The 144,179-nt window shown below is 39.2% G+C and overlaps 1 protein-coding gene across 1 annotated transcript; it reads right to left on the bottom strand.

Moving 5' to 3' along the window:
• Nucleotides 1–79,925: 79,925 nt before the first annotated feature.
• wnt10a (wingless-type MMTV integration site family, member 10a) lies at nucleotides 79,926–119,698 on the bottom strand. The gene is made up of 4 exons (XM_007235593.4): nucleotides 119,246–119,698; nucleotides 111,707–111,969; nucleotides 104,969–105,342; nucleotides 79,926–80,848 (listed from the first exon to the last, which is right to left on the bottom strand). Exons 1-4 carry the CDS (start codon nucleotides 119,305–119,307, stop codon nucleotides 80,381–80,383), a joined length of 1,167 nt encoding a protein of 388 aa, XP_007235655.2. The 5' UTR covers nucleotides 119,308–119,698; the 3' UTR covers nucleotides 79,926–80,380.
• Nucleotides 119,699–144,179: the final 24,481 nt, after the last annotated feature.

Raw genomic sequence — 144,179 nt, 5'->3', positions numbered from 1 at the left:
TAATTACACTCAAGGTTTGTGATATAACATGTAATATTGGCACTGCTGTGCTGCATTCATAGGCACGAGGCCGCAATGCCAATATTACATGTTATATTATATATATATATATATATATATATACATATATATATATATATACAGTATATATATATATGAACTTCAAGTGTATTATTGCTAAAAAAATGCACTTTACTTTACTTTACGTGACAAAAAAGCACATGAAGATGAATGATTGTCGCTCTTTTTCACCCTTTCAGAGAAAGGAGTTGGACACATCCAAGTAGCTGCGCTGTTAAAATAGCAATCTGCCAAAGTCAGAGCTCACCTGACTCTTAAAGGTAATGATGAGCAAGTGACACTCTGACTTTGGTTTTATATTTCAATAAAACACAATGAAGTTACAATAAGTAATGATGTGCAAAACTTAAAAAATATATCTTTTTTGCCTGAAAAAATGTTGCAAAACAAAAGTGGAAAACAACAATTGTGCCACTTTGAGCAATACAGTAAAATATATTGAGAAATATCTAAATATGCTGTAAATATACTAACAGATTTATATGCTTACTTAAAATATATTAAAAATACATTAATATCAAGCTTTCATCAAATGTTTAAAAGAAAACTTTGATCATACTTTTTAAAAAGTATAATATAGTGTATTTAAAAACATAGACTACTGTTAAGTACACTTTTAGTTTAATGTAATTCAATATACTTCTAAAATACTTATTTCCAAATATACTATTCATTTTTTTTTAAAAGTACATTTGTAACACGATAAAAAGTGTCATACCATACATACATTAAAATATATTTTTATACTCAATGAAGTATACTATAAGAAGTGTGCTACTTACAAAAGACAGGAACAAGAATCATGTATATTTCTACTCTAATGTAAATAGATCACATATATTTAACAACAATTCTTAGTACATATACTCTAATATACCCGGTGTATAACAAATAGTGATACAGTTGTAATACTCTCTTAATTACATATATTATCATTTTTACTGTAAGCATATTTAAAATATATGGGGTTACATACATGAAGTAGTATAAATGTTTAAATGTTACTTATTAAATATATTTAAAATAGTTTCATTTTAGTACAGCTAAGTACACTTAGCACAATTTACGTAAGACATTTGTACTATTTTTATATACAATAAATTATAATAAGTACAAAAATGTGGCTACAAGAACACTTTAGTGCACTATAGTATAATAATGCTTAAATATACTTTAATATACTTTTTTATATACGTAAAAAAGCAGAGAGAGAACTCTGACTGCTCACTAAAATAGTTTCATACAGACCCCTGAAAACCAGACGCACATCTGAACACCATTTCCCCCGATTACAGGGCACAGCCTATCAGCTGTAAACACACACACACACGTAAACAGTGACAAAACATTCCCAAATATATCTGAATAGAAAAAAAAGACCAAAAAAGTTTCTCCAGCTGAACTCGATCCCATTGGTCTCCATCAATCAATAAAGATCAATAAACCAAATCAATCAACACTGATGAGAGAATGGACAAAGATTAATAACAAGCCATGTGTGTGTATTTATGTATTTGTGAGGTCCACCCTGTATAAATATAAACATGAACATTAACTGTTTATGTGAAGGTTTAGCTGCACCCGTCCACACCACCACAACTACCACTGTAACGATTTTAGCTATTTATAGGTTTATGTTTGAGTAAAATGAACATTGTTGTTTTATTCTATAAACTACAGACAACATTTCTCCCAAATTCCAAATAAAACTACTGTCATTTAGAGCATTTATTTACAGAAAAAGTTTACGTAATGCAAAAAAAGTTCATATTCATTTTTAATCACAGTTTTTTCATGCATCTTGGCATCATGTTCTCCTCCTCCACCAGTCTTACACACTGCTTTTGGATACCTTTATTCTGCTTTACTCCTGGTGCAAAAATTCAAGCAGTTCAGTTTGGTGGTTTGATGACTTGTGATCATCCATCTTCATATTCCAGAGGTTTTCAATTTAGTTAAATCAAAAAACATATTTTTTTTCCAGAGCTGTATATCAGTACACCCATTCATTTATTCATTCATTCCTTTATTTATTCGTGAGTGTGTGAGTGTGTTTGTGAAAATATATGTGTGGTTGATTCCGTGCCTTCCAGCTGCAGATCTCTCTGCTTCAGGCCGCTGCTGCTCTCTTTATTTAGATGCTCATCAGACTTCAAACACAATAAAACAAACAGCAGCTCACTGAACCATTATCAGACCGCCGTCAGACTGCAGCGCATTGTTTCAATTCCTGACCTGTGAGCCAGTAAACAACCAGAAAACCAAACCTCAACCTCATTAACTACAACCACAATAGTGCATTTTACACTGCAAATAGGAGATTAGTTTCTGACAATTCAAGATTCAAGATTTAAGGTAAAAGATTTTTTTTTTATTTTATGCAGGTGTACATGTGAGTGAAAAACTTGGGTGCAGATTCCCACCAATGCGCAGAGAATAATATTTAAAAGAAGCGCAATAAAATAAAATAAAATATAAAATAAGACTTACAGATAGCTTTACAGTATAAACACTATTCACAATACACTCAATAACAATAAACATGATAACTTACACTATAGACAAATATTGCACAGATGTAGATATGCAGATGTCTAGAGTGTGTGTGTGGAAGTGAGGAAATAGTCCAGTAGGTGACAGAATAACTATGAGTAAAGTGCCGGTAAGGAATGAGTTGAGTGGGGAGTGCAAGGGGCAGAATGCTGTATAATATGGGAAAGTCTGATAGATGCAGTGTAAAGTAAAGTGCAGGGTGCAGAGTTTGTATGGGTGTCAGTGGGGAGGGTTGGGCAGAACACTGTTCTACTGGCTGTTCAACAGCCTGGCCGCCCGGCGGAAGAAGCTGTCTCGGAACCGGCTGGTTGTGGTCTTCAAGCTTCTGAGCCTCCTTCCACTCGGCAGCTGTGATGAATAAGTTCTGTGAGAATAAAACGCAGTCTGCTTTCTTTATATTTTTTATACATGATTCCTTATGCGTTCCTTCATAGTCTGAATCACTTCAGTATACATTTTACAATGTAAGAAAAAAAAAATATATATATATATTTATATATATAATGAGAAGGTGACTCCAAACTTTTGACTGTTATTTTTTTACTGTATAATAAAAGCTAAATTCTGCTATAATTCTGGGTTAATTCCAATCCTTCAATGTAACCCAAGCTTATATAAACGAGCCGAGCAATCAAAGCTATGATGATGATAAATTCATAACGTAATGTCAACATCTTACTTCACTCTGTGTGTGAGTGTGTGTGTGTGTGTGTGTGTGATTAGGATGAGAGTGGGTGAGGGGCGGGAGGTTTGTTGGTTTGGGGGGAAGAACAGAGAGAGAGAGAACAGGAGGAAAGGAGTTCGAGCTACAAACAGACAGAGAGATGGATCCTGACCTTTAACCTTTTGTATCTTGGCGCTGTTCTGATGTCGGTCTTCCCTCGGTTTCTCAGAAGATTAAAATAACTCGGAAAAACACAACAGGCCACGCCCCCTGAATCTTACCTCAGCTAAAGAACAGAGAACACCTCCAGATTCAGCTCAGTCTCAACACTCTTACCATATACATAAAATAGGCACCACTTTAAAATAAGACTACCTTTATAAAGGGTTTATAAATGGTTTACAAGTAGTTTATTAATAGTTACTAAATAGGTTGTAAATGCCTTAATGCCTCATTAATAATCAGTTATAACACATACGTAGAAAGGGCAACAATGACCTGTTGTTTGCCAAATAGTGAACCCACAGCCATCTATATTGTTGCTCTTTCTACGTATGTGTTATAACTGATTACTAATGATTTTTAAGGCATTTACAACCTAATTAGTAACCATTAATAATCTAATTGTAAACCATTTATAAACCCTTTATAAAGGTAGTCTTATTTTAAAGTGTTACCCATAAAATATATATACACATTATACAATCAGCCAGATTATTATGACCAGCTGCACTGATTACATATTTCCATCAGAGTGATCAATAAATCAATAAATCAATTCACTTTCATTTAAACTTGGAATATGTTGAGGGTGAAACATTGATGGGTGGTTGCTGAGGTGCTGGTATGGTATCTGTGGTGATTGCTATAATGGATTGCTATAATGTTGGTAAGGGGTTGCTAGTTGGTTGCTTATGTGCTGCTAGGTTGTTAAGGTGTTGCTAAATGGTTGCTAGGTGGTTGCTATGACGTTATTAAATGTTTGCTGAATATAACAGCTTAGTTTAAGGGAGAGAGCCAGAAGGTAACATAGACATGGAGGCACCCTGAAACAGCCTTTATTTAAATGTAGAATATGTTAAGGGTCAAAAATTGATGGGTGGTTGCTAAGGTGTTGCTGTGGTATCTGTGGTGGTTGCTATAATTTTGGTAAGGGGTTGCTAGTTGGTTGCTAATGTACTGACAGGTTGCTATGGTGTTGCTAAATAGTTGCTAGGTGGTTGCTACATTGTTTGGGGGCTGTAATGGTGTTAGTAAATGATTGCTGAATATAACAGCCTAGTTTAAGGGAGAGAGCCAAAAGGTAACATAGACAAAACCTTTGTTTAAACGTGGAATGGTTGAGGTTGAAACGTTGATGGGTGGTTGCTAAGAGGTTGCTATGGTATCTGTGGTGATTGCTATAATGTTGGTAAGGGGTTCCAAGTTGTTGGTTGCTAGTTGGTTGCTAATGTGCTGCTAGGTGGTTGCTATGGTGTTGCTTGGGGGCTGCTATGGTGTTAGTGAATGGTTGCTGAAAATAACAGCCTAGTTTAAGGGAGAGAGTCAGAAGGTAACATAAACACAGCCTTTGTTTAAACTTGGAATACGTTGAGGGTGAAACGTTGATGGGTGGTTGCTAAGGTGCTGCTGTGGTATGTGTGATGGTTACTATAATATTGGTACGGGGTTGCTAGTTGGTTGCTATGGATACGCTAGGTTGTTGCATGATGTTGTATGATGTTAGTAAATGGTTTCCAGTCTTTCTTTTTATTTTAGAGGAAACGATGGATGATCAGGTGTCCCAGTACTTTTGGCCATACAATTTGCATGCAGCAGTAGCTGCAGCTGCAGTGGACGAGGCTTTATCTCAGTCATATGAAGCAGATTTGCCTGCGCTCAGTTATTTTCTCCTGCGCTTCATCAGAAACGGCAGAAATGTCAGAATCCAGAACAGCAGAGTGAGATGATCCTGGTTCATCTTCAGGGCACGAAGACTAAAGCTCATTATGACCATCTCCACGTGAAATAAGAAGAAAATGAGACTAAAAAAAGCATAAATACATGAGAAAACCAGAATAGCAGCAGCAGTTTTCGATCTGGATCTACTCAGCCATGATCCGGATTGTTTGCAGTGTGATATCACTTTTCTAGAAGCTTTTCTATATGTTTTTTTTAGACTTTTAGAAGAAATTGCAGAAAGATGAGTCTGTCTATCATGTTTTCCTTCTAATGGGGAAGCAGCTAAGTAAACAAAATGAGCCAAACGAGTGCTGGATGTTAATCTACACAGATTTATCTTCTGAAAACTGTTAATTTGGGTGAGTAAAGCACTTCCTTTTATTTACAGGAAGTTTAGATTTCCAATATTTTGTCTAAGGGTGAGTTTTCATTAAAGTTTCTCCAGCACTAAGGCTAGGTGCAGCAGCATTAGCATTAGCCGCTAACTGTAGTGGGACATAAATGCCACTAAGAGAGTTAGACTGAGAAACCCTGAGTGTTCCAGTAACCCAGGGCGCTATCAGCTAGCAGATACTCACCTTTAAATGGTGAAAGAGCTAGCGCTGCGGTTAGCGGTTAATGCTAATACTGTTGCACCCGTCCTTAGTGCTGGAGAAACTTCACTGAAAACGTACCCTTATAACTCTGTACTTCAGTGGAGTGACTTTACTGCTCCTTATTACCTGACTGGTAGAATTTATACATAAGGAGCACTGATTTTTTTGGGAAAATTAAAGGATTTTTTTGAAAGCATTTTTCGCTTGTACCTAGGCTTAAATTAATAGAGATTTTTAATGCTTGATTAAATAATGTTGGTGGAACTTAATTTAGTTTGCTATGGGATTAAAAAGTTAAGGCTCATAGCTTTTACTCAACAACATTCTAGTTGGGATTTCTTAAAAAGATGCATGCAAATTGTTACATCATTTTTTTTAAGTCGATTTAGTATATCATATATATAATTTTTTAGAGTGTAAAACAAAGTATTAAAGGTATTAAATTTTTAAGTACTTATACAGCGTTTTAGGTGCATTTAAAAGATCTATAAGCAAAAGAATCCTCTTTACATGCTGTAACGATGCTCAGAGTGTGAAAACTCCCTCAGTATAATAGTGAGAAACTGTGTTAATTAGATTTTTTATGAAGCTATCGCTTTAATTTATTATTTTAACTGGGCTAGACACATCCGTCTCTACGTGGCCTTAGCCGACCCCGTTTGAAACTCCAGGTTTCCCAGCCCGTCAGACTCGTATCCCCCGTTAAACAGTGTAATCATTAACACACCCAGCGTTAGCCAAGATCACGGCGGTCCCACAGCCCACCAGAACACACAACACACAACACCCAGACATAAATCTGCCCCGGGCTCTCAGCTGGGCACCGGGAACGCGGGCATTTGTTTTCTAAAGAGGCTCCAGCGCCCGTCTCTAACGGGAACGCCGCTAACCTTTTGGAACTGAGCTCGGGTTAGGGGTCCATATGGCCCGGAGTGTTTTTCTGCTTACTCTGAACTTTCCCCGCAGTTACCAGAGCCCTATCTGTTCCAGACCAGAACTCCGGAGCGATACATGTCATTAAAACACGTGCAGATGCTCCAGATGTTGATTATTTTTGTGCCGGACCGCAGGGCACGATAAAAAGGTCACGCACCAGCGCCTGCTATTACTCAATCCTCTCCTTTTACTTCATATCTCATATTTTCATAAGTGTATGAGTGTTATCCTTCACCTTACTGCACTGCCTTACTCACCTTTTATTCACTACAGACCAAAATGGGTACAGCAAAAATGGCTTTTAAATGGCTTGTAAATTTTATAACACCCAATGTTTTCCCTTTATTTATTTCCCTTAATTTAAGCTCTTCAGGTGCAGTCAATAATAATGAGAACTTGTACAAACATCCAGTGTACAAAAGAAATTTGCAATAAAGTGCGACAGTCTTTATGTAAAAAACAATAGAACTAAAAAACACTTAAAAATGATGAGTTTCTTTGATTTTACCAAATTGAAAACCTCTCAAATATAATCAAGAAGGCGATAAATAATCACGTTATCAAAACAAGAAGCTGAACTGCTTAAAAGTTATCCAAAAGCATTGTGCAAGACTGGTGGAGGAGAACATGATGCCAAGATGCATGAAAAAAACTGTGATTAAAAACCAGGATTATTCCACCAAATATTGTTTAAAAATTTCTGAACTCTTGTTTCTTGTCTTTGCATTATTTGAAGTCTAGAAAAGCTCTGCATCTTTTTTGTTATTTCAGTCATTTCTCATTTTCTGCAAATAAATGCTCTAAATGACATAAAACACTGTTTTATGTTAATTTTACTCAAACATAAACCTATAAATAGCAAAATTAGAGTCCTCTTGTCTGTGCATTACAGATCGCAAACAGCATTCCTATATTTTTCCCCACATTATTGGAGTTAATTTAGGTCATGTAAAGTCTGAAAGGGTTAAAATTGGTCGCAACAAAAGGTTTGACAGGTGTTTTTGACGGTATCTAGAACCTATAGCAGCGCTGTGAATGGGGTTTAGAATGGGATAATTGACTAATTAACAGTCTGACAGTCTTTGTGTTGAGTTAATCTTCACACTACATGTCCTGAGTGAGTGTGTGTGTGTGAGTGTGTGTGTGTGTGTGTGGTTTCTCCAGATGGCAGTGCTGTCGGCGTGTTGACAGTAGTTAGTCTGCGATCTGTGGAATGCTTTGTAGCTCTCTTGGGTTTCTAAGCAGCTCCTGCTATTGAGTGGAATATAAATGATAGTGACAAATAACCTTATAAATCCCGATTGAGTCATCCTGACCTTTCCGAGCCCCCGTTCCCCTCGGCCCGCGGACCCCGCCGCACTCCGCTCAGCTGCTCAATTTATTTTTATAATGTTTTTTACTGTACTCAGTGAAAAAGCCCTGATTCACCGCCGTGCTGAACTGTGACTGCCGCCCGCATTAACTCGCTCCACTCGAGAGGAGTGGGTAATCTCCAGCGCCGCTCTAATGACGGATTCCTTAAGCCTCTTTAAGCGAAGACCGACCTGTAAACGCGTCACTCCAACCTGTAAAACGGTTAAAGTGATATGATCCATTCTGTAAATAAAGCTAATAGCACGTGCAAGTCATTGACTCCAGGGCATCGCCTCCAGTTTCTTTTCGGGAAATAGAAGTTTAATGTCCGACACCTCGAATATAAACATCTCCTCTCACCTCACGGTTACGTCAACGGCTCCAAACCAAGCAAAAATGGGTTTTACTGTATTGTGTACTGTAGTTAAAAAAGGTAAAACCCTTTAAAATAGCTTTTCTCAATGTTCTACCAATGTTTTTCCTTTATTTTTGCCATTTAAGCTCTTCAGGTCCAGTCAATAATAATGGGAAATGGTACAAAAATCGAGTGTACCAAAGTAATTTGCAATAAAGTGAGAGGGTCTTTCTTTTGGAAAACAATAGAACTAAGAACAACATCAAAATGATGAATATCTTTGATTTTACCAAATTAAAAATCTGGAATATAATCAAGAGGAAGATGGATGATCACAAACATAAAGCATAAAGCATTAAGTTATCGAAAACAGTGTGTAAGACTGGTGGAGGAAAACACCAGGGAATAATCAGGGTTATTCCACCAAATATTGTTAAAAAAAATTCTGAACTCTTAAAACTTTATGAATATGAACTTGTTTTCTTTGCATTATTTGAGGTCTGAAAACTCTTGCATCTTTTTTTGTGATATGATGAATTCTGTAAATAAAGCTAATAACACGTGCAAGTCATTGACTTCAGGGCATCGCCTCCAGTTTCTTTTCGGGAAATAGAAGTTTAATGTCCGACACCTCGAATATAAACATCTCCGCTAACCTCACGGTTACGCCAACGGCTCCAAACCAACCGTCAGCGAAACTCTACAGTCTGTTTGTTTCAAAAGTGCAGGTCAAGAGTGAGTCGATCCGGCTCACTAAACGAATTCACCTAAATCAGTTAGCAGCTCCTTTTATTCTTAGATTTTTTTTAAACTGAAAAACTGTGCTGAGTTTGCAGCGTCAGAAAAGTGAGATACAAAAACAGACAAAAGAAATGCGTTTTATAAGAAAAAAATCATCAATACTCGGCAGAGTACAGGCACAAAATTTGTCACTTTTACAGACCAAGAGGCCTCCTAGTACTCAGGTGACCAACTTCCTGGTAGAGGGATGTGATGTGTCATGTGATCATGAGTGAGTGTAGTGTCAGTGTGAGGTGCATCCTGGGCAATGGAGTCCAGAGGCTGCAGATCACAGGTAGAGCACAGGTAGAGTATGGAAAAGACACTTTTACAGACGCTTAACTTCACCTAAAATTCTTAAAGATGAATTACTGAGAAGAAACTAAAATCATACTCAGAACCTTCAAAAGATGGGGAGGAAGACTGAAAGGAAATAATAGTCTAATAGAGAGGTTTTCTAAGATTTTGAGGAAGGAACACAAAGAGAAATTCTCTCAAAGCATCAGGAAGAGCTATAGAGAAGAACCTGTACTCCTATACTATAACCTATACTATACTACACTTCATAACACAGAATATTACAATATAAATCAATCAATGCATCTAAATAAATATAAATAAATACACAAATTGACCTTTTTCAGATTTAATCTTTTACCTGATTACCTTTATTGATTCTGCAAACAGAAGGACCCACGTTGTTCCCGAACTACTGACACAGGCAGTGCATCAGTCTGTAGGTCCTGTAATGGTCTGTAATGGTCTGTAATGTCCTGCAGAGGGAGCAGGACAGCCTCAGTCTGAGACTGGACCCACCTGTGTGCCAGATGGAGCTCGGGCGTCCCGGCCGCCCCGGTTCAGATATCAGGAGGCCTCGCCCCCGAACCCTGTTTACAGCAAAGACTCAGACAGATCCAGAGCAGCGAGGGACCTGCAGATCCAGCGCCACCTGTGTGTCCTGAACACTGCCATAGACCTGAGGACAAAAAAACGCTGTGTTTCTTACATGCACTAGTGACTAAACAACAGAACTCCAGTTCTGGAACTGCACTGAAAAAAAAATGATGACTAAAATTTACTTTTAAAAAAGTTGCGCATCTTTCTGCATTTACTTTTTTTAAGTAAATTTAATTTCAGATCATTTTAAGTAACTTCAACTCGGTTTCAAGACTTAAATAAGTGAACTGAACTTCAGTCAATTCTTTCTTTTAGTAAACTTTACTTCATTTCTGCATACAATATTATAGTATACAAAAAAAAATTATTACATGTCATCCATGTGTTGACACAGTGTAATATGTATGTTTTAACTAAGCTGTTAATAGTGGCCTCTTCCAATATGCTAACCTTATTATTTGGCTTTTTTTGGGCCTTCCTTTATAGTTAGTATTTGATTTGCACTTTCTTTATATGTGTCATGTCTGGCGCCGAAGACGCTCCTCTCTCTTCATCTCTTCAGCCTCTGTACTACAATACCCAGAATGCACCAAACACTGGCATCACTCTTGTTCACAATCACATGACACTGCACACAAAACTACATGAAAGTCAATCACCTGAATATTGATTTCACCTGTTACACGCACTATATATACACCCTCATTTCACATACTCCTCATATTGAGTATTGCTGAATTTCCCACTCTTTTTAATCACCGAACATTTGCCTTATTGCCGTACACCCTGTAGTTTTGGTTAGTTCCCACGAACCATCACGAACCAAACCAGATCCCCCGCAGATTGATGATTGATGATCGATATCAGCCTCAGATTCCACCAGACTCTTCAGGAATGTGAACACACAACATCTGGGAGGAGAACGTCAATCAAAACCAGCCCAAAAATGTCAGAAAGCGGCAGAATGTGGCCGATTGGGAACTCTCTTCTGCAGCTGGTAAACAAGGCGCTGGTGTGTGAGTGAGTGTATGAGTGTGTGAGTGTGTATTTTTGGAATTTCACTGCATTCTCAGATATTAAACGCTGAAATGAATGAGTGGCAGCGGGAGTTTTTTATTTACGCCGGCCGCGAGCTGGCAGGGCTAGAAAGCGGGAGGGCAGGGAATCGCTCTTTAATATTTAGTGGAGTGAAGCCGCAGTGAGGGTGTTTCCCGCCGAGGGAAGGGCAGCTGGAGGATCAAACGGACGACACACTCCGGGCCGGGCCGCGGGCGCGCGAGTGTGTGTGCGCCGCGGGCTGGAGCGCACCGTCCGTTTGATCCTCGGGCCGCCCTTCCCTCGGCCCCGGGCTCCGTCCGCCTGCTGGAAACATCAGGCCAGCTGCAGCGGGGCCACGCCAGCCATCAGCAGCATGTGTCACCGCCGCAATTTACCCAGAGCCGTGTTGTGTAACTGATCTGCGGCTCCGCAGTGCTTGTACGCTTATTTTTAACATGGTTACAGATCCCTGCAGCCGGTGATGTCCGTCAGATACTCACTCAGAGAGAGGGAGAGTGTTTTACTGTGAACCGTGACTCCTATAGTTTTTCTTCCTTCCCTCCTTATTTTTTGCTGTTCTGCAAAAACAGCAATTAAACTCAACTAACCCAGTAAATCCCACTGACCTGAAGAGAAGCTGAGGAAGAGGGGAAGTGGAGGCTCTACAGGGCATTGGTGGCTCAGGAGTTAGAGCACCAATGGCTCTAATAACAATAATTTCCAGAATGAATCTCTCATAACCTTAATATCCACCATGAAGCTCTACTGACATATAATACAGTGTAACTCTCTAATAATATAATATCCAGTATGAAGCTCTAAATAACAAAAACATCCAGTATGAAGATCTAATTATATAATATACAGTGTAAATCTCTAATAACATTATATACAGTTTGAAGCTATAATAACAATAATATACAGTATGAATATCTAAAAACAATAATATCCACTATGAAGCTCTAATAACAAAAATAACCAGAACGACGTTCTACTAACAATAATATCCAGTTTAAAGCTCTAATAACAACAATATCCAGTATGAATCTCTAATAAAAATAAATATCCAGTATGAAGCTCTAATGACATATTTTACAGTGTAAATATCTAATAGCATGATACAGTATGAAGGTCTAATAACATTAATATCCAGCTTAAAGCTTTCATAACCATAATATCCACTATGAATCTCATAATAATTATATTCAGTATGAAGCTCTTATAACCTCAATATCCACTATGAAGCTCTCATAACAATAATATCCACAATGAAGCTCTAATGACATAAAATACATATCAAATCTCTAATAACATAATACACAGTATGAATCTCCAATAATATAATATCCAGTATGAAGCTCTAATAACAAAACTATCCAATATGAAGCTATGATAACACTATGTATGTATGAATCTCTAATAACGACAATATCCGTTATGAAGCTCTAATTACAATAATATTCAGTATGAATCTCTCTTAACCTTAACATCCACTATGAATCTCTAATGACAAATTATACAGTGTAAATCTCTAATAATATAATATCCAGTATAAAGCTATAATAACATTAATATCCAGTATGAATCTCTAATAACAAAAAAACGTTATGAAGCTTTAATAACATAATATTCATTATGTAATCCAAATGAAGCTCTAATAAAATGTATATCTAAAATCACAAATATTCTAAATATGAGAGATTCTCAAGGCAGATTTTTGACAAAGATTATTAAATTTTTATTTATTTTCTGAGACTCTGAAATATCCAGAATCTTCTGGAGCGGGTCGGCAAGCAGCTGCTCCAGTTATTTTGACTGAGGTGTGTGGTGTGTGTTTGTGTTTGTGTGTGGTGTGTGTTTGTGTGTGTGTGTGTGTGTGTGTATACGTGTGTGTGTTTGTGTGTTTGGTCATTGTGGAAATGACTCATCATGTGACACACTGACAAGTGTGTGTGAGAAATGTGTGTGTGAGCATTCCCTCACATTCCCACACACTCATCACACACTCTGCCCAGTGATGTGTGTGTGTGGATCAGTGGGCCACCACCACATCAGGCCTGGTCACACACACACACACACACACACACACACACACGTATACACATGTGGATGCTGTACACTCCACCCAGCCGCAGACCAGAGGGAGTGTACGATCTGAAACCAATCTGCAATAACACACACCTCCTCCACCCCTCCATACCTCCTCTTTCATCCACCTTCTCCACCCATCCACCTCTCCATCTTCTCCATCCATCCTCTATCCATCCACCTCCTCCATTAACCCTCCTCCACCTCTCCACCCCTACACCTCCTTCACTCCTACTCCTCTTCCACCCCTCAATCTCCAACATCTCCACATCCTCCATCCCATCCACCTGTTCCACCCATCTATCCCTCCTCCACTTCTCCACCACCCCTCCATCCCTCCTCCACTACCCCCTTACACCTCCTCCATCTTCTCCACCCCTCCTCTGCCTCCTCCACCCATTCACCTCCTCCTTCATCCCTCCTCCATCTCTCCACCTTCTCCACTTTCTCCACCTCTCTACCACCTCCACCATTCCTACACCTATTCCACCCCTCAACCCCCTCCACCTCTCCACCTCCTCCACCTATTCACCCCTACACCTATTCCACCCCACCACCTTCCCCTCCTCATCCACCTCCTCCACCCGTCCATGTCGCCAACTCTCTGCTTGCTCTTTGTTCGTAAACTCTTATACTTTGAAATGTTTTAACCATTTTTTTTTATATAATAAAAGAGATTTGAACCTTCGTTCAAAAGGGATATATTTGCTCAACTCACTTTTTGCATGATTTTGTATTTTCACTAGGGGTCTCATCTGCCCCTACAAACAATCCAAACACCAAAAAAAAACATCCATCTCTCAGCTGAAGGAGTTTGCTGTCCAGCAGACTTCGTCTAAAGGAGGGATCTGTACCTACTTCCGTGGCAAGGCAAAGAATATGTTTTGTACTTCTATCACAGTTAAGCATGAACTAGCTTGTTTGTGTTTTTGGCTCAAGCATACATTAATTTGTCATAATTTCTTAGCATTAATATGGGGGGTGGCCAGCAACAGCTTATTTGCATAAAAGTGACAGAGCCCTTAAATGGCTCATTCCGAAATGAAATAAAACTGGTAAGAATAGAGCTGCTGAGATGTGAGAGTGATCTGTTATATATGTCCCCTTTAAACCAGCGCAACACCTCTGAAAAGTAAAGCCACCACAGGTATAGCTCCTCTGCTGGCTGGTTGCAGTATGATGTGTAGCTCCGCCCATCCCTATAGGTTTCAGTTGCAAAACAGCTCTGCCCATTTTCATCTTATTTCCCTTTTCCAAACTTTTATTGTATTTGACAGTGTTGAAAACTCAATGAAGGCGGTCTGAGACTCTGTTCTGATCCAGGAAACTAAATATAAGAGAAAATCACTTCCTAAGAGTTCATTTTTAACAAAAGCTTCATTTTGAATGTAAAATATAAAACATTTTCTGGTTTGTTTAACACTTTTTCGTTTACTAAATAATTATAATTTTTTTCTCATAGTTTGATGACTTTAGTTAATTAATCTACAATACAGATCATTTTAAAATAATGAAAAAACTCTGAATTTAAGGTGCACTTAAATTGGCCACACAGTATGTACAGTATTTTGGCCATGTGGGTGAGCTCAAACTCTTTCCCACACTGTTACATGTTTTCTGTTGATCAGACTCTGGATCTAATCTAGGCATGTTTTCGGCTCAATTACTGAGTCTGAATGAAATACATTGAGAATAACATAAATATAACAAACAGAAATATAGCAACACTTCAGTCACTCATATCCACAGCAGAACCTCCAAATCAATACTGACTGATTTATATAAACAGATCTGATCAGATCAGTGTGAGAAACACAGTCTGATTACAGACCTGCTGCGAGTGAGTGAGTGTGTGTGTGTGTGTGTGTGTATGTGTGTGAGTGTGTGAGAGAGTGTGTGTGTGTGTGTGTGTGTGTATGTGTGTGAGTGTGTGAGAGTGTGTGTGTGTGTGTGTGTGTGTGTGTGAAGAAGTGTGTGTAGCAGACTAGGTGATGTCTGGCATGTCTTTAATAAGAGCCGTGGTTGGTTACTATACGGGAAACAGTGACCCAACTAAACACACACACACACACACACACACACACACACACACACACACACACACACACACACACACACACACACACACACACACACACACACACACACACACAGTTATGAGTAAATGCATTATTATTTGTATTCATTTGAGCTGTGAATGTGTTAATTCACGCATCATCTGAAAATTATTTTGTTTAAACGTGATAAAGTGTAGAGAGGCTGGTGTGTTAGCGGTTTTATTTAGCGGTTGCTAATGCTAAGCTCATAAAGCAGATTACTATTTATTTATGCTGAAATTTAGGCTCTCTATCTCTCTATTTACCTCTCTCTCTTTCTCTCTCTCTATTTATCTCTTTCTATTTTTATCTCTTTTTATTTCTTTTTCTCTATTTCTCTTTCTTTCTTTATCTACCTCTCTATCTCTCTGTCTCTATTTGTCTCTCTCTCTCTCTCTCTTTCTCTATCTCATTCTGTCTATTTATCTTTCTATTTATCTCTCTCCCTATTTGTCTCTTTTTATCTATTTCTCTCTTTCTCTCTATTTATCTCTCTCTATCTCTCACTCTGTTAATCTCTCTTTTTCTGTCTATTTATCTTTCTATCTCTTTTGCTCTCTGTCTTTTTATTTATCTATCTTTTTTCTTACTTTTTTACCCCTCTATCTATCTATCTATCTATCTATCTATCTATCTATCTATCTATCTATCTATCTATCTATCTATCTATCTATCTATCTATCTATCTATCTATCTATTTGTTTTTTATCTATTGTCTCTATTTATATATATATCTGTATACACACATATATATATATATATATATTTCTCTCTATCTATTTATTCATCTCTATTTATCTATTTCTTTCTCTATTTATTTATCTCTCTATATTTATCTACCTGTCTATCTCTCTCTCTCCCTCTATCTTTATCTCTCTCACTCTATCTCTGCTCATTATTTTATACATTCTGTCAATTCTGTAAATGTGGTCACAGATGCTACTCAAAATAATTGAATAATATTTGAAATTATTATTTTATTTTTATAAAACAGACTTAAATTATATTAGTTTAAAGAGACTGTGAGTTTACAGTGTGTAGGAACACTGCTATTTTCTCATTAAAGCTTTTTTTAAGCTTTAAAATGTGCTGAACATAAAACTGATGGAACTTAAACACCCTAATAAAGACACTAATACTCTTTACTGTGTGTGTGTGTGTGTGTGTGTATTGTGTGAGTAGAGAGAGAGAGAGACAGATGACAGTGGGTTAAGTGGACTCTGAGCTGTGTGAAGAACAGCAGGACGGGTTGTGAAGTGGTTGAAGAGGCTGATTTGTGGTCAGTAATTAAAGTAATAAATAAGCTGTGGTGTGTGGTGGTGGGGTTTGGTGGGGCTGAGTGTTAGCAGGAGTTTTATGGGGAACAGCAGGCAGGTGTTTGAGTCGGGAACACCTCTTCCCACACTAATGATGAGTCTACATACCAGCAACATTACAGGAGTCGGACGGGGAGAAACCAGACAGGAGAGAACCAATTCCAGACTGTAGTACAGCTTTAATCCAGACCAGAAAATCCAGATTCAGAGAGTCCGGTTTAAACCCAACATTGATTTAGTGAGGAAACTGTTAAAACTGAAGACAGAGCTCTTCAAAGAGCACTTACTCTCCTAACACCTCTAACTAATTACCTTCTACTACCAGATCAGGAGAATCTCTCACTATCTTTAATAAACTCCTGAAGACAGAGCTCTTCAAAGAGCTCTTACTCTCCTAACACCTCTAACTAACTACCTTCTACTACCAGATCAGGAGAATCTCTCACTATCTTTAATAAACTCCTGAAGACAGAGCTCTTCAAAGAGCACTTACTCTCCTAACACCTCTAACTAATTACCTTCTACTACCAGATCAGGAGAATCTCTCACTATCTTTAATAAACTCCTGAAGACAGAGCTCTTCAAAGAGCTCTTACTCTCCTAACACCTCTAACTAACTACCTTCTACTACCAGATCAGGAGAATCTCTCACTATCTTTAATAAACTCCTGAAGACAGAGCTCTTCAAAGAGCTCTTACTCTCCTAACACCTCTAACTAACTACCTTCTACTACCAGATCAGGAGAATCTCTCACTATCTTTAATAAACTCCTGAAGACAGAGCTCTTCAAAGAGCACTTACTCTCTTAACACCTCTAACTAACTACCTTCTACTACCAGATCAGGAGAATCTCTCACTATCTTTAATAAACTCCTGAAGACAGAGCTCTTCAAAGAGCACTTACTCTCCTAACACCTCTAACTAACTACCTTCTACTACCAGATCAGGAGAATCTCTCACTATCTTTAATAAACTCCTAAGTTAGTAAGTAGAGTAGTTAGATTTTACAGTGCAGAATAATGTGGATTGTAGTTTATTTGTTGGGATGTATTAGAGATTAGATGAAATACTCCACAGTTTTTTTTTAATACAGTCTGCATTACTGGAAACATAAAAAACAGGATAATCTGGGATTAATCTTTTAATTGAAATCTCTTCATAAATCTGAAAGACATCATTTCTAACTGGTACTGTTTCCTCCTGTTTGTTTTTCCCATGTTTCCCATTTATCTCCCCAGATCAGACTCAGCCTGTCCTCAAACGTCCTGCTTCTGATCTTTCAGCTCAATAACCCAGCTGTGTGGCAGTGATTAGAGTGGGCAGCAGCACTGAAACAGACCTTTCTTTCTTTCTTTCTTTCTTTCTTTCTTTCTTTCTTTCTTTCTTTCTTTCTTTCTTTCTTTCTTTCTTTCGTTCTTTCTTTTTTCTTATTTTTTATTGTTTGTTTGTTAGTAGTTTGTTTTTTTGTTTCTTTGTTTCTTTCTTACTCTTTTTGTTTGTTTGTTTGTTTGTTTTTTACTCTGTTTGTTTGTTTTCTTTCTTTCTTTTTTTCTTTCTAATTCTTTTTGATTGTTTGTTTGTTAGTAGTTTGTTTTTTGTTTCTTTGTTTCTTTCTTACTCTTTTTGTTTGTTTGTTTTTTACTCTGTTTGTTTGTTTCTTTCTTTCTTTCTAATAAAATACTTCAGGAATACGTTACTGCAACACAACTAGTATTTTTATTGGTACTTTTTTGGGGGATATTATATGATATGGCAAACCCCAAGTTCACACGGACAGTTCTAGCCAGAAGCTGCCGGTCACTTCATTTGGGTGATGTATCACGGCCTTGTCACTGCGTTTGTAGTCCTTAGCGTTATGGGGACTGTAGTCTTTTTTGCTCCAAATCGCACCTGAGCTCACAGAGAGAGACAGAAGCATCAGAATGGGCTGTGGCTGGCGTGACATTAGGATTAATAACTCAACTATAAACTCTGGGCTGAAGGGGATTTTATCCTTATGCCACACTGTTTTTCAATGCTTTTTAGAGTGTGTGTTGTGCTGGAACAGTAATTGATCAGATCATATACAGCATCAGTGCTGCTGGAGTTCTTAAACTTCACCTGGATTCTTCACTTACTGTCCTCCATTCTGTTAAACATTTAGGACTACAAACTGTATTTAAACTGTAGAACTGCTAAAATGCCCTGGATACTGTACACATCACATGGATAATGGGTGTAGAAACAAGAAGGTGGTCGTAATGTTTTACTTGATCGTGTATAGTGTAATTATCTCTCTCTGTCCAGCTGCAGATGAAAGCTCCTGTGCAGTGATTGGTATCAGGACCGTGGCCGTGGATCTGGTGCCCTCAAACTGGCGCTGAAGCTCAGATGAAGCATGGCACCGGGTGACAACATGAAAGAGCCCGGTTCTTATCATCTGGATGCAATTGGGTCATTATGTCTGGTGTGTGCGAGTGGCGGTGTGGGCGGAGCAGCTGCTGGCGCTTCGGGAACGACCCTCCTACACACAGGAGGCGGAGCCACCAAGCCACGAAACCACACAGGGCGCGGCGCAGGACCCTCGCAGGAACCTCGCAGGAACCTCGCAGGACCCTCACTGTCTGACCTTTACTGACCTCCAACTCGTCCCGCAACTCAACAAGTAATGACAAAACACACATGCACACTGTTCACACACACACACACACACACACTGTTCACACACACACACTGTTCACACACACACACTGTTCCCATAAAGCCCACTCACCGCTTCCCGACAGGCCCAAACACAGCCGAGTAAATCAGCCCAACTGTGTGTGTTTGGGAAGTGATTGAAAACGGGTTCTGTGATAGATTACTGTCCCCACTGCAGAGAACACACACACACACACACACACACAAACACACAAACACACCAACAAAACAGCTCTACTACCCATCACCACAAAAAACAAATGGTAATAAATTAGCTGCAGCGCTTTAGCAAACCGATTTTATGAACGTTACAATTAGTGTGGATCTCAATAAACTATTATTGTGATTATAAAGTGTAAAATTATAAAATATCAGTGTGTTTTAGTCCTATAAATCATTCCACATCAGATCTAAGAAGCTTAGAAGTGCTAAGAAGCGTTTAGCAGCACTTTAGATACCACGCTTACCCCATACAATGAACAAATTCCTAAAAATGATGAGTTTCTTTGATTTTACCAATTTGAAATCCTCTGGAATATAATCAAGAGGAAGATGGATGATCACAAACCATCAAACCACCAAACTGAACTGCTTGAATTTTTGCATCAGGAGTAAAGCAGCATAAAGTTATCCAAAAGCAGTGTGCAAGACTGGTGGAGGAGGAGAACATGATGCCAAGATGCGCAAACAAAAAAAAAAACTGTGATTAAAAACCAGGGTTATTCCACCAATTATTGATTTGTGAACTTGTTTGTTGCATTATTTCTCATTTTCTGCAAATAAATGCTCTAAATAACTCTTATAACTTCTATTTTTCTTATCTTTTTATTTGGAATTTGGGAGAAATGTTGTCTGTAGTTTATAGAATAAAACAACAATGTTCATTTTACTCAAACATAAACCTATAAAAAGCAAAATCAGAGAAACTGATTCAGAAAGTGAAGTGCTCTCTTACTTTTTTCCAGAGCTGTGTATACTGTATATACAGGTGATCTTTGGAGGAGCATTTGGTTCCCACAGTGACCACACAGCTCTCTCTCACCTGAGCGTCAGACAGCTCGCTCGCCCCAGCGCTCCGGCCGGCCTGGAGCATCCGCTGACTCACGGCACACTCAGCGCTCAGAGCTCACCGCGCTCACCGGCTCTCAGAGCTAATTACCTCCTTATCAACCATAAAGACAATTTAATCTGGGAGCTTTTTCACCCGCCTGCGGTCAGCACTTAGCTCCAAATCAAAGACTCCCGGCCATTACTAACAATTGACCCCCTTCACTTGATGTTTGACATCTTACCTCCGCAGAGGCCCAGGCTAGTAATTTACCGGCTTCTGCAGTGGATTCGGCTCGAGCAGGTCTTTCATTTCCACAGCGCAGATTTTAGGGGCCGTCGTGACAGATAGAGAGCCATTAAACATCAGGGTGACAGTGATTGTACTAATTGTGTGGTCTGACCGGCTGACCAGCCCACACAGGATAGACACACCGGAGCACAGAAACACTCAGAATTCCTCCAGTTATAGCAGATAGAGTGTGGAAAGCTTATAGGTACAGCTATTATTATTATTATATGTATAGTATAATTTACTATATGTTTTTTTTAATTGATGCAAAACCTGTATTGCTATCCAGAGGCAATTAATACACACACAGACAGTACTAGTCTAGCACCTCACCTTTAATATATCTGATACACACAGACAGTACTAGTCTAGCAACTCACCTTTAATATAATAATAAACACACAGACAGTACTAGTCTAGCACCTCACCTTTAATATATCTGATACACACAGACAGTACTAGTCTAGCACTTCACCTTTAATATAATACACACACAGACAGTGCTAGTCTAGCACCACACCTTTAATATAATAATAAACACACAGACAGTACTAGTCTAGCACCTCACCTTTAATATAATAATAAACACACAGACAGTACTAGTCTAGTACCTCACCTTTAATATAATACTAAACACACAGACAGTACTAGTCTAGCACCTCACCTTTAATATAATAAACACACAGACAGTACTAGTCTAGCACCTTACCTTTAATATAATAAATACACAGACAGTACTAGTCTAGCACCTCACCTTTAATATAATAATAAACACACAGACAGTACTAGTCTAGTACCTCATCTTTAATATAATAATAAACACACAGACAGTACTAGTCTAGCACTACCTCACCTTTAATATAATAATAAACACACAGACAGTACTAGTCTAGTACCTCACCTTTAATATATCTGATACACACAGACAGTACAAGTCTAGCACCTCACCTTTAATATATCTGATACACACAGACAGTACTAGTCTAGCAACTCACCTTTAATATAATAATAAACACACAGACAGTACTAGTCTAGCACCTCACCTTTAATATATCTGATACACACAGACAGTACTAGTCTAGCACTTCACCTTTAATATAATACACACACAGACAGTGCTAGTCTAGCACCACACCTTTAATATAATAATAAACACACAGACAGTACTAGTCTAGCACCTCACCTTTAATATAATAATAAACACACAGACAGTACTAGTCTAGTACCTCACCTTTAATATAATACTAAACACACAGACAGTACTAGTCTAGCACCTCACCTTTAATATAATAATAAACACACAGACAGTACTAGTCTAGCACCTTACCTTTAATATAATAAATACACAGACAGTACTAGTCTAGCACCTCACCTTTAATATAATAAACACACAGACAGTACTAGTCTAGCACCTTACCTTTAATATAATAAATACACAGACAGTACTAGTCTAGCACCTCACCTTTAATATAATAATAAACACACATACAGTACTAGTCTAGCACCTCACCTTTAATATAATAATAAACACACAGACAGTACTAGTCTAGCACCTCACCTTTAATATAATAATAAACACACAGACAGTACTAGTCTAGTACCTCATCTTTAATATAATAATAAACACACAGACAGTACTAGTCTAGCACCTCACCTTTAATATAATAATAAACACACAGACAGTACTAGTCTAGCACCTCACCTTTAATATATCTGATACACACAGACAGTACTAGTCTAGCAACTCACCTTTAATATAATAATAAACACACAGACAGTACTAGTCTAGCACCTCACCTTTAATATAATAATAAACACACAGACAGTACTAGTCTAGCACTACCTCACCTTTAATATAATAATAAACACACAGACAGTACTAGTCTAGTACCTCACCTTTAATATATCTGATACACACAGACAGTACTAGTCTAGCACCTCACCTTTAATATATCTGATACACACAGACAGTACTAGTCTAGCACCTCACCTTTAATATAATAATAAACACACAGACAGTACAAGTCTAGCACCTCACCTTTAATATATCTGATACACACAGACAGTACTAGTCTAGCACTTCACCTTTAATATAATACACACACAGACAGTGCTAGTCTAGCACCACACCTTTAATATAATAATAAACACACAGACAGTACTAGTCTAGCACCTCACCTTTAATATAATAATAAACACACAGACAGTACTAGTCTAGTACCTCACCTTTAATATAATACTAAACACACAGACAGTACTAGTCTAGCACCTCACCTTTAATATAATAAACACACAGACAGTACTAGTCTAGCACCTTACCTTTAATATAATAAACACACACACAAACCTACTCAAAACTCAGTATAGATAACATTATTATTTGCTACTATAGCCCCTGAAACTGGGCTTTTTTTAGAGAAACACTCCAAACAGAGGGCTATAAAAAATCACTGGCAGGATATTGAGGCACAATCGACCAACACAAGATACCAACACAGTATTTCCTTGTTAAGAAATGACAATAACCACTATATTACCCTTGTTTAATGGGTAGTTTCAATGGTTTATGGCCATTTCCTTTATAATAAGCACACAAAATCGCTAGTAGTTTGTCTTAGTAGCTAGCTAGCAAGCTAACTTTCCAGTTCTACCTTAAATGGTGCAACAGACGGAATCAGTTGCCACAAATAATATTAATAGCTGCTCTGTCCTGAAGATTGTAGAACAGGGTGAAAGAAGACAGTGAGTGTAGAAAGGTGAGAGAGGTGGTCATAATATTCTGTCTGGACTTTAAATTTTACTGTTAAATACAGTAAATAAAAGTCTTTCTAACTTCTTTAAGGAGAAATGGCCACCGTAGTTTCTGCTGCTGCTGCTGCTGATGATTTAGCAGTGATGGGTCTATTGGGAAAATCGTTATAATGCCGTAAGCCGGGTAGAGTGGAGTTATATTTGCGGACGGCCTGTACGACACTAGTGAACATGTGATAGTCATTAGTGCTCAGGCTGACCCGTACGCTGGGTGAGTGGAAGTGAATGGGCAGTGAGGCTCAGTGGAGACTGCAGATTTCTCCCCGATCCCTCCATCCCTCTCCGCTCGGTGGTGTGAGCTGATGGGTAGCTCGGGGCCAGCTGGGCCGGCACCACAGCCTGCGGTCACTACTGAAGAGTGCATCTGGCAGCGGCACTCGGCTTTATTTAGACCTGTGTGAAGCTGGAACTCAGCAGCTGCTGTAAATCCACATGTCAATGTAAATCCAAAGCCTAGCCTTTACCTAACATGATTTAATAGCCGGTGTCTTCTTTATGTCTTACACACTGGGTTCCAATCAGTCCTTAAAAAAAAAACCCTTTCCTCATTTTCTTGTTTGCTTTTACAAAATGTGTTTTAAAGTCTACTTCTGTTAAAATCCACTTGTTCATGTTCTTTGTGAAATACAGTAGCTCTCTCTATAGGAGTTGTTTATGATGCTGCACATAATGAAACTCTTTCCCTTCCTCAACCTCTATTGTCTGCAGCAGCTTGTAAAATAAAATATTCAGAAAAACGAGTCAATCAGGAAAAGCCCCGTGTCAACGTCAACCTGTGAATAGAATAGTATTCATGGCCCCGCCCAACTCGGCTCGGGACCGCCCACAGCCAGAGCTGAAGCCGTGCAGCGACGCCGTCTCGTCAGATAGGAGCTAAATAACAGCGCTAGGAACAGCATGCAGTTCATTCCTGTGTCATTTGTGTGAATAACACATCAGTGTTTATATACTTTACCCAGTAATTCAGAGCTAAGAAACAAATGGTTAGAATTAGTCTATGGAAGAAAAACACCACCAGCAACACCATTACACTAGTTTACACTATAGTTAAAAGTAAAAATCCACCCCGGGGTTTTGCTCTAACTCAGAGTGGATTTTTACTTTCCCGACCTTTCACCTCTGTGTGTAAGTAACTATAGGTTTAAATAGGATCTCCGGTGGATTTAGCATTTTACAGATACTCTAAATCTAGGTCAGTATAGGCTGAACTGCACTTAGCAGGGCATTATGACACATGTTGTAAAGTAACATATGACATTGCAAAGACTGTTATTAGGGTAAAAATGTATTTAAAATATTAAATATATATATATAAAATATAAAAATTAAATATAAAAGATTTGGGACACTATTACCTGCTGCGTGAATTATACTTTTAAATATTGGTTACTCTAAGTGGTTCTTTGGTTATATGGTATTAGCAAGATTTTACTTTTAGGTAAAGTAAAGGAGATTCTCCTTTCAAGAATATATATATTTTTTCGCAGTGGTTTTCCTAATGGTTTACATTACAAGTATCTGCTTTAGTAAAGGATCTTTTCTTAAAGGTGGTCTTGAACAAATAGACCAGAACTGAACTAAACCATCCTGCTTACAAAAGGTTCCTTAAAAACATCTGGTACTGAGAGAGTTTACTGAAGTACTTGGGAATAAAGTGTTTATTAAGAGTTGAGAGATGTACAAATATTGGCCAATTCAATGTTTCTTCATGAGTGAAAAGGGCAGGTGGGACCAGTATGTATAGCATTGATGACAGATTCATTTTAATAGATGTATTTTAACATACAAAGAAAAGAGATGCTTTCAAATTCCTATAAAGAAAAAAAACGTTTGGCATTTAAACTATTGAAAGGAGGAAATGTTTTATTTCCTGTAAAGCACGCTGCTGTGTTTTTACTGTGGCCTGTTGTATTGTTTGTATAAGACGTTGATTGACAGTTTTACTATCACACATTTAAAGACGTTTCTTGACAGACAACAGAGAAATACTACCTTAGAAATGCCCTGCAGCAAAACTCTGGAGTTTTCTCACAGTTACAGTATATATAATAAGGAAATGTTAATGTGAATGGCAACCATGGGAATGTTAATGGCTGTATTCTTTATCTCCTGACTGTCCTTTTCTACTCCAGTGTTTGGGTCTTATCTAGGCTGTAGTTGGTTCTGAATGGTTGTGGCCTCTTGGTAAACACTGATTTTTGTGTTTATATGAAGTTTTAACCGATTTTTGCTCTTGCAAACCCAACGTCTGATTCTCCCAAAGAGAGCATGGTGGCTTAGTGGTTAGCAGGTTTGACTACCAGGACTGGGGTCTTGGGTTCAAGTCTTTTTCCGTGTTTCCTCCCACAGTCCAAAAACATGAAGATCAGGTAAATTGGATACTCTAAAATGACCCAGAATATGATAAATTGACTGTGTGGCCAGATTTGGATTGGCACTTTATCCTGGGTAAATGCTGTAGTGCCCAATGCAGTCATCCAGATGGACAGTTGTTTCTGGTTGAGAGTACGCTGTGTGCTATTGGCTGCCGCTTCTCTCCCATGTGTGGATGAGTGCTGAGTATAAATGCTTGTATGTAAAAACAGGGATTGTACGTGAAATAAACCAATCAGAGTGTCACTTGCTCATCATTTTATTTAAGAGTCAGGTGCACTCTGACTTTGGTGAATTGCTATTTTAACAGTGCATCTACCTGGACAGCTCTGTCCAATGCTTCTTAGCAGAGAAAACTGAATTGTGTTGTCAATTCACTGCCAAGATAGCAATGAACGTCTGACTGTTGACATCTGACTAGGTTGTATTCAGTCAGTAGAGTTTTCACCTGTGTTTTCTTTTGCCAAGATAGCAATACAACAGGAATTTACCTGAACACACCTCACTTTCAGGGCACTTAGATATATTAATGAGCACTGTTGCTGTTTAAACAAAGCACAGCAGGTAGAATGTGTAAAAATAGATTGATGCTGGAGTGTAATATTGAGCCGTAAGTCTGTAAATCTACATTGAAAACATACTTTTTGAGTTTTTATAGCTCCTAGTTAAAGACCACAGATCCAGGGGTTCAGGATTTACAATGTTTGCATAGTTACCAACTGGCATGCACTAAGGGTTTGTCACTGCCAAGATAGCAATAAATGTCTGACTGGTGCTGTCTGTTTAGGTTGTATTCAATAAGTGGTGTTTTCACCTGTGTTTTCTTTTGCCAAGATAGCAATACACCAGATATGTAGGTACCTGAAAACACCTCATTTACAGACCGTGTAGATATATTCAGAAGCACTGTTGCTAATTAAACAATGCAGGTAGAATGTGTACAAATAGATTGATGGCGGAGTGTAAGTCTGTCAGTCTAGCTTGACAACTTACTTTTTAAGTTTTTGTAGCTATTATTTCTTTTTAGTTAAATACCACAGATCCAGAGGTTCAGGGTTTATGTTGGACTCCTATCTGTTTAAAGAGCTTTAAGTTTTCTTCAAAATGTGTTTTTCTTTTAGTAAGTGTACAGTATTTTTATTTTAACACACCATAACTTCCTTAAATGCTCCCATTTGTAATGTTGTATAATTTATTGTTATTTAAAAGTGACGTATGGAGGAACGGTGATTTGTGTGCAGCAGCTCTGCAGCCGTTTTTTTTTTTTTTTTGGTATCTGATGAACCTGTTGTAAACAGGAGTGTGTGTTTAGTGCCAGATGATTGTGGAATGCAGCTCCTGAATGTCTGAGGCTCGGCATGCTTCAAACCGTTCCCATCTGCTCAGGTAAATCTTTCAACTGAAAACAATTAGAGATGCCACTGTCTGGAATATTTTCCAAGTCAGCCAAAGATTTTACTCAATGAGGCTTCATAATCTGATACCCTACCCACAGACCGCTCATATATACGCCCCGTTATACGCCATTACTTCATGACAAATCGAGGAGATAAGAGGTCTGGGGTTGATTCCAGACAATGACCAACGACTCAAATCATACTCTACTACGTTTTAGTAGTCCAGTAGCTGCAGTGCATTTTTATTGAAACTAATTCTAATTCTCTTCTCTGCTGAAACTGAGAATCAGTTCTTAATCATGTTAATCTGAGCTAAAGGCTAAAGCTGCTGTTTCCATGTGGGTCAGCCAGACGTCTTCCTGTAGCAGTTTTTTTTCTCCAGTTTCTAAGAGTCTTTATTTGAAGGTGTAGGAAACAGTTCTCACCGCTCTCTGACTTCTGTATCTGTAATTTCTCTAAAGACTAAAAGAACTTCTACTTTTAATAGTTACAGAGTTCTCTGTGTTTCTGTTTCTTTTCTTTTTCTAGTTATTATGAAAGTGTGAATGTAGAGTAACAGCGGTAACTCCATCTGTTTCAGCACTAATTTACTACAGAGTAAGACTTTAGAAATTGAAGTTTTTGTGCGTCTATTTTCAAAACTTAATATATTTCCATTGCTAAAGCACCTCCCTCTTTACTGGCAGTTTATTGCATTATTTTGTACCATTTAAGGTCACTGGATTTTGTAACATTTCAGGTTATTTACTGGACCTGAAGAGTTTAAATGGAAAAAAAAGTTGAATGGTAACAGGACTGAGTGCTGAGATTGAGCTTCTCAGTCATTACAATATGATCAAATATCCATAAAAACAAATAAGGGAACTCAATTCTGGTCTTCCTATGATCTTCAGAAGAACCAGCTGATGTCACTTCCTGTTGTAGAATGTTCCAGATATTTTCAATTGGGTAATGTGCTACGGTAACAGGACTGAGTGAATGGAAACACGTTCTTTCATTCCATGAGTCTCTCTACTTCTACTGCATGACGTTTGGAGGTGTGTAGTGATGTAGTAATTCTGAAGCTGCATGACGTTTGGAGGTGTGTAGTGATGAACTCTGAAGCTGCATGACGTTTGGAGGTGTGTAGTGATGAACTCTGACGCTCCACTGTGTTATAATATCACTGACAGTTGGCTGTGGAATATTTAGTAGTGAGTAGTGAATGTTCACCACTGCATCCTATCATGGTACCACAATGCTGGAGACTCATTCTTTCACTAATGTTTGTAGAAGTAGTTCATTATACACCTGTGGACACGGAAGTGATTGGCAATATACAGTAGTTTATAATGGTGATCACTTTTAATAAAAAATTAGAAATAATAAGGAACAAAATAGTAAAATTAATAATACATTAAAAATACTGATTTTAAATAGCATTTTTTATATAGATTAATACAATATGTATGTAAAAAGGATATAAAATAGCAAATACAAAAAAAATAAGTTTAAGTACTTTTCTGGGTGGAGTTTCCATGTTCTCTTCCTGTGTCTTAATGGAATTCCTTAGTGCCAATGCAGTCCTCCAGGTGGATGGTTGTTTCCGGTTGAGAGTACGCTACGCATGATTGGCTGCTGCTTGGTTGAGTGTAGAATGTGCTAGTAAAGGAGCATCCTTGGTTGTATATCTGTATAATAAGCAGATAGCCATGCTTGAGTAATCAGGAATACAGGAATTCTACTAATACAACTGTAAAATGTGAAATAAACACAGCGGGAGTGTTAAAATCTGTTGAAACACGCTGGTGAAAATATGAAGGCATGCTTTAGAGTGTTTAATAAAGCGGCTGAGTTCTGCTGCAGGAGCTGGAAGTTTTTGGCCGGAGGCGAGAAGAGTCTGACTCATTAAAGCTCGTCAGCGCTCCATCACTGTCACTGTCATCCGATACACTCCATTTACTGATCACAAAGCTCCGCGCCGCTCTCCCGCTGCTGCATCTGCAGAGGGGTGGGGGGGGTGGGGTTATCTGCTACAGTACATCTGTCAATCTACAGGAACAATTCAGGACAAAAATGTATCCAGTTTCCCTCTTTTATCCTGGTGTATTGTAGTGTTTGGTGTGTGAAGTTTGTTTTTTTGTTGTTTTGCACTGGAGCTACGATGCTAATGTAATCCTAGCGCAGGGGTTCTTAACCCAGGGGTCATCACAGCACTTGATTCTTTCATTGTAATCCATCTTTTAGATCTTAAAATTTGTCTTTTTATACTGAATCAGACCGACCCAATTCCCCATTCTACTCAACTCAACCCGGTTCATGCATGTGTGTGGTGGGTATGCACGTCCAGTTTTTTTTATTAAAAATAAAATAAAAGCACTTTTTAGACGGTTGAACTCCAACTGGTTTCCAAAAGATAAAAACTCCAGAAACTTTCACTTTATTAAAAAAATTATCATTAGGCTCTTAATAACTTACCAACAACATATCAGTGATTTAGCAGCATCAGATCATTCAGTAGAGAGAGTCTTCAAGAAAATTTTAATGAACACTAAAACTGAAAAAGAAAGCTGACACCGGTTCTTATTTGGCACTTTATTGTGAACGATTGACTGTTATGATTATGTTTTGGATTGAGGCTGAGTTTAGGCCCATGATGATGTTTAGAATTAGATTTCGGATTCAGGGTATGGTAGGATTAGGTTTTGGGTTAAGATTGAGGTGTTTAAGATTAGGACTACAGCCAGGATGATTGTTTGGATTAGATTCTTAGTTGAGGATACGATTGCGTATTGGACTGGAATTAAGATTAGGACTATAGCCAGGATGAATTTTTGGATTAGGTTAGAAATAGTTTTTATATATTGAGATTAAGATTAAGGTTAGGAAGTTTTCTCTGGATTAGTGGAGCTCCATCCCTGATTTATGAATGAACCACTACTTACAGGTGATCATTTAATGATTTCTTCTGTTCATTAATCCACCCAAGTTATTAACTTTATATCAGTTTTTATTATTTTGTATTGTTATTATAGCACCCCTGTCCAAAACATCCGAAACACAGTGTTCCAGTGTCCTCTTTTTTAAATCCAAAATAAGCTTGCCTGGTTAGCATGATGCTAACTGTCTATCTGTGTACGGAGGTAATCTTAATCTGTAATAATCTTACTGATGTGGTCTCTGACTCTGTATGGTTCTCTGCTCTCTATAAACATGGACAAAAGTACATAAGAACAGCTAAAAACTGTAGCAGTGCTGTTATTGAATAGATTTTAATTGTGTTTTTACCATTTCTATACACAGCAGTGTGTCAGACCATGTCAGAAAGCATACAAACAAATTTAATAGTCATTTAAGCATCAGTCTAACTATTGCTGTAGGAAATTAGTAAAGTAGTGTGATCAATGGCTTCTCTCTCTCATCAGGATCTCAATAATTTACCAACAACATATCAGTGATGTAGCAGCATCTAAATGTTCAGTAGATCTTTTATTTTACAAAAAAACTTAGTCTTTAATTTTTTCACTTTATTTGTGTAAAATAAAGACCAAAATTGATATAATCTAAACAAGCCAAAAACTGATACTGGTTTTAATTGGCATTTTTTGTGTAACTATTGCTTTAAATTGGAAATTAGTAAAATAATGTGATCTCTCTCTCTGTGTGTCTCTGTGTGTCTCTCTGTGTCTCTCTGTGTGTCTCTGTGTGTCTCTCTGTGTCTCTCTGTGTGTCTCTGCCTCTCATTTTCTCTCTCCTCTGTCTCTTTCTCGCTCTAAAACAGAAAACACATAGATTGCATACATGGATACAAATACAACAAAATAACTTGAGTTATTTACATGATTAACAATTATTATTATTAATGATAATTGGCATAAAAAGGAAAATAAGTGAATTGAGACTTTATAAATATGTAATAACAAATAAATAAGTAATATTACTCTCTCTCTCTCTGTATCTCTCTCTCTCATGCTCTCTCTTTCTCTCTCTGTATCTCTTTCTCTCTCTCTCTCTCAGTCTCTCTCTGTCTCAGTCTCTCTCTCTGTATCTCTCTCTCTGTCTGTCTGTATCTTTCTCTCTCTCTCTCTCTCTCTCTCTCTCTCAGTCTCTCTCTGTATCTTTCTCTCTCTCTCTCTCTCTCTCTCTCTCTGTATCTCTTTCTCTCTCTCTCTCAGTCTCTCTCTGTATCTCTCTCTCTCTCGCTCTCTCTCTCTCTCTCTCAGTCTCTCTCTCTCTCTCAGTCTCTCTCTCTGTATCTCTCTGTCTGTCTGTATCTCTCTCTCTCTCTCTCAGTCTCTCTCTGTATCTCTCTCTCTCTCTCTCAGTCTCTCTCTCTGTATCTCTCTGTCTGTCTGTATCTCTCTCTCTCTCTCTCAGTCTCTCTCTGTATCTCTCTCTCTCTCTCTCAGTCTCTCTCTGTATCTCTCTCTCTCTCAGTCTCTCTCTCTCTCTCAGTCTCTCTCTGTCTCTCTCTCTCTCTCTCTCTCTCTCTCTCTCAGTCTCTCTCTCTCTCTCTCTCTCTCTCTCTCTCTCTCTCAGTCTCTCTCTGTCTCTCTGTCTGTCTGTATCTTTCTCAATTCAAATTCAAATTCAAATTCAAAGTTGCTTTATTAGCATGACAAATTTTCACATTTGTATTGCCAAAGCTGTGATTAACAAATATATATATATATATTCCTGACAAAATTTAACATAAGATAACTGTACAGGTAAATTTGAACACAAGTTTAAGTAAACAATTAAATTAATTATTATAAGAAAAAAAAAAAAAAAAAAAAAAAAAAAAAAACATATGATTTATAATAAAGAATAATAGAGCTTGTAGTTCTGTACAGCAGTGTATCTGTGGTCACTCACTGTCCCTCAGGCTGTGGCAGGCCTGGACGTACTGCGCTGCCAGAGTGCAGCACTCACTGTGTTCCCCCAGCAGGTAGGGGAGTTTTTCTGGATCGGGGATGTTTTTAAATGCAGGTAATTTGTGGGTGAATTTGGTGTAGAATTGGGTTCTAATCTGGGAATATTTGGGACATTCTGTAAGGAAGTGCAGCTCTGTCTCTGGTCTGTTCAGTGGGCAGTGTGGGCACACTCTCTGCTCTTTGGGCAGCCAGGATTTCTTGTGCCTGCCCGTCTCTATGGCCAGGCTGTGGGCACTGAGTCTGTACCTGGTCAGGGTGGACCTCAGTTTGGGGTCAGTCAGGGTGCTCAGGTATTCCGCTGCTCTGTACTGACGCTTTAGGGCCGAATAACACTGTAGTTTACTCTGAGATTTAGTTTGAGTTTCCCAATAGCTGATGTAGTTTTGTTGGAGTTGTTTTGTAATTTGGTTGAATCTGATTGGTGTCTGGTCCTGAGTGTGTGGGGTGTTAGTGTGTGTTAGAGCTGTGTGTGTAAGTGTGTTAATGTGTGTGAGTGTAGAACTGTGCTTCAGGACCAGCTGAGTGAGGGGACTGGTGTCTTTGCTCAACTCTTGGTACTGCAGAGATTTATAATGGTAAGAGTGGGGGTCGCTGTGTTGTAAATGTGTCCAGAATTTGATTGCCCTTTTTTGTATTTTTAAAATCAGTGGAAATTGGCCTAATTCTGCCCTGCATGCATTGTTTGGGGTGTTTCTGTGAACCTTCAGAATAATTTTACAGAATTCTGCATGCAGGGTCTCAATTGGATGTTTGTCCCATTTACTAAATTCTTGGTTTGTAAGCGGACCCCACACTTCACTGCCATAAAGGGCAATAGGTTGAATTACAAACTCAAATATTTTTAACCAAATTCTAATTGGAATTTCTACAGGAATTTGTTGTTTTATGGCGTAGAAAGCTCTGCGTGCTTTTCCTTTCAGTTCATTCACTGCCAATGTAAAGTTTCCAGATGAACTGATTGTAATACCTAAATAATTGTAGTTTTTTGAATATTCAATATTATTTGTACCTAATTTAAATATGTGCTTTTGCCCCTGAGATCTGGATCTTTTTTGAAATACTAAAATATTTGTCTTTTTTAGGTTTACTGCCAGGGCCCAGGTCTGGCAGTACTGCTCCAGCAGGTCCAGGTTCTGCTGTAGACCCTGCTCTGTGGGGGACAGCAGGACCAGGTCGTCTGCGTAGAGCAGGAATTTGATCTCTGAGTTTCTCTCTCTCTCTCTCTCTCTCAGTCTCTCTCTCTCTCTCTCTCTCAGTCTCTCTCTGTCTCTCTGTCTGTCTGTATCTTTCTCTCTCTCTCTCTCTCTCTCTCTCTCTCTCTCTCAGTCTCTCTCTCTGTATCTCTCTCTCTCTCTCTCAGTCTCTCTCAGTCTCTCTCTCTGGTGGAAAGTCCCCTGTGTTTTAGGGGTCGATGCTGCTGCAGCTGTGTGACCACATTAGAGAGCAGTGTGAGCAGCGTGGAGATAATGAGAGCCTCAGTGCTGCTCAATTATAGACCTGCCTTTACTGCGACTACTGCACATGCAGCGCTGCACTGACCAACACACACACACAAACAAACTGCACATGCAACAGTGCATTGACCAGAAACACGGATTTGTAGACATTTGCACACTCACTCGTTTGTGTACATCAAATTTTAACAATTGCCTTTACTACAATATAGCTTATTGTTCTTGTTAATATCTTGTCCATCATAAGGGGCTATAGTGATGTTCAATCAATCAACCTTTATTTTCAGGAATACATTGAGGGTGACCCTCATTTACAATGCAGCTGAGCGTGTACAGTATAAAAGGGATTGAAAACATTTAATAAGAAATTAGAATTAATAAGGAACAAATAGTAAAAATAACAAACAAACGAAATAAAGATTTTACATTGAAATTTAATATAGATTAATAAAATATGTATGCAAGAAGGATATGAAATGGGAAATACTAAAAAAGACCATAAAAAACGCTTTCCAGTGCTGGGGTCTTGGGTTCAAGTCCCTATCTGGGTGGAGTTTCCATGTTCTCCTCATGTCTGCATAGGTTTCCTCCCACAGTCCAAAAACATGGAGATCAGATTGAGTGTATATCGCCACTGTCCAATAAAAACAAGTATTTAAATTTTTGTTGATTTTTAGTTTACTACATATTATGAACACACAAATGTTTTTTTACCCTGTGCCAAAATTTCTTGATGAATGGACCAATAGAAATACTTCAAAATTACCTGAAATAAACTTTTTTACATTGACTTCCATTGAAAGTTTAAAAGCTGTTTTCTCTCCTGTAAAGTTGCCGTTTTGGATTTACTTGTTTTTCATCAGACAGCGATGTGCATGATTGGCTGCTGCTTGGTTAATTGTCGTACATGGCTGTAAAGGAGCATCCTTGTGTGTCTCTATATCATTGACGGCTCTATATAAGTGTAACTTCTCTGACGTATGTTTATGAATATATGAATTAGTAGTCGGATAATGATTTTTGAGTGCACAAAAATATTGTGAAGTATTACTTCAGGACAGCTTAAGAACACCAATACTAAATCCAACCCAAGCTGTCATATTCTTCTCTTCTCTGCTGAAACTGAGACTCAGTCCTTAATCATGTTAATCTGAGCTAAAAGCTAAAGCTGCTGTTTCCATGTGGGTCAGCCAGACGTCTTCCTGTAGCAGATTTTTTTCTCCAGTTTCTAAGAGTCTTTATTTGAAGATGTAGGAAACAGTACTCACCGCTCTCTGGCTTCTGTATCTGTAATTTCTCTAAAGAGAAGAAAAGAACTTCTACTTTTAATAGTTTTAACAGAGTTCTCTGTGTTTTATCTGTGTCTTTTTCTAGTTATGATGATGATGAAAGTGTGAATGAGCTGTAAGTGTGTAAGTGTGTAAATGCTGCTGCAGTAGAGAGTAACAGCAGTAACTCCATCCTGTGTTCCAGCACTACAGCTTTACTACAGACAAAGAATTTAGAAATTGTCATGAATTTAAACAAATAGTTAAAATCTGTGTAGCTAAGCGAGATGCTACTAAAACAAACCAGCAAACAGCTACATAAGCTTTTAAGCATTTGGCCCTGAGAGAATGGGGGAGTCCTTTTATTACATTACAGCTGCTGACAAAAGCCTCAAATACCAAATACCTTAATACAGACACAACACATCCCTAAAGAGGCCTCAGATGGCAAACTTCAGACGGGCATCATTAAACCACCTGCGCACAGCTGCACTGGAAGCTCCTGCAGGATTGTAGCTGATATTTTATGGGCTGCAGCTGCTTTAACTCAAACGTCCCAGACATTTAGTAAATACACCTGTTTCTTTACGGGATAACAGTCTTCACCGTGCTCTACCTATGTAGAAAATATTTAAATAATTTTAAGATCTTATATCCTCATTCTTAGAAAAGTTGTGGCCAACCACTTTGATTTTACCTGCATAGTAATCTCATAAAAAAAATCAATCCAAGCTGTTGTAGCACTGAGACACCTCTAGTAAAGATAATAACTAATAACAAATAATCAGTGTTTCAATGCTCTGTATCCCTACTGGGATGCTATCCTCTATAAAATGTTAGAGAACATGTTACGAATCCCTGGCTCAAAGTTTTCTGTTTCCTGTCTGTCCTCGTGCCTGTGTTGTCCCACGTGACCCGTGACCCTGTGTTCTACCTGTGTTTTTCCACTCACCTGTGTTCTTCTGTAACTCCGCCCCTTCGTCCCAGGTGTTTCATGTTTCCTGTGTGTGTGCACCTCTATTTAAGGTCCGTGTTTCATTTCCCCGGTGTCGATCCTTGTACGTTTATCGTCTGTCAGTGTTCCATGTTGTCCCGAGTTTCCTCAGTCTTGTTTTCAGTTTATCCCTGTGTATTTTGTGTTTGTTGTCAATAAATCCCGTTTTGGTTTGCATTTGCGTCAGCCTCCTCGTCCTCCCTGCACCCACCCTGACAGAAGGATCGACCCCAAAAATGGACGCAGCAAACCGTTGGACATGCTCCAGGTTGGCGATTCGCCACGCTCCATGCGGGACCCCGGCGTTGGAATCCCCGAGGCCTAAAGGACGCCACAGGCCTCGGGGTAGACGTTCTAAGGGGTCCCGCCAGCCGAAGGAGGATCCCTTTTCCGGGGAGGATTTGCTTGGGGGGGGCGCTGCGGGTGTGTGCGGGGAGCCTCGGGACTCGTATCAGGTTGGGTGAAACCTACGAGTACCCGAGGCTCGTGGAGCGTAAGCCGTGGGACTTCCTCGGTTGCGCTCCCAGCAGCTCCGAGGAGGAACAGGAGTTCTACACCGCACCGGCCAGAACCCCCTTACCGTACCCCACAAGGGCGGTGCTCTACACGGCTCTCGGACGCACAGCTCGAGAGGCCGCCCAGACTCCCGTGTTGCCCGCGGCTGAGGTTCCACGCCATGAGACCCCCGCGACTCATTCGCGCTCCGAGACCCCCGCGACTCATCCGCGCTCCGAGAAGCACGCGGCTGAGGTTCCACGCCCCGTGACTCCCGTGGCTCAGCCGCTCCCCGAGACTTCAGCGGCGGCTGCGCCGCTCCCCGAGACTACAGCGGCAGCAGCAGCGCCGCTCTCTGAAGCTCCAGCTAAGCTAGCTAGCCTGCTGGCTTCACCGCGCTCCAAGAAGCACGCGGCTGAGGCTCCACGCCCCGTGACTCCCGTGGCTCAGCCTCTCCCCGAGACTTCAGCGGCGGCCACGCTAGCTTGCTAGCTCCACCGCACTCTCCAGCTCGGCCGGCTTCCAGCTCTCCAGCCCGGCTGACTTCCAGCACTCCAGCTCGACCGGCTTCCAGCTCTCCAGCCCGGCCGAATTCCAGCACTCCAGCGCGGCCGGCTTCCAGCTCTCCAACCCGGCCGACTTCCAACACTCCAGCTCGGCAGGCTTCCAGCTCACCAGCCCGGCCGGCTTCTAGATCCTCGCCTCCGGCTCCGGAAGCAAGCTCCGGTCCGGTGTTTACAACCACGCCCACTGCTGAATTTGCGGCTCCAGTCCGGGTCTTGGCGGCAGCTGCACCCTCAGCTCCCGCTGAAGCGGCTTCTTCGCCAGCGGTGCCAGCCGCCCCCAAGCCCGCGGTGCCAGCCGCCTCCACGTCAGCGGTGCCTGCCGCGCTCACGCCAGCAGGACCCACCGCCTCTGTTTCGGCGCTGCCCGCGGCTCCGGCCGCCTCTGTTTCAGCGCTGCCCGCGGCTCCGGCCGCCTCTGACTCTGTGCCCGCTGCCTCCCCAGTTCACGTGCCTGGGCTACCCACCTCTGCTCCTGTGCTCCGTGGTCACGAGCTCCTAGGATCGCCACGCCTGCTCAAGCTGCACCCGCCGCGCCTGCTCGAGCAGCAACCGCTGCCCCAGCTCAGGCACCAGCAGCACCCGCTGCCCCAGCTCAAGCACCAGCAGCACCCGCTGCCCCAGCTCAAGCACCAGCAGCTCCCGCTGCTACAGCCTGAGCCCTAAACTAAAACCTTCAGCTGATACAAATATTAAACAGATACAATAATGATTTACTTCTGCACAGTTTGTCTTTGCTGTCGTAAAAATGGGAAAAGTACACCTTGCACGGCTCAAAATGAAGCGCAAAAGTCTAATTCTATTAATTGTGGTTAATTTGGGGCGTAACATGAAATAAACCAATCAGCATGTCACTTACTCATCATTCCCTTTAAGAGTCAGGTGAGCTCTGGCTTTGGTGGATTGCTATTTTAACAGTGCAGCGATCTTGATGTATCTAACGCTTCTCTTACAGCAGAGGAAACTGAGCTGCCCATTCATTCTGTTTATTGTTGTAAATGTAAAAGTTGGGTTTGTGCATTGCTGTGTGTTCATGCCAAGATAGTGATAAACGTCTGACTGTTGGCTTCTGTCTAGGTTGTATTCAGTCAGTGGAGCTCCTGTGTTTTCTGTTGCCAAGATAAACAAGTAAAACTCCAGAAATGTACCTGAACACACCTCATTTCCAGAACACCACACCCATCAGTGTAGATATATTCAGAAAAAATAGACTGTTGGTGGGGTCTAAGATAGCGATGACACACACAAATGCACCAGTATACCAGTCACTCTCAAACTTTTCACACATGCACTGCAAAAAAACTAAATCTTAGTAGGTACATTTTTCTCAATTTAAGGCATTAAATCTTATTTTCTTCTCTGATAAGACTTTTTGTCTTACTAAGCATTGTGTAAGTGTTAGATTATTTTGCTTATTATATTAATTATTCTAATAATTTACCTTATTTTAAGTAATAAATAAGCTCAAAATAAGCACAATCAAGCAGCAATCAAGTTATTCTGATTCTTGTGTCCAAAAACAGTGACTTTTTTGGCTTGATTTAGGTGTTACTTCACTCATTTTGAGACTTTGCCATTGCTTTTTGTAAGAAATCTTACTAAGAAAATTTTGCTTACCCCATGGTAGATTTTTATGAACTTCCTCTCTGACTCATTCCTACAACACAGTTTACAATATACTCCTCACACATTCACCTAATTTACACCCACTCTTACTTTTATATTTATATACCTGCTAACTCATACTCAATCACCTATTTACACTTAATCTAATTCACACTCACTCTTACTCACTTACTCTCTCACTACTTAACCCACCCACTCACACACTCACACACACACTCATTCATTCATTCATTCCTCTTCCTACCCAGCGTTCCTCCACATCAGAACCAAGAGCCGAACCAAACAAAGTGCAGCAGCGTTCAAAGAGAATCAGCCCCTCTTTCTTGTGGGAGGCTCTGGATTTCCTTACAGCTCGTTTTGTAAAATCTCAGCGCTGATTAAAATCTTCAAACGCGCCCGGCTCTCCTCATCACGCTGAACAAAAGGCCGCAGCCCTGGGCTTTAACAATGTCTGGTGCAGGCAGTGTGTCATTACTGTCTGTTTCTCGCTGCAGGAATGCACACTGACTCATTTGTCTTCATGCTAAACCACAGAGCTGGCACTGGACGAGAGAGAAAGAGAAAGATAAGGAGAGAGAGAGAGAGAGGGATTTTTTGTGAAAGATTTGGGCACTTAGCTGGATTTTCTCCACTGTATTTGTCCAATAATGCCTATGAGTAGTTGGCAGGTCCATGTTTAAACCATTAGCCAGAGCGTTTACTGAAAGCTGCCCACACTGTAACTCTCAGCACATAATAGGGTGAATAAAACATAACAGGGTTAAAATAAATAAATAAATAAATAAATAAATAAATAAATAAATAAGGCACCTGGAAGTTGATTTGTTGAAATTAAATGAAACTTTAAACAGTTTTATACAGTTTATACAGTTTATTGGGGAAAACAATATACCTGAAAACAAACTACCTGAAGACTAAGGTTGACTGATTGTCATATGCTACGCTCCCCAGATCACCACACCAGTAGTTGGGGCAGTATGATGCTCCACAGCAAAAGCAGGATTAAAGAAGTCACCATGAGTCCTCCTTATTTTAGCCTGACAGACATTGGAGAATCTGTATTAGTTGATAAAGCTTATATTATCAAATCTGATCACACTAGTGATTAATAATTAATAATAATTAATTATTAAGAGTCGATAACTAGTACAGATATTAAACCTGCTACTAGATATTTGTTGTTGGGTTTTGCAAACAAAGGCGATGGGGGATGGCTGACTGACGGACACAACCGTACAAACATGCTTTTCTCATTCCAGTTATATAACATATGCGACCACTTTTTTAAGTCTGTCAACTGGACAAAATGTCTTCAAATATGTTTCAAAGGCAAGTCTAGCCATCAACACTCTCTCACCAAGAGGAACACTACCCAAAAGTACTCCTGAGTCTTTTATGAGAACAGTCCCTCTTATGGAAAGACCAGGTACTCTATCAGTTTTGTAGAGATGAGTCTTGTCTTGTTTTTGACTGTTTCCAATATTTTAGCGCAGTTGGCAGCAGCACTTAGCTCTAGAAAATGACGCCTGATAGCACTAGACCGAAGAGCTTTGAGTGTTCTGGTAAGCCATAGCGCTATTGGCTAGCGGTTTGTCCCACGTAGCTTGTTTTACCAAGGTAAACACACAGAATACAGTCCGATATACCCAGCTCTGAATGTCGAAAGAGCTAGCGCTGTGGTTAGCGGCTAATGTTAATACTGCTCCAGCCTTAGTGCTGGAGAAACTTCACTGAAACTCTCTTGTATAACGCTGTTCTGCAGCAGAGCGGCTTTACTGCTCCTTAAATACCTGACTGGTAATATTTATACATACATTAAGATGCACCAGATTATAAGGTGCACTGTTGATTATTTGGAAAAAGGAAAGGATTTTTTTTAGATGTCTATAAAAAATTGTTTCACATGCATGTCTAGCCATCAACACTTTCTCACCAAGAGGAACACTACCCAAAAGTATCCTCTGAGCCTTTAATGAGAACAATCCCTCTTATGGAAAGACCAGGTATTGTATCAGTTTTGTAGAGATGAGTCTTGACTTATTCTTGACTGTTTCCCATATTTTAAGTAGTGCTTTGCGCTTGTAAATGATGCCTGATAGTGCTAAACTGAAGAACCCTGAGTTTTCCAGAAGACCAGAGCGCTATCAGCTAGCTTTTCGTGCAGAGTACAGTCCAACCTCTGAATGTCAAAAGAGCTAAAGAGCTAGCGCTGTAGTTAGTAGCTAATGCTAATACTGCTCCAGCCTTAGAGCTGGAGAAACTTCACTGAAACTCTCTTGTATAATGCTGTAGTCCAGCGGAGTGGCTTTACTGCTCCTTAAATACCTGACTGGTATAATTCATACATAAGGTGCACTGATGATTTTTGAGTAAATTAAAGGATTTTAAGTGCACCTTATGGTGCAAAAAAATATGGTAGTATGATGTTTTAAAGTCTGTCAACTGGGAAAAATGTCTTTAAAAATATGTCTTCCAAGCATGACTATCCATCATCAGTCTCTCACCAAGAGGAACACTACCCAAAAGTATCCTCTGAGCCTTTTGCTAGAACAATCCCTCTTGTGGAAAGACCAGGTACTGTATCAGTTTTGTAGAGATAGGTCTTGACTTGTTCTTGACTGTAGCGCTAGTAAATTACACCTGATAATGCTAAATTGAAGAACCCTGAGTTTTCCAGGAAATTTTTAGTGCAGAGTACAGTCCAATATACTCACCTCTAAATGTCGAAAAAGCTAAAGAGCTAGCGCTGTAGTTAGTGGCTAATGCTAATACTGCTCCAGCCTTAGAGCTGGAGAAACTTCACTAAAACTCTCTTGTATAACGCTGTACTTCAGTGGAGTGGCTTTACTGCTGCTTAATACCTGACTGGTAGAACTTAATAAAGAAATTGGGGAAAAAATTGCACCTTAGAGTCCAAAAAATACGGTGATATGATATGATATCATATATGCGACCCTCAGCAGACTCTCAAAGTTTGTAAACCGGGCAAAATTTCTTCAAGATATGTCTTACAGGCAAGTCTAGCCATCAGCAGTCTTTCACCAGGAGGTACACAACCCAAAAGTATCCTCTGAGCCTTTTATAAGAACAGTCCCTCCTATGGAAAGACCAGCTATTGTAGTAGATTTGTAAAGATGAATCTTGTCTTGTTCTTGACTGTTTGCCACTGGAATTTGGAGGCATTAAAGGTGAGAAATGCTGAGAATGTTTTGTGTTTTATTTCCCGCTTTGTTAAAAGAGCTTTTCTCTGAGAGATGTGACCCATCCGTCACGTACGAAGCCGCTGCGTGATCGGTGATTAAATGCGTAAATTCGGTTTTCCACTTTAGAAGATTGTTCTTGGCCACACTTAGAGCTGTAAGTATAGATAAGAAGCGCCGCCGTCTCTGAAAAGCAGCAGCGCATTAGCAGGCCTCGCTGCAGCCTTGGGCCAAAATGCAGAAATGTGAATTAAGGCTGCTGGTTCACCATCAATCAGAAGACACACGAGCTTTGTGTTCTCTTTGTTGTGGTCGACACCTGAGGATGAAGCGCATACCTGTGACAGTCCGTCCATACGCTGCCGGGGCTGCGAGCGAAGTCTTCGGGCCGAGTGCGTGGACGTCTGCGTAACACAACACCCTGATGTCATAACCGTCGGCTCCAGATGGCCCTGGCCCATTGTTTCGGTGGGCACATGTCATCCCTCTGGCAGTCATTACGGCACAGAAAGTAAAACAACGTCAGACAAATTAGCATTTCTCTTTGGTGAAATAAATTGCAGACAAAATCTAACAAACACCAGCTGCACACCAGCCTCCCTGAAACACACACACTCTGCTTCCTGAGCTGCTGTGATCCTTCCTTTGTGTGTGAAGCGTCTACAGGAGGAACAGGAACAGCAGATTGAGACGTGACTCTTTGACCCATCTCTGTTCTCTAATCTGTAACTCTTCATTATTTAGATGTAATTCTTCATTATTTTCATATTAAACATGTTTTACACAGTGATAAACATGGCATGTGGGATACAGGAGCTCCACTTTGACTCTAAACTGGAAAACTTTTCACACTACTGGATTTAGAGTCGATAACTAGTACAGATATTTAACCTGCTAGAAATTTGTTGTTGGGTTTAAAGTGTTGCAAAAAGCTCTTGGTTCATGTCTTTCAACAGTTAACTCACAGCAACCAAGACATAGTTGGATCCAAAAGCAGTTGTCAAATGTAAAACCAGTACTAAAATCACGTAGTGTCACCCTAGCCTTGAGTTAAGTGAACAAAACTGTAATTCTTAGAAAAACATTTTCTTTCAAAGTCAAACGAGTTATCATGTTAATCTACACAGATTTCTCTCCTAAAAAACATTATTTAGGTGAGTAAAGAGCTTCTGTTCATTTGCAGCAAGCTTAGATTTCCAATATTTTAACGCTAGCCATTTTTAGCAGCACTTAGCGCTAATAAATGCCGTCTGACAGTGCTACACTGAGGATCATCTCATGTAGTTTTAACAGAGTAAACACACAGGCTAGAGTCCAATATACTCACCTCTGAACAACAGAAGAGCTAGCGCTGCGGTTAGCGCCTAATGCTAATAATGCTTCAGACTTAGTGCTGGAGAAACTTCACTAAAACTCACCCTTATAACTCTGCACTTCAGTGGGGTGGCAGTGTTTCCACCTGCTCCACCACCTCATTACCTTCCCCAGGTGTTTCCTGTTTCCTCCATATGTATTTAAACTCCTGTGTTTCAGTGTCCATTGTCGGTTCTTATACATAGGTTAGGTTGTTGTTTCTTTTTCTGGTTTTATTTCTTGTTTTGTGTATTCCTGTATTTTGGTTATTCTGCTTTTGCTGTACCTAAAGCATGCCATTTATATTAAAACCTTATTGTTGATACGTTTAAAAAGTCACATTTTAGCGTCTTTATTGGTAACAGTTTTATACATAACACACTATGAACCCTGTCACACACCCTGCACAAGGTGTGCTGCGATGCTTATTGTTATCTTACACCCCAACAACAGTCTATTTTTATGCATTACTAAATAGCAGCAGAGCTTCTGAATATATCTACACTGATGGGCGTGGTGTTCTGGAAATGAGGTGTGTTCAGGTACATTTCTGGAGTTTTGCTTGTTTATCTTGACAACGGAAAACACAGGAGCTCCACTGACTGAATAAAACCTAGACAGACATTCATTGCTATCTTAGCAGTGAACTGCTAGAGAGGTATAAATCCCCAGCTTTGAGCTTTGGAGTAGTGGAACTATGTTAGGTGTGGTCTTATCTTACATCAAAGATGCTGTGAAATCTAGTACTTGTTTCCAAAACTACTAGAGTAAAATACAACTGATAGAGTTGTTATAGTAGTACGAAAGAGAGATGATTGCCAAAAAAGCAATATTGATGCATTTATGAAGGCAATATATTGTGAAATAATAAATATGCAATGTATCCAAGCATACAAAGAAAACAACACCAGTAGAAAGTGAGAATGGAAATTGTGTATAAAGTGACATATGGACAGTATATAGCATGTGTGTATAAATATAATATATTATTTAAGTGACTGATTGATGAGGATATTGGGGATACTTTTACAGCTTCACCACGTTTTCAGCATCCTGATAGCCTGTGGGTATAAACTCATTCATTACCCTGTTTATTCTAGAGTGGATGCTGTGGTATCGCCTGCCAGATGGCGGTAGGGTCGGTGTGTTGGTTGAGCACTGTCCATCATGGTTTTGAGGGTTTTCTGAAAGTAAGATTGTGGGGCGATGCTCATTGCTATCTTACACCCCGCTAACAGTCTGTTTTTACACCTTATACCTGCCTTGTTTAAATAGCAACAGTACTTGTGAGTATACAGCTCTGGAAAATAAAATAATAGAGCACTTAAAAATGATGAGTTTCTTTGATTTTACCAAATTGAAAATCTCCAAGCTGAACTGCTTGAATTTTTGCACCAGGAGTAAAGCAGCATAAAGTTATCCAAAAGCAGTGTGTAAGACTGGTGGAGGAGAACATGATGCCAAGATGCATGAAACAACTGTTATTAAAAAACAGGGGTATTCCACCAAATATTGATTTCTGAACTCTTAAAACTTTATTAATATTAACTTGTTTGTTATCCTTGCATTATTTGAGGTCTGAAAGCTCTGCATCCTTTTTTTTTTGTTAATTTAGCCATTTCTCATTCTCTGTAAATAAATGCTCTAAATTACTCTAATATTTGTATTTGGAATTTGGGAGAGATGTTGTCTGTAGTTTATAGAATAAAACAGCAATGTTAATTTTACTCAAACATAAACCTATAAATAGCAAAATCAGAGAAACTGATTCAGAAAATTAAGTGCTTTCTTTGAATTTTTCCAGAGCTGTAGTATCTACATGGATGGGCTTGGAAAATGAAAAACACAGGTCTAGGTAGCTGCGCCCTTAAAATAGCAATCCACCAAAGTCAGAGCGTACCTGACTCTTAAAGGAAATTTTGCACATTTCGAGCTACGCAAGGTGTACTTTTCCTGTCGTTACGATAGCAAAGACACACTGATATGCCCTTAATCAAGCTGTATGTTGCATGGTTGACTTCTCCCCTATAGATCACCTATAAAGTAGGGCTCTTTAAATATATATGTGTTTGAAGAGGCAGTGAGCAGGCCAGTGAGGATGCTCTCTGTGGTCCATCTGAAGAAGCTGTTGAAGTTGTATTCATAGGAAGGTGGATGAAACTGTTGGAGGTTCTGAATGTAAAGGAGGAGCTGATGAGAAGATCCCACAGTTGTGTTGATGTGGAAGAACCAGGTGAGGTCATCAGTGAGGTGTTCACTGAGGAATTTAACACTCGCTCTCCATGGAAGTGATGTTCATATATGACTCAACTGTAGTTCATGGTTATGTGTAGTTGAAGTGGGCACTTCCTTCACATGGAGGACTTGGGTTCAATTCCCAAGTCAATCTGCCTCTACACTGAGAAAAATGATGAGTAAAATTAATTTTAAAAAAGTTACGCAACTTTCTGCATTTGCTTTTTTTAAGCAAATTTAATTTCAGATAAATTTAAGGAACTTTAACTCGGTTTCAAGACTTAAATGTTACATAGAGTAAACAGTCAATCCTTTCTTTTACTAAACTTTATCTAGTTTCTGCAAACAAAAGGAACTCTCTTTTTGAGTCATGGTTCCTCCAAATGGTTTCTCTTCAATTTCTTAAGGAGATTCTACATTTAAGCTTCTGTTCTTCACAATGGTTCTTTCTCATGCTCCTAAGGAGGTTCTACTTTCAAACTGTTGTCCTCCACAAAAGTTTTCCTGATGCTTTTAGGAAATTTCTCATTTTCTAAGTCTTTGTTCTTCTCTCTGGTACTTTTTCATCTTCTAAGGGAAGTTCTTCTTTTGGGTCTGGTTCTATTAGTTATTCTTTCTTATGCAGTTCTTACTCTCAAAGTTTCTCTTTTTGAGTTTTGGTTTCTCCAAATGGTTTCTTATCAATTTCTTAAGGAGGTTCTCTTTTCAAGCCTTTGTTCTGCACAGTGGTTCTGTCTCATGGTCTAAGGAGGTTTTCCTTTTAAACTGTTGTTCTTCACTGTGTTTTTTCTCATGCTCTTTAAATCTTTGTTCCTTCCAGCTGTTTTACAGACATTTTAGGAAATTTCTCCTCTCTTGTATTTTCTCATGTTCTTAGGAAAGCTCTCTTTTTGAGTCTTGGTTCTCTTATTTCTTCTTTTTCAGTCTCTCAATTAAGTATTGATTCCTCATTTTCAACAAGTTTTACGTTTAATCTTAGTTCTTCCCCTTCAAAGCCCTACATGCTCTCAAAGTTTCTCTTTTTGAGTCTTGGTTCCACTAAATGGTGTGTCATCAATTTCTTAGAGAGATTCTCTTTTCAAGTCTTTTTTCTTACCTGTTCTCCTTCCTCATACTTTCATTTTGAGTCATTTTGATTTTACCAAATTAAAAGTCTCTGGAATATAATCAAGATGCATTAAAACTGTGATTAAAAAACAGGGTTATTCCACCAAATATTGATTAATGAACTTGTTTTCTTTGAATTATTTGAGGTCTGAAAGCTCTGCATCTTTTTTTTTTTTTTTAGTTATTTCAGCCATTTCTCATTTTCTGCTAATAAATTCTCTAAATTACAATATTTTTATTAGGTATTTGGGAGAATTGTTGTCTGTAGTTTATAGAATAAAACAAAACAGTAATGTTCATTTTACTCAAACATGTAAAATCAACATAGCAAACATAGCAAAAGCAAAGAACTGATTCTGATTCAACTGAAGTGGTATCTTAATTTTTTCCGGCGCTGTATGCACTTAGCATGTTTTTTTTTTTTGAGTAGAGTTTTTCATAATAGTTGTTCCTCAAGTATTAATGGAGGCTCTACAGAGACGGGTGATATACAGTGTATTTCGTCGAAACAAAACAAGCAACTTTACAGGAGAGAGAAAAAACCTTGTAAACTTTCAATGGAAGTCAATGTAAAAATAGTTTATTTCAGGTCATTTTGAAGTGTTTCTATTGGTCCGTTCATCAAGAAATTTTGGCACAGTGTGAGGGACAGTTTGTTTGTTTAAATTTTGTAGTAAACTGAAAATCGACAAAAATAGAGGTAAGTGTTTTTCATAGGACAGCGACGATATATAAATCTGAAGTGAACAGAGGAGCTGATTATGAGACACGTTCTAACTTTAAGCAGCTCTAAAGGCTCGGCACTCCCCTTTACAACATGTTCTAATCTGCCCTTCTTTTTCTGTCATCTTCTCTCTTCCCCTTTTCTCAGCTTATCTGATTCTGATCCTGTCGGCTCTGTGATTTCGCTGCCAGTCTGCTGTAATGGGGTGCAGCTGAGAAAGTGTGCTGGGGGGAGAAAGTGGAAGAATGTACTTAACTGGGCCACCTGTAGCTAATGACAGGACGTCCCGAACATCCGCAGCCAAAACACTGCTGTCAGAGACTTCCTGAAGATGAGTCTCTCACACACCAACAGTACAGTGACCAGGTGAGCCTCAACCTGAGTCACTCACTCACTCACTCACCTGTACTCTACTCTACAGAGGAGATTAGTAAGTAAGTAGGTAGTAATTAACCCTCCTGTTATCTTCATTTATTCATTTATCAGGAACAGCAATGGTTTTCCTGGGTCATATTGAACCAGTGCATGCTCCCCTCTGCTGAGAACTTTCATACAGATGTGGATTTCATTTTCCAGCAGGACTTGGCGCACTGCCCACACTGCCAAAACTAGCGATTGATCTTATATATAGAACATATATAATAATAATCAAATTTTCTGAGACACTGATTTTTGTTTTGATTTTTGATTTTTGTTTGTAAAATAAATCACTCTGTGTGTAATACATCTATATAATATACGAGTTTCACATTTTGAACATTTTTCAACTACTGAAATTAAGAAATGTTTTATTTATTTTTTTTTGCACTAGTATAGAAATTGAAAAAAAAAAATGAAATAAAAATCAGAGAATGAATGTAAGAAATGCATCTATATAATATATGAGTTTCATATTTTGAACTGAATTACTGAAATAAAGTATATAAATAAAAGTATATCTGTGCAGTGTGTGAAGCTGCTTTGACACAGAACGCAACAACAAAAAAATGCTGCTGTGCTTTTAAACACAGTGTTTTCAGTGTAGCAGTGAACGCAGCACATACTGCACTTTTAGTGTGTAAACAGCATGGAGCAGCAGCAGCAACAGCGTTTAATCGTTGCAGAATATTATCTGGCTAATAAATCAGATTAAAGTGCAGCTTATCAGCAGTTTAGCTCAATTAAAAAGAAGTATATTCTTGATAACTGGGTCAGATCAAGACCATATCACGTTTTCACCACTAGTGAACCGCTCCAGTGTCACGCTTCTCTCTTTCTTCCAAGCTGATCCAGACTCCATTTCCCAGAATGCTGCTGACACTCCTGATCATCATCACATGACACTCACTCGGTCTCAGTCACCTAACTACTAATTGTTTTCACCTGCTTCTCTGTCTATCTATACCCTCTTCTTTGTTCAGTTCATTGCCAAGTTTTGACTATCCACCTAGCATTAGTAGCATTTCTGTTGTTCTTTGTGTATTTTTAATTTTTTTGTGTATGACTGTTGCTACTCTATTTTTGACTTTGACTTTTTGCCTAGCCCTTGTTTGCTAAGTTGTCTAAAAAAAAAATCTGTGTATTGGTCGGGGACGGGGAAGATTGGGAAGTTGGGAAGTTAAGGTCAAACTTGGTGGCGCAATTAATTGCGTAAAAAATAAATAAAGTAATAATGCATCACTGATTTCACATTAATCGCATGCATTAACACTTTAACTTTGACAGCATTATTTTTTACTTGTTAGTTACATTGTTGTGCATTTGTGCAAAAATGAAAAGAAAATATTTGCATTATTATTTGCAAAACTGATTAGATCTAGCTGTTGTTTTTTGTAATGAAACTAACCAATTATTCTTAAAAAGATATATATATATATATATATATACATTTCCTAATGTTTAAAAAACGCTTTTAATGCGGTAATTTCTGACTGGACAGATTGCGGCAGACGTTGGTAACATACCTGGTGGAGCAATTAATTGCATAAAAAAAATGCATGCTAAAAAATGCATCACTGATTCTACACTAATCACAGCTATAAACGCTTTAATTTTGACAGCATTATTCTTTACTTGTAAGTTACATTGTTGTGCATTTACATTTGTGCAAAACGAAAAGAAAATAGTTGCATTATCACTTGCTGAACTGATTAGATCTAGCTATTTTTTGTAATGAAACTAACCAATCGTTCTTAAAAAAATTATAAACATTTCCTAATGTTTAAAAACGCTTTTATTGTGGTAATTTCTGCCTGAGCAGATTACGGCAGAAGTTGGGGTCAAACCTGGTGGCGCAATTAATTGTGTAACAAAATGAATAAAAATAATAATGCATCATTGATTCGACATTAATCGCATGCATTAACACTTTAACTTTGACAGCTCTTATTTTTACTTGTTAGTTACATTGTTGTGCATTTGTGCAAAAACTAAAAGAAAAATTGCATTATCACTTACTGAACTGATTAAATCTAGCTATTATTTTTTGTAATAAAACTAACCCATCCTTCTTAAAAAAACGCTTTTATTGTGTTAATTTCTGACTGGACAGATTACAGCAGAAGTTGGGGTCAAATTTGGTGGCGCAATTAATTGCATAAAAAAAGAACACGTTACTGATTCCACATTAATCACATATGTCAACATTTTAACAGCCCTCATTTTTACTTGTGAATTACATTGTTGTGCATTTGTGCAAAAACGAAAAGAAAATATTTGCATTATCACTTGCTGAGCTGATTAGATCTGGCTATTATTTTGTAATGAAACTAACCAATCCTTCGTAAAATTGTTATAAACATTTCCTAACTTTTAAAAAGATTACAGCAGAACTTGGGGTCAAACTTGGTGGTGCAATGAAAACATAAAAACAGCCAGTCTGGCATAGTAAAAAAAAAAAAAAATGCGTCACTGATTTCACATTAATCGCATGCATTAACGCTTTAACTTTGACAGCTCTAATTTTTGCTTGTGAGTTACATTGTTGTGCATTTGTGCAAAACAAAAATATTTACATTATCACTTGCTGAACTGATTAGATCTGGCTATTTTTTAGTAAACACTTGTTTTTTATCAGGTGATAATCTGTTACAGTTACAGCGCCTGGCTTCACTCCAGCGGAGATCACGGCCAAATTCACGCGAGTTGTAAAGTTTGTGGCGCAGAGCAGAAAACAGTTATCTGCTTCAGTGTGAATCCAGCTTGTTTGTGGTGTATTTGCATGTAGCAGCAGCGGCGCTGGAGGAAGAATGCCAGGAATGATCCCGGAGCCGAGCGGCAGGTCCGTACAGAGCTCCTGAACTTTAGTGTGAGGTAGCAGATATAGCCCCAGGCCTTCACTCCACACAGCCCTGATACACCAAACCCTGCAAAATCCAGCTCACACTCAACCCTGAATCAGCCCTGATACACCAAACACTACCAGCCCTGCAGAATCCAGCTCACACTCAACTCTGAATCAGCCTTGATACACCAAACACTACCAGCCCTGCAGAATCCAGCTCACACTCAACCCTGAATCAGCCCTGATACACCAAACACTACCAGCCCTGCAGAATCCAGCTCACACTCAACTCTGAATCAGCCTTGATACACCAAACACTACCAGCCCTGCAGAATCCAGCTCACACTCAACCCTGAATCAGCCTTGATACACCAAACACTACCAGCCCTGCAGAATCCAGCTCACACTCAACCCTGAATCAGCCCTGATACACCAAACACTACCAGCCCTGCAGAATCCAGCTCACACTCAACCCTGAATCAGCCCTGATACACCAAACACTACCAACCCTGCAGAATCCAGCTCACACTCAATCCTGAATCAGCCCTGATACACCAAACAGTACCAACCCTGCAGAATCCAGCTCACACTCAACCCTGAATCAGCCCTGATACACCAAACACTACCAGCCCTGCAGAATCCAGCTCACACTCAACCCTGAATCAGCCCTGATACACCAAACACTACCAGCCCTGCAGAATCCAGCTCACACTCAACCCTGAATCAGCCCTGATACACCAAACACTACCAACCCTGCAGAATCCAGCTCACACTCAACCCTGAATCAGCCCTGACACACCAAACACTACTAGCGCTGCAGAATCCAGCTCACACTCAACCCTGAATCAGCCCTGACACACCAAACACTACCAGCCCTGCAGAATCCAGCTCACACTCAACCCTGAATCATGCCCGATACACCAAACACTACCAGCCCTGCAGAATCCAGCTCACACTCAACCCTGAATCAGCCCTGATACACCAAACACTACCAACCCTGCAGAATCCAGCTCACACTCAACCCTGAATCAGCCCTGATACACCAAACACTACCAGCCCTGCAGAATGCAGCTCACACTCAATCCTGAATCAGCCCTGATACACCAAACACTACCAGCCCTGCAGAATCCAGCTCACACTCAACTCTGAATCAGCCCTGATACACCAAACACTACTAGCGCTGCAGAATCCAGCTCACACTCAACCCTGAATCAGCCCTGACACACCAAACACTACCAGCCCTGCAGAATCCAGCTCACACTCAATCCTGAATCAGCCCTGATACACCAAACACTACCAGCCCTGCAGAATCCAGCTCACACTCAACTCTGAATCAGCCTTGATACACCAAACACTACCAGCCCTGCAGAATCCAGCTCACACTCAACTCTGAATCAGCCCTGCTACACCAAGCACTACCAGCCCTGCAGAATCCAGCTCACACTCAACCCTGAATCAGCCCTGATACACCTAACACTACCAGCCCTGCAGAATCCAGCTCTCACTCAACTCTGAATCAGCCCTGATACACCAAACACTACCAGCCCTGCAGAATCCAGCTCACACTCAACTCTGAATCAGCCCTGCTACACCAAACACTACCAGCCCTGCAGAATCCAGCTCACACTCAACCCTGAATCAGCCCTGATACACCAAACACTACCAGCCCTGCAGAATCCAGCTCACACTCAACTCTGAATCAGCCCTGATACACCAAACACTACCAGCCCTGCAGAATCCAGCTCACACTCAATCCTGTATCAGCCCTGATACACCAAACACTACCAGCCCTGCAGAATCCAGCTCACACTCAACCCTGAATCAGCCCTGATACACCAAACACTACCAGCCCTGCAGAATCCAGCTCACACTCAATCCTGAATCAGCCCTGATACACCAAACACTACCAGCCCTGCAGAATCCAGCTAACAGTCAACCCTGAATCAGCCCTGCTACACCAAACACTACCAGCCCTACAGAATCCAGCTCACACTCAACCCTGAATCAGCCCTGATACACCAAACACTACCAGCCCTGCAGAATCCAGCTCACACTCAACCCTGAATCAGCCCTGATACACCAAACACTACCAGCCCTGCAGAATCCAACTCACACTCAACCCTAAATCAGCCCTGATACACCAAACACCACCAGCCCTGCAGAATCCAGCTCACTCTCAATCCTGAATCAGCCCTGATACACCAAACACTACCAGCCCTGCAGAATCCAGCTCACACTCAACCCTGAATCAGCCCTGATACACCAAACACTACCAGCCCTGCAGAATCCAGCTCACACTCAACTCTGAATCAGCCCTGATACACCAAACACTACCAGCCCTGCAGAATCCAGCTCACACTCAACCCTGAATCAGCCCTGCTACACCAAACACTACCAGCCCTGCAGAATCCAGCTCACACTCAACCCTGAATCAGCCCTGATACACCAAACACTACCAGCCCTGCAGAATCCAGCTCACACTCAACTCTGAATCAGCCCTGATACACCAAACAGTACCAACCCTGCAGAATCCAGCTCACACTCAACCCTGAATCAGCCCTGATACACCAAACACTACCAGCCCTGCAGAATCCAGCTCACACTCAACCCTGAATCAGCCCTGCTACACCAAACACTACCAGTTAAGAAGGGTTTTTCCATTCTACTGATGGTACTAATTCTCTTAATTAATCATGAGGTTAATTTTGGGCGTAATGTGAAATAAACCATAATCCCTGTGTCACTTGCTCATCATTCCCTTTAAGAGCAAGATGAGCTCTGACTTTGGCGGATTGCTACCTTAACGGTGCAGCTACCTGGATGCATCCAGCGCTTCTCAGCAGAGAAATGTTTTTGTAATTAATATTGACATTAGGTCATGCAGGTAAATGTCCAATCAGCAGGTAAACGTGAGTTGGGTTGTAAATCAGGTAGTTCCTGTGTGTGTGTTTGGGTTCAGTGTGAAGGACCTGGCCAGACTGGCTGTTTTTATGTTTTTATGATTTAAACAGTGGGTGTTGAGCCAAAGTGTCCAAACATAGCGTTCATCACAACACAGCAGAAATCAGAATCTCTTTAATCACTCCATCATCTAAACTTCATTACACTCATCATCACCCTGTCACACACTCAGGAACAGATATTTCAGCTCTGAATTCCACCTGTCTGATTCTCATTTTTCACAAGAGCACAGCCATGATTTCACTCGTCTCACTCTCTACTATCACTAATGCCTGACTCACCAGTACAGGTTCACCTTAAACACATCCAAAACTCACCCCAAACTCACCCCAAACTCATCCCATACTCAATCAAATATCACCCCAAACTCACCCCAAATATCCCCCCAAACTCAACCAAAACATACCCCAAAACTCACCCCAAACTCACCCCAAATATCACCCCAAACTCAACCAAAACATACCCTAAACTCAAGCTCAAACTCTTCCCAAATGCATCCCAAACTCAACCAAATATCACCCCAAACTCACTCCAAACTCCCACATTCATCCCAAACTCAACCAAATATCACCCCAAACTCACTCCAAACTCCCACATTCATCCCAAACTCAACTAAATATCACCCTAAACCCATCCAAACTAAATCAAACATCACCTCAAATTCAACAAAACATCACCCCAGAATCATCCCAAACTCCCAAACTCAACCACATATAATCTCAGAATTATCCCAAAACTTACAAATTTAACCAAATATCATCTCAGAATCATCCCAAACTCACCCTAAACACGTCCACAATGCACCCCAAACTCAACCCAAACTCAATCAAATATCATCCCAAACTCACCCCTGAATCATTCCAAACTCACAAACTCAACCAAATATCATCTCAGAATCATCCCAAACTTAACCAAATATCACCCATAACACATCCACAATGCACCCCAAACTCATTCCAAACTCAACCAAATATCATCCTAAACTCACCCCTGAATCCCAACAAACTGATCTCAAACTCATCCCTGAATCATAACAAACTCATCCAAAACTCATCTCAGAACCAAACCTACCAAAACCAACCTCAAATTCATCCCAAGCTCCTCCTAAGATCACCCCAAACTCACCCCAGAATCATCCTAAACTCACCCCAGACTCATCCCAAACTCATCCCAGACTCATCCCAAACTCACCTCAAAATCATTCCCAAACCATCCAAAACCCACCTCAAACTCATCCCAAGCTCCTTCTAAGATCACCCCAGAATCATCCCAAACTAACCCCAGACTCCGAATGGATCCCAGTATGATCCCAGACTCTTCCTTGAACTCATTTCACTATCATATTAATCTTATTAATACATAGTAATGACTGGATGCGCTGTTTTACTGGAAGTTCCAACACAAAGGAAACAAATATGGCCGCCTCTTTCCCGAGTGTTTTCTGGACTCCTGCTGCAGCTCAACCTTTACCCTCCACTACTTCCATCAATAAAGCACTCTGTGATTTCATACCGGCCGGCCGCGCTCTGCGGCTTGTGGCCTGTGTGGGTCATTCGCTAAAAAAAAGAAGAAGAAAAAGAAGAAGAAGAAGAAGAAGGAGAAGTAAAGCCAGGGGAAAGAAAAAAAATCAGCAGAGCTAAAGATTAAAGAGGAGGTTTTCTTACGTTTTATGTTATTAATACTGGAATTACTAATTATACTCTTTAGAAGTTTTGAAGGGTTGGTTGATGATGCAGCAATTTAACTCATTTAGTGGAGATAACTGATCAAAGCCGCTGGTCAGGAACGGTGGAGCCGAAAAAAGACTAGATCTCCACGCTGCAGGAGCTTAAAGCAGATTTTTGGGGGGTGTTAAAGGGTGGGAGGGCGCGCAAACCCAGCTGCCTGCATTCTGACCTCTGCAAAACGCCAGATAGATGCCTAAAAATATGTGCATGAAGCACGATAAAGAGCGTTTTCCATCACTAACCCCCCACTTGAAGCGCATTCCTGTATTTTAGGGCAATCATGGGTGAAATTGTCCAAAAATCTGCTAAACTCTCCCTCCTCAACAAGACAAAGGAAACTCTTTCGGTATTTTCCTCTTTTCGCTTCTCGTCAGCTGATAAAATAGTACGCTCGGAGCTCTCACATTCTCCCCATCACTCTGGATTAATGTGTGTAGTTACAGATGTTATTAAAAACAGCCCCGCATATGACTCGTATTTAGCGCTCATCTGTTTCAGGCCGCACACTTGCTCACTCCTGAACTTTTCAACCACTAAATTCCACTCCAACAATTAACATATCAACCTTACAAGCACAATATATTCAAACGAACATGACAAATGATGTAATGCTGTTGACTTTAGTGCTTTTTGTTAAAAGAACAGCGCAGGAAAAAATGGACTCTACGAAATTTGGGGGAGAATTGAGTAAATATGACTCCTGCCTTAAGCTGCTTTATGTCTATGGTCCTGCTTTTGTTGTTGATGTTGGATGAAGATCATCACCCCACCTCATCCCCACCTCACCTCCACCTCATCCCCAACTCTCCGACTCATCCCAACCAAAAGTATTGGATGGAGCTCCATCATTCCAGAGAACGCAGTTCTACGGCTCTATACCTCAATACTGTTTTTTTTATACCCCTATATAACCAACGCCTGCACTATGAACCCGTAATTAGCTTATAACCTGTTTTGAAGTCTATTTTTACGTAATAAATGTAATATTTCCAAATATTTCTCAAACCACTTTCATTCAGATTAGTCTTTCTGGCAATATACTAATTCAAATGGAATTTTGAGAGTTAAAACTGGACTTGAATCAACTTATAAGAACTGAGTTTACTCAATCAAATGTTAAAATTGGAGGTTTGCATAATGTGTTTATCCCCTAGTTTCTGACATTCACTGTCAGTGTGTAGTCATTCCCCAGGCTACCCAATGCTAACAGCACATTAGAAGACTTTAAAAAAAGACTTTTAACAAACAAAACTGATGTAATACATTGTAATAAATTATGTTAAAACTTTGTAAATGTTGATGTTTATGTTTGTTTATAATTTTTTTTATTCCTTTTTGTTTTTTCAAACTTTTATATATCCAATTTGAATGTTTTTTAATTGGATCGCATTGAAATTTCTAAGTGTAAAATTAGATTTAAAAAATACTTTTTAAAAAGACAATTTTATTCACCTGACCATAAAATTATGAAAAAAGTGAATAAAATTGATTTCAGAAAAGTCATTCTCATTGTCAGTTCTCTCCCAAAGTTTTCTAGATGCTCTTAGAACATTTGTTTAACTTGTGTCAATGTTTTAATTGTTACTTTTTAAACGTTTAAAAATGTTTAGTATGTATCTAATAATATCGTAACGTAACGTTACATGCTAAACTTTCAAAACGTTGCTAAACATTCGTAAAAAGCCTCTGTTAGCTCTGTTAAGATGTTGTCGGCTTTGCTCTTCTTTCATTACAGGCTTTTTTTCTTGAAGTTTCCGTGTTGAAAAGTTCATAAGTTCATATAAAGGTTCATGTTCTCGGTAACTGAGGGGAGAAAAACCATAAGATGCTGTACTTTCTCTTCATTTACAACATTTAATAAGACGTTATTCCCTGAAACACTTTGGTGAACATGGTTTTAGGCCCGTGGTTTAGGGCCACATCTGGAGCATCATATAAAACAGGGCAGGGCGGCTGTAAAACCGAGGGAAAGGGGGGGTTAGAGAGCTGATTCAGAAACCTTCCTCACCTCAGGACCTCAGGACCTCAGGACCTCAGGACCTCAGGATCTCCTGCTACTGACTCTCATTCCATCAGTCTGGAGAACCGAACCCCCATCATCCACTCCATCAATACTGAAACATCTAAACGAGTGAAGGTTATAAAATTAATCTGAGATCATTATGGGATTAATCTGTTTATTTTTATACTGCTCTATTACAGCTAGTGGGGATTTCATCACAATACGTTTTACATATCAATATTTTGTCCCAACCCTATATGCACTGAAAAAAAATGATGAGTAAAATCTACTTTAAAAAAGTTTCACAACTTTCTGCATTTGCTTTTTTTAAGTAAATTTAATTTCAGATAAATTTAAGTAAGTTCAACTCAGTTTCAAGACTTAAATAGAGTTACACAGAGTAAATAAGTGAACTGAACTTCAGTCAATCCTTTCTTTTAGTAAACTTTACTTCATTTATTTTTACTGAATCAATCCTTTCTTTTAGTAAACTTTACTTCATTTATTTTTACTGAATCAATCCTTTCTTTTAGTAAACTTTACTTTATTTATTTTTACTGAATCAATCCTTTCTTTTAGTAAACTTTACTTCATTTATTTTTACTGAATCAATCCTTTCTTTTAGTAAACTTTACTTCATTTATTTTTACTGAATCAATCCTTTCTTTTAGTAAACTTTACTTCATTTATTTTTACTGAATCAATCCTTTCTTTTAGGAAACTTTACTCATTGTATATTTTTCATACAATATTACCTAATTACAATTACTTAATTTATACAGTATTACTCAAATAATTTATGATACATAACATATTATAATTCCTGAAATTTATTGTAAATATTTTTAGTTAAAACACACATATTACACTTTCTCAACACATGGATGGCATGTAATATATTATTTTTAGTGTACTATACTTTTTTTAAAGTAAATTTTACTCATTATTTTTGAGTGTTTTTTAAGTGTGGGAAGCCCAATTCTGAGGCTGGTAACTCTTGCTCTTCCTGACGAGTGCCAGTTTCATCATTATAATGTTTTTGATGGGTTTTTTTTTTTATAGTGACTGCACTTGACAATACTTTCAATATTCTTGAAATTCTTCTTTTTTTCAGATTGACTGACCTTCATTATTTTCTTTATTTAGTTGAGTAGTTGTTTCTTCTCATAATCTGGATTCGAACCTTACTCAAATATTCACTATTCACTGTATACCTGTAACTCTACCTCTTCACTACTTTACTTTAACTGATGCTCTCAAACACTTTATTAAGAGACAAGAAATTCAAGTAATTAACTCTTGCTGAGTTCAGCACAGCTGTTAACTGAAAGCCTGAATTCCAGGTGACTCTACCTCATAAAATTGACTGAGAAAATCCAGCAGAGATGTTCAAAACTGATCATCTAAACAAGAGGAGATACTTTGAATAATGTTAAATAAAACAATAAAACATATCTTTCTGGTTTGTTTAACAATTTTTTGGTTGTTTTCTGAATAATTCCATATGTTTTTCTTCATAGTTTGGATGACTTTAGTATTAATCTACAATGCAAAACATTATTAAAATAATAAAAAAAATCACTGAATTTAAAAAGGGCAACTAAACCCCATGCTCAAATTTGAAAATAGCTAAAAAATGGGAGAAGTAGTTTGAGTGGAGCACTGAGTGATGTATGGGTTTAGAGGCAGGGCAGGAGGGAGTGCTGATTGGCTGAGCTGCTACAATATCAGTGTGCCTCTGATAGCGGTAGTGAGACACAGGTGATTGGACATTGTCTGCAAGGGGACGGTATTATTGATTGATTGATTGCTTGATTGATTGATTTGCATATTGTAATGCATCTGTGTACCGAAGTACACAGAACCATCATCCTCGCCTATAGCACAGTTAACCCTTCGAGGAAGCTGCAAAGGCAGAAATAATAATTACCACAGTAAAAGCTTTTTTATGGTAATAAAGTTTTACTTTAATGGAACACATTTCAGATATCAATGGAAAAAATATGTTTTTTGACTGTTTATGTTTTTTTATACTTTGCATAAAACAAGTTATTAGCATTAGTAATTAGTACACAAATGGGATCCACCCATTTACTCCAACAAAAGCAGAATAGACTATTTTGAATACTATTTTAATACTGATTTTGGGTTAAAATCAAATCAGTTGTCCCAATACTTGTGAGAATATCATGTTTATACTGAAGTTTTCAGTACTATCTAATCCTGTCTTTGGTTGGAATGTAGAACAGTGCAATATCTTCTGTTATTGAACTCTTGCCAGTTTTCTTCTATAATAAATTCTGTGCAGGTGATCCACACCCAGCCCTGAACATCATCAGGATTCTCCTACATTATCAAGCTTGTCCAACATTATTCAACAAACCCCCTCCCATAATTTACCTGCATTTCTGTTGGCGAGGCTGTAGGAAACTTCTCCTGTGTTGCTGAGGAGCTCTGCACTATTAGTCAATACAACACGATGTAGAGGAATCATCTCTCATGCTGCATTTATCAGTGCTTTTCTATGGAGATGATGTGTATTAAAGTGCGTTTTTTATGCCCGGGTCAAAAACAGGGCACCAAATTATCCATTTTCCCAAATTACACCCTGTCTAAAGGCTTTGGGTATATAGAGAACCTCTCAGACCAGACTGCAGAGTGCAGATCTTTCGCCCACAGTTGGTGTGTCTAGTCTACTCCACTCCAAAACGAAATAAATAAACATGTTTATCCCACAGAACTGTGCAGAACTTCATGTCGTAATTAATAGCATCACCTGCAATCATGCCAGGATGTGTGGGGTAATGAGTAGCATTCCCCTCCCACTCAACGCCACTGGACATCTGAACACTCAACTGGTCATTCACAATCTCTCAAAGTCTAAGAGGATCATGGTTTTCAATTAATCCCCATTAATTCCACTCTTTAAGTGCAGATTTCCTTTTTGCTTATTGCGCAAATAACATCACATCATTTAAAATGTTCAGATTTTGACTGAAGACGGACTCTGGTGAGGTAGGCTTGATGCAGCTACGGAAGCTATCTGCTCCCTGTGCTAAGTGTGGGGTCACATGCTTGGTTCATTTTGTAATGTGATGCTTGATCTTTTGCTTTACTTTCCTTTTTATCAGTATGTTAATGAACCAAACTTTGATAGGAATGGAGCAAGGGTACTGTAATAAGCTTAGCTTTGTGAAGTGTAATCTTCTCATACCAGTTTAACCAGAACAGATGAGCAGAGCATCCCAAAAGCTGTTTTCCACAATGTTCCACAGTGTTTATATTTAATAAAAATAATTTAAAAAAGAAGGAAACAGTTGAAGCTTTTGTGATCCTACGTGCAGAAACGTAAAGCATAGATTGCACAATCAACCCACAGTTCTGAAAAAGTGATTGTGTGTGAAAACAAACCAAAGCAATAATGAGCTTAGGATTTACGTTTCTATTTACTTTTGGATTCCTAGAAAAAGCATATAAAACGTGTTTCATAAATCCAGTTCCAATCCAGATCACACTAAAGCTGCATTTGCAAACAGAAAAGTAAAGCATGGAATTGCACAATCTACCCGTGGTTCGGAAAAAGTTCCTGTGTGTGAAAACAAACCAAAGCAATAATGAGCTTAGAATTTTTTTTTTCTTTTGGATTCCTAGAAAAAGCATATCAAATGTGTTTTATTAATCCATTTCGAGTTTGAGATCGCACTAAATCTGCATTTGCAAACTTTCCCAGCATAAAAAAAAAAGTTTGAGGTCCGTTAGATCATAGCCGTCCTGCTGCGCGAGCTAAGGACACAACATTCCTTAGAAAAAGACGCAACAAGTGACTTAAGGAGCCCATCTGAAGCAGGACTAATGCAGTATTTAGAGAGTGACGGTTAGCTGGGTTACTTAGCTACAGGCCAGATTTGTGCGTAAGGACAGGCCGGGGAGCCCCCCGCAGCACGAGTGGGCGGGGCACTAGCTAAAGGTTTTACCCCGGGGAGAAGAGCCGGACTCGGGGTCCATTTTTAGCACCGGCAGCGCGGAAATATTTAACCCTGCTGATCAATATTTCAGCGAATGGCTTCCTGTGTCATGCCCATCTCCTCACGCGTAATCCCGCCGAAAGTAGAGCAGCTGTCCTGCTCCCCCCGGCTTCCTGAAAATGGCCACGTTGCCTCAGGTCGCCCCGAACATGTTGCAAATGGTGTTAAAAGCATGTTCCTGCGAACCCGGCGTCAATATTTAATATTCCCTCCCCCTGCAAAAAAAAATTATCCCTCTTTCTGCCATTCATGCTAATGCCGGCTATTAAATAATCATAAGGATCAAACTGAGATGTTAGCACAGATCAAGTATTTGTAAAGAATCTGACAGAATGGGGTATGAGGCCTCGAGGGAGACTTCACGGATATGAGCTGCTAGTTTTAGCCAGGGAATAAAAGAGGCCGGATATCTCGCACGGAATATCAGCACTCCAGAGTCTCCGAGACCTAACTTCAGAACCATACAAAACTACAGGGGTTGGACAATGTAACTGAAACACCTGTCATCGTTTTAGTGTGTGAGGTTTTTTTGTCTAAATTGGAGCAGCCTGGTGTTCAATCTTCATTAATTGCACATTATTGCACCAGTAAGAGCAGAGTGTGAAGGTTCAATTAGCAGAGTAAGAGCACAGTTCTGCTCTAAATATTGCAATGCACACAGCATTATGGGAGACATACCAGAGTTCAAAAGAGGACAAATTGTTGGTGCACGTCTTGCTGGAGCATCTGTGACCAAGACAGCAAGTCTTTGTGATGCATCAAGAGCCACGGTCTCCAGGGTAATGTTAGCATACCACCAAGAAGGACCAACCACATCCAACAGGATTAACTGTGGACGCTGTAAGAGGAAGCTGTCTGAAAGGGATGTTCGGGTGCTAACCCGGATTGTATCCAAAAAACATAAAACCACGGCTGATCAAATCACGCAGAATTCAACGTGCACCTCAACTCTGGGATAATAAATTATTCTGCTCTAAAAATTACCCCAGAACCCCCTGAGAAACTAATCCTGTCCAGATAGGGCTAAAGGTGCAATCTCTCACAATTTATATTTTGTACCCCTACCTCTTGTTTTTAAGTGCTTGAGTAAAGGTCTCTGCATACTTTACATGAAAGAAAATTAGCCATTTGTCACGTCTGGTGCTGTTAGCTCCTCTGTCCCTTCCACACCCAGCTCTAACGGAGGTTCTCAGGTCAACAACTACATTACCCAGAATGCACCACCCGCTGACATCACGCACTCACCTGATCACGTGACACCTCACCTGCTTCCTCCAGGAAGTCCTGAATACTGATTACTGGCACTATTAAAGAGCCCTCCACACAAACACCCACGCCGCGTATTGTAGGTTCTCCTTTTTACAAAGCGTTCTATATCTCTTGTCTCAGTTTATCTCGTGTATGACCTTGGTTTTGTTTTCTCGACGCCGATTATTGCCTTTGCCTCTGATATTGGATTGCTTGTGTATTACCTGGACTGTGTTTTCACTACTGCCTCTTGGATTACCTCTGACATTGGATTTCTCGTGTATGAACTCTGGACTGTCTCTCGTTTATGGTATGGTTTTGTCTTCATTGCTCTGGTTATTGTGATTACCCATTTTTCTGTATCGACTACGTCTTACATCTGTTTATTTTATAATAAACACAATTTTATCAGTATCTGCACGTGTCTGCATTCTGAGCTCACCATGACACCGTTATTGCACATAGACGAATCTTTGCAAGTTTACAAGCTGGAATACCTACTCTCTCGACCAATAACAAGCATTTTCAATCTCCTACAAAACCCTGAATGCACCACATAATAAAATCACTACCTGCAGAGTATTGTTGGTTTTCCACTCTACAACTCTCTCCTATTTCCAAACTTGTTTTGTATTTTTTGTACATTATCTATTTGCTGTGCATGACCCTTGGACTGTCTCTTGTTTATGGTATGTTTATTCACTAATGCTGCCGTTTACCAATGATAACCCTGCATGTTTTGAACCATGTTTGTACCTCAACTTTATTTAATAAAGTTCTTAAACTGCATCTGCATGGTTCAATAAAGTGAATTTATTATAGCTATTACCTATAGCTTCTTGTTTGTATTTTTTAATTCCGTCTTAAATGTAGCAGCCTCTTTAACTGCTGCTGCACTATTTAAGGTGGAATGGAAAAAGATTTACAGGACAGTTGCTGCTTTCTTTGGGGTTTTTCACTTTTCGTTGTTTAATAGAAGAGCAGTCTGAGCGTATCTTTAAATGGAGGTGAGTTACGGACGGCGGGCAGTACGTGTTCAGTCTGAAGAAGGATAATGGTACGGAATAACGTATGCTCAGAACAAAGTGCGAATCACGTCTTGGGGGCAGATCAGAGTGAGTGTGTACGAGTGTAATCTCTGGGTATAAGTCGGAGATTAGGGTGATTAAAGGTAGCTGAGTGTGGGTGTTCTCCTGTGATCAGGCTCTGGAGGATCCATCGTTTCTGATGGGGGCTTATCTTAGATCTGCTCTGAGCTCCTCTCTGCTCATGGACCTGAACTTTAGGGTTATTTGTCTTTGATTAAGTGAGAATTTGATTGAATTATATTATAGAAATTGGAACGAACACAACTATCGACTGAGATAAAATGAAAAACGATTTATCTCAAGGTATGAAAGCCTTTGTGTTGGAGTACTGATCTCTGGTCACTGTTAAAATTAAAATTAATAAAGTTTCTTGAGGTTCTTGGAAGTTCTTCAATTTAAAACCAATTTGAAATGATTAATTTCTGGTATTTGATTATTTAAGAGTATTTTATTTTCTTCAGTAACACAGATGCTGTGAAATATCGTAGATAATTCTCTTGTGATATATGCTAAAATATCTGATTAAGCTGTGCCTTATCAGCAGTTTAGCTCAAACAAAAGTACTATATTTGATTTTTTTAAACCAAAAAAATTGTGCTGGTGTGAAAACACACTTACTCAGGTGCTGGTGGTGAAGGTTCAGGTCATGGATTGCTTCCAGATGTTTCTGCACGGCTACCACATACCCCACACCATGCTACCTGATGAACTGTGGCCCCTTAGGGGCCCACCAGTCGTAGTTCACCATCAGCAGGGCATGGGTGAACCCCATTGGTCCTGCTTAATGGTCTAATATGACAGCAGGATACAGGTAGCTAAAGGTTCCAGTTTCATTGTTGGTGAACCTCAACCGTGGTAGGTTATTTGCTCAGTGTGCAGCTGAATTTTTCACTTATAGCATCTTTAGTACTTAGTAGATGCCATCCCATGATGCTGTATGATTCCCACCATCAACTCTGACCAGCTTCTTAACTCTGTTTTTGCTGAAGAAAAGAAAAGCATCCCCACAACATGATGCTGCCACCACCATGTTTCACAGTTAGGATAGTGTGCGATCAGGATGATGTTACTTTTCCGCCACAGATAGCGCTGTTTTGCATTTAGGTCGAAAGGTTCAACTTTGGTCTCATTTGACCACAAAATCTTCTTCCACACTGCACTTCTTATGTCTTTCTTTCAAGGAACTGTTTTCTTTTTTGTCACTCTACTATAAAAAACAAGATTTGAGGACTGCATGACTTATAGATTCTTCTGATCCACCTGAGCTGTGGATCTTTGCAGCTCCTCCAGAGTGACCATTGGTCTCTTGGTTGGCCATGACTTGGTAGGTTTATAGAAACTCTTTTTTGTTCCATTTCTGGATGATGAATTGATGGAACAGTGCTCCTTGGGATGCTTAAAGCTTGGGATAAACTTCTTCTCCACAACTATATCTCGATCTTTCTGGTGAGTTCCACCCTGGTTCTTAATGATGCTGTTTCGGTACCACTTTAAAAGAAGGCTACCTTTATAAAGGGTTTATAAATGGTTTACAATTAGTTTATTAATGGTTACTAGTTAGGTTGTAAATGCCTTAAAAATCATTAATAATCAGTTATAACACATACATAGAAAGGACAACAATGACCTGTTGTTTGCCAAATAGTGAACCCACAGCCGTCTATAGTGTTGCCCTTTCTATGTATGTGTTATAACTGATTATTAATGATTTTAAGGCATTTACAACCTAATTAGTAACCATTAATAAACTAATTGTAAACTATTTATAAACCCTTTATAAAGGTAGTCTTATTTAAAGTGGTACCTTGCATTGGGGTTTATTTAGGCGTTTCAGAGTAAAAACCTTTGCACATCACATTTTTCACGTTTCTTTTTTATTACAATTTAGAAAACCATGTATTTTTTCATTCCACTTCACAATTATTAGTGTTAATTTGTGTTGGTCTATTGCTTAAAATCCAAATTAAATACATTTAAGTTTGTCATGCTAGGTTAAGTTTTCAGTGTGCAGCTGAATCTTTTTCCTGTACTGCTAGTTTAAGGATGCTTTTTTTTTAACGGGTTTTTTTTCTTGACCAACAGGTCAAAAAACCTCTTTAATAGTTGTGAGTTACGTGTTTCGAGTTAAGGCATCGGTCTGTTTAAATGTCCCTTGGGAACCTGAAGCAGAAATAGGATATGTATAGGATGAAATTTCCACTCCAACAGTTTACGTTTTACAATAGTGCTGCAGAAACATTGGTGGAAAGGTGGAAAGGTCCTATGGATGGGTCTTGGTTTGGCACACTGTTGAACGATTAGAATCGTACTGTCTTTAACAAAATATTTAGGTTTTTTTTAGGATTTAATACAGTAAGTTTGAAGTAAGGAAGTGTTTTCAATGAACGTTTCAATCCCGCCTTTGCTGTGGAGCAACAGACTACCTCAGCAAACTGATGATCTGGGAAACATTGAATACAACAGTCAGCTACCCCTAGTAGTAATACAAGGAACACTAACATATCAGGGCTTCATACTGGCATTTTTCAGCAGGATAATGCTCACCCACACACAGCAAGCAAGAAAGAGTTTTCCAGAAATCCACCAGATTGCAGATTATGGGATTAGCTGGGACTACAGGATCTACAGGCCCAGCTGTAGCAACATCTGTAGGTAAATGTGCTGCAGGTAGAGCTGAGTATCGAGATTTGATACCAAACAGCACTGACTGAAATGTCGCTGTACTACTGAAAGGTCTAAAAACAATTTGGTGCCTGTTTTTGATACTTTGCATGAAATGTGCATAAACATGCTAAATGCAGAGAAATATTCAAAGCGAGCTAAAAACAATTGTGACGGCACCGCAGAAATACAGTGATCATCAAATTGATGATCATTTAATTTGTTGACACACCGCCTGTCAGGTGCGAAGCAAGGGAGACACGGAAAGTGGACGCAAATGTGAGGATTTATTGAAGAAACAATTAAAGAAACAAAAATTTAAGCAAAATGAAACAAAAAAGATCACAGAATAACTTGAAGGTAGCGCAAAAGAAAACACGAGACTGGACTGACATTAAACGTTCAAGAACCGACAAAGGAAACAGGAAACACAGGGTTATAAATACACACACAAGTCGGGAATGGAAACACAAAACACCTGGGCACTGGTAACGAGGGGGCGGAGCCATGGAGGTACACACAGGACCACGTGGGGAAATAATACTAAACTACTATTACTGCCCCCTCTCAAAAATACATTAAAAAAGGGATTCACACCATTAATATAAATTAATGTATTTAATTTTATTTTATCAATGTCATGCTGATATCTTTTTTAAAGAACTGTTAAAACTGAAATGCATGATGCAATATACATAGAAAAATTATAAATATTTGTAGTTTTAACACGATAGATGTTTCTATGTCTCTCGCTCTCTGTACTCACCGCCTGCAGCATCACCGCATGTTTAATCTACCTGTAATCCTGTAGCTGCTCAGCCGTACCTGTGTGGCTCACCTGTGTTTGAACACAGCTAATTAAAGGACCCGGGCTGACACAGCCCTCAGTAGATTTTAATTCCTTCAGCATGGCCAAACAAGCATGGACAACACACACACACACATACACACACACACTCTGTGAAGCATTTAGGTGCTCTTATCTGGGGAGCAGTTAACTTCAACGAGTTCAGCACAGCTGTTAACTGAAAGCCAGTTTTAGATCGTATTCTGTTTATTGTTGATTTGAAAGTTGTATAGCGATAGCAAAGATAGCAATGAACGTCTGACTGCTGGCGTCTGTCTAGGTTGTATTCAGTCAGTGGATCTCCTGTGTTTTTTTGTTGCCAAGATAAACAAGTAAAACTCCAGAAATTTACCTGAACACACCTCATTTCCAGAACACCACGCCCATCAGTGTAGATACAGGGGTTGGACAATGAAACTGACGGACAGTTCTGGTGGAAACAGGAGAGTTGAGGTGCACATTGAATTCTGCGTGATTTGATCAGCCGTGGTTTTATGTTTTTTTTGGATACAATCCGGGTTAGCACCCGAACATCCCTTTCAGACAGCTTCCTCTTACAGCGTCCACAGTTAATCCTGTTGGATGTGGTTGGTCCTTCTTGGTGGTATGCTGACGTTACCCTGGATACCGTGGCTGTTGATGCATCACAAAGACTTGCTGTCTTGGTCACAGATGCTCCAGCAAGACGTGCACCAACAATTTGTCCTCTTTTGAACTCTGGTATGTCTCCCATAATGTTGTGTGCATTGCAATATTTAGAGCAGAACTGTGCTCTTACCCTGCTAATTGAACCTTCACACTCTGCTCTTACTGGTGCAATGTGCAATTAATGAAGATTGAACACCAGGCTGCTCCAATTTAGACATGCATCCTCCCTCACTCTCTTGCTTAATATCTGACTGGTAGAATTCATACATAAGACGCACCAGAATATAAGGAGCACAGACCATTTTGGGGGAATTTAAAGGATTATAGTCCAAAAAATACTGTATTTAAATGTCAGGCTGCTCTCGCGCTGCATCTGAGGAGCTCGGCTCTTCTGGACCATTCTACTCTCATCACTAAACGTCCCAGATGGAAAAAAACTGTAAAAATACTGTAACCCTCAATATACCATACCATATATCCACAGAATATTTCCCCAACTTTTTGACACAGGTCTAGGTTGGTTTGGCTATTTTTTCTTAATAAATAAAATAATTATTAAAATATATATATTTTTGTATTTACTCAGGTTAGATTTGCCTGATACTAAAGTTTGGTTAAAATAAAAAATATATACAAATAAATAAATAATAATAATAAAAAAATCCACAAAATATTTTCCCAACTTTTTCACACAGGGTCAAGTTGGTTTGGCAGTTTTTTACCTTAATAAATAAAATTATCTTAAAAAATATATATTTTTGGATTTACTCAGGTTAGATTTGACTGATATTAAAGTTTGGTTAAAATAAATAAATAAAGAAATAAATATATATTAAATAATAATAATAAAATGTGACAAAAAAGAAAAAACAAAAGAAATCCATTTATATATATATATATATATATGTAGAAATATTTTACTTTTGCAGCATTAATTTACTGTGCACGTTAATGAATGAACTGATCAGTACTGTATATCAAAGCTTTAAGCCACGCCCACTTACTAATATAATTTTAATAAAGATACTGCTATTATCCTCAATATTATCCTAAATGAATACAGATTAATACATGTAATAATATTGAATTTGCACCTATAATTCCTGACTATTAATTGCTGTAAAAATTGTCTTATTTGATTAATATTTTAAAATGATCATCTGTGGATCTTCTTTTCTTTAATCCTCTTTAATGATGATTTTGGAAAGTACTTGTTGTCTCCAGTGTTTGGATGTAATAACGTGATTAATAATCATTATACTCATTATTGTGTTATGAAAGGTGTTCCCTCTGGAACCTGCCGCCGGGTTTAAAGTGTCATTCTGAAATCAGCGTGTTCCCGCTGAGGTTTTAACCTCTTCACTCGCAGCCTGAGGACGTTTATCTCAGTCATTTTCATCTTTCAGAGTTAAGGAGAAGAACATATTTAACTCGTGTCAGTCAACATCTCACCACATTCACATCTAACCACCTGCACCAGGGCCGGGCACGGCGGTGCCAACTTCTTCCAGAGGAGAGCAGGAGCTGAAGCCTGCCTGAAATATATCGATAAATGTCGCTAGGCGATGTAATCTGCTCATTTGCATATGTTTGAGGTCATCACAATATATCATTTAAGGAGTTACTTAATTGAAAGAAAATTTGAATATTGTATAAGATCAATTGGTACTTTTGGCAGTGTGCCAAGTCCTGCTGGAAAATGAAATCCACATCTCCGTAAAAGCTGTCATCAGCAGAGGGAAGCTGTAAGATATGAAGTGCTGTAAGATTTTGTGGGAAAACAAAACTGCACTGACTTTAGACTTGATAATAAAACACAGTGGATCAACACCAGCAGGAATCCAGGCTTTCAGTTAACAGCTGTGCTGAACTCATCAAGAGTTAATTACTTGAATTTCTGGTCTCTTAATAAAGTGTTTGAGAGCATCAGTTAAAGTAAAGTAGTGAAGAGGTAGAGTTACAGGTATACAGTGAATAGTGAATATTTGAGTAATGTTCGAATCCAGATTATGATTATCTCTCTCTCTTTCTTATCTATCTCTCTCTCTCGCTCATGCTTCCTTTTCAATTCAATTCAAAGAAGCTTTGTTGGCATGACCATAGTTAATTAGAGTATTAATTAAGCATTAATTAATTAAATGATAAATTGAGAAAAAAATAATTTGAAATTGACAATTGATCAATTATAACATTTTATAACATATGTATTTTCTCTTTGTCTTTCTCTTACTCTCTCTCCGTCTCGCTCATGTTCTTCTTGCTCTCTCTCTCTCTTTTTTCTCTCTTTCTTATCTATCGCTCTCTTGCTCATACTCCCTTTTCTCTCTGTATTTCTCTTTCTGTCTCTCTCCTCTCTTACTCTTCTCTCCCTCTCGCTTATGCTCTTCTCTCTCTGTCTCCCTCCCTCTCTCTCATTCATGCTCATCTCTCTCTCTCTCTCTCTCTCTCTCTCTTCTCCCTTCCATTTAGCTGGGGTTTAGTTTTAAGAGAAAAGATGTAGATTATTACTAAACTCATCTCTCATCTCTCTCTCTTTTCTCTTTCTTTCTTATCCATCGCATTTTTGCTTCCACTCCCTTTTCTCTTCGTCTTTCTCTTTCTGTCTCTTTTCTTTTTTACTGTTCTCTCTCTCTCTCTGTCTCTCATGCTCTTCTCTCTCTCTTCCTCTCGCTCATGCTCTTCTCTCCCTCTCTCTCATTCATGATCCTCTCTTTCTTCCCTCTGTCTTTCTCTCTTCTCTCTCCCTCTCTTCTCCCTTCAGTTTCAGAGAAAAGATGTATATTAATACTAAAATCCTTTTCTCTTGCTTTCTTATCTATCTATCTATCTATCTGTCTATCTATCTATCTATCTATCTATCTATCTATCTATCTATCTATCTATCTATCTATCTATCTATCTCTCTCTCTCTCTCTCTCGCCCAAGCTCCCTTTTCTCTTTCTCTCTCTCTCTCTCTCTCTCTCTCTGTGTTTAGATAGGGATATTTCTGTATGAATGGACAGATCAGCTGCTCTGTTTGCTCTGAAAGCGTATCTCTCCTCTCCTCTCACTTGACTTGGTGATTATATCCTCCGCCGGGGAAAAACACACTGTATAATGCAGCTCCTCCACCTCTCCTCCACCTCTCCTCCCATGGCACGCAAACACCACCCTGCTGAAAACATGAAAAACATGCTGCAGCTCTCCTCCACCTCTCCTCCACCCGGCCTACAAACACCATCCGAGCCTACCGCCACACTTTTACACTTTTACACACCATATTCACAATTATTACATTACATTACATTACATTACATTACATTTGGCAGACGCTTTTGTCCAAAGCGAATTACAATAGTCAAGTACAATGTAAAATAAGTTTAAAGGTAAAAACAACTTTGGATAGGGATAAAAGGAGGTCAAAGGGGAATAATAGGATAGAGGAGTGAAGGAGGGGAAGAAGGAAATGAGGTTAGAAGTAGTTAGTGTGTTAGAGGTGTTAAGAGAGTAAGTGCTCTTTGAAGAGCTCTGTCTTCAGGAGTTTATTAAAGATAGTGAGAGATTCTCCTGATCTGGTAGTAGAAGGTAGTTAGTTAGAGGTGTTAGGAGAGTAAGTGCTCTTTGAAGAGCTCTGTCTTCAGGAGTTTATTAAAGATAGTGAGAGATTCTCCTGATCTGGTAGTAGAAGGTAGTTAGTTAGAGGTGTTAGGAGAGTAAGTGCTCTTTGAAGAGCTCTGTCTTCAGGAGTTTATTAAAGATAGTGAGAGATTCTCCTGATCTGGTAGTAGAAGGTAGTTAGTTAGAGGTGTTAGGAGAGTAAGAGCTCTTTGAAGAGCTCTGTCTTCAGGAGTTTATTATTAAAGATAGTGAGGGATTCTCCTGATCTGGTAGTAGAAGGTAGTTAGTTAGAGGTGTTAGGAGAGTAAGTGCTCTTTGAAGAGCTCTGTCTTCAGGAGTTTATTATTAAAGATAGTGAGGGATTCTCCTGATCTGGTAGTAGAAGGTAGTTAGTTAGAGGTGTTAGGAGAGTAAGAGCTCTTTGAAGAGCTCTGTCTTCAGGAGTTTATTAAAGATAGTGAGAGATTCTCCTGATCTGGTAGTAGAAGGTAGTTAGTTAGAGGTGTTAGGAGAGTAAGAGCTCTTTGAAGAGCTCTGTCTTCAGGAGTTTATTAAAGATAGTGAGAGATTCTCCTGATCTGGTAGTAGAAGGTAGTTAGTTAGAGGTGTTAGGAGAGTAAGTGCTCTTTGAAGAGCTCTGTCTTCAGGAGTTTATTATTAAAGATAGTGAGAGATTCTCCTGATCTGGTAGTAGAAGGTAGTTAGTTAGAGGTGTTAAGAGAGTAAGTGCTCTTTGAAGAGCTCAGTCTTCAGGAGTTTATTAAAGATAGCGAGAGATTCTCCTGATCTGGTAGTGGAGGGTAGTTTGTTCCACCATTGGGGAACTCTGTATGAGAACAGTCTGGATTGCTTTGTGTGAATGTTTGGCAAAGCGAGGCGACGTTCATTGGAGGAGCGCAGCGGCCGGGAGGTAGCGTAAGCCTTCAGGAGCGAGTGCAGGTAGGAAGGAGCTGTTCTGTCATCACCTTGTAGGCGATTGCAAGCGCTTTGAATTTGATGCGAGCAGCAACTGGTAGCCAATGGAGCTCAATGAGCAGTGGGGTGACATGTGCCCGTTTTGGTTGGTTGAAGACCAGACGTGCTGCTGCGTTCTGGATCATCTGGAGTGGTTTTACTACACAGGCCGGGAGGCCAGTTAGCAGGGCATTGCAGTAGTCGAGGCGTGAGATGACGACTCCTTGTACCAGGAGTTGGGTGGCCTGTTGCGTCAAGAACGGTCCAATTTTTCGGATGTTATAGAGCGCAAAGCGGCAGGACCGAGCAACCGAGGCCACATTATACACCATATATAATGTTGATGCTGAAACTGAGACTCAGTTCTTAATCATGTTAATCTGAGCTAAAAGCTAAAGCTGCTGTTTCCATGTGGGTCAGCCAGACGTCTTCCTGTAGCAGTTTTTTTTTCTCCAGTTTCTAAGAGTCTTTATTTGAAGGTGTAGAAACAGTACTCACCGCTATCTGACTATCTGTATCTGTAATTTCTCTAAAGAAAAGAAAGAACTTCTACTTTTAATAGTTTTAACAGAGTTCTCTGTGTTTTATCTGTGTCTTTTTCTAGTTATGATGATGATGAGAGTGTGAATGAGCTGTAAGTGTGTAAGTGTGTAAATGCTGCTGCAGTAGAGAGTAACAGCAGTAACTCACCTAACATCTGTTCCACCACTATAGCTTTACTACAGACTTACAGTTTGGGAATTCAATTAATTTATTTCCATTACTACAGATCATTGCTTAATCAATAACAATGACTTGTTATCTAAAAAAGTTCATTTCTTTCCTTAAAAGCCCTGGCTCTTAGCTGCTAACCTTTGTATAATTTAAGTTCACAGCATTCTTTACAATTTCAGATCAGATTATGATATTCAGTTTAAGCTGTTTCCACAGTCGTTTTAATGTGACCCATATCTGTCATCTCTCTGAACAGCAGTGCTTCACAGGAAGTTTCAGTTTCATCCTTGTCAAAATCTCAAGAGCTATGGATGAGTTTAAGCTGCTATTGGGCTTATTATCAATAACCATTCATATAAAACCTTGTAGTTTCTTTGTATTAATGAATAATTACTTCCCAGCATTCCTGATTGTGTTATTAAAGATATATACATTTTATTGTATTTTAGTCTTGACATACAAAAACTATATGTTTTGTTCCTGTTTTTAGCTGCTTTACTCTTACAGTTTTAAAAGCAAAAATCAAACTTTCATCTTCTTTTCTAAGATGAGATTTAGAATAATAATAATTTCCTGAAGTGTGGCCGGAATGAAGCCTTCATAACTGCTGTGAACAAAGGCCAAAATGATCATATATTATTTTATATAAAAAATTGTACCACCAGTTTAGGTAAATTTCAGATTATCGATTTAATGTGTTTTTTTTACATTGTAAATTTAATGTTGAATAATGTATTACAGCTCTACAGGAACATGTTAAATTATTATGTATTATTACGCAATTAACAACTTTTGCCAAAGCAACGAATCAAGTTTTTAATATACAAAAGGTAAAAAATAAATAAATAAATATAAAAAATCATACATTAACATACCTTCCTAATCGTTTTCTTATTGTCTTTAATTTAATTAATCTACAATGTAGAAAATGAATAAATCACAAACCACAATAATCCTTTCTTTCATACTTACTTTTTTATTATTTTTCAAATATTAAGTTATCCACAAAATAAAATAACTTATAAATCCAAACAAAGAAATATACAGTTTTTTTTAAATAAAAAATGCGTATTAACACGTTCGCCGCACACAGAAAGTTCAGCTCAGTCATTTCTCATCATTTCTCTCCAGAACAGAATAAATGCTATAAATGTGCAAACAGTCAATTTAACTTAATTTAAAATAAATTTTAGCAAATAAGAGGCAGAAAGAGAAACTCCAAAAACCAAAACCAACAAAAAGAGAAAGAAAAAAACAAACATGCAAACATCAGTGGGCTGGAAGACTTTTGATGAATGTGCTTTCAGGGACCGTTTTTATCTTTTTTTCTGCTTTTTGTTTCTTCTTTGGGTAAAACAACAGGAGTAAAGCAGTAAAAATCCCCTGGGCTTCAGCTCGGGGTTCCCCGGTGCTCCTCCTGCCTGAGGGAGCAGATTCCTGCTGGAAAATGTTGTTTTTCTAATTAGGAGATTATAGAAGTGCAGAAACTCGGAGCTCAGAGAGGATTAGGAGTTCATCCACTGTGTAAAAATGACAGCGGTGTGTTGAGGAAGGGGGGGTGGTTGCCATGTAATGTAGGACTGCATAATATATCGTTTTAGACCTGAATTATGTTCTAGTGATGGGAAAATATAAAAAAAATATAAAAATGCAGACTGTAATATTTTAATTTAAACTCTATTTCACATACCATACCGAAACAGTAAAATAAACATCAAAAGTGTTCTAAACCACATAAAATTAGTAAAAAATTATTATTATGCCTTATTTTGGCTTTAGTGGTTTAGTTGCTGTGTTTTCCAGTGCAGGGGGCGGGGCTAAGCTACTGCTTTATAGTCATTGGCTGGTTAATTGGGTGGTTAATGGTTTATTCTGATGGACAACAGTCCCTTATAAAGATTAAAAAAGAGGAAAATACATGATGTCCATTGTAAAGGACGCAGGGTCTGAAAGAGATATTTAGTTTCAGCACCGATATGCAACGTCAAATACGGCAAATTAAATCATATATGTTGTCCTAAAACTAGCTTAATTCTAGGGCTGGGCAAAATCATATAAAACAAACTTAAATATTGATATGATAAGAACTAAATGGAGTTGTACAATACAATATAATGAAGTATAAGAGCTCTATTTTAGTGATCTTTTAGGCGAGCCGTTAACTGTGCACCCAGCAGGTTGATTTAGGGTATGTCAGTGTGTCTTTGCTATCGTAACGTCGGGAAAAGTACACCTTGCATGGCTCGAAACTCACAAGAACAATGTACTAATTGTTCTTAATTAATCAAAGGTTTGGTAAATTAGTGTGTCACTTCCCATTCTCTTTAAGAGCCAGGTGAGCTCTGATTTTGGCGGATTGCTATTTTAACAGCGCAGCTACCTGGGCGTGCAGACAATGAACAATGCTTGTTCATTCTGTTATTGTTAAATTAAAAGTTGGGGTTTGTGCACTGCTGTGTGCCACCTATGTTGAAAATTCACTGCCAAGATAGCAATGAACGTCTTACTGGTTGTATTCAGTCATTGTCAAGATAGCAATATGCCAGAAATGTACCTGAACACACCTCATTTTCAGACAATCATGCCCATCAGTGTAAATATATTCAAGTAGCTCTGCTGCTATTGTTGGCGGGATGTAAGATTGCAATGAGCATCACGACGTGCCCTGAACAGAGTATAAGACATCTTAAAATAGTAACTAAATGTAATCTAAATGTGCATCTAAGTGCTATTTTTAACTTAAATCACACACACATTGTGACCTGCATTTTAATTGTGATATTTAAAAAAATATTATCATATTTAATATCTTATATTTGGCTTCAATTTTGTTATCTATGATGTATTGCCCAGCCCTGCTTGATACTAAAGGGAAACTCATGAAATATTTTACTTCAGAAGAAAGCTGGTTAATATTTCTGTATTTTTTCATTGCAGTATATTGCAGAAAAAAAAAAAATATTGCAATGTCAGTTTTTTTAGTTTTTAGTTACCCAGCTAACAAATTAGTTCCTTCAGTTTAAAACTGTGCATAAATATCTGTATTAAATTCCAACTTTATGCAATATTACAACTTTTAATACCAAATGCCTTCATGTTTCAGAGGGCTGTGCACTGTAGCTAAGGTAGTACCTATACAAAAACTGATTTAATCAAAGGCTGGTATGCTACTTATAAGTTTTAAGTGTATATATTCTTTTATTGATGGAATGGGCACTAATGTGTTAGCTAGGTAGTTCTGTTGATTTGTGTTGCCTGATCAGTGTAGTTAGGCACATGTAGTTAGTTACACTAAGGTGGTACCTATTTAACAAACTGATTTCATCTGAAGCAGTTCTACCTGTAAGTTTTCTTTACTGATGGAATGGGCACTAATGTGTCAGCAAGGTAGATAGGCAGTTCGGTCCTTTTTTTGTTGCCTGATCAGAGAAGTCAGACTGTTTTGTTGTATAATGCAAAATTATGTAGAAAAACACATAAAAATGTTAAAAACTAAGTGTGTGAACATTTTTAGTTGCTTGTAACTTGAAATTTGAGCCCTAAAAAAGCTGATTTGCTCTGCAGTGTGAACAAAGCAAGACAATAGAATGGTTTTATAGAGATAAACGATTCTCTTTACACTAAAAATGATACATTAAGAAATGAACCAGTTAAAATGTAATTGAGTTGGTGTAGTTTTCTGTGTGAACCGCTGTGTTTGACGTAGTTCAGTCTGAGAAAAACACATGAAAACGTTAAAAACTAAGGGTGTGAACACTTTTGATTGCTTGTAACTTGAAATTTGAGCACTAAAAAAATCAGATTTGCTCTGCAGTGTGAACAAAATGAGATAATAGAATGGTTTCAGAGGGGCTAAAGTCTTCTCTTTACACTAAAAATGATAAATTAAGATATTAACCATAAAACAAGCTGATTTAATCTAAAGCTGACATGCTACTTGCTACTAAGGTTTTTTCTACTGATGGAATGGGCACTAATGTGACAGCTAGGTATCTAGGCAGTTCTGTCGATTTGTCAGATTGTATAATTGTATAAAGCACCAGAGAAAAGCAGAATTGTGTGGAAAAACACATGAAAATGTTAAAAACTAAGTGTGTAAACACTTTTAATTGCTTGTAACTTGAAATTTGAGCTCTAAAAAAATCAGATTAGCGAGATAATAGAATGTTTTTAGAGAGATAAACTCTTGTCTTTGATAAATTAAGAAACGAACCAGTTAAAATGTGTTTGACTTGGTGTAGTTTTGTGTGTGAACCGCTGTGTTTGACGTAGTTCAGTCTAGGAGTAGTGGAGGTTGGGGGGGGGGGGGGGGGGGTTATGGAGATGATCTCCAGCGTGGGTGTGGTTGGAAGACGGTGATTATACAACAGCATCTGCTGACAGACAGGGAAAGCTCTGCTGAGCATAACGCTGGAGTACAGAGAAAACGAGTGCAACCGAAAAGCAGCGTCCGAATAAATCCACATTAGAACAACCGCAGAGTTCTGATCCAGTTTCTTCACAGGAGTCCAAACACCAAACGCTCTGCTTTAAAACAGCCTCAGTAGATCCGACCAATCAGAAGAGCAGGAAAAGTCCTTGAGCGAATCAGTACTTTCTATTTTACCTGCACTGGTGTGGCTTTTATATATAATATTAACATATAATAGTAACAAACAAACGAACGAATGAACGAACAAACAAATGAAAAAACAAACTTTTACACACACGCTGGCTTTAAAACTGGTATTAACTGGTATATAATACCACCAATAAACACACAGAGTTTAGGAGTAAACTCTTTAACTAATGGCTCTGTGCAAAAAAAAAAAAAAAAAAGTAAAAGAAAAAGAAAAAAGAAAGAAAGATAAAACGAAGCATTAACAAAAAAATGGTGAAAAAAAGTATAGTGTATCTCCTTTTCTTGGCTTTTTGTTTCACTATTTGCAGAGTTGCAGGATTAAGATGATCTGATTGGACCCCAGGTCCTAAACAGTCATCCTGGGGTTCATCTTCTTCTGTTCCTTCTTCTTCTTCTTCTTTTAGTACCGGATTTACATGCAGCTCTTTTTTTGTGCTATGAGCCATTATTCTCCTAAAATTAGCTAAAAACCAAAAAAGCAAACTAAAAAAAAAACAAACAAACAAAAACCAAAAATGAAACTAAAAGAAACCCAAAAAGCAACAAATTTACACAACTGATTTCTTATATCAGACGTTTTAAATCATTTAAACAGGTTTGGTGGGTGAAGTTTGCCTCTGAAATTCCTCTTAAATAAACTGAAATGACTTTTACAGGCTCCTCCAACAACATTTAGACTTATGTTATGCGACTTTATGAGCTCTGTTTATATCAGTGTACAGTATATCAGAATATCTACATTTAGGGCACTATTTTAGTCATCTATAGGCATCTAAGGCGTCGAACGTGCATTGTGCAGCTTGATTTAGGGCGTGTCAGAGTGTCTTCGCTATCGTAACAACAGGAAAAGTACACCTTGCGCAGCTCAAAACACATACAATGCATGTACTAATTCTCTTAATTAATCAAGGGTGTGGTTAATTTCCTGAGTAATGTAAAATAATCCAATCAGAGTGGCACTTGCTCATAATTCACTTTAAGAGTAGAACCAGGTGAGCTCTGACTTTGGCAGATTGCTATTTTAACGGTGCAGCTACCTGGACGTGTCCAACAATCGCTACTCAGCAGAGGAAACTGAGCTGCTGGTTGACGCTGTGAAGGAGCTCCAGCAGCTCATTTACGGGAACAGCAATGTTATTTTATTTACTATTCTGTTTATTGTTGATGCCAAGATAGCGATGACGTCTGACTGTTGACTGTTGTCTGTCTAGATTGTATTCAGTCAGTGGAGCTCCTGAGTTTTCTGTTGCAAAGATAGAGATAGCAATACAGCAGACATTTACCTGAACACACCTCATTTCCAGAACACCACGCCCATCAGTGTAGATATATTCAGAAGCACCGTTGCTATTTAAATGATGCAGGTAGAATGTGTAAAAATAAACAGTCGGCACAGGGTAATATAGCAATAAACATCTGTGTTAAAATCTAATAAGGCCTATTGACTCAATATATAATTTCTCAATAGATTTAGTTAGATTTTTGTGAGGATCATATTATCAATATAGATCAATTGGTGGATAAGCTTCTATTAGCTCTGTTAGGTTTGTTACTCCAGTGCAAAAGTTAATCCATAGCAAAGTTAAAGCAAACTTCAGACAACAAACTCTGGATAAGAAAAAAGTTGTGTATATATGATTTTCTGCCAAACTATTGCTTAAAAGAATAAGAACATTGAAAAACATTGAGTGCTCTATCATCAATAATCAATATATATATATATATATATATGTGTGTGTATATATACAGTTCTGGAAAAAAATAAGAGACCGCTTACGTAAAAATTATGAGTTTCATCGATTTTACCAAATTGAAAAGAAAAATGATCACAAGCCACCAAACCAAACTGAACTGCTTGAATTTTTGCACCAGGAGTAAAGCAACATAAAGTTATCCAAAAGCAGTGTGTAAGACTGGTGGAGGAGAACATGATGCCAAGATGCATGAAGAAAAATCTGTGATTAAAAACCAACCAGGGTTATTCCACCAAATATTAATTTCTGAACTCTTAAAATTTTAGGAATATGAATATGACCTGCTTGTTTTCTTTGCATTATTTGAGATCTTTTTTTAATTTCACATCTTTTCTCAATTTCTGCAAATAAATGCTTTAAACGACAATATTTTTTTCTTTGGAATTTGGAAGAAAAGATGTCCGTTTTTATGTTCATTTTACTCAAACATATATATATATATATATAAATAGCAAAATCAGAGAAACTGATTCAGAAATTGCAGAAACGGAAGTGGTCTCTCTCCTATTTAAATTTATTTTTTTTTAATCAAGAGCTGTATATATATATATATATATATATATATATATATATATACATATATTTATATAATTAACAACAAACATAACTTTTAAGTTAATCTTTAATTTAAAATGAAAAATAAAAGATACTTTCAGAAAAGACACGCAGTGCAAGTCTGAACGTTCTGTCTCTGTATTTGGTTTGTAGTGATGCTGCTGCTGCTGCTGCTGCTGGACGTGTGGGAGTGCACAGGTGAGTCCGAGAGCTACAGGTGAGTCTCTCTCTCTCTTTAAACTCTCTCTTTATTTAAAGTCTCTTTTCCTGGATTCTGTTTTTTTTTTTCCATGGAGCTTCTGGGAACAGCACGGCGGCAGTCCATCGCAAAAAATATAAATCGCGCAAAAAACGGGAAGACTCTCTCCGTCTCTCCCCGTCATTAAAACGTCCCTATACGTTTTAGTTTTTTTTTTAATATAGAGATATATATATTTATTTATATATTTATATCGTTTTTTTTTTGTTTTTTAATAGAGTGTTTTTGGTTTTTGTGTTTTTTCCCAGCTCATTTGCATACGCTGACCCACTCCGTTATCCTGCACTCCTCGCACACCACGTAGCAGCACCAGTGGAACTTGCAGTTGCAGCGCTCGCTGCGCGTCTGCTGCTGGATGTTGTGTCCGCGGCCGCAGCAGAGGCTCCTGCAGTTGTCCATGTCCTGGCTGGTCTTGTTGCAGATGCGCCCGTGCGTCCCGTCCGAGTCCGAGCCGGGGTCCCGCTCGCAGAAGTCCGGAGACTTCTCGAAGTAGATGAGGTCGTGGACGTTGGCCCGCCGGCGGTGGGACGGGTGCGCCTGCTCCACCTGCCCCGTGTTGCGGTTGTGGGGTTTGACCAGGGTTGCCAGATTAAAACGTTCCTTCAGCAGAGACCCCACCACCCGGAACTCCGGCGTCACCTGCCAGCAGGTCTTCAGCTGGCAGCTGCCTGATGTTCCGTGGCATTTGCATTTCCTCCTCATGTGGTCCACCACAATCTGCAGAAAAAACACACAGACAGAGCAGAGGAAGCGCAGGTCAATATCTGGCAACCAGAAACTTCAGTAGTAGTAGTAGTATCAGTAGGTCTGCACTGTAAACCCACAATTAGTTTGAACATTTCTTAAGTGAAAAATTACTGGTGAACACAATTAATTATAATGTACAGCTCTGGAAAAATATAGAGAGATAATTTCAGTTTCTGAATCAGTTTCTCTGATTTTGCTGTTTATAGGTTTATGTTTGAGTAAAATAAACACTGCTGTTTTATTCTATAAACTATGGACTATAAATATTTCCCCCAAATTCCAAATAAAAAAAAAATGTCATTTAGAGCGTTTATTTGTAAAACAAAAGGGGAAAGAGGTGAAATAAAAAAAGATCTCATATAATGCAAAGAAATAAAAGTAAAATGAACATTGCATTGTTTTCATAAAGTTCAAAAAACAGTATTTGGTGGAATAATCCTGGTTTTTAATCACAGTTTTTTTCATACATTTTGGCACCATGTTCTCCTCCACCAGTCTTACACACTGCTTTTGGATAACTTTATGCTGCTTTACTCCTGGTGCAAAAATTCAAGCAGTTCAGTTTGGTGGTTTGATGGTTTGTGATCATCCATCTTCCTCTTGATTATATTCCAGAGGTTTTCAATTTGGTAAAATCAAAGAAACTCATATTTTTTTTCCAGAGCTTTTTGCATAATTGTTTATGTTTGCAGTTTAAATGCATACACAACATATCACCAAAAATATTGTAACCCAAATGTACCTTAAAAAACGTGTATATTGGTATATTACACTAGGGCTATATCATCCACTGCTAATTGTCGATGCATTAATAAGCTGTATCAAGTTACAATAAAATACTGCTATATTTTCAGCCTCTTCCACAAAAATGACCTCATTATTAATAATAATAATAATAATATTTTTTTTATTGTGAGTTACTGTTGATCCGGTGTGACTCTGCATGACGAGGGCGAGTTCAGAGTCTGGCTGAGGAAGCCCCTCCCTTCCTCTCAACAATGCGTCCGTCTGTCAGCCCCAGTTATAAACTTTCAGATCCAATTACCGGGAGGAAGAGAGGCCACCCTGAGTACTGACAGACACTCCAGCACCCGCCCCTATCAACATCACAACCCTGCACAAACAACCCCCCACCAACCCCCCACCAACATTCTACTGCCCCCCGCCACCCCCCGAACGGCTCGCCAGATAACTCCTGTTTTACCTGTCAAAACTCAGGTGTTGGGTTTCAGGCGTTTGAGCTGCTTCTGCTAAACAAGATGAGACAGTAAATTTCTGTCATTCGTGCAAAGCTCAGCCTAGATAAGCTCCGCCCACACGCTGGGGGAGGGGTTCAGGGGTGAGTGGTAGGGTATGGTGTTTAGAGTTCTGGGTCAAAGTGGTGCAGTGGAAAGGAATGATGATGGAAATGATGGTGAAATAATAGATTAGTTAAGTTTTGGGTTATTAGTGTTAGTTGGGGGTGAGTTTGTAAGAGTGATGGGTTAGGTAAAGGTTGTTTGGATATTTAATATTGGGTTTATTGGTTGGGTATTGGGTGTGCTTGATCTTGGGTGATGGGATGCTTTGTATTTAGATTGGTTAGATGGTTGGTATTGAGTTATTTGGTTGTTGGGATAGGTTATATTGGGTTAATTGGTTGTTTGTAATGTTTGGTATTGAGTTAATTGGTTGTTGGGATGTTTGGCGTTGCGTTAATTGGTTGTTGGGATGTTTGGCATTGAGTTAATTGGTTGTTGGGGTGGTTGGCATTGAGTTAATTGGTTGTTGGGATGTTTGGTATTGCGTTAATTGGTTGTTGGGATGTTTGGTATTGGGTTAATTGGTTGTTGGGATGGTTGGCATTGAGTTAATTGGTTGTTGGGATGTTTGGTATTGCGTTAATTGGTTGTTGGGATGGTTGGCATTGAGTTAATTGGTTGTTGGGGTGGTTGGCATTTAGTTAATTGATTGTTGGGGTGGTTGGCATTGAGTTAATTGGTTGTTGGCATGGTTGGTATTGAGTTAATTGGTTGTTGGGATGGTTGGTATTGGGTTAATTGGTTGTTTGGATGGTTGGTATTGAGTTAATTGGTTGTTGGGATGGTTGTTATTGGGTTAATTGGTTGTTTGGATGGTTGGTATTGACTTTATTGGTTGTTGGGATGGTTGATATTGGGTTAATTGGTTGTTGGGATGGTTGGGATGGTAAAAATCAGCTTCCTGTCAGCGGCGCGAGCAGTCGCAGCGGCTACTCCGGAAGCAAAACACAGTGCTTTTGTTTGTTTTTCTGTGTAAATAATCCGATCTGAACTCGCAATCATGCAAAAGTTCGCTATGGGAACAACTTACGACCGACAGACCCTGCTAGACCTTCCAAATATACAAAAATCTGTACTTACAGACGGTCTACGAGTGGAGCTACGCGCGCTAGGCCTGCTAAGATCCACGGCGTTTCCTGAGCCTGCTATCCGGAAGCGGTCTCTCCGCAAGCGTTGCGCGAGGAGCCGAAAGCGCGGTAAGAGAGCCGGTGTCCGCGCTAAGCTAATGGCTAACTCCAGCCGGCCAGCGGTTCCATCTCTCCTTCTCTCCAACGTTTGCTCCCTGCCGAACAAGATTGACTATCTCCGGCTCCAGCGGACATCCCAGCGCGAGTTCAGAGACTGCTGTGTGTTAGTTTTCACGGAGACGTGGTTAACGAACTCCATCCCGGACTCCGCGATTGAGGTGAGCAGCATGCTATGCTACCGCGCGGACCGCGACGCCGGCCTCTCGGGCAAGGTACGTGGAGGTGGGGTGTGTGTTTACATCAACACAGCATGATATAACAACGCTGCGCTGATCTCCAGCTACTGCTCGCCGCTGGTGGAGTTTGCTGTAGTCAGAGCCAGGCCATTCTACCTGCCCAGAGAGCTTAGCAGCGTGTACATAATAGCAGTGTATGTAGCACCCAGTGCTAATGCTAATGCTAACGCTCTGCAAGAACTGTACACTGTTATCTCCAAACTCCAGAACTCACACCCCGACAGACTGTTTATTGTTGCTGGTGATTTCAATCACAGTAATCTGAAGGCTCTGCTGCCCAGCTTTCACCAACATGTGGATTTTCCAACCCATGGAGCTAACCTGCTCGATTGTGTGTATACTAACATTCCCGGTTCGTACAGAGCAGAGCCCCGCCCCCACTACGGCTACTCTGATCATATCACTGTCATGCTCATCCCAGCATACAGACAGCTCATCAGACGTGCCAAATCAGAGAAGAAGCAAGTTACAACCTGGCCTCCAGGAGCCATCTCTGCTCTTCAGGACTGTTTTGAGCACACTGACTGGGACATGTTCAGAGAAGCTGCTACCTCTGATGACTCCATCAACCTGGAGGAGTACACAGACTCAGTGACTGGCTACATCAGCAAGTGCATTGAGGATGTTACTGTCTCCAAAACCATCACAACCCGCCCCAACCAGAAGCCGTGGATGACTGCAGAGGTGCGTGCGCTGCTGAGATCCCGAGACAAGGCCTTTAAGTCAGGGGACAGGGCTGGCCTCCGAACAGCTAGAGCCAAGCTCTCCCGGGGGATCAGAGAGGCAAAGCGCACCTACGCAAAGAAAATCCACGCCCATTTCCAGGACACTACTGACACTCGGTGCATGTGGCAGGGCATCCAGACCATCACCAACTACAAGTCACCCCCCCTGCTTGTAACAGTGATGCCTCCCTTCCAGATGCACTGAACTCCTTCTACGCAAGGTTCGAAGCACAGAACTACACGACAGCATGGAAGACTACACCTCCTCCAAACGATCAGGTACTGTGCCTGTCCTCAGCTGATGTGCGGAAAACTCTACTCAGAGTCAACCCACGGAAAGCCCCAGGACCAGACAGCATACCTGGCAGAGTGCTCAGAGGATGTGCAGAACAACTCACGGATGTTCTCACGGACATTTTCAATATCTCTCTGAGTACTGCAATCGTGCCGACGTGCTTCAAGACGACCACCATCGTCCCTGTGCCGAAGAAGTCTCAAGTGTCCTGCCTTAATGACTACCGTCCCATTGCACTTACTCCCATCATCATGAAGTGCTTTGAGAAGCTGGTCATGAGGCACATCAAAAACCAGCTCCCGTCCTCACTGGACCCTCTGCAGTTTGCGTATCGTCCAAACAGATCAACAGACGATGCCATCTCTACTGCGCTCCACCTGGCTCTCACCCACCTGGACAACAAAGACTGCTATGTTCGAATGCTGTTCATCGACTTCAGTTCAGCATTCAACACCATCATCCCTCAGCATCTGATTGGAAAACTGAGCTTGCTGGGCCTGAACTCCTCCCTCTGCAACTGGGTTTTAGACTTCCTGACTGAGAGACCACAATCAGTCAGGATTGGAAACTACACCTCCAGCACCACCATACTGAGCACTGGCGCCCCCCAGGGCTGTGTGCTCAGCCCACTGCTGTTCACTCTGCTGACTCATGACTGTACTGCAAAGTACAGCTCAAACCACATCATCAAGTTCGCTGATGACACAACTGTAGTTGGCCTCATCAGCAAGAACGACGAGTCAGCATACAGAGAGGAGGTGCAGTGGCTGACAGACTGGTGCAGAACCAACAACCTATCTCTTAACGTGGATAAAACCAAGGAGATGGTTGTTGACTTCAGGAGAGCTCCAGGTGTCCACCACCCGCTGAACATCAACGGCTCTGCTGTGGAAATTGTGGATAACACCGAGTTCCTCGGTGTTCACATTGCAGAGAACCTCACCTGGTCCCTCAACACCAGCTCCATAACCAAGAAAGCCCAGCAGCGCCTCTACTTCCTGCGGAGACTGAGGAAAGCACATCTCCCACCCCCCATCCTCACCATGTTCTACAGAGGGACTGTAGAAAGCATCCTGAGCACCTGCATTACCGTCTGGTTTGGGAATTGCAACACCTCAGACAGCAAGACCCTACAGCGGATAGTGCGGACAGCTGAGAAAATCATCGGAGTCTCTCTTCCCTCCATCGCCGAGATCTACACCACACGCTGCATCCGCAAAGCCACCAGCATTGTGGACGACCCCACCCATCCCTCACACGGACTCTTCGGTCTGATGCCGTCTGGCAGAAGATACAGGAGCATCCGAGCCTCCACTACTAGACTCTGCAACAGCTTCATCCACCAGGAAGTCAGACTTCTCAACGCACAGAAACAGAACTGAACTCCCACCCCACCCACCACACACCCAACACACTCACACAAAACTAAACTGTACACTCCCCCCCCCCTTTACACAAAACTAAACTGTACACCCCCCCCTTTACACTCACAAGAACTGAACTTCACCCACACACACACCCAGTCAGCACACAGAGGCTGACATGACTTTATTTGCTGCACTCTTAAAAACTATAAACTCTACCTCAGTAACTGCTGTGATTATATATGTTCTATATGTTACAGTATGTCACACATCTCTGCACCTTATCCCCACTATACACTTTATTATACCGTATCGGTACTGCACTGTCCTGTCTTTAAATTGTCTCGTCTTTTGTATTTATTGTATTTATTGTTATTTAGTGTTATAATTTTATAATTTTATGTTGCACTGTCGTCACTCCTGCACTTTATGTTGTCTATTGCTTGTGGTTCTATGTTGCACCATGGTTCCGGAGGAACGTAATTTCATCACACTGTGTACCTGTACTCAGATGTAATGACAATAAAAGCCTCTTGACTTGACTTGACTTGGTATTGGGTTAATTGGTTGTTGGGATGGTTGGCATTGAGTTAATAGGTTGTTGTGATGCTTGATCTTGGATTAATTGGTTGTTTGGATGATTGATATTGGGTTAATTGGTTGTTGGGATGGTTGGCATTAAGTTAATTGGTTGTTGGGATGGTTGATATTGAGTTCATTGGTTGTTGGGATTTTTTGATAATGGGTTAGTTGGGTGATGGGATAATTGCTATTTAGATTATTGATGTCTAGTATTGGGTTAAGTGGTGGATTTTAGGTACTGGGTTAGTTGGTGGTTGCGATGGTTGATATTTAGATTGTTGGGATGTTGGGTATTGAGTTAACTGATTGGAAATTAGGATATTGGTTTATTTGAGTGTTGAGTTCAAAAGACTGACTTTAGATTATTTGTGTAGTGGTTTGTTGGGGATTGTGATTGATGAGTTTGTAGATTAAAAGGCTTTTTGGATAGTGGGTGATGTGTTGCTGGGTATTGATGTTGGTGTTCAGTGAGATGTTGGGTTCTGGATTAGTTAGTTGGCGGTGGTTTGGGTATTTGGAGAGTGTGATAGGTGATGAGTGATGTGGTACATTGGGTTTTGCCATGCAATTGGGTTAGTTGAGATGGGCTATTTGCCTATTTGGGTATGAGGCTTTGGGTTAGATGAGCTTTGGGCTTTGAATACTTGGGTCTGTTAGTATCTTCACCTGTACAGTAGTAACTGGATCTGAGGGCACCTCCACATGGTAAGCTGCCCAGAGCAGGTGTCAGAATCACCCATTGGCTTTGGTGGGATCATGCATTGTTCACAGTGTGGTTTACAGTATGAGCTGCTGGTTTAAGTTTCAGGCGTGTATCTCCTGTAGATGTGTGATGTGGATGAAGACTGTCTCCATTTACTTGGAGCAGTTGATATGGATGCCCATGGTAGGAAACGCTTCTCGTTAAATAGGGGCAGATAGGCAAATCACATGACAGACTCCAAGCCAAAGCTAACAACAACCAATCACAACAAACCGCCCAAGCTGCAAATTCAGTGTCACAGTTCAAAGCAGCTCTTATGCTGGTTTTGCATATCCAGGCACACCGTTCTTCTCCACGCTATCTCTCCGTCTATCTGCGGTATCCTTAACTCTTTATGCAGATCAGCGTGGGCGTGTTTTATGATCAGGATAATCTGTGCTCATCATTTCAGGAGACAGGAGACATCCAGAGGGAAGCAGCAGCAGCCGCCCCAGGGCTTAATACCCAATGCCCAGCGCATTCAGCCAAATATAGATATTCAAATGCCTCGACTTGAACTCATACAGTCGGATGAGTCATTAACCCTTAAGAGTCCACACTGTAAACCTGGATAAGTTGAATTTACTTAAAAAATTGAGGAAACCGGTTGCCTTAAAAAAGTATTTAATCTAATCCTTAAATACTGTTTATTGCTATATTTTTAGTTTAATTAATTGATTGACATTTTAATTCTATAATAATTGGAACAGAACCAGTCAAAAGTTTGGACACATCTTCTCATTGAATGTTTATTTCTTACTAAATTGATTCATTTAATACTGAAGTGATCCAGACTATGAAGGAACACGTTAGGAATCATGTAGTAACTTAAAAGTGTCAAACAAACTAAACTTGTGGTTTCTGAGGCTGGTTACTCTGATGAACTTATGCTGTCCAACAGAGGAAACTCTTGCTCTTTCATTCCTGGTGAGTGCCAGTTTTATCAGTGCTTGAGGATTCTTTCAAAGAACATTACTCAAATATTCACTATTCACTGTATACCTGTAACTCTACCTCTTCACTACTTTACAACTGATGCTCTCAAACACTTTATTAAGAGACAAGAAATTCCAGTAATTAACTCTTGATGAGTTCAGCACAGCTGTTAACTGAAAGCCATTCTGTTGAACTTGACATTTTGACAGTCATTTTTTCTTTATTTAGTTGAGTAGTTCTTGCTTCTCATAATATGGATTAGAACATTACTCAAAAAGTTTATCAACAGAATTACAGTCTATTTTTACGTATAGGATTTCTCCACTCGTTTTTAAGTAGTGATAAATGATTGAAATTAAGTTTATAGTGTGGATATCAGAGTTGATAGCCGTCACGTTTAAAGGTTAAGGCTGTCACCCGCAGCGGTTTAGGAAGTGGATCTACCTGATCCCGCCAGATGCGGTCCGGTCTGCTGATCAGAGCTCAGATAGCGGCTGTGATCGCAGCCCTTTCCTGACTGGCCTGGACCCAGAAGCCCCTGGGGCAGGAGGGCAGGAGGGCTGTGGGTGTATCTGACCAGAGCGCACTTGGAAGGAAGTGCTGTGTGATTGACAGCAGGATGATCTGCAGTGGATCTGAAGGCAAAATCGGTGCCCTCAGGGTGACAGTGATGCGCAGGGGTCGGTCTGATGGCTGCTACATACAGATCAAGTCACTTGAGGGTAATAGACAAGAGTTTGGACACACTATTAAATCATATGGAATTATTTATTTCATAAAAAAAGTCTTAAAAAAACCCAATAATATGTTTTTTTTTATTTTTAAGCACCTCTTGCTTTGATTAAACAGTTTTGCACATCTCTGCTGGATTTTCTCAGTCAGCTTTATGATGTAGAGTCACCTGGAATTCAGGATTTCAGTTAACAGCTGTGCTGAACTCATCAAGAGTTAATTACTTGAATTTCTTGCCTCTTAATAAAGTGTTTGAGAGCATCAGATGGGTTTGAAAGTGTCCTCAAGTGCAGTCACCACAAGGATCTCCAAAAACAGTATAATGATGAAACTGGCATTCATTAGGAACACCCCAGGAAAGGAAGAGCGAAAGTTTCCTCTGTTGTACAGGATAAGTTCATCTGAGTTAACAAACAGCTTCCCAGATAAAAGCATCAAAATGTATTTTAGTATTTTAGTTTAACACTTTTAAGTAACTACATGGTTTCTTATGTGTTCCTTCATAGTCTGGATAGTAAAAAAGACTGAATGAGAAGTTGTGTCCAAACTTTTGTCGTTACAAAAATGCACTCGTCCTCTCAGGTGAATTTTACTCAATTTAAAATGGTACGTAACAAAAGTTTGGAGTGCAAACCAAAATATTTTGGTGCAGTCTCAAAGACCATCAAGACCATTATGATGAAACTGGCTCTAATCAGGAATAGGAACGCCTAAATGTGTTTTTGGGTTGTTTAACACTTTTAAGTTACAACTTAACATTCCTTATGTGTTCCTACATAGTCTGAAGCTCCAATCCAAATCTACAGGTCTATCAAGTCTAGCCTTGATTTTTTTTTTGTTCTGAGTCACTTTTCTCAGACTCTCAGCTTTTTTAAAGTATTGGTTTCTTAATTACAACACTAAAAATAGCTTACACCAGTCAACTCTGCTAACAGCCCACTGCCGTGTGGTGCTGTAGGTAAAGGTCTAGACTTCTTCCCACTCACTCCTGGTCTAAAAACCATGCAGTCCACAGTTGCAGTTGTTCAAATATCATATCGAGCCTTTATTCTAAACAGAGGAACAAAATCCTACTATCTTCCATTCACTATCAGTATCAGAACTATCAGTATCAGTGGGGAAGAGTTTGATTAGGGCTTGAGTAGTGAGAAAGCATTGTGTGAATGGCAGCAGGACTATCTATTGTGGATCAGATATAGTGGCCTGAGGCCCTGAGAGTAACACGTGGGATCTGGAGTTTATTTTGTTCCGCTGCTTAAAACTCCTTAAAATCTGTTAACAGCTCTAAAACACCAAAGCTAACTCATCTTAGACCAGCTGACCACTCTATCACATCTATCACATCTAGCTCAATCAGCTTTTAAAGAGACCAGACTAAAGATTAACCAGAGCAAGGCCTTTAAAACAGATGCAACCATTTACCAATGACATCCAATCCCCTGATGCCAAAACTGGTATCCATCTGTTCCAATACCTTTGACCCACACACCCAGTGAAGTGCCAGTAAAGGGGACTAAACTGATGACCAGAGGTGTCAAGTGCTGAAGTACAAATACTTTGTTACCACACCTTCTGCCAGTCCAGGAGGTTGGGACCAGAAGTTTGCCAGTTCAGTCCCTTAGACTGGGAAAAATTATGGGGTGGGTCCAATGGATTTTGAATAGAAGGTTGCCAATTCAATCCCTTGGATTGGTAGAAAATAGGGGCACAACCCGGGGTTCTAGGAGCAGAAGGTTGCCAGTTCAATGCCTTGGAATGGTAGGATTTAGGGACACGATCAGGAGGTTGGAACTGGAAGACAAGAATGTGCCCTTATGTCCTATCAATCTAAGGGCTTGAACTGCCAACCTTATGGTCCTAACACACTGAACATGCCCCTCTATCCAACAAATCCAAGGGACTGGTCTGGAAATGTTCTAGTCTCAGTCCACTGCACCTACCACACATTTCCCAACATTCCAAGGGATTGAACTGGCAACCTTCTGATCCCAATCCCTAGAATGTGTCATTATGTTTTACCAATCCAAGGGATTAAACTGACAACCTTCTGGTTACAATCCCTCTGACTGGTAGAAAATGTGGGGTGGGTCCAAGGTATTGTGACCAGAAGGTTGCCAGTTCAATCTCTTGGATTTTTAGAAAGTAGGGGCACATCCAGGGGGTTAGGAGTGCAAGGTTGCACAGCCATGCATAGATTAAATGTGGAGATTAAACTGGCGACCTTCTGATCAAATCCTTTAAATGTGCCCTTAGATCCTACCAATCCAAGGGATTAAACTGACAACCTTCTGGTCTTAATCCACTGGACCCACCCCACATTTCCTATCAATCCAAGAGATTAAACTGGCAACCTTCTGATCCCAGTCCCTAGAATGTGTCGTTATGTTTTACCAATCCAAGGGATTAAACTGACAACCTTCTGGTCCTATCACACTGGACATGCCCCTATGTTCTACCAATCCACGGGATTGAACCCTCAAACTTCTGGTCCCAATCATTTGGACTGGTAGGATGTGTTAACTGTGGAGTTTCTTAACAATCCAAGAGATTGAACTGGCAACCTTCTGATCCAGTCTATTGACTGTGACCTTATGTCCAACCAATCCAAGGGACTGAACTGGCAACCTTCTGGTTACAACCCCTTGGACCCACCACACACTTCCTAACAATCCTTTGAATGTGCCCTTTTGTCCTACCAATCCAAGGGATTAAACTGGCAACCTTCTGTCCTAACGCCCTGGACGCGCCCCTATGTTCTACCAATCCAAGGGATTGAACCTGACAATGCTCTAGTCTCAATCCATTGGACCCACCCCACACAAGGGACTGACCTGGCAACTTTCTGGTCCCAATCCCTCGGACTGGTAGGAACTGTGGGGTGGGTCCAAGGCACTGTGACCAGAAGGTTGCCAGTTCAATCCCTTAGATTGTTAGGATGTACAGGCACATCATGCATGGGTTAAATGAAGAGTTTGAATTCCGTTGCTGCTGTGCAATGGCGGTAAAATGTGTTTCCTTTCCTTAAATTTTAACAAGTTCCAACAGCAGAGTTTCTGAATGAGCTGTCATCGAGTGGCTCATTTAAAAAGGGTTAATTACTTGCAGAAATGTTCCGTTCGGATGCAGGGATGCAATTAAAACATCAGAGGGGAGTTAGAGTCGTCGGTCGGAGTGTTTGCCCATTTACCCCACCATAAAAGATAATGCAGCGGAGCATCAAAGCCCAGTGGCACTCTACAGTAGACTTCATCTCAGCTAAATAAAATAAAACAGCATGTGAGTAAGCCCCACCCCCCCGCAGCACTTCACTACTGTACAGCACAGGAAGTAAAACAACATGTGCCGTCAAACACGTCCAATTACCAGCCCAGCTCTCAGAACAGCACAGCACAGCTTATTAATGTACATGTTTTCCTTCCCAAAGCACACAGAGTGGCTGTTTTGAAGACTGTGCTGCATGCTGATTGGTCGAGGGCGTGTGGAGAGGCACATCTGGGCTGTTTTAATTGGAGAAGAGCGAGACAGACTCGGCTGTAAAGCAGCACCACACTGAGATCAAATACGGCGTATTGGACCACAGGCCATATAGAGTAAAACGCTAAATGTATGGGGTTTTGCTTTTGAAGACTGTCACTTTAATAGGCTTGCATCATGGAAAATCTAACTTTTCTCAATTATTTACATATAGTTTTTTTGCATCTTGGCATCATGTTCTCCTCCATCAGTCTTACACACTGCTTTTGGATAACTTTATGCTGCTTTACTCCTGGTGCAAAAAAAAAAATAAGCAGTTCAGTTTGGTGGTTTGATGGCTTGTGATCATCCATCTTCCTCTTGAATATATTCTAGAGGTTTTCAACTTGGTAAAATAAGAGAAACACATCATTTTTAAGTGCCAGCACTAGTTTCATTCAGTTATTATATTTGTAGATGTGCTAAAATAGGAAGAAACCATTTAGAGCTACAGTATAAAAATGCAAGTTATTGTATTTTTGTATGTTTTTTAAAGACCATAAAAAAAAAAACAGAAATTAAAATGTAAAAGTATCCTTAATTGCAATCCTAAAGACCAGCAAAAATGTAATGGTGGAACTGGCACTCATCAGGACCACACCAGGAAAAGGATAAAATCATCAGCCTTAGTAACCAGCCTTAGAAACCACAAGTTTTTTTTTTAACAACTCCTCAGATAAGAGCACATAAATACTTCTTTACAGAGTATTTTGGTTTGTTTAACACTTTTTTACTGTTTTTTTTATTTACTGCATGATTCCTTATGTGTTCCTTCATTGTCTGATAGATCACTCCGCTATTAATTTATTATATTGAAAAAAAAAACATTTTTGTCAGGCACTGTATGTTATTCTAACAGTTTTTTTGGTGTATAAATGTTCAGTAAACAGTGAAAAAGCAGGATTTGGGCTTCTTCTTCTTTTTTTTATGAGTTTGGGTTTTCCTATGTTTTTTTCGTGTCCCATTAATCAATTACGGCTCTTTGTTCAGGTTTAAACCCCACGACTCGCTTCACTTCAAGCCTGAACAATCTCACACAGACGTATTTCACCTTTAAGTATAAACTCTATAATCCTGCGCTAAACGATCTCTAACGACTAAAGAACAGCCGGCATCACTCACTCCTCAGCTCGCTCTGCAGAAACAGGGCCGTGTGTGTGTGTGTATGATGTGTGTGATGTGTGTGTGTGTGTATGTGTGTAAGGGAGCCTACAGGACCTGAGTGGGATCACATGATGACAGGGGCGGCTAACAAACCTGATCCTTCATCATCTAACTGCACTTGATGAACTGTTCAGCTAGCATTACACCAGAGCTTTGATGATGCTGAGGGGGTGTCCCACTGAAACCTCAAAGTCCAGGCTCTCACACATACACACACACACACACACACACACACACACACATCATCCTCATCAAAGGCTTCCACCGGCACAGTGTCAGCGGTGTGGGTCAGCGAGCCGCTGCTTTTAGAAGAGCAGTTTGGAGATACGTGGTTTCTGACGCTGTACGACACACATCTGCTGCTCCTGCCTGTGTTTATAGACAACACTGAGTCACTCTGTGTCTCAAAACCACATCACCAAGGCTTCACCACGCGTTCACGCAGCTTTAACACACGTGCAAATGTAGTACGAATGAGTTCTGCTAAATAAAATACATATTGCAACATTAAAGGGGACATATAGCTCTGGAAAAAATGAAGAGAGCACTTCAGTTTCTGAATCAGTTTCTCTGATTTTGCTATTTATAGCTTTATGTTTGAGTAAAATAAACATTGCTGTTTTATTCTATAAACTACAGACAACATTTCTCCCAAATTCCAAATACAAATATTCTCATTTAGAGCATTTATTTACAGAAAAATGAGAAATGACTGAAATATCAAAAAAAGATGCAGAGCTTTCAGACCTCAAATAATACAAATAAAACAAACAAGTTCATATTCATAAAGTTTTAAGAGTTCAGAAATAATCAATATTTGGTGGAATAACCCTGTTTTTAATCACAGGTTTTTTTTATGCATCTTGGCATCATGTTCTCCTCCACCAGTCTTACACACTGCTTTTGGATAACTTTATGCTGCTTTACTCCTGGTGCAAAAATTCAAGCAGTTCAGTTTGGTGATTTGATGGCTTGTGATCATCCATCTTCCTCTTGATTATATTTCAGATGTTTTAATTTGGTAAAATCAAAGAAACTCATCATTTTTAAGCTGTATTATGTAAAAATCACTTTTTGCATGCTTTTCCACATTTCCACTCTGTTCTCGACTGCCCCTAAAAACACTGTAATCAGCTGAAAATCCGTTGAAAAAGTCTGGTGATAAGAATCACATTCTTCTATGAGTCGTTTGGATGCTCCTCCCTTATTGTCCATTATTATCACAGTAAGGAAACCTGCATAGAACCACCCTGGCTCCACCCCCTCACATGCCCACCCCACCAGAGCCCCACCCACTACATCTTTACATTAGAAGAGACCCCATTTCGGTCTGCTGGTTGAGAAGCTCAGACAGTACACAGCAGGATTAGCCAGCAGACCTCGTCTGAAGGAGGGAGCTGTACCTACTGTCCATTTTTTTCTTTTGCCATGTAAAGCCTAACTCAGCATAAACATGGGCCATGGCCAACAGCAGCTTATTTGCTTTTGTCCATTTAAATTCAGTTATTGTGACATATGTACCCTGGTTGTATCAAGAAATTTGTAGCATATGTGGTTTAATCAACCTTATGTGAGATTGCAGCCCTAAAATTCTATTTTATTTACAGTATAAAGAGCTTTTTTTGTACAATGAATGTCACAAAGCAGCTTTACAGAGCCTATTTTGATTAAACACAAAGGCAACAGTGGCAGAAAAATCTCCAAAATCTGCCCTAAATCAAGCTGAAGAAAAAAATAAGAAATAAGAGAGCACTTAAAAATAATGAGTTTCTTTGATTTTACCAAATTGAAAACCTCTGGAATATAATCAAGAGGAAGTTGGATGGACAAGCCATCAAACCAAGTTGAACTGCTTGAATTTTTGCACCAGCAGTAAAGGCATGAAGTTATCTAAAAGCAGTGTGTAAGACTGGTGGAGGAGAACGTGATGCCAAGATTAAGAACCAGGGTTATTCCACCAAATATTGTTCAAAAATGTCTGAACTCTTAAAACTTTATGAATATGAACTTGTTTGTTTTCTTTGCATTATTTGAGGTCTGAAAGCTCTGCATCTTTTTTATTCATTTTCTGTAAATAAATGCTCTAAATGACAATCTTTTTATTTGGAATTTGGGAGAAATGTTGTCGGTAGTTTATAGAATAAAGCAAGGAAGTTAATTTTACTCAAACATCTACCTATGAGTTTATTTGCTGAAATGAATGATTCAATTCTTTTAGATGATATTCTAATGCACCTGTACGACAGGTTATAACTCCTCATATGTCTTCTTATGTCTTGTTGAACAGAGACTCTCAGAGCTGAGATTCTCAGTGTTTTAGCGCTGTAGTTTTACTGGACGGAGAGCTCGGTTCTGCGCCCCTCTCTGACCCGGCCTTGCCTGCAGCTAAATGTAGAATCCTGTCCGGCTGCTTTTTTCAGAGCGGCTCCAGTGAAAACACGCATAAAATAATTTACGACCCTCGAGTCCAGGGTTGCCATGTAATCGGAGTTCTCTTCTAAACACAAAACACACTCTGCTGCGTACGCGTCCTCCACGGTTCCACGTGGTGGAGCGCCTGAACACACGGCATAATAACAGAAACCAACCGGCGCAACAATTACATCAGTTTAACCGGGATCCACCGCTCCGCTGCTCCGGACCGAACCGCCGGGCCGAGCCGAGCCGAGCCGCCGGAGGAAAGGCCCGTCCGTCTCTTTCTACTTCCCGCTGCGTTTGATGTCAAAAATCTTTCGCTGGGTTTAAACATCTGTTTCCAAATAGCCAGCAGCCACTAATTAGAGCTTTTAACAAGACTGAACGGCGTGAGAACCAGAGGGTGGGCATGAGGAGGCATGTATACCCCACTGAAACCACCGCATTCCTCAACAACAGCACGTCTTTCTCTTACAGAGAGAGAGAGAGAGAGAACGACAAAGAAAACGAGAGAGAGAGAGAAAGAGAAAGAGTGTTTTATTATCTCCAGCCTCACATTCTCACTGCTTCCTCCTGTTTTTAAACACTTATTACACATTATTCTCCTTTTACAGCTCTACACTCATCCACACCAATCCAGCTTCACTCACAACCACAGGGAATATAGAGATTTATTACACTGTTATTACACAGGCTGTTCATTAATAAATACAACCTTATTAAATCTCCAGTGTCTGACCTCCAAGTCTTTCACTCACCGCCACGGATTATAATCCTGAAAACTCACAGCAATTCATACCAAACCAAACCAAACCCTCTGAACTGCTGTTTATATTGATTAAAATTCATAGAATTCCTTTGTATCTTGTGGCTTTTCAGGAATTCTGCAGGTTTATTCATTAGGAAAAACATGAATTTGGCTTTAAAGATGTGTAAAAAAAAACACTCTACCTCACACTACATTGCTCAACCTCATATTATCTTGCACTACTTTGTTCTACCTCACTTTACCTTGCTATACTTAACATCATTATGCTCTGCCTCAATCTGCCTAACTCTACCTCAGTACACCTCGCTCTACCTCACTCTACCTCACTCTACCTCACATTATCTTGCTCTGCTTCGTTCTACCTAACACTACCATGCTTTACCTCAATCTGCCTCGCTCTTCCTCACTTTACTTTGCTCTACCTTGCAATACCAAACACTACCATGCTTTACCTCAATCTGCCTCACTCTACCTCACTTTACTTTGCTCTACCTTGCAATACCAAACACTACCATGCTCTACCTCAATCTGCCTCGCTCTACCTCACTTTACCTTGCTCTACTTCACAATACCAAAAATTACCATGCTCTACCTCACTCTACCTCACTCTACCTTACTCTACCTTGCCCCACCTCTCCTTCCCTTCTTCTACCTCATTCTATCTCCCTTTACCTTGCTCTACCTCACTCTAGCTTGCTGTACCTCTCTTTATTTTGCTCTACTTCGCTCTACCTCAATTTAGCTCACTCTATCTCACTCTACCTTGCTTTAATTCACTTTACCTTTCTCTACCTCACTTAACCTCACTCTACCCCACTTCACCTTGCTCAACCTCACATTACCTGGCTCTACCATATTCTACCTCACTCTACCTCACTTTATCTTGCTCTACGTCACTCTACCTCATCTTGCTCTATTTAGTTCTACCTCACTCTACCTTGTTCTACTTCACTTTACTTTGCTGTACCTCACTTTATTTTGCTCTACCTCACTTTATCTTGTTCTACCTCACTCCACCTCACTCTATCTTGCTCTATTTTGTTCTACCTCACGTTACCTTAATCTGCCATTATACCTAACACTGCTATACTGCTCTACCTCAATTTGCCTCTCTCCACATTGCTTTACATCACTTTTTCTTGCTCTACCTTAGACTTATTTGCCCTTCTTCACTTTACCTCACAATCTTCAATTCTGTTGTACCACTGTCTACCTCATTTTACCTACCTCACACTACCTGTCTCTGCTTTGCTGTAGCTCACTCTACCTCAATTTGAACTCTTTTTGTTCCCCACTACTGTTTATAATAGACTGATTTTACTACTTAACTACTTACTTAATAGTTAAAAATTAAGATTGAATTATGCAGAAATGTGAAAAAAAAAACAATCATACAATTTCTGTATAACTTGTCTTTTTTTCTGGATTTCTGCTGGTATATTCATTATGAAACACTATGTATCGTACTAAAATCAGATTTGAAGTGGTCTAAAGCTGAAAACAGTAGAGTTTTGAGGTTTTTTATAGGCAGCGCTGATTTGATAGGTAGTTTGTGTTTGATTGTGTAAACTGGTTTAGTGAGGAAGGCTCTGAGCTGGCAGGAGCTGCAGGACGCTGATTCTGCTGAAGATCTGCCAGCAGCTTGACGTTTTCAGTAGCTGCCTGACTCTCCTTTCTTCTCTACTCTCAACACTTAACACTGCCAAATAGGCCTCCTGGCAGAAACAGAACAATACCACCCTCCCCAACACACACACACACACACACACCCTGCACTGACACTGTCATCACACACACACACACACACATAAAGTGTAATCCAGCTCACACACAACAATCAGCAGCTTCCAGCACCTTTCATCCGCCAACCAACACAAACACAGTTTCACCAGGTTCAGAGACACAACCCTGACCTCAAACTACACCCTATCATAGTGGATCTACAGTCCTACTCCTGGTTCACCCTGCACTGCACATTTTAGAGGATTACCTGCTTCAACACACCCACTGACACTCTAAGAGAGATTAGAGAGCACTTCAGTTTCTGAATCAGTTTATCTGATTTTGCTATTTATAGGTTTATGTTTGAGTAAAATAAACTACGGACAACATTTCTCCCAAATTCCAAATAAAAATATTAGAGTCATTTAGAGCATTTATTTACAGAAAATGAGAAATGGCTGAAAAAACGAAACAAAAAAAGCTGCAGAGCTTTCAGACCTCAAATAATGAAAACAAAGAAAAGAAGTTCATATTCATAAAGTTCTAAGAGTTCAGAAATCAATATTTAGTGGAATAACCCTGGTTTTTAATCCCATTTTTTTCATGCATCTTGGCATCATGTTCTCCTCCACCAGTCTTACACAGTGCTTTTGGATAACTTTATGCTGCTTTACTCCTGCTGCAAAAATTCAAGCAGTTCAGCTTCCTCTTGATTATATTCCAGAGGTTTTTAATTTAATCAAATCTTCTCATATATGGTTCATAAAACAATTGTCAATGGTTCTATCTACTGTTCTACCTGTTCCTTGCCCCTGTTACAAGTCAAACTTTTTTTTTCAGAATTTCCTGCCAGTTATTAACCAGGCTCCGCCCCCAGTGTGTACTTCCATAGCTACTGTTGTGAGGTTGGACAATCTGTGCAGAGCATCGTAAAATCCTAATAAGTGTAATAATTCATGCGGTAGTTTAGATTAGAGGTCTGCACAGGCTTGAATTTTAATACCTGTACCCTCCAGCTTCAACCACACCTTACACACCTTACTCTCACCTGCCTTAAGCTGCAAAATACAACACCTCACTATCAGCTCACACCAATAAAACAAGAGCCTGTACCCAAACGTTTTTTGAAGTGAGACCACAGAAGAACCATTTATGTTTCCACAAAGAACCATGAAAATCTTGCAAAGGCTTGAACTAAACACATTGCGTAGGCTTAACACATTAGCTGTAAAACACAGCTTTAGCTGAGGAGCTCCTGCTGCTGTTCCTTGCAATATGAGAGTTTTTATCCGAGTAAAACAGAAAAACTTAAATCAATGGATTTTAAAGCATTTACAACCTAATCAATAATAATTAATAAACTCATTTATAAACCATGTATAAACCCTTTGTAAGGGTAGTCTTATTTTAAAGTGGTACCCAGAATCATTTATTTAGCATAAACCTCATTTCCACCTCATTTCCAACTCATCCCCAACTGATTTCCACCTCATTCCTAACTTATTCCCAATCATCCCTAGATCTTCCCCAACTCATTCACAACTCATTCTCAACTCATCCCCAACTGATTCCCACCTCATTCCCAACTTATTCCCATCTCATTCCCACCTCATTCCCAACTCATCTCCACCTCATTTCCAACTCATTCCAACTAACTCCACCTCATTTCCAACTCATTCCCATCTCATTCCCACCTCATTCCCAACTCATTCCTACCTCATCTCCACCTCATTTACAACTCATTCCCATCTCATTCCCACCTCATTCCCAACTCATTCCTAACTTATCTCCAACTTATTTCCAAGTCATTCCCATCTCATTCCCACCTCATTCCTAACTCATCTCCACCTCATTTCCAACTCATTCCCATCTCATTCCCACCTCATTCCCAACTCATTCCTAACTCATCTCCACCTCATTTCCAACTCATTCCCACCTCATTCCCAACTCATTCCTAACTCATTTCCACCTCATTTCCAACTCATCCCTAACTCATCCCTAACTCATCCCAAAACTCATACCTAACTCATCCCCAACTCATCCCCATTGCTTATCAATAGATTTTAAAGCATTTACAACCTAATCAATAATAATGAATAAACTCATTTATAAACCATGCGTAAACCCTTTGTAAAGGTAGTCTTATTTTAAAGTGGTACCTAGAATCATTTATTTAGCATAAACCTCCATAAAACTCTGGATACGAGGTGCAAAAAGCTTCAAGAGCAGCAACTATAGAGACCCTCAGAATAAAAAAAAAATACCACGATATACATTTTCGATTATACCAACAAGCCCTAGTATCACTCTATACAAACTAACTTTACACAGCACCCTTTACACAGTTTTATTTACATATTTTATTTGATTTAATTACAGAAAACACTCTTCAAAAGCAGATGTTCACCAAAGTTTAGCCACGTAGTGTAAGACTCTGGTTTTAGAGGAAGAGTCTCGTGCCTGGTGGCTGCAGAAGAGACGAGTCAGAGCTTTGTTGTGTCTGAATAATCAGGGAGAGCCGTAATGGTCTGATAGAACAATAGCAGGACAGATTGCTGAGGAGGAAGCCGTAAACAATGACTAATCTCCCACTGTGGGAGAGATCTGACCAGCGTCACCACGGCTCTACTCTGTCCTATTAATAAACCAGCTATCAGATTAATCAGATTAATCAGATTCACTCCAGATCACACCATGCTGCTCTTATCTACACTAAACGTCCACATTTTACTGCACACCCCTGCTAATTAATGCACTATTCAGTAAATATAAGCTGCACCCACTGCTGACACAGATGTACAAATGCACAAAAACAGCTTGTTTAGTTGGTATATCGTCGCTGTCCAATGAAAAATAAGTATTTCCATTTTTAACGATTTTTAGTTTATGACATAATATAAACAGACAAACGGTCCCTTACACTGTTCCTCAATTTCTTGATGAACGGACCAATAGAAATGCTTCAAAATTACCTGAAATAAACTGTTTTTACATTGACTTTCACTGAAGGTTTAGAAGGTATTTTCTCTCTCCTGTAAAGTCTAGTTTAACAGCGCAGGTGCAAGGTGTGAAAATATACTGTTGATGAGGTGAAAGATAGCAAAGAACTCATCCCACCTCATTCCCAACTCATCTCCAACTCATTCCCAAATCTTTCCCACCTCATCCCCAACTCATTCCTAACTCATCCCCAACTCATTCCCACCTTATCCCGAAATCATTACCAATGATCCCTAACTCATTCCCAATTCATCTCCACCTCATCTCCAACTCATCCCCAACTCATCTCCAAATCATTCCCAACTCATCAAAAATCATTCATAACTAATCTCCAACTCATTCACAACTCATCCCCAACTCATCTCCAACTCATTCCCAACTCATCAAAAATCATTCATAACTAATCTACAACTCATTCACAACTCATACCCAACTCATCTCCAACTCATCAAAAAAAATCATTCACAACTCATCTCCAACTCATTCCCACACTCATCCCCACCTCATTTCCAACTCATTCCAAATCATCCCTAACTCTTCCCCAACTCATTCACAACATATCCCCAACTCATTCTAATAAGTGTGTGGATGAGTGAGGATGAGTGTTAATGTGTAATGAGCTTGTGTGTAAAACATGTTAATTGTAAATCGTCCTTGGGTTTCTAGAAAGGTGCTATATAAGTTGAACCAATTCATCTTCACCTCATTTCTAACTCATCTCCACCTCAGTCCCATTCTAATCATCACTAACTCTTCCGCAACTCATCCCCCACCTCATCCTCATCTCATCCCTAACTCATCCCCAACTTATCTCCACCTCATCCGCAACTCATCTCCATCTCATCCCCAACTTATCCCCAACTCAATCTCACCTCATTCCCAATTTATCTCCACATAATTTCCAACTCATTTTCAACTCATCTTCACCTCATTTCTAACTCATCTCCACCTCAGTCCCATTCTAATCATCACTAACTCTTCCGCAACTCATCCCCCACCTCATCCCCATCTCATCCCTAACTCATCCCCAACTTATCTCCACCTCATCCGCAACTCATCTCCACCTCATCCCAACTTATCCCCTACTCATTTCCACCTCATTCCCAATACATCTGCACCTCATTTCCAACTCATCTTCACCTCATTTCTAACTCATCCCCAACTCATCTCCACCTCAGTCCCATTCCAATCATCATTAACTCTTCCGCAACTCATCCCCAACTCATTCCTAACTAGTCTCCACCTCATCTCCCTCATCCCCAACTAATCCCAAAATTATTTCTGACTCATCACATCCAAAAGCATCCAATCTGGAGGTAAACTTCTCAGAGATCACACCAAAGAAACACAACATTTAAACTAAACAGAACTGTAAAAGAAACATGGCGATGCGCTTTGTGCAGGGTGTAAAATAGGGCCCTGAGACTGGCTGTCTGAACAAAACCACTCTTACAGGATAATCTATAAAGTTCTTACTCTAAAAATCTGAAATATATTAACTATAAACTCGCCGAGCAGATTATAATCCAGCCCAGCCGTAAATCTTCAGGCTGAGTTTCAGACAGAAGCCGAGAGGAGAGCAGATCTACACCAGCACCTCACCGTCCACCTGAGCGAGACGCGAGATCAAAGGCAGATGAAAGCAGGGCTCGGTCACTATTGTGTGTGTGTGTGTGTGTGTGTGTGTGTTAGTGTGTGTGTGTGTGTGTGTGTGTCACGGTTACGGAGTGTGAAAGAAAAGGGTGCACATCTCTGAAGCATCACTTTAACACACTTTAAAAGAGCGGTAAACTGATCCTCCTCACACACACTGAGAGAGTAACACTACACCTGCTGATTCATCCTACAGCCTGACTCACACACACACACACACTATAACACACACACTCACTCATACAAACACACACATTAACTCGCACACACACACACACACACACACACACACACACACACACACACACACACACACACACACACACACACACACACACACACACACACACACACACACACACACACTCACTCATACAAACACACACATTAACTCGCACACACACACACACACACACACACACACACACACACACACACACACACACACACACACACACACACACACACACACACACACACACTCATACACCGTTTGTAAACTGAATTGACTGAATTGCTGTGAGGATTTGATTGCATTCACTAATAAAAGCTTCCCCAACTCTTCCCCAATAAATTCTCGACTCTTCCCCAACTCATCCCCAACTCATCTAACAACTCTTCCACAACTCATCCCTAACTTATCTAACAACTCTTCTCCAACTCTTGCCCAACTCCTCTCCAACTCATCCCCAACTCATCTAACAACTCTTCCCCAACTCTTCCACAACTCATCCCTAACTTATCTAACAACTCTTCTCCAGCTTTTGTCCAACTCTTTCTCCAACTCATTTCCAACTCTTCCCCAACTCATCTACCAACTCTTCCCCAACTCATCCCTAACTCATCCCCAATTCATTCCCAGCTCATCCCTAACTAATTCCAAACTCTTCCCCAATTATCTACACTCTAAGAAATATAAGTACAGATTTGTACTTAAAAGAGTATAAAGCTTGTCTCTGGGGCTGTACCTTATATTGAGGCACAAAAAAGTACCTTTCAGTGAAAGTCTTTTTTTGTACCCATGGTTTTTGTGGCAGTAAAGATCATAAAGATTATAAACATTATCATCAACTAAAAATGGCTCAAAAACTTGATGATACAAAATTGTCTGGCTTTCAAATAAAAAATGTGCAATTTAAATATATATTGTTTATTAGTGCAGTGATGCAGAATGCTGAATGTACCCTTTGGCTGGTTAAATGGTACAAATTTGTACTTATTGCTGTTAGAAATGACTTTGTACTTCAGAGGGAACAAATCTGACCCTGTAAAGACCAATATTGAACCTTTGAGGGTACAATTATGAAGAGTGTACCTTCGAGTACAAAAAAGTACTCATATCGTACCTCTATTTTTTAGAGTGTACCAACTCTTCCCCAACTCTTTTCCAATTCATCCCTAACTCATCCCCACCTCATTCACAACTCATTACCAACTTATTCCCACCTCATCCCCAACTCATCCCATCCAAAAGCATAAATAGTTTTGAAAAACCTAATTCTGATCTAAGAAATGCATTAAAGTGACTGAGAAAAAGGTTGATGCACAGATTCTTAAAGACGCTTAAAGAAGACTTCAACTTCTACTCAATACTTGTCTGAGTGTATCACACTGAACAAAGCAATACGGCTTAACACACACACTCAGCACTGTACACCAACACACACTGAACACACACCAGCGCTCCGTCTCACCTGTCGTCCCACCCTGTTGTTATGGAGTCTCATCCTGGCGTGCATGTCCCTGTAGGTTTCCCTGGAGTCCAGGAACTCCTTGGAGAAGCGTTCTCCGAACTCCACGTTGGGGCTGCAGCCGCCCCACTCCCACGAGTCCTGCGGTCCGAGCGGTTCTGAGGGGAAGTGCTCCATCACGCCGTGCACCATCCCCTTCCCCCGGTTAATGGCCTCCAGCTGCAGGCGGTTCAGTTTAACCCTGAACGCCTCCTCGTCTCCTCGCCGCTTCTCATCACATCCGCACGCCTTCAGCTTCCCCATCGAGCAGGCGTTCGACACGGCGTGCACCACGCCCGCCGCCGCGATGGCGTACGCAAACGCACTCTCTCTGAAACCTGCGGAGAGAGAGAGAGATATTCATTAAACAGAGTTCAATAAAAGTCTAAAATAATAAAAAAGCAGATTTTAGCTATCTTTAGCTTGGTTTAGGACGTGGCAGTGTGTCTTTGCTATCGTAACGACGGGAAAAGTACACCTTTTGCACAGCTCGATTCTTTTAATTCATTATAATGGGTGTGCTTAAATTTGGGCGTTACGTGAAATAAACCAATCAGCGTGTTTCTTGCTCATTATTCCCTTTAAGAGTCAGATGAGCTCTGACTTTGACTTTGGCGGATTGCTATTTTAACAGCGCAGCTACCTAGACGTAGCCAACGCTTCTTTTAAAGTAGAGAAAACTAAGCTGCTTGTTCACTCTCGTTCATTCATTCATTCAGGTTTATTGTTGATGTAAAACTTGGATTTGTGAACGTGCATTGGGGAAGCGACTGTGTCGACTATTCATTGCCAAGATAGCGATGAACGTCTGACTGTTGGTGTCTGTCTAGGTTGTATTCAGTCAGTGGAGCTCCTGTGTTTTCTGTTACCAAGATAAACAAGCAAAACTCCAGAAATGTACCTGAACACACCTCATTTCCAGAACACCCTCACAATGTAAAATGAATAGTTACAGCCTTGTTATACTGTATATTGTCGCTGTCTAATGAAAAATAATATCTCCATTTTTGTAGATTGTATATATACACAGCTCTGCAAAAAATAAGAACCCCTAAAAATGATGATTTTCTTTGATTTTACCAAATTAAAAACCTCTGGAATATAATCAAGAGGAAGATGGATGATCACAAACCATCAAACCACCAAACTGAACTGCTTGAATTTTTGCACCAGAAGTAAAGCAGCATAAAGTTATCCAAAAGCAGTGTGTAAGACTGGTGGAGGAGAAGAACATGATGCCAAGATGCATTAAAACTGTGATTAAAACCAGGGTTATTCCACCAAATATTGATTTCTGAACTCTTAAAAACCCTTTGCATTATTTGAGGTCTGAAAGCTCTGCATCTTTTTTTTTGTTATTTCAGACATTTCTCATTTTCTCCAAATAAATGCTCTAAATGACAATATTTTTTTAAACAACAATGTTCATTTTACTCAAACATAAACCTATAAAAAACAAAATCAGAGAAACTGATTCAAAAACTGAAGTGCTCTCTTACTTTTTTTTTAATTTTTGCCACAATTGTTCATCTAACTCAAAATAGTTGAGTAATATTTGAAAGTATTCCCTTTTTTTCCTAAGGCAGGCTTAATGTTTTTAAGATTATACTAAACTCTGTAGTTTTAGCATTGAAGCTATGATGCTAATATAGCTAACATGCAATGAAAGCTAATAATCTGCCAATTAGCATTAGCATTAGTAGCTAACAGCAGGCATGGAGGTGTTGAGTAATGTGTAGTACACTTACTGATGTGGTTTCTGACTCTGTGTGACTCACTGTTTTCTATAAACACGGATTAAAGAGATGAGTTTTCGCAATGCTAAACTGCTTGGACTCCATCTTTCATTACTGGTTAGTTACTTGTTTGTTGCGCTGAGCGCTGGACTTCTGTCTGTGTGTTATTTTGTGTTGTTGGTTTCTAAGACAGACAGGGCTCCTCTCTGTAGGTGACCGCCGCTAACTCCGCTAACGCCACTTACTCCGCTAATGGCTCTGAACAATAATAAACGGAGGCTCATAAAGCTGGGCTCTAAATCACTCTGCTCAGCAGATGGAGAATTAAATAAGGACATGAAAGAGACACTTACAGCCCAACGGTTTATAGTTCCTCAGGCCCAGAGGAATCAGAGCAGATTACCTTAAGGAGGAAAAGACCCGCCAACGTACGCACTTAAAACACTGAGCGCTAAATCAAAAACACTCGATATAACGGCTAAAATCTAAACGACGTGAACCAATGAGAGACAATACAGAGAGCCTGTGGTTTATACACAGTCCAGTCAGAACACTATGACCATCTGTTTTCATGCATCTTGGCATCATGTTCTTTCCTCCACCAGTCTTACACACTGCTTTTGGATAACTTTATGCCTTTACTCCTGCTGCAAAAATTCACCAAGAATTCAGCTTGGTTTGATGGTTTGTGATCATCCATCTTCCTCTTGATTACATTCTAGAGGTTTTCAATTTGGTAAAATCAAAGAAACTCATCATAATTTAACAACTAATATTTTTACAGCAGATTTATTAAACCTATTCTTTTGATAAATACTGTATCTTAAACTAAAATTATAAGATATATATCATGCTGGCACGTCAGTGCTGCTGGAGTTTTTGAACACAACTAAGTGTCACTTAAAAACTGTTGATTTGCAAAATCAATGTTTCATGGCTAAATTGGAGCAGCCTGGTGTTCAATCTTCATTAATTGCGCATTATTGCACCAGTAAGAGCAGAGTTCAATTAGTTCAATTAGTTCAATTAGCAGGGTAAGAGCACAGTTCTGCTCAAAATATTACAATGCACACAACATTATGGGAGACATACCAGAGTTCAAAAGAGGACAAATTGTTGGTGCACGTCTTGCTGGAGCATCTGTGACCAAGACAGCAAGTCTTTGTGATGCATCAAGAGCCACGGTATCCAGGGTAACGTCAGCATACCACCAAGAAGGACCAACCACATCCAACAGGATTAACTGTGGACGCTGTAAGAGGAAGCTGTCTGAAAGGGATGTTCGGGTGCTAACCCGGATTGTATCCAAAAAAAACATAAAACCACGGCTGATCAAATCACGCAGAATTCAATGTGCACCTCAACTCTCCTGTTTCCACCAGAACTGTCCGTCACCACAATCAATTACTGTGCTCTAAAACCAGGTGTTTCACTTTCATTGTCCAACTCCTGTAGGTATGTAGAGTTGAGAAGAGAGTATATATAAAGAAGCGATTTTTGGACTGAACCACTGTAGGAGTGGGAGAAGTGTGACAGGAACAAGAAGTGTTAAACTGCCCTTGACCTGCTACATGTCAGGAGGCATGCTTCACACAGATTGGGGCATGTTAGCACTTATTAGCGTTCTCCCGGCGCTGCCGTTCCTCACCTCCGCGTCCTGTTATGTCTGCCTGTAGTGACTAATGAGTCTCCAGCGCGGCTCTGAACCAGAAAAATGCATGTTATCCATCCAGCCCGGGAGCCCCGGGGGCGTTGGAGCACGGAGCAGAAATAGTTGAACGATGTTCAATTGATCATTTCAAAACACACGGGAGCGCACAAACCTATTAACCCTACCCAACACACACCCATACACACTGACACACACACTGAAACACACACTGGCAGCGAGAAAGTACCTGCACAAACACACACACAACACAACATACACACACCCCGACGCTCAGCGCCGCTACGCCGCAACGCCGCTCTTCCGTGCCATCCTACCCACGATTCCACGGGGGGCGAATGGCACTTAGACCCAGCCGGCAGACGGGGACATGAAAATGCTGTTTCAGACTTCCTCCAGAGCCGACTGGAGACATGGAACAAATCAATCTAACAAATAATTCAGAGCGCCAGGAGCACGCCCGGCTGCGCTGATGGCACAGGAAGTGGGAAAATGAATTAAAGATTGAAGGAAACTGTCACTTCGCCTTACCGAAACCCACTAAACAGCTTTATGCTTTTGCCACTCTGAGTCGGGAAAGTGCTGAAAGCCGATTCGCTTTCGTCCGGGCGAAGAAAAAAGCGAAGCCCGATCAGGTGGTCCGTCCCCCAATCCCACGGTCTTATAAGTCCTAACTTCTCCCAGTATGAAAAAGTAATGCGTGTTTGGACTAAAAAACTTAAAACACACATTTTTCCAATGCAAGTCGGTTTCAGCCTTACACAAGACACGCCCGACCCACTTCAGATGGTCTTGTTACTTTGGCCGATCCAATATTCATGAGCTCAGGCCGCTGACACAGCTCTGAAACTTGCACCTGAGATCCTGGAGTAATTACCTACATCACACCCTGTCATGGAAAAAAGTCACGTATTCTGAGAATGCCGTCTTTTTTTAGAAACCGCAGGAAGAGAAGATCACGTCTTTGACCCAATCAGGCCAAGCAGAAGATCCATATTGAGTTCAGAGCATTGGAGTTGAGTTGATCTAGTATTGAGTCTTGGTGGCAGGTCAACCCTTAGGTCAATACTATGGAGGGGTAGGAAAGCTAAGCTGAAAATCGGCAGGTTTAAGTTCATTTTTAAGCTCTACACACAAATTAATGCATTCAGCATCAATCCCGCTCTGATAATTAATGAGTTTAGACCACTCCCACAGCTCTGAAACTTGCACCTGATATGCTGGAGTAATTACCTACATCACATCCTGTCATGGAAAAAAGTCACGTATTCTGAGAATGACGTCTTTTTTTAGAAACTGCTGGAAGAGGAGATCAAGTCTTTGACCCAATCAGATCAGGCAGAAGATCCCTGTTGAGTTTGGAGCATTGCAGTTGAGTCTATCTAAAGTTATTAACCTATCGGACGCATTACTGAAATAGAGGACCAAAAGGCAGAGCCGAAAAACTGCAGGTTTAAATTCATTTTTAAGCTCTACATGCTCAAATTAATGTGTTCAGCATCACTTATCCCGCTCTGATAATTAATGAGTTTAGACCACTTCCACAGCTCTGAAACTTGCACCTGAGATGCTGGAGTAATTACCTACATCACACTCTGTCATGGAAAAAAGTCATGTATTCTAAGTAATTGCCGTCTTTTTTTAGAAACTGCTAGAAGAGGAGATCAAGTCTTTGACTCAATCAGATCAGGCAGAAGATCCATATTGAGTTCAGAGCATTGGAGTTGAGTTGATCTAGTATTGAGTATTGACGGCAGGTCAACACTCAGGTCAATACTAGCAAGGTGCTGAAAGAGAGAAAGAAATAAGCCAAAAACGGCAGGTTTAAGTTCATTTTTAGACTCTACACGCATAAATTAAGTTGATCTAGTATTAAGTATTGATGGCAGGTCAACACTCAGGTAAATACTATGGAGGGGTAGAAAAGCAGAGCTGAAAAACTGCAGGTTTAAGTTCATTTTTAAGCTCTACACGCACAAATTAATGCATTCAGCATCACTTATCCCGCTATGATAATTAATGAGTTTAGACCACTCCCACAGCTCTGAAACTTGCACCTGAGATCCTGGAGTAATTACCTACATCACATCCTGTCATGGAAAAAAGTCACGTATTCTGAGTATGCCGTCTTTTTTTAGAAACTGCTAGAAGAGGAGATCAAGTCTTTGACTCAATCAGATCAGGCAGAAGATCCATATTGAGTTCTTAGTATTGGAATTGAGTTGATCTAGTATTGAGTATTCTCTAGTATTGTGTCCAATAAACTGATTTGTATTGAAAAAGCGAACAATGACTAATTTATATTAAGTTGTAAGAGGTTTCTCTACTTCTCTACTATGGATTTTTAACCAGTGACAGCAAGTCCATATTTAGTATACTATGGGAGGGGCTGAAAGAGAGAAGTAGAAGGTAGAGCCAAAAAAACGGCAGGTTTAAGTTCATTTTTAGACTCTACACGTACAAACTATTGCATTCAGCATCACATATCCCGCTCTAATAATTAATGAGTTTAGACCTCTGGAGTAACTAACCTATATCACACTCATTCAAAGAAAAAGTCAAATATTCTAAGAAGGCAGTCTTTTTTTAAACCCGACAGGCCAGGCAGAAGATCCATATTAATTTCATAGCATTGTAGTTGAGCTGATCTACAGTAAATATTTTCCTATCTGACACATTACTTTCTCTAGTATTGTGTTCAATATACTGCACAATATGTACTACTTCAATTTCTGAATTGTTTAGTTTTTTGCTTTTTGTAGGTATAAGTTTAAGTAAAATGAACATTGTTGTTTTATTCTATAAACTACAGACAACATTTCTCCCAAATTCCAAATAAAAATATTCTAATTTAGAGCATTTATTTGCAGAAAATTGACAAATGGCTGAAATAAAAAAAATAATTCAAAGAAAACAAGTTTATAATCGTAATGTAGTTTTAAGAGTTTAGAAATCAATATTTGGTGGAATAACCCTGGTTTTTAATCACAGTTTTTATGCATCTTGGCATCATGTTCTCCTCCACCAGTCTTACACACTGCTTTTGGATAACTTTATGCTGCTTTACTCCTGGTGCAAAAATTCAAGCAGTTCAGTTTGGTGGTTTGATGGCTTGTGATCATCCATCTTCCTCTTGATTATATTCCAGAGGTTTTTAATTTGGTAAAATCAAAGAAACTCGTCATTTTAAGTGGTTTTAAATTATATTGTAGAGGTTCCAAATCGAACCTGAACACAGTGGTGATCGTGTATCAGGTTCTAAGGAAGAGCATGTCGGTGGTGCGGTGGTTCTCCTACCCTTGCTGAAGATGACGTTCTCGTAGGGGATCTTGTTCCTGGTCTCTAAGCTGGAGCAGTTCCAGCGATGCCCCCTGAACTGGTGTTGGCACTCGTGGATGGCGATCTGGATGCCCTGGATGGCGGAAGCCGTGACGTCTGGGTTCCTCATGCACACGTCCAGCTGCTTCCGTGTTAACCCCGGCAGCGTGAGACACACCGTGTTCGCGTTCAGGATGGGGTCAAAGGGTATCTTCAGCCCCAAAATCTCATTTGAATCTGCCCTAAACAAGATAAACACATAGACAGACAGACAAGCAGACAGACAGATCAGTAAATAGACACACTTAAAAAAATGATCTAGAATAATCTGGATCCAGTTCCAGGTCAGGTTCAAATATCCCAAAGCCCTAAACTAAGGCTATTTTCAGACTGCCAGCCCAAATCAGATTTTTCACCATATCTAGATTGGATCCAGATTGGAAGCACCACATCCATTTTTTACAAATCAGATCCAAACAGCAAGAGTTTTGGGTGATCAGATTTCGATTTGGATTAATCCACTTCCTAATCAGAAGTGGATTAGGAGATCAGAATTTGTATCTGGTTTAAGCGTGTTTCAGATCACATCCTAAAGTGGATTAAAATATTAGAATTTGCTTCTTGTAATTTGAGAGATCAGGTTTGCAGATGTTTTAAATGCGTCGCTGACCACCTCATGAAGTGGATAAAGAGATCAGAATTTGTATCTGGTTTAAATATGCCTCAGACCACCTTCTGAAGTGGAATAAAACATTCACATTTGTATCAGGTTTTATTGTGTCTCAGACCACCTCCTTAAATCGATAAAATATTAGATTTGGTATCTGGTTTAAATGTGCCTCAGATCACATTCTGAAGTGGATTAAGAGATCAGAATTTGTATCTTGTTTAAGAAGTGGATTGTGTGAACAGCTTTGTGGATGAGTTAAATGTGTATCAGATCACCTCTTGAAGTGGATTAATTGATCCGAATTTGTTCTAAAGTGGTTTAAGTGATCAGATTTCTAGATGTTTTAAATGCCTCTCAGACCACCTTCTAAAGTAGATTAGGAGATCAGAATTCGTATTTGGTTTATGTGTGCTTTAGACCACATCCTGAAGTGGTTTAAGTGATTGGATTGGTAGATGTTTTAAATGTTCCTCTTTAAGTGCATTGATAGATCAGATTTGTATCTGGTTTAAATGTGTCTCAGACCCCCTCCTTAAAGTGGATTGTGCAAACAGATTTGTAGATGTTTTAAATGTGTCTCAGACTACCCCTGAAGTGGATTAACAGATCAGAAATTAGATCTGGTTTTAGGTGTGTCTCAGATCACCTCTTGAAGTGGATTAATAGATCCAAATTTGTTCCAAAGTGGTTTAAATGATTAAATTTTAGATGTTTTAACTGTGCCTCTGATCACCTCCTGAAGTGGTTTGACAATCAGAATTTGTATCTGGTTTACATGTGTCTCAGACCACCTACTTAAGTGGTATAAGTGATCAGATTGTTTGATTTTTAAATGTGTTTCAGACCACAATCTGAGGTGGATTAAGAGATCCAAATTTCTGTCTGGTTTAAGTGCACCTCAAGGCACCCCTTGAAGTGGATTAAGAGATCAGAATTTGTATTTGGTTTAAGTGCGTCTCAGATCACCTCCTGAAGTTGATTAAGAGATCAGTATTCATATACAGGAAATTTGGCAGTGTTAAATCAACACTTTTAGTGTTAAATTAACACTGAGTGTAAGTTTAACACTAATAAGTGTTGATTTAACACTGCCAAATTTCCTGTGTATTTGGTTTAGGTGCATCTTAGACCACCTCCTAAAGTGGATTAACAAATCAGAATTTGTATCTGTCTTAATTGCATCTCAGACCACCTTCTGAAGTGGTTTAAGTGATCAGATTTGTTTCTATCTGGTTTAAATATGCCTCAGACCAACTCTGGAAGTGGATAAAAAGATCTGAATTTGTATCTGGCTTAAGAGTGTCTCAGACCATCTCCTGAAGTGGATTAAGAGATCAGAATTTGTATCTGTTTTAATATATAGAGTTAATTACAGGTAGATACTTTCACTGATCACTGACTTTATTAATGTTTATTTGGGTTTAGTATTCTAATATTATTTATAGTTCATTATAGGTAAACACGCAGTTGTAAAATGCAAATAACAAATAAAGCAATATGTAAGTGCAATGTGTTTTTTTTAAATACATAACATTACATATGCATTATAAATAAACATACTTATTGTAAAATATAATGTAACATATATTGTTTAATCATGAATAATGCCTTTTGATTGTATTCTGAGTGTGTTAGTATTCACAGTTTATTTCAGTATATTATCAGCGTATTTCTGCTCAGTGAGACGAGTAAATACACATCACTGTTTTTATAAGTGCTCGATTAATTTTAATAAATCATGTGATAACACTGCAGACTACAATAGAGCTACTAGATCAGACAAGATAAGAAGAAGCTGCAGCTCGTTACTGATAATGAATCCGTGACTCATCAACTTTTATTCGGAAAGCCCAGAACACTGCGTTCCGTCCAATTAGCAGCCTTTTTAAGAAGCAGGTGACAGGTTTCAGTCTGTTGAGGAAATGCATACCGAGCACACCTGAAACAGGTCCTCTGTGCTGGGAGCTCAGGTGAGTTCAGGTGCCCTGGAGTCAAATCTGAAGCGTCTCTGCAACATTTTAACCACATTCTCCAGTGATCAGATATTTATCTGCTAATGTGCGCCTCAGACCATCTTCTGAAATGGTTCAAAAGATCAAAATTTGTATGTTTTAAATATACTGAAGTGCTTTTAAATATCAGATTTGGATCTGTTTTAGGTGTGTCTCAGACCATCTTCTGAAGTGGTTTGAGGGATCAGATTTCTGAAGTGGTCTAAATGTGATCATTTTCTAAAGTGGTCTAAGTGTATCATCTCCTGAAATGGTTTAGGAGATCAAAATTAGTATTTTTTTAAGTGCGTCTCAGACCATTTTCTGAAACGGTTTAAGAGATCTGGTTTAGGTTTGTATCAAACCACCTCCTGAAATGTTTTAAGTGTGCCTTAGACCAACCATATATCAGATTTGTGTCTATATTAGTGTGTCTTAAATCATCTTCTGAAATGGTTTAAGTGTTCAAAATGCGTATCTGTTTTAAATTCGCCTCAGAGCATCTTCTGATATGATTTGATTAGATCAGATTTGGATCTGTTTAAAGTGTGTCTCAGACCACCTCCGGAAGTGTTTTGAGGAATCAGGAAATAATGTTTTTTATCTGTTTACAGTCTGAAGTGGTTTGAGGGATCAGATTTGTATCTGTTTTAAGAATGCCTCAGACCAACTCCTGAAGCGGTTTGCAGGATGAGATTAGTATCTGTGTTAAGTGTGTCTCAGATTACCTCCTGAAGTAGTTTTAGTGATCAGATTTGGATCTGTTTTAAGTGCGTCTCAGACCATCTTCTAAAATGATTTAAGAGATCTGTTTTAGGTTTGTATTAATTAGTTTTATTGTGTGTCTCAGACCACCTTCTCAAATGGTTTATGAGATCAAAATTTGAATCTGTTTTAGGTATGCATAAGACCACCTCCTGAAGTGGTTTGAGGAATCAGATTTGTATCTGTTTTAAGTGCATCTCAAACCAAATCCTGAAGTGGTTTGCAGGATGAGATTAGTATCTGTGCTAAGTGTGTCTCAGACCACCTCCTGAAGTAGTTTAAGAGATCAGAATTTGTATTTGGTTTGAGTGTGCTTCAGACCACATTCTGAAGTGGTTTTAATGATCAGATCTGTATCTGTTTTAAGTGCATCTCAATGGTTTAGGAGATCATAATTTGTATTTGGTTTGAGTGTGCTTCAGACCACCTTCTGAAGTGGTTTAAAGGATCAGATTTGTATCTGTGTTAGGTGTGTCTCAGACCACCACCTGAAATAGTTTAAGTGAACAGGTTTGTGTGTTGTTTTGTGCCTCAGACCATCTTCTGATATGGTTCAGGAGATCACAATTAGTATCTATTTTAAGTGTGCCTCAGACCACCTTCTGAAATGGTTTAACAGATTGGAATTTGTTTAAGTGTGTCTCAGACCACCTCCTGAAATAAGTTGAGCAATCAAATTTGTATCTGTTATAATGTTATATAGAGTTAATTACAGTTTTTTGTATAAATATAAGCCAGTTAATGTCTTTATAGTATCTGTCTCTGAGCCAGTTGCTCTGAAACATCTCTGAAACGTTTTTTCACCACGTTCTTCACGTTCTTATACGTCTATAATGCAAACTGCGGTTATCAGAGCGAGCCTGCACTGATCACTATCATCACTATCAGCTCATACCTCACCGACAGACCCTCACCATCGTCAGTGTGTTTAAATATCACCCCCCCCCATCCACACACCTCCTCACACACCTACAGCAGCTGCAGGACAACCTCACACTGTTTCCCAACACGGCCTAAAACTTTCTTACTGAAAAATAGCGTTTTACAGTTTTTACAGCAGGAGACACTAAACATGTTTTATATCAGAGAAGATCAGGTTTAAATGTGTTTATAACTGTGTTATAAACACTGTCACAATCATTTTATGCCAGATTTATTTTCAAATCATCCAGATTTTCTACAAATAAAGAGAAAAAGAACAAAAAAACTGAATGAGGAGGTGTTTTTTCCAAACTTTTGACTGATTTGTATAAACACACATTGTACCAAATGAAGTGGTTTAAATGATCAGATTTGTATATATATTTTGTGTGTCTCAGATCACCTTCTGAACTGGTTTAAGTGATTTTAGTCATTTCTTGGAGAACCAAAAGGGTTCCACAGATGCAGAATTTAGTCATATAGAAAAAATGCAACTCTACACAAAATGGGTTTCAATCTCTAAAATGGTATAGTTCTATAGATACTCTACCATTGTATATAAAAATTCTATAACATACCATTAGGAATACATTCTACAGCATTTTACAGCTCTATAGAGAATGATCCCTTTAATCATTTTATATAGACATAAAAGGGTTCCAATATTGTGGCATTCTGTTATATAGAAATATTTTAATTCTATACAACACCACAAACAAAGGGTTCCAATCAATATCATTGATTGTTTCTATAGAAGTTCCTATAGAGTTCCTTTTAGTAACTTTCATATGGAGCATCGGACAGGTTCTACTGTTTTGATATTCAATCCAATTTTAAACATTTTATTCTAAAGGACGGCAAAAGGGTTCTACTTTTGTAGCATTTATTCATATATAGATAAATTCATATAGAAAGTAATTCTATAGAGCACAAAAAAACAGTTATTTTCTATAAAAATTGTATAGTTCTGTAGAGGACTATGTATTTTATTGTTCCATGGAGAATTCCAGTCTTTTTAAAAGTTTTATAACTTATTTTATCAAAAGAGCTTTATTCTAATATCATTTTAAAGGTATATAACTAACATTTAATATAATATTTTAATGGAGTACCAAAATGGTTAGAGTCTATATCATTGATTAGGTCTATAGAGAATTTTACTTTTAGTAACTTTATGAAACATCAAACAGTTTCTACTGTTGTGGTTTTCAGTCCAATTTAAAACATTTTATTTTAAAAGACGACAAATGGTTTATATTGTTGTTGTATTTAGTCATATAGATATGAATTCATTTAGAAAATAATTCTATAAAGAACCAAATTAGAACCTTTTACTTGGTAAATGTCTGGAATACCAAAAGGGTTCTACTCTTGTGATGTTTTGCCGTATAGAAAAAAAGAATATTCCACAGATCATCAAAAATGGTTATTTTTCATAACATTTTATAGTTCTATAGAGAACTATTTATTTTATTGTTCCATGGGTTTGAGTCTATATCACTTTAAAGCTATACAGGTAACAATTAATTTAATATTACTTTGGAGTATTATTAAAGAGTTTTAGTCTAATATCATTTCAAAGTTATTTAAACAACATTTACTATAATAATTTAATGGAGTATATAAAATGGTTACAGTCTATATCATTGATTATTTCTATAGAGTATTTTCCTCTAGTAAGTTTAGTATGGAGTATCTAACAGGTTCTACTGTTATTTAGAACAGTTTATACCCTTTTATTTTAAAGGTCATCAAAAAGGTTCTACTGCATTTAAGTCATATGGAAATTAATTTATATAGAAAGTGATTCTATAGAGAACCGAACTAGAACCTTTCACTTTCACATTTCTGTAGTCATATTAGGGTTCTACTCTTGTGATGTTTAGCCATAAAAAAAAAACAATTAAAATTCCACAGAGCACCAAAAACTGTGTTTTTTTTATAACATTTTATAGCTCTATAGAGAACTATTTATTTTATTGTTCCATGAATGACAATTAATTTAATTATTTAATGGAGTACCAAAAGGGTTTACACCTATATCATTTTAAAGTTATATTACTAACAGTGTTAGTGTTAAATTAACACTGAGAGTGTTGATTTAACACTGCCAAATTTCCTGTGTACATAACTTTTCATTTAGTCATTCTATACAGCATGAAAAATGTATATATATATATATATATATATATATATATATATATATATATATATATATATATATATATATATATATATATATATGGGTAAACTTGTGTACTCTTCTAATGAACCCTTTATTATTATCTGACTAGTATTATTAGCTATTATTATTATCAATATTATTATTATTATTATTATTAGTATTATTAAGGGTTTGAGTCTATATACTTTTATAGATCTAACCATAACTATTTAAAACTTATGAGTTTCTTTGATTTTACCAAATTGAAAACTTCTGGAATATAATCAAGAGGAAGATGGATGATCACAAACCATCAAACCACCAAACTGAACTGCTTGAATTTTTGCACCAGGAGTAAAGCAGCATAAAGTTATCCAAAAGCAGTGTGTAAGACTGGTGGAGGAGGAAAACATGATGCCAAGATGCATGAAAAAAACTGTGATTAAAAACCACCAGGGTTATTCCACCAAATATTGATTTCTGAACTCTTAAAACTTTATGAATATGAACTTGATTTCTTTGCATTATTTGAGGTCTGTGGTCTTTTGTTATTTCAGCCATTTCTCATTTTCTGCAAATAAATGCTCTAAATGTTGTCCGTAGTTTAATGAATAAAACAAGAATGTTCATTTTACTCAAACATAAACCTCTAAATTTCATTTTAGTATTTAGTACTTTATAAAGTGCCAAAATGCTTCCACTCTTGTGATATTCAGTCCTTTTTAGAACATTTCAGAACCATTTAAGAACCAACTTTTTCTAGGATTTATGATTATTATGACTATTTTCGTACTTTTATGGTACTTTATTCTATGAAGATCCATTTGAGGCATTAATGAGTTAATTACTGTACTAATAAATAAGAATTAGCCTCTTATTAATAATTGGTTAATTAGTACTCCTGCTCCTAGTGCTAGTGGTGGTACCGGACCTTGGTGAGACCAGTAGGGCTCGCGCTGAGGCAGGTGTGTGTGTTCAGGTGTGTAAAGAGAGTAAACAGCCTTTACCTGAGCGCGAGACTCGAGACCACCATCCACAGCGCGAGGAGGCGCAGAGCGCGCGGTGCCATCCTGACCAGTGTTCCCAATACACACTCACTCACACACACTGTCCCGCGCGCTCACTCTCTCACACTCACTGTCCCGCGCGCTCACTCTCTCACACTCACTGTCCCGCGCGCTCACTCTCTCACACACACCGTCCCGCGCGCTTACTCTCTCACACACACCGTCCCGCGCGCTCTCTGCTGTGTCTGGATTGGAGCTGGAGCTCAGCTGTCCGGGGAGCGCGCGAGAGACTCATCCGTGGAGCTCAGGTGTTCCCTCCGGCTGCCCAGCTATACCTGTGCGCGTGCGTCCGTACGCGCGCGTGCGTTTTGTGTATGCGCGCGTGTTTGCGTATGTGTGCGTGTGCGTGCGGCGCGCGGAGCTGCTGTACGTCCCCGTGGAGAGTCTCGAGCGCTTCTGTTGTGTGGATCCATCAACACTGAACACACACTCCGCTCCGCCGGCCCACCCCTGCGTCATACACACACACACACACCAAGCACGCGCCGAGCCCGCGCAGGTAAAAGCTTGCGCGCACACTCACACACTCCGCTCTGGAGTAAAACTTTAGAACTTGTGGCCAAACTTGTACCATAACTTCCAAACTTGAATTAAAATGTGCATAACTGTACTTCTATCAGTATAATTTCTTATAACTACAGAACTTGTATCATAACTCTAGAACATGTACCATAACGTGTATTATAACTCCAGAACCTGTATAATAACTTGTATAATAACTCTAGAACTTGTACCATAACTTTAGAACACGTACCATAACTTTTATAATAACTCCAGAACTTAACCATAACTCTAGAACAGATACCATAACTTGTACCATAACTATTATGATAACTCCAGAACATACCTTAACTTGTATCATAACTCTAGACCATGTACCATAACTTTCGAACATGTACCATAACTTGTGTCACAACATGCCTCATAACTATAGAACGTATACCATAACTGTAATAACAACTCCAAAACATGTTCCATAACTTGTACCATAGCTCTAGAACATGTACCATAACTTATACCATACATTTAGAACATGTGTCATAACTCCAGAACATGTACCATAACTTGTACCAGTACTCTAGAATGTGTACTAGTACTTAAACTATAACTCCACAACATCTTTCATAACTTGTATCATAACTCTAGAACATATAACATAACGTGTTCCATAACTCTAGGACATATACCATAACTTGTTCCATAACTCTAGAACATATACCATAACTTGTACCATAACTCTAGAACATATACCATAACTTGTACCATAACTCTAGAACATATACCATTTCTTGTACCATAACTCTAGAACATATACTATAACTTGTACCATAACTCTAGGACATATACCATAACTTGTTCCATAACTCTAGGACATATACCATAACTTGTACCATAACTCTAGAACATATACCATAACTTGTACCATAACTCTAGAACATATACCATAACTTGTACCATAACTCTAGGACATATACCATAACTTGTTCCATAACTCTACAACATATACCATAACTTGTACCATAACTCTAGGACATATACCATAACTTGTTCCATAACTCTACAACATATACCATAACTTGTACCATAACTCTAGAACATATACCATAACTTGTACCATAACTCTAGAACATATACCATAACTTGTACCATAACTCTACAACATATACCATCACTTTTACCATAACTATAGAACATATACCATAACTTGTACCATAACTATAGAACATATACCATAACTTGTACCATAACTCTAGGACATATACCGTAACTTGTACCATAACTCTAGAACATATAACATTACTTGTACCATAACTCTAGAACATATAACATTACTTGCACCATAACTCTAGAACATATACTATAACTGTACCATAACTCTAGAATACGTACCATATTTCCAGAACCTGTGCCATGACTTCTATCATAACTTTTTCTCGTAAGTCCAGAACATATACCATAACTATTTGTATCATAACTCTAGAACTTGTACCATAACTATTACAACAACTCCAGAACATGTGCTGTTACTCCAGAACATGTACCATGACTTGTACCATAACTCTTGAACGTGTACCATACCTGAAACAACAACTTTAGGATGTGTAACATAACACGTTTAGTTATTCATATTTAGATTCTGTTTAAATTAACATAAACATTTTGAGATCCAACTATTTCATTATTAATACCTTTATTAATCTTCTCTTCCACTTTATTCAGAAGGAACTTCATTGACTTTATTGACTTGCACAGGCTGCATAAAGACCAGCAAATTGTGAAGATTTGGTGAGCAGTGATTGGTGAATTGGTGGAGGAGATGAGGAGGACTCAGGAATGATGTGGAGGCTGTTGGGAGTTGACTGTAACGTAATTACAGGTTGAAATTAGTTGAACTTGTTCCACTGTGCTGCTGGATGAGTTCCAGCTGTGAGTCATGGAGCTCTTCAGATCTTCTCATAATTGCTCACAGGAGCCCCCTAGTGGTTTGGGCTCCTGGATACACGCCCATAAACTGATTGGGATGACCTGACCTGTCCTAATGTAAACTTTAGTTCCTCTCATTTGTTTATAGCTCATGGTTTTGTTTCTCTTTTTGGTTCTTGGTTCTTGTGGTTCAATGGTTCCTCTTCATGCTTTTTGAGAGCTTCTCATTTGAAGTCATACTACTTATACTTTTTGATATCCTGGTTCTTTCAGTGGTTCCATCCCATTTTACTGGTTAATTTTTTAATTTTGATTTTAAGTCTTGGCTCTTTTTGACCTTTGGGGTATTTGTTTGTCTCAGAGGTTCTTCTTGATGCTCCTCAGGAAGTTCTTCTTCTTCTTTTTGGCATTTTGCTTCCTCTCAGTGGTTTCTCTTAATACTTTTAGAGTATTGGTTCTTCTTAGTGGTTCTTTATCATGATTCGTCCTTTAGAGAGTTGATTTTCCTAGTTGGTTCCTACTAATGAGACTCATTTTGAGTCTTGCTTTCTTTTCATGCTCTTAATGTGGACATTTCATGTAAAAAAAAACCCTAACTTTTTGTGAGTAGATCAGTTGAAGAAATGTTTCTATTTTGGTCTGCTGGTTGAGACTTCTTCTGAGGGAGGGATCTGTACCTACCCTACTCTCTGTGACAAGTAGGCTTGAGTATAGATTAGCTTGTTCATGTTTTTCCATTTAGCAAAAGCGAAACACTAACTTGTGGTAGGTAAACGCTTAGTAGCAAAACTCACTTTTTGCATGCTTCTGTATTTCAACTTGGGTCTTGACTGCCCCTAAAAACATATAAACAAAAACTAAAAAAAAACAGCTAAAAAAGTTTGGTGTCAGGAATCATTGTTTCTATGAGCCTTTTTTTTACAGTATGCTCCTCCCTTATTATGACATCACAATAAGGAAATCTGCATTGAACCACCATGGCACCACACCTCACCCATCAACCACCACTAGAGCCAAACCCACTAGATCAGTTGAGGAAATTATTCCATTTTGGTCTGCTGGTTGAGACTTCTTCTGAGGGAGGGATCTGTACCTAACCTACTCTCTGTGACAAGTCAGCTTGAGCATGAACTAGCTTGTTTGTGTTTTGCCATTTAGCACAAGCTAACACTAACTTCACAATAAGCATAAACAGGGGGTGTGGCCAGTGAGAGCTGATTTGCATAAAAGCGACAGAGCCCTTAAATGGCTTGTTCTTAAAAGGGACTGAAAACGGCAAGAATAGAGCCTGAGAATGAACATAGACCAATTTTAACTTGATGTTTCTCATATTGTCTCCACATTTTAAAGTTTTTAGGTCCAAAACACGCAGAATATTCTGATAATGACTCACGTCTCATTGGGTGATACCAATCTGTGAGCAACAACTGCATTTCTGGAAAGCCTATTTAGCTATTTAAGACAATGCCTGTTGCAAAAAAGGCCACATAAAAAATAAATAACTGGACCGAACTGCTAACACTGTGTGTGGTTTGAGCATCAGTGTGGTTTAAAAGCTTTTTTCGGTCATAATGACCCACAGTGACACTGTGAAAAAGGAGCCATGAGATCACGCTACAACATCTTTGTCTTCGATTAAGCTCCAGACCGAGCCTCGCTGTTTACAACTAATTTATTACGAGTCAGAAACGTCTCATCAGACGTTTTTCCTCTTAAAACATGACTTACTCAACGTCGCAAACCTTCAGAACCGGCGTTTAGGGGGGTCAGAAATACGGTTTCCATCTGCACTGGATTACAGCCAATGAAATCTGTGGTTAAGAAGCTAACACATGCTGATGCTAAGTGATGCTCTGTTTTTACTGAAGGATCTAAGGACTTATGGTTTTGACGGCTTCACCAGAATGTGTTGGGTGCTGGGAAAGCAGCTGAAGCTTCTTCTATTCCCACATTCCCAGGCTTCAACAACATACACAAATGGTTTTAATTGGCTATTGGTTTTATACATACAGAAAATATGCTGAGACATACAGTCCGTGCTTTTATTTTAGTAAAATTAAGTGTTTCTCCAAATAAATGATTACAATAACACATGTTTATTTTCTTTTGTGTATTAAAACAAGACAAGAAACAGAAAAAAAAACATACAAAATTTATATAATTTCATGCAGAACTTAAAAAGAAATGTCTGAACAACAATCAATCGATGAATTGATTTGTAGTTTGAACCCTCATTTTCAGTGTAGACAAGAATTTACAAATACAGGGATTGTCATGACAAAGAAAATAATAACTACACTTAATCATTTTAAAATAATGGTAAATAAAATATTTAAAAAATAGCTCAAAATAAAACTAAAATTAGAATAAAATGATATAAAAATATTAATAAACGTAATACAAAAAAAACAGGTAAAACTAAGCTACAACTAACTTTAGCATAATTAAAAAATAACAATGTATGTTTGCCCCTCCTCTTTCATAGAAAATAACTAAAAATCAATCTCTTTCTATAACCATCAATACGTTTCTCAGGTCCTCTTTCTGTCACCATCGCATCAAATGCTTAAAACAAAGTTATTTACCCACAATAAAAAAAAAACAGGTGCCATAATTTATATAATAATGGGCCATTTCTAGATTTTGGTGCAAAATGATGTCAATTTTGACTTTTTTTCTCAATTTTTTGTTCTCAAGTGTTGTTTCAAAGGAGTAGGAGCAAAAGTAAGCAATTCATACAACAGAGTCCAGGTGTGTGCAATCAGTAGGAAGGTGAACGGGAACGCCAGTGAGTCACATGATGATCCAGCATGTCCGGAGAGTGAAGTGCAGGTGTATCATGGGAAATGGAGTTTGTTTAAGGAGCATTAGAATCAGTGGCAGGCAGACAAACAGTGACAGGACTGAAAATTCACACAAAATGAATACAAAGTGTGTCAATTTTGCTGTACCTTATTTAGAGGCCTTTAAGTGAAATTCTTTTTTGTACCAGTAAAAATAATAAAAAAAATCTCAATTCAGTTAATCTTTCTAATCAGTACTAAAAGTCTTGGCGGTTGAACAACCCAAAAAAAAAGTGTTCAGTAATAATACATATTAATATTGTTAAACTACAAAGACAATAATCCTTTGCAGCAGGGCTTAAAAAAGGGTTTAAAAGGATATTGTCGGCCATTTTTATTTTTTTCTGTTTGGCATGAGTTCCAAATGAATTCCTACAAAACTTTATTATTATTATTATTATTATTATTATTATTATTATTATTATTATTATTATTATACATAACTTTATTATGTGCATTTTTTCTTTTTATGTAACTCCAACAGATTTACAGACGTTTTTCAGTGCAGTGATGGCTCATACGTTTCAAAGGCTCTGAAAGTTCTTTGATTGCTTGAACTTTTACGGACGAGCGGAAGCGAAGCTAAGCCTGTTCAAAAGGAGGTTCTGTAAAACGATCAGAAAGTCAATAAAGCAAAACCAACATTCAAAAGGTGACATTCAGGCCTTTTCTACCTCCAGGCTAAGGTGTTAAACCTCGGCGGTTCCGTGTAAAAGCGAAAACGTGTTGAGAACCAGACTCCAGCCCACGCAGGGCATTTTTCAGGGCTCGGTAATTGAAGGTGATTGTTTGCTTCCAAAGCAAAAAATTAGTCTGTTGGATATATTTAATAATGCAGTAATACCATTTTGATTAGTCATTTTTTGTGTGGAGGATGATTCATTACGCTCCTCCGGTTCTGTGATGGAGCAGAACAGACAAGATAACACTGTGAGGAAGATACAGATACAGTACTTTTAGTCTTTGTTGTTTTAACTTTTTCTAAAGCCTCACCCACACTAATCTAGGAGGCTGATTTTATGTCTCTCAAAAATTGATTTTAATCACTGATATAAAAATCTCATCTTTAATCCATTGATCTCTTCCAGTAGTCATAACCCTCATGATTTGCATATTCAGTACATGAGTCATATGAACATTTGTGTTTTGATTTATAAACTAGTTACAACATTTCTCCCAAATTCCAAATAAAAAATGTATGATTTAGAGCATTTATTACATGAATTAATTTTAAGATATAATCAAAATAAGGAAAAAGATGCAGAGCTTTCAGATCTCAAATAATGCAAAGAAAACAAGTTCAAATTCATAAAGTTTGAGGAGTTCAGAAATCAATATTTGGTGGAAGAACCCTGGTTTTTACTCATTTAAAGCTTTCATGCATCTTGGCATCATGTTCTCCTCCACCAGTCTTACACACTGCTTTTGGATAACTTTATGCTGCTTTACTCCTGGTGCAAAAATTCAAGCAGTTCAGTTTGGTGGTTTGATGGTTTGTGATCATCCATCTTCCTCTTGATTATATTCCAGAGGTTTTCAATGAGGTTCAGGTCAACGAAATATAATTTATTAATTTTTTTTTTTTTTTGCATTAATTTTGACCATTTCTCATTTTCTGCAAATAAAAGCTCTTAATGAGAATATATTTATTCGGGAGAAATTTGGGAGAAATTTTGTCTGTAGTTTACAGAATAAAACATCGATGTTCATATTACTCAAACATAAACCTATAAATAGTAAAATCCGGGATTTCATTCATTTTCAGAGCTGTAAGATGGCAATGAGCACTGCAGCTTGTCTTAAGCAAAGTGTAATATAGGGCCCAGACTGTCAACAAATGAAAGCCATGCTGTTTTAAACTTTTCAGATATTGTTGTACCAAATACAAATAGTTTAAACAAAGACTGAAGAATGATTAACAGGTGGAAGTGATTAGTACTCAGATGAGGATGATCTTGAGAACTGTGTGTGATTGGTTGGTGCGGATGGATCTCTTTTCAGATATGGTCAGCAGCAGCAGCAGCAGGTTTTATACATAATTTAACACATGATTTAAGTGAAATCTATCTAATTTATAGAGAAAATAATGTAAATTTTACTTGGAAAAAAATAATAATAAAAATGTATAATAGGTAACTTTTTGTTGGCCTGTTCTTCATGATATGTTCCAACAATGTGAACAACAATCCAATAATAAATCAGTTATTGTTATGCCACTATATTGTGTTTATATTATGTGAATAATAATTTGCATATAATTAATTAAACATATTCCCCTCCATTTATTCAGTATAAACCTTTTTAAGAGACTGACAGAATAAATCCACAGCAGCTGATTCCTCTCTCTCTCTCTCTCTCTCTCTCTCTCTCTCTCTCTCTCTCTTTAAAAAAACATCCCAAAATAAAGTAGAGAAAGTGTTTTTCAGAGATATATTTAATGATATACGCATTTAATGACAAGTAACTTAATTACAGATTAAGTCAAACAAGCAACAGCAGAGCGCAATCCACAGCCTACAGCTGTCCAACATTAATTTGTTTTGCGTACCATAAAGGAACTTGTATTTTCATGTTATAGAATATGGCTGTGAGGCTTTTTACATCAACAGCTCACAGGGTGTGTTAAATACTTTAGCTGTTTTGGCTCAGTGAATTCCAAACAGTCAATTATCTCACTTATTTGTGTCCAAAATACTGAAGGTTTATATAAAAGATCTAATCAGTGTAACCATCAGACCATTTAAAAAGTGTTTTTACACACTACAGCCAATCTGGACCATGGTTCAGTTGATCTAAAACGACTTTTAGGCTGTTTTAGACTGGTTTATTTGGAGCATTTCTCTTTCTTTTTGGTTTGGTTTCACACAAGGATAAACCTAAACACATCAAAATGCGCACCAATAAACCACGCAAGTGCATAGTCTCCTCTGATTGGTCAGAGCTCTCTGGTGCAGGAGTGAAAAAGTGAATATAGTGAGAAGATTCTGTGTTCCAACGCATATATCTGTATATTTTCAGAATGCTTAAAACTTGATTCTGAGTTTTTAAACACAGTTTTTTTAATGGGATGTGCAGCGCAGATGTGAGCAGCGAATGCAGCACATACTGAGCTCTTAGTGTGTTAACAGCATGGAGCAGCATCAGAGATAGAGTTTTTTTTATAGCTGTGGTAATTAGTATAATCTGGCTAATATATCGGATTAAACTGCATATTATCAGCAGATTAGCTCAAATAAAAGCAGTACATTTGATATCTGGGTCTGATTAAGACCGGATCACGTTTTTACCACAAGCGAAACGCTCCAGATATTTAATCCAAACCCAAGTGTGATTCCTGTTTTCACACCTGCTCAATCAAACCGCACTAAGAGTACAAACCAACCAGAGTCCGTTTTAACCAGATCAAATAGTGCTTAGTCACACTGAACTTTGTTTCAGATTGTGGTGCTTTTAAAATCACCCTCAATCATTTTTTTCTACTTTTCACAATTTCTGTCTCTTCAAATGTGACTTCATTGCTGTAAAATTTAGCAGATAACGTTACTGAGGGAATCTGAGGTGACCAAAGTCCACCTAAGCCCTACACGAACCTACTTAACTCTTCCTTTTGTTCCCTCGTGCCTCGTTGTGCCATTTTCATTTATCACCCAGCTATCGCTTAAAGTATCATAATGATCAGAGCGATCTTCCCCAGTGTGCAGAAACGACACACTGTCAGGAAATTGGCCTCTTCCAGGGAAAACCCGGCTCCTCCACAGAGCAACAATGAGCTCGCAGTGCTGCTTTGTCTGGGGGGGCTATTTATCTTCCTCCTGTCGTTAGGCGCTTCAGGACATGTGGGGGAAAAATGGCTTTTTGAGGAGCCTCATGTTGTAGGTATTGGCCTGTGAGACACACAAAAGAACAGCCCGGGGGAGAGAAGTAAAAACACAGGGTGGAGGAACCTGCCCAGCACGAGCGGAGCCGGGGAGCGCCGCCGCCTCCTCGTCCACCGGTTAATGCGCCGCAGTGAGAGACGGACCGAGAGCAAACAATTAAAGAGTCGTTTCTGAGGAATGAAAATATTTGGGAAATCAGATGAGTTTTGTCTTTCATTTCTTAGCAACTCTGACTAAGACATCCCACCATGAGACCCTCACAACATCAGACCATCAGATTCTCAGACCATCACACCAGCAGACTCTACACCATCAGGCCATCATACCCTCAGACCATCAAACCTTTAGATCATCAGACCATGAGACCCTCAGTCCATCATACTCTCAGACCATCAGACTCTCAGACCATCACACCAGCAGACTCTACACCATCAGACCCTCCGGCCATCAGATACTCAGACCATGAAACCTTTAGATCATCAGACCATGAGACATGAGAGACCATCATACCCTCAGACCATCAGAACCTCAGAACATCAGATCCTCAGACCCTCATACCCTCAGAACATCAGACTCTACACCATCAGACCATCATACTCTCAGACCATCAGAACCTCAGAACATCATACCCTCAGACTCTACTCTATCATACCCTCAGACCATCATACCCTCAGACCATCAGATCCTCAGACCATCATACTCTCAGAACATCAGACTCTATACCATCAGACCATTAAGCAATCAGACTTTTACACTATCACACGGACCATTAGACCCTACACCATCACAGTGGTGCACCACCACATCATCAGACTAGTATACCATCACACTATCAGACTGTCACACTATGAAACATCAGACCCTCAGAACAGACGCTACATCATTAGACCAACACACCAGCAGACCATCAGGCCAGCAGACTCTACACCATCAGATGTCAAGACCATCGCACCAGCAGACTCTACACTATCAGACCAGTACACCATCATACCCTCAGACCATCACACCAGCAGACTCTTCACTATCAGACCAGTACACCATCATACCCTCAGACCATCACACCAGCAGACTCTACACTATCAGACCAGTACACCATCATACCCTCAGGTCATCAAATACTCAGGCCATCACACCAGCAGACTCTACACTATCAAACTATCAGACCCTTAGATCATCAGATCAGCAGACTCTACACTATCATACCATTAGACAGTAAAACTATTAATCTATCACATAGACCATTCGACCCATCACAGTGTTGCACCACCACACCATCAGACTACTATACCATCACACTATCAGACTGTCACACTATGAGACATCAGACTCTCAGAACATTAGCCTCTTAGTACGCCCTGGCCCGCCGGCGGGCCAGAAAAATATGATATTTAATATCTGGCTGTGTTTATGAATAGTTATAGGTTCAATATAGACACCCAATATACCATTTTAAAGCTTAGAATATAGAGCTTATATAGCCTATTTAGCTGTATCTCCTTTCAGAAAATAAACATTTAGGGCGAAATATGCCTTGGTTATGAAAATATTAAATCATAATTTTCATATTTCCGTTTATCGGACGTCCATATTTGATCGAATGCGGACATGTTATACACCATTCGAACCGTCTGGCTCTCCGGATTCCGAAACTGTGCTCCGTTTTAGTGTAGGATGTAAGGTCCCTGAATTAGAGCTGAAAGAGCGCGTTGTAGCGCGTGTTCAGAGTTGAAAAATGCACAGGTTTGGTCCTGTAGTTACCTACAGTCACTCCCCCCACCCCCCCAACACCCACCAGCGCGTCCCCCACTCTCTTACCTTCAAAACGAGTCCACACGCAAGAAAATCCATCAATCCAGTCTCCTATAATCCACAGTTATATCCACCCCGCGCGAGGAATAATGTGAGACGGAATCTTAACTTTAATTCCGAATTAAAAGCATTTTATTCGACGCTGCTCCGATTCTGGCCCACAGCCAGACAGGGCGGAGCCTACTGGACATGACGGTATGAGAATGAGGTCTCTCAGCCAATCAGGTGGCGAGCTCGGCCAGCTGAAAGGCTAAGGAAGTGAGATGCTTGGCCATAGAAACTTTGTCTAATAGATTTTCCACTGAGCAGAACAACCGCTCTTAAAGAGACACTGCGGATTTCTGTTTGTATATGAGTAGACCACACAAAAACCCAGAGGTTACTGCAAAATGAGTTATAAAAGTGGTATTTTTTATTCTTATAAAGTTTCCAGTCCTTTGGAGAAAGAAAAGACCATTACTGGTTCAAATCACTATAACTTCTAACCAGTAATAGGTAGCAGTTTAAATTTTTATATGATGATTGTAAACACATTATAGTAAAATATAGAGTTGTCAAAACCCTTCATCCATATAAATAGTTCATTTTATGTGTCTGAAAATAAAAAAAAATAATAGAAAATCTGAAAAGCGCCTAAAAATTTTCCTGGTTTTTACCATATACTGTATTGGCCATTACATGTTCAATTGAATAATTAAAATGCCTTAAATTTATTGTGTAAAGGCTTCTAAGTAATATTAATTCATAGAATTGACTCTAAATAATTTAATATTGGAGTGATAAGCCTTCAAATGTGAGTATGTAATTTCAGGCGGAAAATGGTAAAAATAGGCTTGGAGCATAAGAGGTTAGATCATCAGACCATCACACCAGCAGACCTCTGATCAAGAAACCAAATCTTGATCCTAGTGTACTGTCTAACTATAGACCTATTTCAAACTTACCCTTTATTTCTAAGATTTTAGAAAAAGCTGTAGCCCAACAACTTTGCTCTTACCTGCAAAGAAACCAGATCTATGAAAAATTTCAATCTGGATTTAGGCCTCATCATAGCACTGAGACAGATTTAGTTAGAATAACAAACGATCTACTTATAGCCGCCGACCAAGGCTGTGTTTCCCTACTCGTACTTCTGGATCTGAGCGCAGCCTTTGATACAATAGATCATACTATCCTTTTAGAAAGACTAGATAACATGGTCGGTGTAACCGGAACTGCCTTAGCATGGTTTAAATCGTACTTAACCGATCGCTATCAGTTTGTGAGGATAAATGATATGTCTTCCAGTTATACCAAGGTAAGATATGGAATCCCACAAGGCTCTATATTAGGACCGTTATTATTTACATTATATATGCTCCCACTGGGCAAAGTTATTAGAAAACACAATGTGAATTTTCATTGTTATGCGGATGACACGCAGCTCTTCATATCAGCCAAACCTGACGACAGAGTGAGATTAAAGAAAATCGAGGATTGTGTAGAAGATGTAAAATCATGGATGTCGCACAACTTCCTCCTATTAAATAGTGAAAAAACAGAAGTTCTCCTATTAGGCCCCAAAGCTGCTAGAAATAAATTATCAGACTTAATGCTAAATCTGGCTGACTTCTCAGCCACCCCTGGTTCAGCAGCTAAAAACCTTGGAGTTATCATAGATTCAGATCTAGCATTCGATAAACACATATCTAACGTTACTAGAACAGCTTTTCTACACCTCCGTAACATCGCCAAGCTAAGAAATGCCCTATCACTGCATGACACAGAAAAATTAGTACATGCCTTTATTACCTCAAGGCTAGATTATTGTAATGCGCTACTGTCTGGATGTTCCGGCAGTAACTTAAATAAACTTCAGCTAGTTCAAAATGCTGCAGCCATGGTCCTTACTAAAACTAGAAAATTTGACCATATTAGTCCAGTACTATCAGCACTGCACTGGCTTCCAGTCAAATTCCGCATAGACTATAAAATTCTCCTGTTAACGTATAAAGCCCTACACGGGCTCGCTCCTGAGTATTTACAAGACCTCATCTCCTGTTATGAACCACCGCGATTACTCAGATCTCAGGGTGCTGGTTTATTAGTAGTTCCTAAAATTCAGAGGAGCTCTGCAGGAGGAAGAGCTTTCTCTTATAAAGCGCCTCAACTCTGGAATAATCTCCCCGAATATGTTCGGGACTCAGACACAGTCTCAATCTTTAAGTCTAGACTGAAAACTTACTTGTTTAGTTTAGCTTTTGGTAATTAATGTTTTTTTTCCTTTAGATAAAGCTGCAGATTCAGGGGTTCATGGACAGAGGGAATTGTGGTAAACTGAGATGCTGGTGCTGTTGTTCTCCCACTGCACACGGTCACTCAGGTTTGTGGACGGTGGAGTGGGTGGATGCTGGTGTTTCAGGGAGCCTCCATGTCTATGTTACCTTCTGGCTCTCTGCCTTTAGTTAGGCTGTTTTATTCAGTTCTGCCGGAGTCATTTGCCACACTCTGATAATGTTTTATATTCTCTGTTTTACATAAATCCAGTCAAAACTAATTCCATCTCTCTGCTTTCCTCCGAGTTACTGACTGCCCACCTGTCTGACCCGATACCGATGTTGGACCCTCAGGCTCTCGCGTCTCCTGTCCGGCCAGACTGATGGAAGTTTCTGAAGTCAGCTCTTCTCCACCACCACCACAGATCAGCTGCTCATCGTCCATCTTATTCTCCACTACTGATTACATCCAAGCCATTAGTGGCGCTGCTATTACACTCCTGAATACATAAAACCTGTGTGGATGTATAAAAGACTTTTTAAATTTTAATTTCAAAGCCGTTTGACCAGTGGTAGGATGGTCCCCCCTCAAATGTGAGTCTTGGTCCTCCCAAGGTTTCTTCCTCCTCCTGCAGCTCTGAGGGAGTTTTTCACTGGGGGTTCTGTATTCTGTATATTCTATGTTTAATGTTTTGCCTGATTCTTTGTCCTGTAATCATGTTTCTGTAAAGCTGCTTTGTGCCAACACCTGTTGTAAAAAGCGCTATACAAATAAATTTGATTTGATTTGATTTGATCATCAGACCAGCAGACTCTACACCACTGGATGCTCAGACCATCCTACCCTCAAGACCATCATACCCTCAGACCATTAAACCATCACACTATCAGACTATCAAACCATGAGACATCAGACTCTCAGACCATCACACTAGAAAACTCTACACCATCACAGTGTTGCACCACCACCATTAGACTACCAGGTGAATATCTACAACAGCAGTGGAAGCAGTTAGAAAATTTTTAGTTAGAGTTCATATAAACCTGGATGTAATCTGTAGGTAGTGGAGGGTGAGTAGCTAGTCCAAGGCAACTAAAATTAACTAAAATGTGAGCAGATGATTTGTGGTGGTTGATGGGAAAGACTGACTTCCAGAAACTGGACTTCCATCAGTCTGGCCAAACAGACCACCATACGTCTACTAAATCACGCCATCATTATTATTACACCTCCACGACTACATTATCAGACCTTCACTGTCAGCACATGAACAAACGTATTGGGACACAAACACACACAACCCAATCACTCCATCAAACCATCACACCATCAGTCAGTCCATTACACCAACAAACCTTCAGAATAATATTACACCATCTGACCATCCACCCCTACCATCTTACATCTCTCAATCTTACTCTTTTCAGCACCACCTCATCAGACCATTAGGACATCACACCATCTGACCATCAGAGTATTACACTGTGCCCACATCAGACCATCAGACCCAACCCCATAACACCATTAACCCATAACACCATCATCACACTCGTTAGAGGGTTCCTTTGAGGTGTAGAAGACCATGGATCCATGGATGATATCACTTGTGTTAAAGCTTACAATTCTCTCTCTCTCTCTCTCTCTCTCTCTTTTTCTCTGTATAAACACTGGAGCATGTGTGCCTGTCTTCAGCAATAAGCTGCAGCTAATTTAAGGCCTTTGAAAGCGGTTCCAGAAACTATACGTTATTCCCGGGAGATGTTTCGGACGGCCGAGAGGACAGTATATTACCACAGACAGACACTGCTCATCACTCACAGTGTTATTAATTCATCTGTTATTCTCCATTTCATGCTTTTTCTGTGAAAAAAAAAAAAATCTCAACATCTCTTATTTCTGGTGTAAAAACATGGGGGTATGATCTTCGGTTGATCTTGAGTTGCACTGATTTATGATTTTTAACTACTATAAAAATGATAAACAGAGTGTTATACACAAAAAATAGATATTTTATGACATTAACTAAGATAATATACAAATACATAATACACAGCAATACACAGCTTGATTTAGGGTCTGTCAGTGTGTCTTTGCTATCGAAATGACAGGAAAAGTATACACCTTGCACGGCTAGAAATATTTTTCTTAATTAATCATGGGTGTGTTTTGGCTGTAACAAAAAATAAAAAAATAAACCAATCAGTGTGTCGCTTGCCATTCCCTTTAAAAAAACATTTTTCCTTGACTTAAGTATCAAAACACAGTAATAAACTGAAAGGCCAATAAACTGTTCACTTGTTAAAGCTAAATCATCTGACAGTACAATAAGACACTTTTAGTAATAGCTTAAATAGCTTAAGGCAAATTTGAAATAATTAGAATAATTAATTCTTATTAAATTACTTTTATTATTTAAGCAAAATGAGAAATATAAGATATTTAGATTTAATTTACGATATTAGTAAGATATCATTATTTGCAATGAACCATTATGCTCTGATTTATCAAACCAGATGATATTTATAGAAAATATCTATCTATTTATATCTAACATCTTTATATCTTTTATCTTATCTTTGTATCTTTTATCATTCATATTTTTTTTTTATACAGAGCTTTAGTTTTTACAGAATTTATTCAGGTCTGTAATCTTTATCATTACTCATATTTATCACACACTGTCATATTCATTCCTTATTTCTTTATCTGCTTGTTGAACTGTATTTATTGTTGGAGTTTGAGCCTAGCAATTAGCATTGTTGATGCTTAGCGTGCTGTAATTTACGGCGCTGCGCTGTATTGTGTAATTGCACGGTGAGGAGTGCATGACTTGTTCATTTGTTCTGTGTGGTCCCGTAAACACAGGCCCGGTCTTGTTCACCGCGCCACCAGGAGTCAATTCAGGTACTTTAAGATGCCCCTATTACTTCCACAGGTGTTCAGCTGTGCTCAAACAGCTCCTGCTAGACCTCTCTGATCATCCCTTACGACTGAACGCAATCAAATCCTCACAGCAATGTTCTAACATCTAGAGGAATGCCTTTCTGGATTGATGAGAGGCTCCTCCAACAGCAACGAGAGACAAACTGACAAATAACAACCCAGATTTGGGGTTCTCGACCTTATCTCCTAAGGAAAAAAATACGTTCAAAAGTATTGGGACACTCATTCGTTGTTTCTCTTTTGAAATTAAGGGTATACAAAATTTGATTATTCTGCTTTTGTTGGAGTAACTGTCTCTACTAGAGGAGAAGATATCTCAAAAAACCTTTGAACACAATGCACCCTATCGTACATCCTTCATAAAGTACATCACAATGCTCTTTGATATCTTACACCCCGTCAACAGTCTAGTTTTACACCTCGTGCCCCCGTGCTGTTAAAATAGCGTCAGAGTTTAGGAATATATATCTACACTGATGGCCGTGGTGGTCTGGAAGTGAGATATGTTCACATACGTTTTTTGCGTGTTGCTACTGTACATATTTTGGAGGTGAAAAAACAGGAGCTCCACTGACTGATTAAAACCCTGACAACAGTCAACAGTCAATCTTGAGAGCAAAAACCTGACATTGCTGTTCCCTTAAATGAGCTGCTGGTGTATCTTCACAGAGTGAATGAGCAGGTCAGTTTCCTCTGCTGAGACGCGCAAACGATACAGTTAAGACACGAACGTGCCAAAGTCAGAGCTCACCTGGTTCTTAAAAGGAATGGCGAGTGACACACTGATTGGTTTAATTCATGTTATGCCTAAACATAACGACACCCATGATTATTTAAGAAAATTACTACATGCCTTTTATGTGTTTTGAGCTTCGCAAGGCATGTTTTTTGCGTTCTGACAATACCAAACACACGCAGGATGTGCAATTGACTGGTGCACCATTGATCACTAAAACAGGATGTCCAAGGTGTGTTATTTTCAAAGTTTAACAGCATGAATACCCAGTTAACAAAGACCTAGCCAGGCTAAAGTACGGCCTCCATACCACAGGGTTAGTTTTAGTACAGTGTTATAACTGTGTAATAACTAGGATCCCCAATGTCAATGAGTCCAAATCACCCATGTACACTACACAACTAAACTATACTATAGTATAGTGAGTTGCCATTTTATTAAGAACACCAACCTTGTCCATTTTAGCAACTTTCATGACAAGCTACCAGCCCACTGTGACAATCTGTACCTCCAAACCTCCAAATTGGCTGTTTTTTGGAATTGAGTTATGATAAAACAATGTTCTATATGGAACCAAATGTGGTTCTTTTACACCTATAAAAAACTGGCATCGTTCTGGCTCGCAAACCTTATTTTTAACCATTTTAAACCACCTCTGTGAAACGATCTTTGTTGATGACGTATGACATAACATTTTGACCGTTCCACTAAAACGGGTTAAAAAAGCAGGCTTTCTTTGCTTTTTTTGATAAATTTACATATATCAGTAATACACTTAAAAAATGAAGGTGCAAACATCGTTCTATACAATCTATATGGAACCAAAATTGGTATTTATGTGACATTGTTTAAGAGTTTGAGAGTGGGTCCACCACTCTGGCCCACCAAAAATGTCCAGACTGCAGTAAATCAGTGGTCTAAATGATACATAATAGGCTACAGCCAATAACTCTTTTGGTAACACTTTACTTGGATGGTCCATTTGATGGCCTCCTTGATGCTCAACTAACATTCAACTAACATTCAACTACATGTCTATTAAATACAAATGAACTAAAAGGTAAAAGTAAATGATTCTATATTCAATATAACTCGAAATTCAACTCTAATCCAAACGCTTATCTTAATATTTTAGGATTGGGTTAGGCTTAGATTTTAGGGTTGATTAATGGTTAAGGTTAGGGTAAGGGTTAGGTGTAGGGTTCGATTTTATGGTTGATTAAGGGTTAAGGTTAGGGTTAGGTGTAGGGTTAGATTTTAGGATTGATTAAGGGTTAAGGTTAGGGTTAGGTGTAGGGTTAGATTTTAGGGTTGATTAAGGGTTAAGGTTAGGGTTAGATTTTAGGGTTGATTAAGGGTTAAGGTTAGGGTTAGATTTTAGGGTTAGATTTTAGGGTTGATTAAGGGTTAAGGTTAGGGTTAGTTGTAGGGTTTGGTTCTATTTTGAATCATTTACATTCAACATAGGGTTAAGTTAAATTTAATGGACATTCAGTTCAGTGTTAGTTGAATGTCAGTTGAGTATCAACAAGGCCATAAAATGGACCATCCAAGTAAAGTGTTACCATTCTTTTTAATAAGAAGGTAGGTGTTTCTGATAAAGTGGCCAATAAGTGTAGAATAAAGGCTGTACAGGCTGTTTTGGAAGCAGAAAAAGATAAAGAAAAACTGCAACCAGAGGCTCCCCCTGCTGGTGAGTGCAGCACACAGCAGGCTGATACAGTAATGATGATGGTAATGATGATGATGGTGGGGATGATGATCCAGGTTGTGGTCTGGAGCTCAGTGTGGAGTGTGTAGTTATGATCCTGAGATCCTGCAGTAAGGAACGGGTGCGGCAGCAGCTATAGAGAGACGGCGGAGCGTAGCTTGTTTTCTTTAGCGCTGGGATTACTCCCGGGTGCCGCTAATTAGCTGGAATTACCCGCGTGTTTGCTTGCGTTTGGGCTGTGTGTGAAACTGTTTGGGCTGGCTGTGCGGATGATAGGCCGGAGGAGGTATGGGAAATAAACGGCTGAATTAGAGATAAGGGACGTTTCGCTGTGTGGCAGAAAAATATGTACACACAGGCTGGGTGGCTGCATGCTACTGCGCTGTTGAGATCAGAAATACACAACACCCACATTCCTTATAATGCACATACCCACACACAGACAGTAGCAAGAAATAATTAAGTGAACCATTTGGAATTTCAAAGTTTTCTGCATGAATTTGTCATCATAATATGTAATCTGAGCTTTATCCAAGTCTAGAGTATACATATACACACTTATCAAATCAAATCAAATTTATTTGTATAGCGCTTTTTACAACTGGTGTTGTCACAAAGCAGCTTTACAGAAACATGATTACAGGACAAAGAATCAGGCAAAACATTAAACATAGAAAATACAGAATACAGAACCCCCAGTGAAAAACTCCCTCAGAGCTGCAGGAGGAGGAAGAAACCTTGGGAGGACCAAGACTCACATTAAAGGGGGGACCATCCTACCACTGGTCAAATGGCTTTTAAATTAATTTTAAAAAGTCTTTCATACATCCACATAAGTTTTATATATTCAGGTGTATAGCAGCTCCACTAATGGCTTATAGAGTGAGATGGATGATGAGCAGCTGATCTGTGGTGGGTGATGGAGAAGAGCTGACTTCAGAAACTTCCATCAGTCTGGCCGGACAGGAGACGCGAGAGCCTGAGGGTCCAACATCCCTCGGTATCGGGTCAGACAGGTGGGCAGTCAGTAACTCGGAGGAAGGCAGAGAGATGGAATTAGTTTTGACTGGATTTATGTAAAACAGAGAATATAAAACATTATCAGAGTGTGGCTAATGACTCCGGCAGAACTGAATAAAACAGCCTAACTAAAGGCAGAGAGCCAGAAGGTAACATAGACATGGAGGCTCCCTGAAACACCAGCATCCACCCACTCCACCGTCCACAAACCTGAGTGACCGTGTGCAGTGGGAGAACAACAGCACCAGCATCTCAGTTTACCCACAATTCCCTCTGTCCATGAACCCCTGAATCTGCAGCCTTATCTAAAGGGAAAAACATTAATTACCAAAAGCTAAACTAAACAAGTAAGTTTTCAGTCTAGACTTAAAGATTGAGACTGTGTCTGTTGTCTGTTGTCTTATCTCATGTTGTATATTGAAAAAAAAAATGTGTTTTTGTGTACACCAGGGGTGTCCAAACTTTTTTTGTTGGGGGCCAGAAGGAGAAATATATTCGAAGTCACGGGCCACAGACTCTGTAATAAAACAAATAATGAAATATACTTTAAATAATACATTTTTCCTGATTATTTCATTTACACACCATTTTACTTGACTTACTATCTTTATCTTTGACAGTGTTGTGTAAACTAACATTTTTCAAATTGATGTTTCATTTCATGATGTCTCTTAATATTAAAGTCTCTTAATATTAAATTCCTTAATTACGACAACTTTAAGACTCTTTGGCCCGTTTTTTTCTGCGCTAAAACTGCTCTACCTCTCCGCTTTTAGACTCTTTGGCCCTTTTTTCTGCAGTACAACTGAACACTCTCTCCGCTTTTAGACTCTTTGGCTTGTTTTTCTGTGCTAAAACTGCGCACCCTCTCCGCTTTTAGACTCGTTTGCCCGTTTTTCTGCGCTACAACTGAACATTCTCGTCACTTTTAGACTCTTTGGCCCGTTTCTGACACCTAGCGTTCAAACTTTGAATCTCACATTATAAAAACCTGCTTAACAGCGGGCCAACTTTCATTCTATTTCTAAAATACCTCGTTTGGACACCCCTGGTGTACACAAATAAAAAGTTTGGACACACCTTCTTTTTTTCAGTGCGTTTTCTTTATTTTCATGACTGATATTTACATTGTAGATTCTCACAGAAGCATCAAAACTATGAGTGAACACATGTGGAGTTTTATGTACTTAACAGAAAATGAGCTGAACCTCCACAGTCACCGGACCTGAACCCAATCCAGATGGTTTGGGGTGAGCTGGAGCACAGAGTGAAGCAGACAAAGGGGCAAAAAGTGCTAATAAACACCTCTGGGAACTCCTTCCTTCCTTCAAGACTGTTGGAAAACTTTTCTTATCAGGTGACCACCTCTTGAAGCTCATTGAGAGAATGATGCCAAGAGTGTGCAAAGCAGTAATCAGAGCAAAGGGGGGCTATTTTGAAGAAACTAGAATATAAAACATGTTTTTTTAGTACATAAAACTCCATAATGTGTTCATTCATAGTTTTTTGCTTCATTCAGCATCTACAATGTAAATAGTTGTGAAAGATCATCATCACCTGAGTACTAATCACTTTCACCTGTTCATCATGAGGCCTTTGTTTAAACTAGATATATGGTATAACAATATCTGAAAAAGTGCAACACAAGCTGCAATGCTCATTGCCATCTTACAGCTCTAGAAATTAATGAGAGATCACTTTGATCAGTTTCTCAGATTTTACTTTTTATAGGTATATGGTTAGTTTTAACTAAAATGAACATTGTTTTTTATTCTATAAACTACAGACGACATTTCTCCCAAATTCCAAATACAAATATTTTCATTTAGAGCATTTATTTACAGAAAATGAGAAATATTTCCAGACCTGAACCCATTGAAAAATCTCTAGAATATAATCAAGAGGAAGATGGATGATCACAAGCCATCAAACCACCAAACTGAACTGCTTGAATTTTTTGCACCAGGAGTAAAGCAGCATAAAGTTATCCAAAATCAAAGCAGTGTGTAAGACTGGTGGAGGAGAACATGATGCCAAGATGCATAAAAAACTGTGATTAAAAAACAACCAAGGTTATTCCACCAAATGATTGATTTTCTAAACTCTTAAAACTGGAATGTTTAATTAATATGAACTTGTTTTCTTTGCATTATTTGAGGTCGGAAAGCTCTGCATCTTTTATTTTTTGTTATTTTTTAGCCATTTCTCATTTTCTGTAAATAAATGCTCTAAATGAGAATATTTTTATTTGGAATTTGGGAGAAATGTTGTCTGTAGTTTATAGAATAAAACAACAATGTTCATTTTACTCAAACATAAACCTATAAATAGCACAATCAAAGAAACTGATTCAGAAACTGTAGTGTACTTTAATCTACTTTTTTTCACTAGTGCAGGAGGTCGTCTTTGTGTCTCCGTGACCGAGTGATTCACCCAGACCACACTGACACTAAGTTTTACTGCTGTATCAACAGAGTGCATTAATGAGAGAGGAGCAGGAGATGGAGGTGCAGATAGAGAGAGAGACGAATAGAGAGAGAGAGAGAGAGAGAGAGAGAGAGAGAGAGAGGGATATATGACCAGGCTGCAGATAGGAATCAGTAGAGGAGCTGAGAGTCTGAGTGCAGGCTATAAAGATCAGACTGCAGATTATTAAATGGAGAAATTAGTCAGAACATCTCAGACCAGCAGCCGGACTCTGTAACGGCCCAGACCAGGTCAAAGGTCACGGTCACAACTCAAACCCAAACCCAGTAACTCACCACCAGCTCCTGCTCCAGAACACTGCAGAACCACTGCAGAACCATTGGATCCTACAGAGAACAGGAAACAGGAACTCTAGACCTGCAACATGAGGCCTGAGGAGTCTATCTATCTATCTATCTATCTATCTATCTATCTATCTATCTATCTATCTATCTATCTATCTATCTATCTATCTATCTATCTATCTATCTATCTATCTATCTATAATCCATCCATCCATCCATCCTCTGTCTAACTGTGTATTTATCTGTATAACCATGTAGCTAACTGTCTAACCATCCATGCATCCATCCATCATCCATCCATCTATCATCCATCCATCAGACTAACCATTTATCTATTTATCGATCGATTAATCCATCCATCCATCCATCCATCCATCCATCCATCCAGTCTAACTATATATCAGTCTAATTATCTATCATTCTATCCATTTATCTATTTGCCCATTCATCCATTTATCAGTCTATGTATCAGGCTAACCATCCATCCATTCATCTATCTATCTATCTATCTATCTATCTATCTATCTATCTATCTATCTATCTATCTATCTATCTATCTATCTATCTATCTATCTATCTATCTATCTATCTATCTATCTATCTATCTATCTGAATGTTAAGGTTCCTCTGTGATGTTCAGAGAGGGATGGGAAGTGTAAAGAGAAACCTTTATGTTCAAACAGCTCCATCTGCTGTTGGAGAACTGCCACTGTGTGTGTGTGTGTGTGTGTGTGTTTGTGTGTGTGTGTTTACTGGCCTGTGTTAATGGTCCTGGGGGAACTCATACTGTTAAACCTTATACATATCATAAGCACTTCTGCCAGATGAGTCTGATTGGTTTGTAGAGTTTTGTCAGTTGATTTTTCAGGTGTCATGCTGAATTCTGTCTCCCTGCAGGAATCTGATTCAGTTTGAGTGCAGGTTTAAGTGTAACAGACTCCGCTTCTCTGGGCTCGTAGAGGATGTAGTGATGTAAAGCGCTCATTCTGGTAATCTCATGATTGTTGCCAGGAGAATGGTACTTGTAAAGTTTGTTTGAGGGGGGATTATGGTGTGGGGTTGTTTTTTTTCAGGAGTTGGGCTTAGCCCCTTAGTTCCAAATAAAGGAACTTGTAATGCTTCAGCAAACCAAGAGGTTGTGGACAATGTTATGCTCCAAACTTTGAAGGAATACATTGGGTTCCAACATGAACGCACACCAGTGCACAAAGTGATAGAGATGAATGAAAGAGTTTGGTGTGGAATAAGTTGACTGGTCTGCACACGAACCGACTGTTTTGGGTTCTTTTGGAGCCTCTTGGATGAGCTGTTCATGCCCTTTTGGAGTAATTTCAGTCAGCCGGTCACTCCTGGGAAGGTTCACCAGTGTTCCATGTTTTCTCTCTGGAGTCCCAAAGCTTTAAAAATGACTTTATAACCTTTTACAGACCGATAGATGATCAATAACTTTGTTTTCTCTTTTGTGAATAAGACTTGAATAAGATTACTTCATAACATGTTGCTTCATGTTGTCAGCAGAGGCGGTCTTTGCATAGAGGCATTGCTAGGCAACTGCCTTGGGCCCCTCCCACTGCAGCCCACTGTAGGGGCCCCTGACTAGCTGCAAACTTCCCATAGACCTACAGCTGGTAATTGGGGCCCTTTGGACAGTAATTCACAGATAGTACGTTCATAAATAGTGATTCTTGTATATTTAAAATGGAAACAAAGACAACACAATAAATTACAAAGGAATACAGATTCCGTCCACACCCCCTCTCTTTCGCGTTAAAATGGAATATTCCATCCATGCCGGTGAACCACGAACGCATCGCAAACCCACGAACCCGCAGCATCCGCAAAGCAACCAGCATTGTGAATGACCCCACTCATCCCTCACACGAACTATTCTCCCTCCTGCCTTCGGGAAGAAGGTACCGCAGCATCCGGTCCAGCACGACCAGATTCTGCAACAGCTTCTACCCCCAAGCCATCAGACTCCTTAACTGCAGAGACTGAACTGATGGTTTTTCTGTACATGCACACACACTCTTACCCCACTTACCCCAGAAAATGGAAAGCACTAAAAACCCTACTACCTCACTGGACTCTATTGCACACTGTGTAATAGAGTAATTACTACCTCACTGGTCTTTTTTGCACACTGCAAAATTTGCACACTGTCTTGTTATTTATTATTCTTTGTCTGTATTGTGTTGTATTGTCTGTCTGCACTTTTGTACTGTTGCACTATTGTTCTGTCTACACTGTGTTTATGTGCACCATGGTCCCTGGAGGAACGTTGTTTCGTTTCACTGTGTACTCTGTATATAGCTGATGACAATAAAAACCACTTTGACTTTGACTTTGATAAGTTTGTATTTTATATTAATTATTTTTTATTCATTTTAAATATTTTTAGTATTTTATTGATCAAACACCCTTACACAAACTCTGCCTCCTCTCATATTTTCACTGTACATTTTGATGTGATTGATAATTAT

Source organism: Astyanax mexicanus, chromosome 11 (genome assembly GCF_023375975.1).
Source record: "Astyanax mexicanus isolate ESR-SI-001 chromosome 11, AstMex3_surface, whole genome shotgun sequence".
Lineage (NCBI taxonomy): Eukaryota > Metazoa > Chordata > Actinopteri > Characiformes > Acestrorhamphidae > Astyanax > Astyanax mexicanus.
Note: the sequence above shows the minus strand (reverse complement) of the source record. Positions and strands in the feature narration are given on the sequence as shown.

Bases quoted from the DNA above. Each gene is read 5' to 3' on its own strand.
- wnt10a (XM_007235593.4), bottom strand. From the start codon at position 119,307: ATGGCACCGCGCGCTCTGCGCCTCCTCGCGCTGTGGATGGTGGTCTCG. The intron at 111,970-119,245 runs GTAAAGGCTGTT...TATCTTGTTTAG, and splicing joins GTCTCGAGTCTCGCGCTCAG to GGCAGATTCAAATGAGATTT. The intron at 80,849-104,968 runs GTGAGACGGAGC...TTTTTTCTGCAG, and splicing joins ACAACAGGGTGGGACGACAG to ATTGTGGTGGACCACATGAG.